This window comes from Bubalus bubalis, chromosome 8 (assembly GCF_019923935.1).
Source record: "Bubalus bubalis isolate 160015118507 breed Murrah chromosome 8, NDDB_SH_1, whole genome shotgun sequence".
Classification (NCBI taxonomy): domain Eukaryota; kingdom Metazoa; phylum Chordata; class Mammalia; order Artiodactyla; family Bovidae; genus Bubalus; species Bubalus bubalis.
The window spans coordinates 31,192,521-31,336,699 of NC_059164.1; the positions used below are offsets into that span (position 1 = coordinate 31,192,521).

At 37.5% G+C, this 144,179-nt stretch overlaps 1 protein-coding gene and 1 pseudogene across 6 annotated transcripts; one reads left to right on the forward strand and one right to left on the reverse strand.

Moving 5' to 3' along the window:
• Positions 1-34,971: 34,971 nt before the first annotated feature.
• On the reverse strand, positions 34,972-120,507 carry FAM126A (family with sequence similarity 126 member A). Of its 6 annotated transcripts, XM_045166368.1 has the most exons (13): positions 120,284-120,504; positions 111,891-111,942; positions 104,112-104,170; positions 86,914-86,992; positions 78,840-78,941; positions 74,417-74,596; positions 73,495-73,575; positions 72,858-72,973; positions 72,384-72,479; positions 59,612-59,728; positions 56,511-56,598; positions 55,866-56,025; positions 34,972-39,683 (listed from the first exon to the last, which is right to left on the reverse strand). In XM_045166368.1, the coding sequence occupies exons 4-13, from the start codon at positions 86,962-86,964 to the stop codon at positions 39,109-39,111; spliced, it is 1,566 nt and encodes a 521-aa protein (XP_045022303.1). In that variant the 5' UTR covers positions 86,965-86,992; positions 104,112-104,170; positions 111,891-111,942; positions 120,284-120,504; the 3' UTR covers positions 34,972-39,108. The 6 variants fall into 6 exon arrangements, with proteins under 6 accessions (XP_045022303.1, XP_025146744.1, XP_025146749.1 ...); XM_025290959.3 differs by lacking the exon at positions 111,891-111,942; XM_025290966.3 differs by lacking the exons at positions 34,972-39,683; positions 111,891-111,942 and adding an exon at positions 40,481-40,776 and having other exon boundaries at positions 120,284-120,497.
• A 6,885-nt stretch (positions 120,508-127,392) lies between these two features.
• On the forward strand, positions 127,393-128,080 carry LOC102400678 (annotated as a pseudogene).
• Positions 128,081-144,179: the final 16,099 nt, after the last annotated feature.

The following is a 144,179-nucleotide window of genomic DNA, read 5'->3' on the forward strand; positions in this document are numbered from 1 at the left end:
AAGCTGAAACTCCAGTACTTTGGCCACCTCATGTGAAGAGCTGACTCATTAGAAAAGACTCTGATGCTGGGAGGGATTGGGGGCAGGAGGAGAAGGGGAGACAACAGAGGATGAGATGGCTGGATGGCATCACCGACTCCATGGACGTGAGTTTGAGTGAACTCCAGGAGTTGGTGATGGACAGGGAGGCCTGGTGTGCTGCGATTCATGGGCTTGCAAAGAGTCAGACATGACTGAGCGACTGAACTGAACTGAACTGAAAGATATAAAAGCAGTGGAAGAGGACTTCCTTTAGTTCCCATCACCACAACTTCCCACCTGTCCACACCTGTGGCTCCAACTTTACCTCCTGTTTCTATGGGCACCAGCAAAGCTGGCTCCTCACTACATCTCTCTCTCTCTCCCATTTCCCAGGACATTGATCCTTTTTTTTTTTTTTTTAAGTGATGTGTCTTTACTATAGTAAAGTTAAAATCACAAAGAGATGTTTCATATAGAACACTGGAGAGGGATGCTCTTGGTGATCCAGTCATTAAGACTCCAGGCTTCCATTTCCAGGCACAGGTTTGATCCTTGTTCAGGGAATTAAGGGGCTTCCCAAATGGTTCAGTGTTTAAGAATCCACCCACCAATGCAGTAGACATGGGTTTGATCCTTGGGTCAGGAAGATCCCCTGGAGAAAGAAATGGGAACCCACTCCAGTATTCTTGTCTGAAAAGTCCCATGGACAGAGAAGCCTGAGTCAGATATGACTCAGCAACTGAGTAAGCACAGGGAACCAAGATCCCCTAAGCCATGTGGTGTGGCCAAAACACAAAAAACAACAACAGGAAAAATGGGGAGAATCACTCAAAATATGTATTCTAAGGGTTAAATGTAAGTTTGGAGGTAAAATAGTCACAAGGCTTCTATCAGCAATGGGACATCTCCCTGGGGTCACGCAAGGAGACAGGCAAGCCATAGACTACAGTGCACCCCCAGTAAGATACTTGAATCAGGGGGCCTGGGGATGTTGCAGGTTGACACAGAGAAGAGGGACTCTTGGGCCTGCTCCAAGCCAGCCCTGCTACAGAGCCTCGGTGTAGCAGTCAGTGTGACAGTCGGCCACATCCCAGAGGTTACCAAGAAACAGGGGCCAGCCAGTATTGATATACTTCAACACAATACCAGCCATCAACACCAAACGCTAAGTCATCAGACAAATGTGCGATTATGGTGGTAAGGGACTTATAGACACTTACAGACTTTCTGGCCCAGGCCATTCAATTCTAGGCCTGCCTCCAAGGGCACGTGACTATGAATCCCAGTGATGGTTAGGTGGCTATTGTTAGTTTGGGAATTCATTTCAATCCATCCGCAATGGGCATGCAGCATTCTTTCTAAAAGAAAGCTTACTTTGGGGCCAAGGGCTAGGGAAGGGGACAGGAGGAACTCGAGTAATGACCATCAGTTGCTATGATCAACAAATGGGCTTCCATTTAAACAGCCCAGATATCAAGATTATCTTATAGTGGTTGGGAGAAAGCAGACATTAGAACAATTGCTGAAAGCTCTGAAGGCATTTTCTTTCTTTATTAAGTCTGATAACTCAGACTGAGCTGGGGCTTTTTGTAATAGGCAGGCAGATCCTTCTTATACAAATAAGAGAACATATAATCACCTATTACAGAGCCTTGCAAACAGAGGACACTTGCTCAACTGTGGCTAAAAATACATTGAACGGTAGCATATATTCTATTCTGCTGCATAATGTCCATCACAGTGAGAACAATCTCTAAAAGTAAACTGTATATTGAAATGTACTACCAAACTCGAAAGGGAAACAAAACCTAGTTTAAGGATGGTTAGAGTTTCTGTTTCACTGTGCAGACAGACAAGAAACCTGAAGTCTCTTTTGGGCACCATTTACCTTCTTGTTAAACAGCAACAGGATATAGTGAAGAATGAGTTTTAGCTCTACTTTCACTTAAAATCATTTTTGTCACCTAGTAAAAACAGAACCGTATCCCCTCTAGAGAAAAGGGGCATCTGTTTAGCAAATGGAAAGTAGCTGGCGTTTTCCCTTTTTCTCATTAACAGAACATCAATCTTGTTCTGGGAGACAGCGCATCCCTAGCCCCAGGGGATGAATCATAACTGATGTGGTCACTTATTGTAATGGCACGCCCCAGACTTCCTGCAGCTAGGATTGGCCTCTGTCTGTTCTAGCCGCTCAAGTGGAAATAGAAATCTGCAGTCTTCTGGCAAAGATTTTGCTTTTTCTTTTTTTGCCAACATCCATTATTATTTTTTAAATTATACACATACGAACAGGTGTGAGGTGACATCTCATTCTGTTTTTTTAATTTTTATTTTTTAATTGTGGTCCAGTTGATTTACAGTGTTTCAGGTATACAACAAAGTGAGTTAGCTCTCTCCATATATAAACATATAAGTATATATATATTTTATATTCTTTTCCATTATAGCTTATGAGAAGATATTCAATGTAGTTCCCTGTGCTATACACTAGGTCCTTGTTGTTTATCTATTTTACATATGAAAAGTGAAAGTGTTAGATTCTCAGTCCTGTCTGACTCTTTACAACTGTAGCCTTTGACTAAAGCCCTTGATTGTGCAGATCACAACAAACTCTGGAATATTCTTAATGAGATGAGAATACCAGACCACATTACCTGCCTCCTGAGAAACCTGTAAGCAGGACAAGAAGTGACAGTTAGAACTGGACATGGAACAACAGACTGGTTCAAAATTGAGAAAGGAGTATGTCAAGACTGTATATTGTCACCCTATTATTTAACTTATATGCTGAGAACATCATGGGAAATGCTGGGCTGGATGAAGCACAAGCTGGAATCAAGATTGCCAAAGGAAATATCAACAACCTCAGATATGCAGATGATACCACTTTAATTGCAGAAAGTGAAGAGGAACTAAAGAGCCTCTTGATGAAAGTGAAAGAGGAGAGTGAAAAAGCTGGCTTAACACTCAACATTTAAAAAACTAAGATTGTGGCATTCAGTCTTATTCAGATCAGATCAGATCAGTCGCTCAGTCGTGTCCAACTCTTTGCGACCCCATGAATCACAGCACACCAGACCTCCCTGTCCATCACCAACTCCCGGAGTTCACTCAAACTCACGTCCATGGAGTCGGTGATGCCATCCAGCAATCTCATCCTCTGTCGTCCCCTTCTCCTCCTGCCCCCAATCCCTCCCAGCATCAGAGTCTTTTCCAATGAGTCAACTCTTCGCATGAGGTGGCCAAAGTACTGGAGTTTCAGTTTAGTATCACTCCTTCCAAAGAAATCCCAGGGCTGATCTCCATCAGAATGGACTGGTTGGATCTCCTTGCAGTCCAAGGGACTCTCAAGAGTCTTCTCCAACACCACAGTTCAAAAGCATCAATTCTTCGGCGCTCAGCTTTCTTCACAGTTCAACTCTCACATCCATACATGACCACAGGAAAAACCATAGCCTTGACTAGACTAACCTTTGTTGGCAAAGTAATGTCTCTGCTTTTGAATATGCTATCTACGTTGGTCATAACTTTCCTTCCAAGAAGTAAGTGTCTTTTAATTTCATGGCTGCAGTCACCATCTGCAGTGATTTTGGAGCCCAAAAAGATAAAGTCTGACACTGTTTCCACTGTTTCCCCATCTATTTCCCATGAAGTGATGGGACCAGATGCCATGATCTTCATTTTCTGAATGTTGAGCTTTAGGCCAAGTTTTTCACTCTCCTCTTTCACTTTCATCAAGAGGCTTTTGAGTTCCTCTTCACTTTCTGCCATAAGGGTGGTGTCATCTGCATATCTGAGGTTATTGATATTTCTCCCGGCAATCTTGATTCCAGCTTGTGTTTCTTCCAGTCCAGCGTTTCTCCTGATGTACTCTGCATATAAGTTAAATAAACAGGGTGACAATGTACAGCCTTGATGAACTCCTTTTCCTATTTGGAACCAGTCTGTTGTTCTAATTGTTCAGTTCTAACTGTTGCTTCCTGACCTGCATACAAATTTCTCAAGAGGCAGATCAGGTGGTCTGGTATTCCCATCTCTTTCAGAATTTTCCACAGTTTATTGTGATCCACACAGTCAAAGGCTTTGGCATAGTCAATAAAGCAGAAATAGATGTTTTTCTGGAACTCTCTTGCTTTTTCTATGATCCAGTGGATGTTGGCAATTTGATCTCTGGTTCCTCTGCCTTTTCTAAAGCCAGCTTGAACATCTGGAAGTTCACAGTTCACATATTGCTGAAGCCTGGCTTGGAGAATTTCGAGCATTACTTTACTAGCGTGTGAGATGAGTGCAATTGTGCGGTAGTTTGAGCATTCTTTGGCATTGCCTTTCTTTGGGATTGGAATGAAAACTGACCTTTTCCAGTCCTGTGGCCACTGCTGAGTTTTCCAAATATGCTGGCATATTGAGTGCAGCACTTTCACAGCATCATCTTTCAGGATTTGGAATAGCTCAACTGGAATTCCATCACCTCCACTAGCTTTGTTCGTAGTGATGCTTTCTAAGGCCCACTTGAGTTCACATTCCAGGATGTCTGGCTCTAGCTGAGTGATCACACCATCGTGATTATCTGGGTCATGAAGATCTTTTTTTTACAGTTCTTCTGTGTATTCTTGCCATCTCTTCTTAATATCTTCTGCTTCTGTTAGGTCCATACCATTCTGTCCTTTATCGAGCTCATCTTTGCATGAAATGTTCCTTTGGTATCTCTGATTTTCTTGAAGAGATCCCTAGTCTTTCCCATTCTGTTGTTTTCCTCTATTTCTCTGCATTGATCGCTGAAGAAGGCTTTTTTATCTCTTCTTGCTATTCTTTGGAACTCTGCATTCAGATGTTTATATCTTTCCTTTTCTCCTTTGCTTTTCGCTTCTCTTCTTTTCACAGCTATTTGTAAGGCCTCCCCAGACAGCCATTTTGCTTTTTTGCATTTCTTTTCTATGGGAATGGTCTTGACCCCTGTCTCCTGTACAATGTCATGAACCTCATTCCATAGTTCATCAGGCACTCTATCTATCAGATCTAGGCCCTTAAATCTATTTCTCACTTCTACTGTATAATCATAAGGGATTTGATTTAGGTCATACCTGAATGGTCTAGTGGTTTTCCCTACTTTCTTCAATTTAAGTCTGAATTTGGCAATAAGGAGTTCATGGTCTGAGCCACAGTCAGCTCCTGGTCTTGTTTTTGCTGACTGTATAGAGCTTCTCCATCTTTGGCTGCAAAGAATATAATCAATCTGATTTCAGTGTTGACCATCTGGTGATGTCCATATATAGAGTCTTCTCTTGTGTTGTTGGAAGAGGGTGTTTATTATGACCAGTGCATTTTCTTGGCAAAACTCTATTAGTCTTTGCCCTGCTTCATTCTGTATTCCAAGGCTAAATTTGCCTGTTACTCCAGGTGTTTCTTGACTTCCTACTTTTGCATTCCAGTCCCCTATAATGAAAAGGACATCTTTTTTGGGTGTTAGTTCTAAAAGGTCTTGTAGGTCTTCATAGAACCGTTCAACTTCAGCTTCTTCAGCGTTATTGGTTGGGGCATAGACTTGGATTACTGTGATATTGAATGGTTTGCCTTGGAAATGAACAGAGATCATTCTGTCGTTTTTGAGATTGCATCCAAGTACTGCATTTTGGATTCTTTTGTTGACCATGATGGCCACTCCATTTCTTCTGAGTGATTCCTGGCTGCAGTAGTAGATTACTTCATGGCAAATAGATGGGGAAAAGGTGGAATTAGTTTCAGATTTCATTTCCTTGGGCTCCAAAATCAATGCAGACAGTGACTGCAGCCATGAAATTAAAAGACACTTGCTCCTTGAAAGGATAGCTATGACAAACCTAGACAGTGTATTAAAAAGCAGAGACATCACTTTGCCAACAAAGGTCTGTCTAGTCAGAGCTATGGTTTTTCCAGTAGTCATGTATGGATGTGAGTTGGACCATAAAGAAGGCTGAATGCCGAATAATTGACGCTTTCAAACTGTGGTACTTGAAAAGACTCTTAAGAGTCTCTTGGACTGCAAGGAAATGAAACCAGTCAATCCTAAAGGAAATCAGTCCTGTATATTCATTGGAAGGACTGTTGCTAAAGCTGACACTCCAATACTCTGATCACCTGATGTGAAGAACTGACTCATTGGAAAAGACCCTGATGCTGGGAAAGATTGAAGGCAGGAGGAGAAGGGGGTGACAAAGGATGAGATGGTTGGATGGCATCACTGAGGTTGAGCAAGTGGACATGAGTTTGAGCAAACTCAGGGAGATAGTGAAGGACAGAGAAGCCTGTCCTGCTGCAGTCCATGGGGTCGCAAAAAGAGTCAGATAGGACTTAGTGACTGAACAACAACAACAATGGACTGCAGCCCACTAGGCTCCTCTGTCCATGGGATTTCCCAGGCAAGAATACTGGAGTGGGTTGCCATTCCTTTCTCCAGGGTATCTTTCCAACCCAGGGACTGAAGCTGGATCTTTTGCATTGCACACAGATTCTTTACTGTCTGAGTACCATATAGTAGTCAGTTTTTGTTAATCTCAAATTCCAAATTTATCCTTTTCCTACCAACTCCAAGATTTCGCTTCCTGATAAAAGAAGCAAGCAAAGAAGGAGAGCTGGCTTTTGTTACTCCTTGCCCACCCCCTTGGTTTTGAATGTGGCCATGATGCCTAGAGCTGCAGCAGTAGCCTTGCAGTGATGAACTGATGCTGTCAGAAGCTGATGGGCTGAGGGGGACAAGACAGAGGGGCAGAACAGCCAGGACCTTGTTGCTGCTGCTGCTAAGTCGCTTCAGTCGTGTCTGACTCTGTGTGACCCCACAGACGGCAGCCCACCAGGCTCCCCTGTCCCTGGGATTCTCCAGGCAAGAACACTGGAGTGGGTTGCCATTCCCTTCTCCAATGCGTGAAAGTGAAAGTTAAGTCGCTCAGTCATGTTCGACTCTTCTTGACCCCATAGACTGCAGCCTACAAGGCTCCTCTGTCCATGGGATTTTCCAGGCAAGAGTGTTGGAGTGGGGTGCCATTCCTTCTCTGGCCAGGACCTTGAGGGCATGACTAACTTGCTGGACGAACCCCGAATGGATAACTTGTACGCTTCTTGTTTAGTAAGTAATGAAGGTTCTTTGAGATTCAGCCATTGTTGGCTGAGCTTTCTTTTGCTAGCAGCCAGAAACATTTCCAAATGATACACAGACATTTAATGGCTGGTTCCATGACTGCCCATATGACAAAGGTCTGTCAAGTCAAAGCTATGGTTTTTCCAGTCGTCATGTATGGATGTGAGAGTTGGACCATAAAGAAAGTTGAGCGCTGAAGAATTGATGGTTTTGAACTGTGGTGTTGGAGAAGACTATTGAGAGTCTCTTGGACTGCAAGGAGATCAAACCAGTCAATCCTAAAGGAAATCAGTCCTGAATATTCATTAGAAGGGCTGATGCTGAAGCTGAAACTCCGATGCTTTGGCCATTTGATGCGAAGAACTGACTCACTGGAAAAGTTGCAACTACTGAACCCCGCTCACTGAGAGCCCATGTCCCACAGCAGGAGAAGGCACTGCAATGAGAAGCCTATGCACCTCTACTAGAGAATAGCACCCCTGCTCGCTTCAACAACTAGAGAAAAGCCTGCACAGCAACAAAGACCCAGCACAGCCAAAAGTAAATAAAATTATCAAATTTAACTACTGCTTATATTCACCATATTTGCTTTATCTCTCTGCATATGTCTTTTCAGTATATATTGAAATTAAGTTGTCAATATCATAACTCACCCCTTCAGCATTTACTTCTAAAAGTAACCAAATTTTCCTTCATGACTACAATGCCACTCACTCTCCTAGAAATATTACTAATTCTCTGATAGTATCCGAGAATTAGTCCATATTCAGTTTCCTCTATTATACCCCAAATATCTTTCCATAGTTGGTGAAAAATTCCATTTGAATGGTACAAATGGGACTTGGGGTTTTGTTTTACTTTTTCTTCTTCTTTGAATCGATAAGGAAGATTCACCAGCCCCTCCTCCTGCAAGAGATTCATTGTCCAGCCCATAATGGTTTCTGAGCCCAGGAGATCCTGGCAAGACTTGAATAAGGCTTTGGAGTTAAGACTGTACTAAATAACCTTGGGCACACATCTTTCATTTGTGAACTAATTTGGGCTTGGGCTTCTGATGCCCTAACACTCTTCTCAGATACAGAGGCAAAGGACTCTGCACACTGAGTGTGTTGTAAAACTGTCAATGAGGCAAGCTGCTTGGTTTGGGGATCTACCTAACTTTACTCCCCTTTCCCCAAATGACACTCCACATCCCACTCCACAATTTACATGTAGCAGTGGGACAAAATGAACAAGGAGAGGACATGTTTTACCCACAGCTGTAGTAACTACAATGCTAATTGTGCATTTTAAATAGTCAACACCCTTGGTAGCTGCACTCTTTATAAACATAATTAGGATAAAATTTAGATGCACCTACACTCTGAGAGAGATGGGTAAACAAAGCTAATTGCTTTGTGACATGTAAATTAATGAAATCAAATGAGATTTTTGTAGCACATTCTTGCATAAGGGACGAATGCTGCTTAATTATCTTTGCTTATTTTTTTAGCCTCCTATTTTACTTAATTAAAACCATTATGCTCAGAGGAACTAGACAATTTCACATTGCTGATGTCAATGTGGCAGTTATTGCCTCCACAGGGGCAATGTGTCCCCGTCTCAAGTAGAGCTTACTAGAATAATGTCTAATTGGAGACCTACCTTAACGACTCTTCTCTCTCTTCATGTGCCTGGTGCTTGCAGTTCTAATCTGTTTCTCTTGATTTCCAGAATTTTCAGTGTCATTTAATTCTCTCACCATTAGTATATGCTGAGAGAAAAAGATTTCAAATAATGAAAAATGTATTTAAACTACTATAGTATGAACATAAAGTGGAAGAAGTCAATGTGTTTTAACTTAATTCCAATCAGATTTCTCAAAAACCATTAATATCTCATTCATTTCAACTGCAGAAAGTTAATTGTGTAATCCATTAGAAGTGCTTTATTGCACATGAAGAAAGTCATAGCAACTGCTGTTGAAACCTATCGGTTTATGATTAATGCCCCAAACCCCATTATTTGGGGATAAACCTTCAGCCAGCTATAATCAGAGACTCAAAAACTTATCATACACAAAAAATAGAGATATGTTTTGACTAAATTATCTGTGTCACCATTCAACCCAGACACAATAGTATAATTTCTCCATCTTTAACATGTTAATTTTTTTTCATCTTTTTCAGAAGGCCACGTTTCTTAAGCTTGAAATAATGCATGCAACTCATAAATAAAGGCTTTGTTATGTTTTCGCAAACATATCCCCAAGAAGCAAATATGTGCTTCTGCTAATGACTGTTTTACCTCTAGGTGGAGTGAAAGCAAGGCATTTCTAAAACCTTGACATTCTGCTTACTGAACAGGGACAGCAGGAAGCTGTGGTTCCCCCGCTGGACTCCCAGAGGCTGTGCAGAAAGATGAATCACAGAGCAGTGCCGTGAACAGCATGGGGACCACATGCCAGCATTGCTACCATGGGCTGCTTTGTGTGGAAAGTGCTAGATGTACAAATGTGTCTTGGGGGCTACGGAAAGAGAGGCCAGCAGGTTCTACTACCCTGGACCTCCCAGCACTATATGCTCTGACAAGGCCCTTCTGAGCCTATAGGGTGCTACACCTCACCTCTCCTGCCTCAGGGGCAAGGACAGGAGATGTCCAACACCCTGTCTTAGAAAAAACTTAGGACACACGCAGGAACATTTGTTAAGATTCTTTTTGTTTTTGGTCTTGCTGAATGGCATGTGGGATCTTAGTTCCCTCAATAGGGATGGAACCCCTACTCCCTGCAGTGGAATCGAGGGGTCCTAGCCACTGGACCACCAAAGAAATCCCTCGTTAAGATTCTGAAAGAAGAAAGTTTGATTTTGTGCTTTAAAACATATCAGAAATCACTTAATAGGGTGGGGAGTGGGAGGTGGGAGGGATGTTCAAGAGGGAGGGGACACAGGTATACCTATGGCTAATTCACATTGATGTGTGGCAGAAACCAACACAATATTGTAAGCAATTATCCTTCAATTAAAATTAAGAAAAAAATCAGAGGCAAACAAGAACTGGCTTTCTATAGAGCTGAGCAGCAACCTGTCTCCAGATGCTGTGCCTCCGTGTTCAGAGTGCTCTCTCGGGGCTGTGGCCCTCTGAGTCTCTTCAGGTGAGGCTGCCCAGCATCTTTCTCTCTCTCCCTCCAGGCTTTCAAACAGTGATGCTCACCTGCCTCATTCCCTGGCTGGGACCTGCACATATGAATCTTACAAAAGGTTAATGCCAAGCCCAAGTTTAGGGCTGGCCCTCCTAGATTGACAGGCTCTCTTTCCAAGAGCAATGCTAAGCTAACTGAAAGGATTCCATTTTTTTAATGGGAATTTCAGGACTCAGTACTTTTTCTTGGGTGGAGGTGGGTGGGATCAGGGGTGTTTCCAGCTCTTAGGTTCAGAATAGGTAATGTTTAGTAGCAGCTGTGGTCCAGCAAAGCCTCTACTTTTTTTTTTTTGTTGTTATTTCTGTCCCAAGATCTTTGAGCATTGAGTAAAAAAATACTTGAGGTCCTGATTCACTTTGGTAATGACCTATATAACACTTCTCTCAGACAGGCACAGATTCTTGGGCCCATCTTCCTGTTTAGTTCATACATCTAGCTTGAAGAGTTAGCTGAAAAAAAATCTAAGATGACAAAGCTTTTATTGAATAAATGTGCTACTGAAGAAAACCAAAAAGATATCACAAAGTGTTCAATCTGACACAATCCAGATAAATTATTTAAATTTTGCTGCAAATGCTTCAGCCTAAAATAAATGGCTTTGTTTGCAGAACGGAGCCTGATACTGCACATTCGTTAGAACTTCTTAACGCATCTGAAAGTGCTGTTGCCCTGGTAACTGGGGAGCGCCACAGAGCTGAGTGATCCCGCTGGCAGCAGAGGTAACATAAGCTCCATGAGGGCAGGGCTCACATCCACTGTATTCACCACTCTCTCTCAGGTCCCAGGCACAGGGTCAGGCACAGAGCAGGCACTCGAGAAATGAACCTTTTTGCTGCACTTACAAGTGTAAGAATGGCAATCGGACCAGGCCCCGAGCTTGTAGGGCAAAGAATAAAAAGGACGTGTCACCACTTTACCTTTGGTGCACACGTGTGTGACACCACATGGATGAGAAAGGGGCAGGGGGAGTTGTTCTATTTTAAGCGGAAAATATTCACAAGTATATGGAAATAGTAACACAACTTTGAGACCACAGGTGGTTTCCCTGAACAGGATTTGGCAGGAATCAGAAAAGCCAATTTAGCTCTCTTGGCAGAAACTTGATGGCACTTGGGAATGGGAGAAGAATTTTACAGCACTTCATCAAATAGCATACCCACACATACTGTATTATTGATGTATACAAACACCTAAGTATATGTTTGTATATTTCCAACAAAGGTCCCTGTGATCAACCTCAGACTTTTCATGAAGAACTGAGATGCTTTGGTCATCAACAGAGAAGTAACAAAACCATCCCTAAAGTCTGGGCAGAAATGGAGGGTGGAGAGAAAACTGTTCCTTATTTAGCATAAGAAGACCAGTTTCCTAAAAATTACCTTTTTCTACATAAACTATAAGAATCATTTCAAAATTTACCACTTCATGCTTTCCACACCTTTAACAAAATTGACATATCCAAAGTCAATATTGGAAGAGAAAAGGGATTATTTACTCATCCCCAGGGAAGCAGCTTTTCTCTTTTAAAAGATGTTTCTTCTTATTGTTGTTGTTGTTAAGTAAGGGGAAAGGGTAATTGGGAAATCATTGTGAGATGGGTCTTTACTCCCCAAAGGAGAATATTTTCCCCTCACTGCTCACTGCTGATAGAATGATGCACCTGATTTAGTGACCCATTGGCAACTGAAGCCTTAAACGTTCAGCGGTGAACTCATAGAGGACAATTTAAAAAAATTGTAGCTTTACTCTTTTAAGGGAAAGGGAACTCGCTCAGTCGTATCCGACTCTTAGCAACCCCATGGACTGCAGCCCACCAGACTTCTCCATCCATGGGATTTTCCAGGCAAGAGTACTGGAGTGGGGTGCCATTGCCTAATTCTTAAATAATTAACCCATAAGTAGATTCTCCTCATAAAGGTACAAACAATACACATAAGGACAAACTCTCCTTTGACTACTACCCCTAGATCTAGAGTCCTCTCCAGAGGTAAACTCTGTTATCAGGGCACAATGCAACTTCAGACTTGGCCCATGGAAAATGTACATTATTCATTTTGGTTTACATAAATGCCTTCATTCTCTCTGTACTGTTTGTCAACTCCTGTTTGAATTCATGTGCCTGGAATGTTGTCATGTTTGTGTGTGTATATATATATAAATAAATAGTTTTACCTTATTAATTCTCTTCAGTGCATGTCTATTCCCTATAACTGAGTGGATAGCTTACATGCGTCTGAGGAGAACCCCTTAGCCCTTCTGTCTTTTGCAGAAAGTTATCTTGTGGGAGGAAATGTCACTAGTTTGAGAGTTTGGAGATACGTTCTTTGGTTCTACCACTTCTGACTAGAAGTAGACCAGAAGAATTCAGTCTCCTTATCTATTAAATAGGAGAATTGGATCACATAGTATCTAAAGCTAAAAGGGACAGCTACAATAATCAGTGTTTGGATACTGTGACAGCAAAACCACTTCTCTCCCAGCTATCGGAATGAGGAAAATTGTGTGAGTGGGCAAAAGCTGATGATTCCTGAAGAGGTTCTTCCCGCAAAGAGGTATATGCTTTCTACAAAGTTCAGCCCATTTATAAACAAAAGTCTGGCTTACCTCATTCTTTTTATGTTCTCAAAGTATTCAATAGTATGTGGGCTTCATTCGAAATCACAAGAGTCAAGATATTTTTGAATAGTCACAGATACGGAAATGTTTCTAGTAGAATTTAGTTGAAAAGAATTGCATCTGGACTGTCCACTGGGTAAGGAGTTAGGATGTTAGATGGAAGATTTGGGCAAAGCTAAAAGGGAGAGATTTCAGTGCCCTAAGAAGGCTCATTCAATTGAACGAACACGCACTATGTCCAGCGGTGAACTCCAGGAGTTGGTGATGGACAGGGAGGCCTGGCGTGCTGCAATTCATGGGCTAGCAAAGAGTCGGACACGACTGAGCGACTGAACTGAACTGAGGATACTAAAGAACAAAGACAACTAGCTTTTGTATTTCCAAAATCTTAGCCATTGTCTGTTCTCCACTCAAAAGGTGTCTGCATTCTGGAGTTGTTCTCTTGTTCCAGTCCATTCCCCAGGTACTTTGCTACTGGAGATTTCAGAGGAAGCCCTGAAGAACTATTTGTCAGCATGTCAATATCGCCACCAGGAATGTTTTATCAATAAAGGAGAGAGGGGTGGTTGACAGTAACCATTTCATGGCTCTTATTATTTTATTATCTTATCTAGAATATATCTTAAAATGATCATTACTGACACCAGAAAGAAATATTCTTCAACCAGAAAACAGAAAACAGGGACCTATTATTGTGTGGATGAGAGTGATAAAATTTGGAGTGTGTGGGAGGTTGAATGTGAAGACTGCAGTGTGCGATGAGAAAGAGGAGACCCCAGAAAACTGTCACCTACCTCCTTTCCTTTACCCTCAGAACTGCAGTAGGTGGTAAAGACTTGGGGAGTTTGTACTGTGACTGCCCATAGTCCCTGGTGCTAAGCCCTCAGGGAAGTTTTGCTCCTGTCCACACCCCTTCATTCTGTTGGACCAGTTCACATCCCCATCAGTTCAGTTCAGTCGCTCAGTCGTGTCCAACTCTTCGCGACCCCATGAATCGCAGCACGCCAGGCCTCCCTGTCCATCACCAACTCCCAGAGTTCACTCAGACTCACACTCATCGAGTCAGTGATGCCATCCAGCCATCTCATCCTCTGTCGTCCCCTTCTCCTCTTGCCTCCAATCCCTCCCAGCATCAGAGTCTTTTCCAATGAGTCAACTCTTCGCATGAGGTGGCCAAAGTACTGGAGTTTCTGCTTCAGCATCAGTCCTTCCAATGAACACCCAGGACTGATCTCCTTCAGAATGGACTGGTTGGATCTCCTTGCAGTCCAAGGGACTCTCAAGAGTCTTCTCCAACACCACAGTTCAAAAGCATCAATTCTTCGGCACTCAGCCTTCTTCACAGTCCAACTCTCACATCCATACATGACCACAGGAAAAACCATAGCCTTGACTAGGTGGACCTTTGTTGGCAAAGTAATGTCTCTGCTTTTCAATATGCTATCTAGGTTGGTCATAAATTTCCTTCCAAGGAGTAAGTGTCTTTTAATTTCATGGCTGCAGTCACCATCTGCAGTGATTTTGGAGCCCCAAAAAAATAAAGTCTGACACTGTTTCCACTGTTTCCCCATCTATTTCCTATGAAGTGATGGGACCAGATGCCATGATCTTCGTTTTCTGAATGTTGAGCTTTAAGCCAACTTTTTCACTCTCCTCTTTCACTTTCATCAAGAGGCTTTTGAGTTCCTCTTCACTTTCTGCCATAAGGGTGGTGTCATCTGCATATCTGAGGTTATTGATATTTCTCCCGGCAATCTTGATTCCAGCTGGTGCTTCTTCCAGTCCAGCATTTCTCATGATGTACTCTGCATATAAGTTAAATAAGCAGGGTGACAATATACAGCCTTGACATACTCCTTTTCCTATTTGGAACCAGTCTGTTGTTCCATGTCCAGTTTTAACTGTTGCTTCCTGACCTGCATACAGATTTCTCAAGAGGCAGGTCAGGTGGTCTGGTATTCCCATCTCTTGAAGAATTTTCCACAGTTTATTGTGATCCACACAGTCAAAGGCTTTGGCATAGTCAATAAAGCAGAAATAGATGTTTTTCTGGAACTCTCTTGCTTTTTCCATGATCCAGTGGATGTTGGCAATTTGATCTCTGGTTCCTCTGCCTTTTCTAAAACCAGCTTGAACATCAGGAAGTTCATGGTTCACGTATTGCTGAAGCCTGGCTTGGAGAATTTTGAGCATTACTTTACTAGCGTGTGAGATGAGTGCAATTGTGCGGTAGTTTGAGCATTCTTTGGCATTGCCTTTCTTTGGGCTTGGAATGAAAACTGACCTTTTCCAGTCCTGTGGCCACTGCTGAGTTTTCCAAATTTGCTGGCATATTGAGTGCAGCACTTTCACAGCATCATCTTTCAGGATTTGAAATAGCTCAACTGGAATTCTATCACCTCCACTAGCTTTGTTCGTAGTGATGCTTTCTAAGGCCCACTTGACTTCACATTCCAGGATGTTCTGGCTCTAGGTGAGTGATCACACCATTGTGATTATCTGGGTCGTGAAAATCTTTTTTGTACAGTTCTTCTGTGTATTCTTGCCACCTCTTCTTAATATCTTCTGCTTCTGTTAGGTCCATACCATTTCTGTCCATTATCGAGCCCATCTTTTCATGAAATGTCCCCTTGGTATCTCTAATTTTCTTGAAGATATCTCTAGTCTTTCCCATTCTGTTGTTTTCCTCTATTTCTTTGCATTGATCACCTAGGAAGGCTTTCTTATCTCTTCTTGCTATTCACATCCCCATACCTGCTCCCTAATAGTAGTCCTAGGGCTCCAAGGTTGAGGGGCTCCAGAAATAATTTATTTCATTCCCAGGATCAGCCTTGTCTATGGAGTTAGAGATACAAGCACAGAACCTGCCAACCGGATCTGGCTCTCCAAGTTGACTAGAGAAGTCAATTTTTAGTCTCCAGTGCTTAGACTCCCTGCCTGCCTGCGTCAAAAACGGTTACAGTAAAGTAGGTATTGGAAGATCCTAGTGTTCTTTCATTGAATGTTAAACATAAATCCATGAAGGGCTTAAGCAAATATCCTCACCCACAATCTCCCACCACCTTCCCCCAGTCTTTCTACACTAATCACAACAGTTTAGAGCCTACAGAAACCAGGATGAGTGGTCCTAAGGACAACTGTAATGCATTTCCCTTGGTTTCCTTGCAGGTCCCTTTTCCTTGGCAGTGACTTCCCTCTGTGCCTTCCCACTGCCTCTGAGGCTAAGGGTCCTGATTCTGGGGCTCCTCACAGCAGGAGAACCTTCTCAGTTTCACTACTCTTCACAGTGCCCCTTCCCAGGGTTGTTGTTAATGGTCTAGACCACAAAGAATAAGATGGTGTAAATACACACATCCTCATCTCTGAGCCTCAGGACCAGATGCCTGCCCTATACCTCCCAAGGAAGTGACTTTGTATAAGATGGCTCCTGAGGGTAACAATGTTTTTTTAAAATTTGATTTTAATAATATATTTTCAAGCTCTATTAGATGAAAGGAGGTTGGCGATTTTCAGGTGGTTAAGTTTTTCCTGAAGCACCCCAAATCTCCCCACATTACCCTGCTAATAATAGAAACTCATTATTCTATGAATTTCCTTAATATCTCTTTCATTCTGAACATTTAAGGGCTGAAATCAGGGGATGAAATTGCTGTATGCTTCCAATTCAGAGAGATAGAACAGATTACAAGTTATAAATCAACTTTTATGTAAAACAAGTTTAAATTATCAGTACATTAAAATTGGATTATATGGGCACTTTGGCAAAAACACTTTGGGCTTTAAAAAGCAGTCATTAAAACTACTATATCTGTGTTTGGCTGAAATTCTCAAAAATATTCCATGTATGCTGTTCGTGTATATATACACTCCTTTTCTCACGAATCATCCCACACATATTAATTGATTTCAGAAAAAGCATGACTAGAATCTTGAAATTACCCTTTTAAGTGAAAATATTTGAGTTATCAAAAAATCCATTCTAAATTTCATTTTAGATAGAGATTAGAATGACAATGTGTATTGTATACGGGTATGAATTTAATAAAGTAATTTATTTCGAATTATAATTTGTTTCCATTGTGACCAACAGCCTTCTAGGTGTGGTGAAAAGATGAATAAGTGAAATTGAATTAGAAGGCCTAACATTCTTTCTTTCTCATCTTCATTCATGTGTAACCCTTTTCAGTAGTGGGCTCTATTAAAACATAGTTCTAATAGAGTTGTTTATTTGTAAATGCTAGTGTGCGGAGACATCCCCAGAGGTTTCAGGACCAGCAAGTCAGTCCCAACAAGTGCTGAAACCAGCTCATCCCTCTGGGAGCCCAAGCCCCAGAAGCCCGCAGGCATGAGGGATATCTCAAGTTAAAGTCCTCTCTTCCATCTGTACCTCTCCCCTGTGAACTGTTTTGCCTCCATTTTTGTTTTAATCACTCTGTGAATCTCAGGCATTCTTATCATTTTTTTGTTGTCCTCTCATAAGCCTTATTTCGGCCCCAACAGAGAGGCAAATAATCTTGAAAAGTTCTGGAAGCATCATTTCTACATTGTAAGGAATCATCATATTTCTTCTCCTCAAATCCATTCATCACTACTTAGCTAGTCACCATGATTTAATTTTCCACTTCTGTAGAACTCTTTATTGCTATTCCTCTAATCAATAACACACAGGAAATGGTGCAGGGCAAAGAGAGCACCCAACACCCAAGGAAGAGAGGCTGTTTTTATTACTGTGATTTCCTTATGTTGAACACGCTGTGATATCCTGCTAGCTGAGCTCTGTGGTTACTACTATAATTGAAATGAAAAAAAAGATTCCAAGTTCTTCAAAATTTGCATTCTCAAAGGCTGTCTTCTTGAATTTCTACATTTAAAAAACAATCTTCTGACAACTAAGATCGTACTTAAATTGGCTTTGCAAATTCCAGCAAGAAATTTGAGTCCATATCACTTGAGGATCTATTCTGTCAACTTCCCTTGCTTCCTCCTAGTCAAAAAGACAAACCACTTAAAAATTTGATATAATTAAAAAAATATTATAAGGGTTCAACATACAGCAAGCTAGGCTCCCTGGGAGTTTTGGTACAGAAGGAGAAAGGGACGAAAGGAAACAATACTAAGAGCTGGAAGAGGAAAATGTCTATATTGAATACATGCCTGTAAAGCAAAGAAGCAAAGCAAGAATTAGCAGATGGACTGCAGTTCTGGTTTAGCAGTATGGTTCCTGTGGTAGCACTCTGTTACAGAAGATGGTTGTCCAGATAGTCCCAAACAAGTGTGTATTTTTTTAGACTATGAACAAAAGTAAAACATAAAATTTAAAATGCGATAAAAGAAAACGTGCAGTCTCCTCCCCCAAGAATATGTCCTTGAAAGCAGCCAAATCTGAGAAACCTTGTCCTGAGGGATTTTCTCCCTCTCTTTTGTTTTTCTCCACCCTGTGAAAACTTAATTCTTATTGTGAAGTTTGTTCTAGAATTGCAAGATGAAGTTCCATTCCTTCTGCAGTCTCTCTAGTGTGAATGGATAACTTCTTTCCTAATAAAAAGTACCCAAAGATGACACAGTGATTTTCTCAAGATTTTAAGAAATGGTAGTAAGTGCAAAACATACCAAATTATTGTTTGTTCCCTACCATTAGAAATGAACTACCTCTGAATTAATTTGTTCATAATGACCTCTACAGAGCTATTTTAAGCTCACATATTCAAGGTTGCATGAATTTCTTTCACATGAAAATTAAGTGTCTAGACTAAGGCATAGAACCATCTGGCAAAACTTGTACTCCAGGAAGAGAAGTGGACTTTGGTTGCAGTTTACCTGCATAGTCCTGACTTGAAGTCTCTGAACATGTCTGCACCTTAACTCTTCCTTTTGTACAATTCTCTTTAATTAGTGCATGTATTAAAAAAAAAGTTACACTGAGCATTTCCTGGCAGAAAAGAGAAAGAAAGACCTGTCTCATTCCCATCTCCTGTCCTAAGCTTCTCTGCCATCTGTATCTTTTTTCTTCTCAAAGAGTAGTCTTCTCTGACAGTCTGGGAGTTCAAAGTACAAATCTACCATTTGTTAGCTCTGAACATTAGGCAAATGACTTAACTTCTCTATGCCACGTGTATTCAATAAATATTGAATCAGTGTGTGCCAAGCCATTTCCTAAGGGGTGAGGAAAACAAAGCCCTTACTGAGCTCTCATTACTATGAAAGGAGACATAATGAAGAGATGGATAAACAGTCATTTAATAATGTCAGGTGGCCCTAAGTACTGTGCAGAAAAGTAAAGCATGGTAAAGGGAAGAGGGAGAAAGGGAAGCTATTTTAGACAGAGCCATTGGGAAGCGCTGTCCGGGGTGTGAGGCAGGGTCAGAAACTAAATGAAGTAAGGGAGTAAGTCTGACTTAAAGGAGAGAACAGTGACTGCAGATGGCAGCCAGCGGGAAGCCAGTGTGACTACAGTGATGCCATATTGGGCAGAGTAGGAGATGAGGTCAGGCAGGTACATGTGGCCAGGGCGTGTCTGCTTTGTGGCCACTGTGGGACTTCAGAATTTACTCAGTGTCATCAGGTAGTTAGAAAGTTATCAGAAGAGTGACATGATCGGATTTCGCGTTATAAAAATGGCTCAGGTTGATTTCAAGAAGAATGGACTATATGGGGGTAACCATGGAAGCAGCAAGACCAGAAGGGAACTTATGGCTGTGACAAGGGATGATGGTCTCTCACTACTCTACACCACGAGGTAATGGTGCTATAGTGAGAATAAAATGTTGGTGGCGTAACCTAGCACCTAGCGTGTAGTGATAACTCAGTGTTACCATCATCACTATTGTTATCATCACGATTTTGAGATGATTCTTCTCCCCCAACTGGTAGCTACTTTTCCAAGCTTTGGCACTCCCCTTGCTCAGGGGTACCATATACTCCTTTATCCCCCTTAAACATTTCTTTCTGCATTCTAGAGCAGACTTGCATATGAAAAGACTTATGGGTTTGGTCAAACACATTCAGAATGCATTGTCAAAACTATTGGGGCATTGTCAAAACTAAAAGCTGGTAATGGGGGTGCATTTCTGGATGTTGCAATGACTAGGGGCCAGTGCCAGTACATAGTGGGTGAGGTCTGGGAATGCCAAGTGGGTCAAATCCTGCACAGGGAATGATTTCCTATCCCAACTGCCCATGCTAGCCCTCTGGAAAACATCTAGGTGGCAGGAAAGTCTTCATGCAAATTGTATATGGCTAACTCCAGGGAGGTGGTATACCAACAGATGGGAGACCTGGAGACGCTGGGGCAGAAGAAAGATCCTCAGGTTGAGGGGTAGCTCTGTTTCAACTCTAAAAATACAAGTCATGTGAATTTTGAGCATTCATTCATTGTTGTCCAGCCTCAGCATCCTTATCCATAAACTGGGAGAATTTTTACTACCTCCTTGGAAAGTTAAAAGAATTCAATAAGATTATGCCTGTGTATGCATTTATTAAACTGCAAATCATCATGAGGCTAAACAACCAGTCTCTCTGCACACACAAGATGCTAATCATTCTCTGCCCTGGAGAATTTATAACCCAATCATTATTAAAGGAGAGCTACAAGCTCCCATTAGAGAAGAAAATAGGAAAAGTGCTTTCAAAATCACAGGCTGGGTTTTCATAAGGCAAACCTTTTAAATGTAATTAAGCTTTGCAAATGCCAATTATTTTTCCCCTAATGAGGCATATTTTCCAAGAATATCTATGGTGTGCTAAAACATATTAAGTGAAACATACTCAAATGCTACTCAGATTTTTTAAAACAAAATTACAAGTAACAATTGTTTATCACACTTACTATTTTTAAAAATGGAAAACAACCCAATAGCATAAATTAAGCTTTTTACTTTTCTGTTTTGATTTTAATTAAGATTCTCTCTTTTATGACAAAATAATTCTGCTAGAATAAAACTGAATTCTTTTATCAAATTTGATTTTGCAGTCAGAAAATAGCAATTTTAATGCATTCACTATTCACTTACTCACTAATAGATTATAATTATTACTACTGTAGATCCATTTTGTAAATAGTAAAATGGAAATAAGAGGCATAGGGGAACAAACACTAAAAGCTAGACTTCATGTAGTTTTTTTGAAGGGGATAGCTTACATTGGTAAAATAAATTATTAATGACAAAAAAATGAAAAAACAAAAAGAATTATGCTAAAATATACTGAGGATGTGACAGGTGATGGAAGTAAAATCTGATGCTATAAAGAGCAATACTGCATAGGAACCTGGAATGTTAGGTCCATGAATCAAGGCAAATTGGAAGTGGTCAAACAGGAGATGGCAACAATGAACACTGACATTTTAGGAGTCAGCGAACTAAGATGGACTGGAATGGGTGAATTTAACTCAGATGACCATTATATCTACTACTGTGGGCAAAAATTCCTTAGAAGAAATGGAGTAGCCATCATAGTCAACAAAAGAGTCCAAAATGCAGTACGTGGATGCAATCTCAAAAACAACAGAATGATTTCTGTTCATTTCCAAGGCAAACCATTGAATATTACAGTAATCCAAGTCTATGCCCCAACCAGTAATGCTAAAGAAGCAGAAGTTGAACAGTTCTATGAAGACCTAAAACCTTCTAGAACTAACAACCAAAAAAGATGTCCTTTTCATTATAGGGGACTGGAATGCAAAAGTAGGAAGTCAAGAAACACCTGGAGTAACAGGCAAATTTAGCCGTGGAGTACAAAATGAAGCAGGTCAAAGGCTAACAGAACTTTGCCAAGAGAACGCACTGGTCATAGCAAACACACTCTTCCAACAACACAAGAGACGACTACATATGGACATCACCAGATGGTCAATACCGAAACCAGATTGATTATATTCTTTGCAGCCAAAGATGGAGAAGCTCTAAACAGTCAGCAAAAACAAGACCAGGCGCTGACTGGGGCTCATATTATGAACTCCTTATTGCCAAATTCAGACTTAAATTGAAGAAAGCAGGGAAAACTACTAGACCATTCAAATATGACCTAAATCAAATCCCTTTTGATTCTACAGTAGAAGTGACAAATAGATTCAAGGGATTAGATCTGATAGACAGAGTGCTTTAAGAACTATGGACGGAGGTTTGTGACATTGGAGGCAGTAATCAAGACCATCCCCAAGAAAAAGAAATGCAAAAAGGCAAAATAGTTGTCTGAGGAGGCCTTACAAATAGCTGAGAAAAGAAGAGAAGCTAAATGCAAAGAAGAAAAGGAAAGATATAACCATTTGAATGCAGAGTTCCAAAGAATAGCAAGGAGAGATAAGAAAGCCTTCCTAAGTGATCAGTGCAAAGAAATAGAGGAAAACAATAGAATGAGAAAGACTAGAGATCTCCTCAAGAAAATTAGAGATACCAAGGGGACATTGCATGCAAAGATGAGCACAATAAAGGACAGAAATGCTAGGGACCTAACAGAAACAGAAGATACTAAGAAGAGGTGGCAAGAATACACAGAAGAACTATACAAAAAAGATTTTCATGACCCAGATAACCATGATGGTGTGATCACTCACCTAGAGCCAGATATCCTGGAATGCAAAGTCAAGTGGGCCTTAGGAAGCATCACTACGAACAAAGCTAGTGGACATGACGGAATTCCAGTTGAGCTATTTCAAATCCTAACAGATGATGCTGTGAAAGTGCTGCACTCAATATGCCAGCAAATTTGGAAAACTCAGCAGTGGCCACAGGACTGGAAAAGGTCAGTTTTCATTCCAATCCCAAAGAAAGGCAATGCCAAAGAATGTTCAAACTACTGCACAATTGCACTCATCTCACATGCTAGCAAAGTAATGCTCAAAATCCTCCAAGCCAGGCTTCAACAGTATATGAACTGTGAACTTCCAGATGTTCAAGCCGGATTTAGAAAAGGCAGAGGAACCAGAGATCAAATTACCAACATCTGTTGGATCATCAAAAAATCAAGAGTTCCAGAAAAACATCTACTTTTGCTTTACTGACTATGCCAAAGCCTTTGACTGTGTGGACCACAAAAAAACTGTGGAAAATTCTTCAAGAGATGGGAATACTAGACCACCTGACCTGCCTCCTGATAAATCTATATGCAGGTCAAGAAGCAACAGTTAGAACTGGACATGAAACAATGGACTGGTTCCAAATTGGGAAAGGAGTCCGTCAAGGCTGTATATTGTCACTCTGTTTATTTAACTTATATGCAGAGTGCATCATGTGAAATGCTGGGCTGGATGAAGCACAAGCTGGAATCAAGATTGCTGGGAGAAATATCAATAACCTCAGATATGCAGATCATACCACCCTTATGGCAGAAAGTGAAGAGGAACTAAAAAGCCTCTTGATGAAAAGAAAGAGGAGAGTGAAAAAGTTGGCTTAAAGCTCAACATTCAGAAAACAAAGATCATGGCATCTGGTCCCATCACTTCATGGCAAATAGATGGGAAAACAATGGAAACAGTGACAGACTTTATTTTCCCGGGCTCCAAAATCACTGCAGATGGTGACTGCAGCCATGCAATTAAAAGATGCTTGCTCCCTGGGAAGAAAAGCTATGATCAACCTAGACAGCCTATTAAAAAGTAGAGACATTACTTTGCTGACAAAGGTCCATCTAGTCAAGGCTATGGTTTTTCCAGTAGTCATGTATGGGTGTGAGAGTTTGACTATAAAGAATGCTGAGAGCTGAAGAACTGATGTTTTTGAACTGTGGTGTTGGAGGAGACTCTTGAGAGTCCCTTGGACTGCAAGGAGATCCAACCTGTCATTCCTAAAGGAAATCAGTCTTGAATATTCATTGGAAGGACTGATGCTGAAGCTGAAACTCCAATACTTTTGGCCACCTGATGTGAAGAACTGACTCATTGGAAAAGCCCCTGATGCTGGGAAAGATTGAAGGTGGGAGGAGAAGGAGACAACAGAGGATGAGATGGCTGGATGGCATCACCGACATGATGGACATGAGTTTGAGTAGGCTCCAGGAGATGGTGATGGACAGAGAAGCCTAGCTTGCTGCATTCCATGGGGTCACAGAGTCTGACACGACTGAGTAACTGAACTGAGCTGATACTGATGTTAAAGTCTTGGTAAAGAATAATAGATAAAATTAATTACTGCCACAGACACTGATTCTTGTTTACCCTAATATTCAAACCCCTTCTTTGCTGCTAACAAATTATTGACTTATTCAGGTAGCAAGCAGAGCCCCTCTATTTTACTGCAGATGGATTTCTCCACCATTTCCAGAATATGAATCTTAATTTGTCTAACTTAGTCAGTGCCTGTGGACAACACTGCAATAAAGGTATGATGAGACACAGTTTGGGCCAACAAGATGGTAATAAACATCTGCTAGATGTGCTCCAGAATAGCTTTTGATGTACTGAATTAAAAAGACATGTTCTGATTAGGAATGAACTCTTTAATTCCTAGAGCAGCCACTAAAAATAATAATAATATAAAGAGGTTACTAAAATACCAACAATTAAAATGCAATAGTAAGAAACATTTTTTAAGCAAAAAAGTGGGAACAGAAGAACAAAAAAGGGAACAAATTATAAGAATGATATTATAGACCTAAATCTAACCATAGCAATATCATATCAGGTTAATGATCTCAACATTTTATTTAAAAGGCAAAGATTATTAGAGTGGAAAAGAAAGCAAGATCCAAATATATATTCCCTACATGTCATGGTTTATTTTATTTATTTTTTTGGCCACACTGCATGGCATATGGGATCTTGTTTCCCCAACCAGGGATTGAATTCAGGCCCTCAGCAGTGAAAGCATCAAGTCATAACCACTGGACCACCAGGGATTTCCCCAAAAGGCACAATTTAAACAAAAAGACATATATGGATTTGAAAGAAAATGGAATTTTAAAAATGCCATGAATTCTGAAACGATGTTTAAGCAACCCAGACAAAGCCAGAAAAAAGAAAATAAAACAAACCAGAAGGAACTAATAGATAACACTGTCTACAGTGGATGTGGACCACTGGATAAAGGCCAGGAATGCTGCTGAACATCTTTCAATGCACAGGATAACTCTTACCTATCCAACGAACAATTATTGGAGCCAAAATTTCACTAGTGCTGAGGTTGAGAAGCCCTCAGCTACAGGAATCAAGACAAAATGGTACTGGTAAAAAGTAGACATGTAGACCAATAGAAGAGAATACAGTCTAGAAACAGCATACATATATGGTTAACTAATTTTTTTTTTAAGTCCCAAGGGAATTCAATAGGAAAAGAAAATTTTGTTCAACAAATGGTGCTGGAATAATTACATATATGAATGGGAAAAAATAAGTATCAGCTCTTTCTTCAAAATAAAGTCAAACTGTATCACAGACATAAATGTAAAATCTAAAACTATAAAGCTTCTAGAAGAGAACAAAGGAGAAGATCTTTGTAATCTTGGGGTAAAACGAAGTTTCTTGGATAAGAACACTAAAATGTGAATCACAAAAGGAAAAATGACAAATTGTACTTCAACAACTAAAGACATATAAGTGGTCAATAAGCACATAAAAAGATGCTCAGTATCATTAGTCAATAAGGAAAGGCAAATAAAAACCATAATAAGATACCATTTCACACATACTAGAATGAATGGCTGGACAAAAAAAAAAAAAAAAAAAAAAAACAAACAGAAAATAACAAGTATTGGTAAGGAAGTAAAGAAATTGCAACACTCATGAACTATACTGGAGGGTGTATAAAATAATGCAGCCATTATAGGAAATAGTTTCCCAAAAGATTAAACAGAGAGTTACCAAACAACTCAGCAATACTACTTCGCTATGGCCTGAATGTTTGTGTCCCCTCCCATCCCAATTCATACATTGAAATCTTAATGCCATGTGATGATATTAGAACAGAGATACTCTGGGACATCTTGGATCAAGAGGGTGGAACGCTCACGAATGGGATTAGTGTTCTTATAAAAGAGACCCCACAGAGCTCCCAGCACCTTCCACCAGGTGAGGACACAAAGAGAAGTCTGAGACCATGAAGAGAGCCTTCAACTGACTATGCCAGTGTCCTGATCTCACAATTCCAGCTTCTAGGACTGCAAGAAATGAATTTTTGTTACTTATAAATTACCCAATCTGTGGTATTTTATTATAGCAGCCAAGGCTAAAACACACTCCTAGGCATGTATCAAAGAGAAATGAAAACATATTTGCACATAAAAATTTGTACACAAACGCTTATTCTGAGCTTTATTTATAGCATCCCCAAACTGAAAACACCCTAAATGTCTATCAACAGGTGAATGGATAAACACATTGTGGTATTTCCATATACTAGAATATTATTTAGCTATCCTGACTACAAAAAGAACAGACTATTGATTCAAAAGCTATGACAAACCTAGACAGCATATTAAAAAGCAGAGACATTACTTTGCCAACAAAGGTCCATCTAGTCAAAGATATGGTTTTTCCAGTAGTCATGAATGGATGTGAAAGTTGGACCATAAAGAAAGCTGAGTGCTGAAGAATTGATGCTTCTGAACTGTGGTGTTGGAGAAGACTCTTGAGACTCCCTTGGACTGCAAGGAGATCCAACCAGTCCATCCAAAAGGAAATCAGTCCTGAATATTCATTGGAAGGACTGATGCTGAAGCTGAAGCTCCAATACTTGGCCACCTGATGTGAAGGGCTGATTCATTAGAAAAGATCCTGATGCTGGGAAAGATTAAAGGCAGGAGGAGAGGAGACAACAGAGGATGACATGGTTGGATGGCATCACTGACTGGATGGACATGAGTTTGCACAAGCTCCAGGAGTTGGTGATGGACAGGGAAGCCTGGTGTGCTGCAGTCCATGGGGTTGCAAAGAGTTGAACATGACTTAACAACTGAACTGAACTGAATTGATTCACACCATAACATGGATAAATCGCAAAATAATTATGCTGAAAGATGCCAGGCCAAAAAAAAAGTATTACTTTATAATCCCATTTATATAATATTAGAAAATGGAAAAACCAATATTTAGTAAAGAAAACAGACAGTGATTGCCTAAAAATCAAATTGAAGGGAGGCATAGATTTTAGAAAGGCACAAGAAAACTGGTTTAGTTTTCCTTTAAGGAAACGAAAAAGTACAACAACATAGCAACAATATTTAAGCTTATATAGGAATGTAATAATATGAATGCAGAGAAATTGATTAAAATAATAAATGTGATTTGGGTAAGCCTCCTTTTAAAAAATGATGAATATCTGGATTGAAAAAGAAATCTAACAAATCTGATGTTTTCAAGGAGCATCTTAAGCACCAGAATACACAAGAGTTTTTGAAAAAAAAAAAAAAAACAAAAAAAAAACCTGAATTGTATTGTTTCAGAGGTTTCCAGTACTAAGAAGTAAAAAGAAACATCAACTGTGTTCCTACTTTAGATAAAAAAATAAATAACTAGCAAGCCAAGAGAAAGTAAGAAAACGGAAATAATAAAATTAAGAGTAAATATATACTAGGGAGAAGAAAAAATAAAATTAATTAACACCAATAGTTGATTCTGCAAAAAAAGTTCTTTAACAAAACAGCTATTAGCACAAATAGTGAAAAGGGAAAAAGAAAATATTAATTAGTAGAATTTACTGATGCATAATAGATATTTGTTGAAGAACATGTTATTGAAAATAGAGAAAAATATGAGTTCAAAAACAGAACTATAATTTAGATGTGTAATATACGTAAAGTAAACATGGCAAAATATTAAAAATTGTTGATTCTCCAAGTCAATATTTCTAAAATATTTAAAATTTTTACTTTAAAGTATTGAAGAAAAATTAGGGAAATATAATTTTCTTCTATTTCAACAAATTTTATTACTACCTAGAAGACAGCTATAAAAATACTAAAAATATGAAAACTGATAAAACAAAGGCAAAAAAATACATAATATAATAAGATCAATAAGATATAAAATGTAAAAATTATAAAATTCTAAAGAAAACTTAGTAATTCAAACTTTAAACAAACTTATCTTTGGGATCCCAAGTGCTTACTACTGGATGGTAAAGTAAAACTGGGCATACCCAGTATGCTTTCAAGAGGAAAAGGGATTTACCCACATCTTAAAAGAAAATATTTTATGTAAGTCACCATCATTAATTTCTTCACATAAGTATTAAGTAATATCTTTAAAGAAAATTTGCCAAAAAGGAAAAAAGAAATATAATCTTATGTCTTTATTTTATATAACTCTTTCTAATCTTTTTCCAGATGAAGCTATATTTTTACATTGCATTATATGTTCTGGTTTTACACATAGGATATCAAATATGTTTCATTTCTATGTTTACATAATAAAAATAAAATTAGTTATGTAGGATTTTTTAACACGATTTTTTAACATTTTTACCACCTAACAGAATAAATTTATTTATGGGGAAATTAAACTAATAGAGGGGGGAATATAAATTTATGAAGACATATACTTTGTTTCTGTCTGAAAAGACTCAAGTAAAACATTAACATTGTTCACTAAGTTAGATTAAATTAAATACTAGCTTCAGTCTCCAGCCCAATCTCTTGATAAATAGCGTTATTTGGAAAAATTAGTGAACAAGACCACCATACAATGCCTTTATTATTACTTGATGATGATGACGAAGAATAGTAGAAGCAGTAATAGTATCATCATCATAATCTTAATGCTGCCAGTTTTTTTCAAGAATGACTCACTGACTTAGCTCAATTAATACTTCCATTTCCGCTGACTTCTTAGTCATGAAGAGAAAGTTCACATACCAGTGTAAACAAAGAAGCAGAGTGGGACAGGAATAAACCAGGAGGATGGGTGCGAGATTTCTAATATATCAGAATCTGATACATTAACTCTGAAAGTACAGTTGGTCCTTGAACAACATGGAGGTTGCGGTGCTGACTCCTGCTAAGTTGAAAATCCATGTATAATTTTAGTCTACCTTGTAGTACATATATATTGAAAAAAATTCACCTGTAATGGACATGTGCTGTTCAAGGGTCAAATGTAATTCCAAATGAACACTGAACATTATTTTAAGAGCTAGAAAAAATGGACTGCCATATTTATCTCAGTTATAGATTGATACATGACACAATGGACACACATATAAAGTATTAAAAGAAAAGCAATAAAGAGAGAAATAGATAATAAACTATTAATCATCGACAAACTATTTACACATGCAGACTTCCAAATATCAAATTACCAAAATGAAAAATGAACAGCCTTGCTAGGCTTCTTTGATATGAAAATGGACATTCTGGGGCACAATTACACAACAATTAAAACTTTTAAATAAATTAAGGCTCAAAATTAGAAGCACTGGTTGGTGGCAGTTGGGCTTGGAGGGCAGGGAGAGTAATACATAATTTGCAGCAGTGCAATTTTTATTTGATTGTTCAGAAAATCTACCTAGCAATGGGCCATTAAAGAATTAATGTCTTTAAATTGGTAATTCCACTTAGGGGACTATAGAAGAAATAATTTAAACCCGTATGTTTCTGTTCGACCCCATGGACTGTAGCCAGACAGGTTCCTCTGTCCATGGGATTCTCCAGGCAAGAATACTGGAGAGGGTTGTGATTTCTTTCTCCAGGGGATCTTCCCAACCCAGGGATCAAACCTATAGAGCACTACTGCACAGTAGGCTGGGATGAGTTAGAGGTAACTGTGGCACCACAGCCCCACTCAGCAACGGTGGTGGGGGACAGTTAGGAGAGGAACTCTTTACAGGGAGAATAAATCTGAGCAGTGTTTCTTATCTGTTCTTCACAGCTGGTAAAGATATCCCAAGGTGCAGATCTGCCCCCATTTTATGACTCATAGTTGGCCAGGAGGTGGACATGAAAGTAACAAGTTTAGAGGATGAGTGATAATAATTAGGCATTAAAATTATGGTCGGACTTGTCCCAGTGGGCTCAGATTGTAGGAATATTTCTTTCCTACATAAATACTCAACCAAGGCCCCATTTGAAGGAGATGCTAAGTAATCAGATGGTCAAGATAATTCTGAGGGAGTCACTTGATCTTTCTTTCATATCCCATTTCTTGTTCTATCAGCTTATGAACAAAGTGGCTATACTGGAAGCATGAAGGGTATATATATGGACCTCAACAATATGGCCTTCCTTTCACCAAGGCTATCCTGATTACTGCCACTACTAAGAGTCCAGTCTGCCAGGAGGAGTGACAAAGCCTAACATTTTATCCCCTAGGTTGACCATGTAACTTCAGAAGAAATCTCTGAGAGCTTCTGTAGAACCCTAAGAAGTCATTAAAGACATGTCAATACACTATATTCATAGTACTGACTTACAGTCTTTGAAAGGGGAGAGGAAAACAGACCTGAAACCATCAGTGTCAATATGGCTTAGATAAGACTGTAGCCCATCTAGTCAATATGAGTTAATTGTTTATTCCAATAAACCTTTGCCCAGGAAAGGTGATAAACAAAACAAACCAAAAGACAGCAACAATCTAATTTTTTGCTTACATAAGTAACTTCCTATGGGATGGAGACAATGATCTGCCTACCTGGCAAAGAGCTGGGGTATCAAACAACAGTTTTACTTATGAAGACTCTTCAAGGCCCTTGTTTGCTGTGTCCACCTATCCTAAACCATTTCGTTACCTTTACCAAATCCAATCAATTCCCTGTTTTGACAGATATGCCTTCAACCATTTGTGCACAGGTCCCAAAGCAATCAAATCACTTTGGGAAATAAAATATATCATTACATTTTCCTGTTGCTTTCCTAGCCAACTAATTTTGGCTAACTTCTAGTGAGTTACTATAATAAAATATTTCAGAGGTATGCCTGTTCTCTCCAAAGTATGTTCACTCAGAAAAATATCTGCAAGTCAACAGAAATTATGTTGCTCTCATTTTTTCATGTTAGTATTTATATTTTATCATTTTAAAGTAGCTACTCAATTAGGGCTTACCTGTTTAGACTTCACTTTTGAGTACCTGAGGTTTAATTTAATCAAAGACTACACCTGCTAACTTTTCATGTCAAAGCTAATGTATTAATAGTAAGCATGCAACATGCTTGTTTGCATGGATTTCGGCTTCTGGAACAAAGAGGGAGAATTTCATGACCCTTTGGCTTTTTAGGATAGCATGTGTGCTAAGTTGCTTCAATCGTATTCATCTCTTTGTGACCCCATAGGCTGTAGCCCCCCAGGCTCCTCTGTCCATGGGGAGCCCCAAACTCAACAAATGGCTAATTTTCTGGTTCTGAGACACAGGTAAGTTTATGAAGATGGTGGGTGTGATGTCTTACTGCAATAAGTTTCAGTACTTAATTTTGTTTTATTAGGTCATCAGATGATAGAGTCCAACAATAACAAAATTTGTTTTTTTGTTTTTAAGGATGTCTCATTTAATTGGCATGTACTATTCAGAAAACGAAGATCATGGCATCTGGTCCCATCACTTCATGGCAAATAGATGGGGAAACAGTGGAAACAGTGTCAGACTTTATTTTTTGGGCTCCAAAATCACTGCAGATTGTGATTGCAGCCATGAAATTAAAAGACGCTTACTCCTTTGAAGTAAAGTTATGACCAATTTAGATAGCATATTGAAAAGCAGAGACATTACTTTGCCAACAAAGGTCCGTCTAGTCAAGGCTATGGTTTTTCCAGTGGTCATGTATGGATGTGAGAGTTGGACTGTGAAGAAGGCTGAGTGCCGAAGAATTGATGCTTTTGAACTGTGGTGTTGGAGAAGACTCTTGAAAGTCCCTTGGACTTCAAGGAGATCCAACCAGTCCATTCTAAAGGAGATCAGTCCTGGGTGTTCATTGGAAGGACTGATGCTAAAGCTGAAACTCCAGTACTTTGGCCACCTCATGCAAAGAGTTGACTCATTGGAAAAGACTCTGATGCTGGGAGGGATTGGGGGCAGGAGGAGAAGGGGACGACAGAGGATGAGATGGCTGGATGGCATCACAGACTCGATGGACGTGAGTTTGAGTGAACTCTGGGAGTTGGTGATGGACAGGGAGGCCTGGCATGCTGCGATTCATGGGGTCGCAAAGAGTCGGACACAACTGAGCGACTGAACTGAACTGATACAAAAGAATCATTTTTCTATGTCAGGCCAATTTACTTTTCACTAACAGGTCTATGTTAACACTGTTAATCAATGTTAACTGGCTTTATCTTAGGGGAAGCCTCATCTAGAACACAAGATCTGTTCAAGAAATTTGTCCTTTCTGAAACAACCTAAGTGTCCATTAATAGATGAATGGATAAAGAAAATGAGGTATATACTACACACACACACACACACACACACACACACGTGCGCATAGGAATATCATCCAGTCATAGAAAAGCTGAAAAACTTGTCATTTGTGATAACATGGTTGGATACTAGGGGCATTATATTAAGTGAAATAAGTCAGAGGCAGGGGTGGAGAGGTGGTAAAACAGGTGAAGGGAGTCAAAAGGTATAAGCTTGCAGTTATAAAAGTCATGAGGATGTAATGTACAGCATGATCACTGTAGTTAATACGGCATTGCTTATTTGAAAATTGCTAAAAGAGTAAATCTTAAAAGTTCTCATCACAAAAGAAGAAACTATGTATTGTGATGAATGTTAACCAGACTTACCTTTGGTGATCATTTTGCAGTATATACAAATATTCAACCATTATGTTGTATACCTGAAACTAACTTAATATTATGTGTAAACTACACCTCAATTTAACAATTAACGTTTTAAAATATTTGTTTTTCCTAACTACAGACTAATAGCAGAAAGATAATCAATTCACTGCTGTTAGCTAGTAGACCAAACGTTAAGGTTAAATAAGAATCAGCTGAGGTGGGTACTCTTTCTGCCCCCTTCTGATGCCTATGTCAGAAGCTTTCTCTATCTCCTTTATACTTTAATAAAACTTTATTACACACACACACACAAAAGAATCAGCTGAGGAACTTGTTAGAAATAAAGGTTTCCATGCTTCACTCCATGATTCTGATTTAGAGGTTTCAGCACAAGGTCTGAGAATCTCTATTTTTAAAAGCATCATTTTTTCCCTGATGCAGGCTACCATTAGATCACACTTACAGAAATAATGCTTTTCTCCCCACATACCAGCAAACACACATGTGCTGTACATATGTACATGTATGTATATATAAATACATACATATCCATATTAAATGTTCTACACAAGTCTTCTAAAAATGAAATTGTTCTATGACATTTTTTCCCATGGAGCATTATAATTAAATAATCTTTCTGAATCATCACATACAAATCTGCATTGTTTTTCACAGCTACATCATTTTCCACTATATGTATGTATGCACCATAATTTATCCAGTCCTCTATTAATGATTATTTAGACTGATTTTTTTTTTTTTGCTATTACAGGCAATGCTGCAGTGAATACCTTTACACATTTATACTAAAATTTCCAAAAAATATAGAAAAATAAACATAGAAGAGTGGGGTTGCTAGCTCAGAAGACATATGCAGTTTAAAGTTTGATAGATCCTGCTGAGTTGCTTATTATTTTAGTTGTACCAATTTAAGTCCTGCCAATGGACTTAAATTTCCCAACTCCTATACCAATACTAGTCTCAATCTTTTAAATCCTTATTTGACAGGTAAAAAAATAAACAAAATCTTAATTTATATTTTACTATGTTTTTAATATCTGACTGACTAGCATTCAGTTTACCACTGAAGGAAACACAATTACCTAAAGTTCTACAAAAAGGATCATAATTTATTTTTAGAAAACTTTTATTTTCACCTTAAAACTTAACTGTCACTTATGGAATGAATGAATATCAAATATATAATATGTCTGTTATATAGTATCACTTAGTATCTTCTTTTACCAGGTGATAGAAAAATGAGTCACAAGACCTAGCTTTCCACCCAGCAGCTCTGTGACTTTGGGCAAGTCATCTGCCCTTTTGAGAGCTTCAGTTTCCTCTTTTTAAAATGGGGATTCTAATCATTTTATAGGAATGTTTTGAAGATTAAATGAGATCACAATTTTAATTACAAATATTAGCTATTACTACTACCATAGTAACAATACAAGGGAAATTACCAAGTGACTAGAATTATCTGTCAAAGCCTTTCTTAATAATCATAAAATAATTATGCTGGTATTACAGATTCTATGAAGTGAGTCAACTATTTATGGTGATTGTTAAGTCACTAGATGAGTTTCTCTTCCATAGGGTTAACATGTGATTTACAAAAATCACTTCTCTTGTTCTCTGTGAATGCTCCTCTAATAGTAGTTTAGAAAATACTTCCAAAATTATTCAGTTCCTTAGATGAAGTGGAATTATCCAAATATATAATCAACTATAAAACAGGACTTTTTTTTCAAGTTTCTAAGAGGGTTTTGTTTCTAAGCACACACAGTAATACTATTCAAGGTAATGTCATGGAGATTTCCTAGAGTCAGTAAATGGCATTTTAAAATTTTACTGTAATATAATACATTGGAGAACTTGTCCTTGATTCTTTCCCAACACTAACGTCAACCTAACTCACATATTCATTAAGTGTCTCAATATCTACAATGCACAAAGTCCTATCCTAGAGGCATATAATCTCTGCATTCAAGAGATAAAGACTCATACAACAGATAAAAGGGCAAAGCATTGTTAATCTAAAGTTGCCTGTACTCTTGGTATGACAAATGTCAGTGGTGCATGACTCATGGAGCTCATCTTCTTTTTGATGAATACTAATGAATTTGTCACACATCTCATCCATAGGCCATGTAAAACATAAAGCCAAGAATGAAATGTCATTGTCCTATGGCTTACTCCCAAAAGCTCTCAATGACTCAACTCACCTAAGTCTTCTCCTTTAATTTCTTCCTCCACATGACTTTTGCAAAATTTTATGATGGTTTTTTAATGAGTAAAGTGATCTGGAAAAAATATTTTTTTCTGTTTTTATTTCAATAAAACAAGAGGCAGCACTGTTGTAAAAAGTATTATATATGGAGAACAATTGCACAAATATACAAAACGTCAAAAAACTAAACTCCAGTTTATTTCCATAACCTTAAAAAGGTAGGGAGCACATAAAAATATCCAAAGTCATAATTTATTCTTTAGGAATGTAAACTCTAGGAATACAATTAGAAACAAGTATATTTACTATGAAAAGATTAGTATCACTACATACTTAGAAGTAAAGATTAGAGGTACACAATAACAGTATGTGAAACAAGATCTTGAGTTTACTAGTAGAAACTTTATATCAAGACATTAATACTCTAGAACTCTACTATTAAAAAACACAAAAGCATCTTCTAAAATGTTCACTGTTAGTCTCTTTAGATATGCACAAGTTACAAAATACAGAAGACAACATACTTATATTCTCTGATGAAGAATTTATCAATATTAAATATAAATGTGAATAACTCAAAGCATTATATATAATTTTACTAAGCAATTAATCTAAAAGTATAAATTCATGCTAATCAAAGGACTACAGAGTTAATTTTTTTATCCAAAGATTGGGAAGACACTATTAATACACTAATTTTTATCTACAATGCTTAAGTACCCATCAAATTATTCTTTTTAAATGGCTTTTCAAAAAATTTTTTTTGCAGTTACATTATTTAACATACATATTTTCTTGATGTGCTTCCCTTTAATAAAGTGTAGACTTACAGTGCCTATAGACTCAAATGTTAAATAGCCTTATTTTAAATATTTGCTGAAAATTAAGTCTGAGTGTATTTTTCTTTATAATTTAAATGTAAAGGTTTCAACACTTTAATTTTATTCTTCCAAACAGGCAAAATCCCCTAAAAATGGGATCATTTTTATCTATTTTGGTTTAAAATTTTTATTTCCCTTTATTTCAACTCTTTTGTCTTTAAATGAATAATCTTCGCTAAGCAGTTACTTCATAATTGAAGAGAACAATGAAATATCGCTTTTTCAAAACCACTGAAATCATTTAAGGACTAAGAATTTCTACTCTTCAAATCTACCGAGTTGCCTTTAAAAGCTCCATGGTGGTATAACAAGGGATTCCAGGGTGCTCACCTGCCCTAGACACTCCCCTTAAGTCTTTGTTTCTCTCTCCACTTGGATTCCAAAAGGCAAAATCTGGCATCCAGCTTCACTAGAATATCCTAGGTAGTTGGGTATTTGAAGAGTGAGAGGTTGGGTAATTCGAAGAATCTTTTAGAGGTTTAAAATGTGGAATGGGACTACAGGGTCTACTGAGATCCTCTGAGCTATGGGGCACAAGGCCCCAATTTTGTGCAGACTCCTTCTTGTGATAAAAGATATTACTCTGAATATATAGAGGTCTGTGACCAAATGGTCACGTCAGCATCTTCAGAAGAAAATGACCTACAAAAGCCCCCCCAACTTTCAAATTTGGAAAAGTAAGAGGGACAAGACTAGTAGAGACAATTACAATTGTTAGTTAGCATTACCCAGTATTTATAATTGCTATAAAAATTTTCAAATGTATAATCCTTACTTGAAATAGCATCAAAGATACTACAAAAGAATTTTCTCGTTAACACAACTCCATATAATCCCACATTCCAGAAAATCAACTGGTGCAAATTACTTGGAGCAAAAATTCAGAACCATTCCTTTGAGTAATCCTTCAGGGTTTTTAAAAGAATAAACACATGCAGATTTGCTGTGCACTGTATAAAAGGGTGGTACCCCTTTCATACTTAAAACTGTAGAGCTCTGATTCCATTTTTAGTTATCAAAAAAATACAAAATATTAACCATTTTTATTGTAAAAACAAATGGGATTCATTAAAGATTTAGAATTAGGGGACTTAAGTGAGTCAACACTATAAAAAATTAATTAGCTGTTAAAAACAGTGAAGATTATAGTATCCAACATATTTGATCTAGGGTTGTGAGACCACTGAGAATTCTAAATATTAGGTAAGTAATTTGTTTGCACTTTGATACTGTCTTCTCAAACTTTAATGTGCATAATAATCACTTGAGATCTTATTAAAAGGCAGGTTATGATTCAGTAGATCTAAGGTGGCTCTGAAATTCTGCCAGGTGATGCCAATGTTCCTTACTGCTCCTCAGACCACAATGATCTAGAATAATACCAAAATGAGGTTCCATTACAACAGCTGAACATTAAAACCTGATCTCTTATTTGTGCTGGCTAATGTGTCCTCAAACTAATGTTTCCCAAAAACCTTCTACATTTCCTAAGCACCTTAACTTGCTTCCAATGCCAATCTTTTAAATTAGTTCTTAAGACTATTAAAGACTATTAAGATTGTTAGCAGCTATGCCTAGGAAAAATTCTTTGTTAAAGAATTACAAAAGGACAACAGGAAATTCACAGTGATTGTACACAGGATTTAAATTGAACACAGGATTCTCAGTACATTAATACTTTGTCAACTTTCACCATCCGGTTGACTTGACTTTTTTTTTTTAACTATAATGTATGCCAATAGATCTTGCTTCATTTCTACCACTGGAACTAAAAATATCAAGTTCACTTATGTTAAAAACCATATTTTATTTAGGATTACTCAATGAAAACTAGTTAATGATTTTTGAAAAATTAGATTTAAAACAACAGCCAAAGTAGTTACAGTCAAAACTGTATTCATACTGTAAATACTTTAGCAGTCTTCAAGACATACAACTTTTTCACATATTTGAGCTCTGCATAAACAGGTACAAGATGAAAACTAGCATTTTCTCTGTGTGGCTATAGCTAAGGACTATGAATAAGGAAAACTGTGTACTAACCACTGAAAAAGGGACAGCTTCCTAGGTCTTCCTCCCCAGTAAACTTACTCTCTCATTCTCAACCCTGCTTTTTTCTCTCTTACCCTAGATTATTACTAAGCCTACTTGATTTAAAAGGAACCTCACCATAGCTGAAATTACCACCACTAGCAAATATCAAAATTTTCACATCCATCTGGAGGTCACATGATCCTCTATAGCTACATACAAATTTGTTCAGCTTCTGTTAAATTAGCTTTTTGTTTTTTTGTTTTTTTTTGGCTGGGGGCAACTATACTGATTATTCTTCGTATCTTAACAAGAACATTTAACATAGGCCTGTTCAAAAAACAAGAAACACATTCAATATTTTTCATATTTAAAAATTTAAATTTAAGAACACAAACATAAATGACCTAAATTAGTTAGTACATAAATGTCTTTAGTCCACGTTTCACTATTTTTATTTTCTTTCAATGATATTTAATAGATGAAAAATTTACCTAATTTCCTTCATTTGTAGACAAACCATTCAATATGGTGAACACTGCTATCTTTAGAGCTGAGGTACAAAATTTACAGTGAAGTTTTCAATGATGTGTGCTCTCAATTATGGGAATCCAAACTAAGCAGTATTTCCAAAATCCAGCAGCAGGGTAAGCCAGCTTTATGGCCTATTACACCTTAAGAACTGAAAAGGATTTTCACCTGCTAAATCCAGATCAAACACTTTAAAAAAATGTTCCAAATAAATGAGGGCAATTCCTCTTCCCTTTCCCTGGAATCACATAATATTTTAGGGTACTGAGTTTTGAGGCATTTTCCAGTGCTTTATATTACTGTTCTACTAATCTTGAAGATGATCTGGCTACAAACATTTTTATCAGGCACTTTTCATAGGAATCATTTTTGTTTTTTCACATGCCTGTTTTTCAGAGTGGCTTCTTAAACAGCCAGCTGTAAAATTCTTGGAGTTGTACCTAGCCTCATTCTTGAAAAAACAGTTTCCATACATGGATTCCCTTTACATTGAAGGCCAAACATATAGCTACCAAAATAGGAGTTATTAAAGAAAAAGATTCACAACCTTACAGGAGATGCAACCAACCTGATCACACAACCTGTCAAAATGTACTATCACAATGTCAATCTTAGGGCAACAGACACAAGATTAAAAAAAAAAAAAGACTCAAGCCAAGGGGAAAAAATACAACCCAAGAAATAGCAAAAACATATTTCAACTTACTACAACCTAGACATTATTCCCTTCATAAAGTCAAGGCAGCCATCAGAATTTAAGACATTAGGGCTCCCGTCAGGAGCTGGGATGAAAGACGACCCTGGGAACTTGCGTGAAGAAGCCAAGTTGTATTTCCAGATTCACTGCTTACATGAGGAAACCCTTACAAATTAATCTGTGGACAAAGTAATGCTAATACTAGGAGGTCTCTGCTGACCTGCTTGATGCTTCATTGGAAGTTCAGTCCTTTCAGAAGTGTATATCAGCTTTTCTTCTTGGAGACTACAAGCAGAAAACCTATTGGCATCTGTCCCAGCCCCACAGCCGACAGCAGATGACGGGTTATGCGGGACTGAGACACCACTGACTTGTTCAAAGGATTTACTGAAAACACTGGTGGCAGTCTTAGCCAAACCATGACTGCAAGGTTTAGGCAGAGATTGGCTGGTTGTCAGCGTAAGTCTCTTTAAGGAGAGAAGCTCAAGATTCTCACTTTGGGCTCTCTGCGTTTGTTTTCGAACAAAATGATCTTTGCAAGACTCCCCTGTAGTTTCTTTCTCTTTTCCTCCAGTTTTGTTTCCTCCGGACCGTCTCTGAGTCTTTCCTATACTTGTCTTGTTACTACAATTTTGACTAATGTTTGATAAACCCGATTGGCTGGTACTAGAGGCAGCCCTGGAATAAAATCCCTCATCAACTTCGGATATCTCCATCAGTTCTTCTTGACCTGTTAATTCTGTATTTTCTAAACAAAGAAATAACAAGGATTAATTAATATTAAACATTTTCAGTAATTCTTTTTTTTCATGATTAATACCAAATCAAATATACTTTAAATAAATTTTAGAATAATTTTAGCGTAATATGTAAAGCAACAGACTACTGACCAAAATCAAAGGATAAATCAAAACATTCTACAAAATGTCAATAGTTTATCATTAAAATTAGAATAATTTAAAGTATATTAAATAAAAAAGCATGCCATAAGCCACACCCCACTGTGTTTTTAGAAAAGTTTTCTTACTATTCATGCAAAGATCAGAGACAATTAGAAAAATACCACACAGTAAAACTAGGGGGTAAACTCTCCCCTAATAGCAAAGCAGTGTAAAGTCAAAGATTATACCAAGACACTTAAAAAAAAAGTTATTAAAATAGTTTAAAGACTTTTTTTTAAGGTTGCACTGCATATTCTAGATTTTCTTACTAAAAGAAAAATATATAGACCATAAATATAACCACGAACTTGTTAAAATTCTTTATACATTATCTTCTATATCAAAGATGGCAAAAATACAAGGATAAAAAAGTAATTTTAGATCTCAAAACACAAGCAGTAAATTATTCTGGAAGCCATTTTCTGCCTCATTTTCATAACAATTTACTCAGAGACAGTATAGATATGACCATTCCAAAGAGCATTAAGTCATTGAGAAACTGTAGTACATAATTCATGCATTTAGATTAGACGACATGCAAAATTTTTGTGGCTGTGCAACTGTTGCCTAAAACATGCAGCAGTGACCCTTTGCCATGAGATACCTTGGAGTGCAGCTATAAAGTGCTCTGCTAAAACTGCACTCTGCCAGGTGAGTTTATTCCATCCTCCATCATTTTTCTTACAGATTTTTGCCTCCTGATCTCTGGCAAGCCTTTGCTCTCAGTTCTAGGATCTGTGGCTGTTTCCTGTACACCCTGTATATGCTGGGCATCAATCTCTCCTAGTGTTCTGCCTTTTTCCCCATTCCCGGTTCTCTCTCCGGCCACATTTGTGACACTAATCTCAGGAATGACAAGGATGCCCAATTCAGTAGTATCATTATTGTTGTCAGGTTGCTCTAGAATTGAAGATGATAAGACAAAATGATGGCTGAAAACAAAACAAAACAAAAATGCAAAGCAAGAAAAGCAAACGATCCAAAACAAAAATTGGACGACTGAATGTTAAGTATTAAGCCAAATATATGCCCTGATGGAACTCCCATAATTTACAATACTCTGACAGTACTGGAGAAATGGGGTCGTGTTCTTTAATTTCAAATGACAATGAAAAAACTCAGAGCATCATTTTATGTTCTGTATTTTTTCACACACACATTTGACATGGACTGTGAAACAGAAATTTTTTTATAACTTAAAATAGAATTTTTACTATTTTAAGATAATATTGTGACCACTTGAACTTATGTCAAGCCTTACGCAAGTTTTCAAGGATTTACAGCCAAAACTCTAGTTCCTTCCTGTCAACATGAGGAACCAAGCCATTTAGGAATTCTCCTTGCATAATTATTTTTAATTAGATTACACTAAGTCTGCCTTAATAAACCATGACGTTGGAAAAATGCTTATTCACTTATATCATGGTTAGTACTATAGGTATAGTTTTTGTTTCACACACCAATCATCTTGTATATTAGTAAATATTAATGCAGGTGTGATATAATTAGTCTATTCCTTCAGACATACTAATTCCATAAATTTAGGCTAACTTGTAACAATTCATTACTAAACTGGAAATAAATAAAAATGGATTTGTAAAATCAAAGTGGCTGTTGGTCCGTTATCCTGAAAATGGTAATCTGTAATTGAAACAATGAAACTCCTAAATAGTTAAAACTTATAGACATTGTTTTGTGTCTCAAATCACAAAGCCATGGTTCATTTAAAGTTGTCAAGGAAATATCTGTAACAGATGGAAAAAAATAACATGAATATATCTACCATGGACCAGTAATGAAAGTTAAAGTTCAAAACAACATAAGACTATATAAAACAGTATGCACTCTTTAAAAATGTAGAACACAAATCTGAGTGAGTGATGTTACCCAATACTTTCAAAGATGTTTCATGATAGAACATCGAGCTCTGTGAATGGTGCTACAGCATGTGAAACAATAACAGGTAGAAGAATGGAGGCCGAGCCACATATTCCTATGGGTCCCCACTTTGCTGAGCATCTTGAAGAACTACTGATGCCTGGCTTTCACCCTTAACATTCTGATTTAAACAGTATGAGCTATGACCTGGGCATTAGGACTTTATAAATTTCCCACATGACCAATGTGTGGCAAATTCTGAAAGATGGATGCCCTGAGTACTCCATTACCGAGCAGCAATATGCACCTCCAAGGGTCTTCAAAGCTTCATGTTGCCCTAGGCTGGTAGGTCAATATGTTGGCATATTAATTTTCCAATTACCTAGTGCTTCATACGGAGAAGGCAGTGGCACCCCACTCCAGTACTCATGCCTGGAAAACCCCATGGACAGAGGAGGACAGAGGAGCCTGGTGGGCTGCCGTCCATGGGGTCGCTGAGTGACTTCACTTTCACTTTTCACTTTCATGCATTGGAGAAGGAAATGGCAACCCACTCCAGTGTTCTTGCCTGGAGAATCACAGGGACGGGGGAGCCTGGTGGGCTGCCATCTCTGGGGTCGCACAGAGTCGGACACGACTGAAGTGACTTAGCAGCAGCAGCAGTGCTTCACAAACTTTTGACTTCATATACCCTAAATGAAATCCTTTCCTAAACTGGCCAAAGGATATCAGTGAGGTATTAATGTTTAACACACTGCTGCTTCAGCTTCCCTAACAGAATTCCTAAATAAGCCCATTCCCCATTGCTAAAAGCTGTCTTCAAAGTGAGGGCAAGTAAAATCTAATTGAAGTAAATGCCAGAGGCCACTGCAACTGAGAGTAAAATCAGCATGGCACTTGGTCACTTGGATGACAACCAAGACTTGTCCATTTATGTTGTAGAAGCAGTTTCACAAAAGATCTATTAACAGGATCATTGCTACTGCTGCTGCTAAGTCGCTTCAGTCGTGTCCAACTCTGTGCAACCCCAGAGACGGCAGCCCACCAGGCTCCCCCGTCCCTGTGATTCTCCAGGCAAGAACACTGGAGTGGGTTGCCATTTCCTTCTCCAATGCATGAAAGTGAAAAGTGAAAGTGAAGCCGCTCAGCGACCCCATGGACGGCAGCCCACCAGGCTCCTCCATCCATGGGATTTGGAAAATCCCTGGGGTCGCAAAGAGTCGGACACGACTGAAGTGACTTAGCAGCAGCAGCAGCAATGATCCTGTTAATAGATCTTTTGTGAAACTGCTTCTACAATGTAAATGGACAAGTCTTGGTTGTCACCCAAGTGACCAAGTGCCATGCTGATTTTACTCTCAGTTGCAGTGGCCTCTTGCATTTACCTCAGTTAGATTTTACTAGTCCAAAATAATTATAAATTGGTTTCTTATCCAAATTTTAACAAAGCCAATGATTACTAAAATTTAACAAAACTTTAAAAGATAACCATAAGTGACCTAACAGAATAGAAAACAAAGCTACCACACTGATTGGCACTTAATAGTTTTCTTGAAAGAATTCACATGTATTATTCAATTATATTCTCAAAACAATGTGCTGGTGTGCCTCTGGAAGCAGGCATTTTGATTCCCATTTACAGACAAGGAAACTGAAGATCAGAAACAGTTACAACAACTACTGTTTGGAGGACCTAAACAGTAGAATCTTTTGTTGACATCAAATGTCCATTCTAACATACTATAAATACTAACTCTTCAATTCATTAATGTCAATTTGAGTTAAATATTCTCTGACAAACATTTTTTAATTAAAAAAATCTTATTTGCCTAGATTCCTGGTCATTTCATAGAAAGCAAACAATTTACTTTGAACACAGAGCAAGATAAAATAAATCTCTAAGAAAACCTAAATAAGTCAGAATCTTCAAGGTTAATTTATGTTTTAAATTGGTTTTATTTTTTAAAAGATATCAGCGAAAATGCTGCTGCAATGGTGAAAATTTAGAATTTTGCAAGAAAAACTAGAAATGACAAGAATATTATATAAAATAGCATGAGGCAGTTGGGTTAGTAATCACATTTACTGGGGAAATGTAAAGATCTGCAGCCTAAGAAACAGTAATACTAATTTTTAAAAATCATCTAATTAAATGGCAAGTGGTAAGTGAGATATTGTTCTTCCACAGGCAAAAATCTTTAATAGATTTATGTGTGCTTAGTCACACAGTCATGTCCGACTCTCTGTGGCCTCATGGACTGTAGCCTGCCAGGCTTCTCTGTCCATGGAATTTTCCAGGCAGGAATACTGGAAAACTTCCTACTCCAGGAGATTTCGCTCACCCAGGGATTGAAATCCACGTCTCTTGCATCTCCTGTACTGGTTGGCAGATTCTTTACCACTAGTAAATAAATTGGGAAGCCCCAATTTATGTATATTATCACTCAAAAATGGTAAAAACCACAAAATTTCTAAACTGCTTATTAAAGTAAATTCACCGAAAGAAAACCTAGAAATAAAAGAAGTATATTTCTCAGGACAATTATAGGATAAAGAAAGATAATTACAAAAAAACAAACATCTGTTACATGATCTTTCTCTTATTTCTCCAACTTCTTCCCTATATAATTCTGTGACCCACTCCTCCTACACACAACTACTTATTGGTCTTGTTATTCCCTAGGCCTGGAACACTCTTCCCCACATAGCTATATAGTTCACCGTCTTACTTCCTTCAGGTCTTTTTTCAAAACTATCCTTCTCAATGAAATCTCCCCTGATCATCCCATCGAGTTTCAATATTACCCATGTTTCATACACTCTCTTCCCTACTTTGTTTCTTTTTCTTCTTAGCACTTCATCACTTTCTAACCTACAATTATTTATTTATCGTATCTACCAGATGGAAGCTCCAATACGTCAGGGATTCTTGTTTGGTCACTGCTGTATACCTCGTTCCCAGGAAAGTACCTTACATTAAGTAAGTGCCCAATAAAATTTGTTTGATAAGTTGAATGAGTCTCCAGTTATGAGATGAAATTATTATTAGAATAAATCAAGGTGTGGTGGTGGTGGTTTAGTCACTAAGTCATGTCTGACTCTTGCGACCTCATGGACTGTAGCCCGCCAAGCTGCTCTGTCCATGGGATTGCCAGGCAAGAAACCAACTGGAGTGGGTTGTCATTTCCTTCTCCAGGGGATTTTCCTAACCCAGGGATTGAATCCACATCCACATCTCCTGCACTGCAGGCAGATTCTTTACTGCTGAGCCACTAGGGAAGCCCTAAATAAAGTTGAAAGAACACAGAAAAGACATGAGAAAGGTGAGAATGTGTTACTTGACTTGATAAAACAAAAAAATAACATATAGCTTAAAAGAATTTTTAGATGGCAAAGAAAAACACAGGCTCTTTGTTTTAGAAAAGTGTTGTATCTGCCTCTAAAGGTAGGTTTAGTAAAATGATTGTTCACATCAGAAAGTTATTTTTAAGTCTATAGTTTTAAGTCTATCAGAGGATAACATAGATAGTTAAGAATTATTCTTTTTTGAAAAAAACTATAAAGGAGATGTTTTAAGGGAATACAAATGCATAAGAAAATAGAATCTGCTTAAAAGCCCAGAACTTAAAATTTTATGCAAAATGTGTCATGACTGTTCTATACCTATAAAAAACAATACTTACATTTGACTTCAAATAATTCGAAAAGTTCAAAAAACATCCAAAGAAAAACTTCTCAGAGAATATTTTATTTGTATAACCTCTATAAATAGGTCACCTTCTCTCCATATACAGAAATGAGGAGAGTTAAGGGCATCATTTCTCCCTACAAAATGTCTTCTGGCTTTGAGAGGGGGAAAAAGGTAAAAAAAATTGCAAATATCATTAAAGCTGATTATGAAAAGTTGTGATTTCTCTCATATACAGTTTTAGAATATCAAATATCTATTCCATTATGTTGCTCATGAAACTCTTCATTCGAGCTTTAGGTTTTATTTTTTCATAGTTCCCCTTTTTACTGAAAGTGATAATTTAAATAAATGAACAATTTATTATTCACAGAATTTATACAAATCTATACCCAGACTGATTCACAAGTCTAAAGGAATCTGGAAAAAAAAAAAAAGAATCTGGTTATGCCCTAAGGCACTTGCAAATTTATTTGCAAAATCAATCAAAATCTTACCTCAAATATCTGTATCATACATTATTGACATCAATAAAGACAAGTATTTTAGAGTAGACCCCAGAAGAAAGTGATACACATTCTTTTATAAGATATATTTTAAAAGTCATAAAATACCTAAACAATTTCATACTATCCTGTCAGTTTAAAGTTTAAAATGTATTCTATTCAATGGAAGACAAATGTTTTCTATATTCATTAAGCTATTCATTGCAGTGTTATCTATAATAGCAAAAAGTTAGAAACAAATTATTTAGCATATTAAGGAAATGGTTAAGTAAATGATGGAATATCAGCTCAATGTAATATTATGTAGCCATTTAAATAACGGGACTCACTAGGAGTACTTGGGAAAATACTGGACAAGCCTAACTGAAAAAAGCAAAATATAAAAAATAATTTAAAGAATATAACTATGAAAAATACATATACATATGGAAAAAAACTGTAAAATGTCAATTTTTTAAGTACCAGGACTATAAGTGAATATTCTTCTACCCAGTTTACTATCATGTTATTGTACTGTTTTTCAATAAAATAAGGAAAAAATAAATTGCTCAGTCTACAGTATAAATTTATCATTTATCCACTCATTCACGCATTCAACAATTTACTGAGCCCCTATTATGTACCAGACACTGTTTTAGACTCTGGGGATACAATGGCCAACCAGACAAAGACACTGCCCTCACAAATGGGAATAAAGCAAACAAGAGAATTTTAGATAGTGGAAAATACAATGAAGACATGAATAATGGAAAAGAGTAAGCAGGGTAGTAAAGAAGAAAGTCTACTTTAGATGGATAGTCTGGGAAGAACTTTTTGAGGAAGGGATGTTTGAGCTGAGATCTGAATGATGAAAAAGCACTGACTACACAATAATCTTGGTGCTGGCAGTAAAAAACCTGTCTCCCAACACAGGAGAAGTAATAGATGCAGGTTCGATCCCTGGATCAGGAAGATCCCCTGAAGGAGGGCATGGCAACCCACTCCAGTATTCAATTTGCCTGGAGAATCCCACGGACAGAGGAGCCTGGCAGGCTATAGTCCATAACATGGCAAAGAGTCAGACAAAACTGAAGAGTCTTAGCAGGCACACAACAGTCTGGAGGAAGAGAGTTTAAGCTGACTCTTTTCAAAATCATCAAAGCTCAGCTCAAACATCCCCAATTGCTACTACAAAGCCCCCAAGGTAGAAATGTCTTAGTGGGTTGAAAGGTTAGAAGGAAAGGTGAGAGTGGTCTTCAGGTGAGGTCACAGTGGGAGGTAAGGTGTCACTAGGGCCACCTATGCCATAATGTTAGAGCTTAGACTTTGTTCTGACTGCAATAGATAGCTATTGACAAGTATAGAGATAAATTACTTGGGTACTCTATTAGCATTCTTTATCAAAGAAGTCACATTTTACACAAAATATTGAGCACAAAGTGTGTCCTGGTTTAGAAAAAACAGCAATGTAAAAATCCACAGATTTGCAAGGCAGATTAGAGGAAAGGAGAGCACTGACATAGAACCACAGAATAAGGTGCTGGCAGTTAAGAAGGTGCTGCACTCTGAGCACGGACATGAATGAAGACTGAGATTTAGTAATCTTAGTCCTGAAGCCAGAAGAATTTTCAGATAAGAAGAGAGCAGCCTGGGTTACACAGAAAAACACAGTCTGGACCACAACGATTTATTTATGGACACACTGGTTAGGAAATATTATCCAATTTCTTAAGTAAAGAATAGTCAAGTCTTTAACTTGTTTTTATAATTCTCCTTATCGAGGTGGATTCAATCACTCTCAGTAACTTTTTCTGTCATCTTTATTAAGTCTCAAGTATTAAAAAAAAAATCTCTGTGAGAAATGCAATACTGCTGCTGGATCAGGTGAATCCTTCATGATTAAAGTTCCTCATAACCAGACAGGCCCAAAACAAATAAGGAATATCTACTACGAAACTACCTATAAAATCTTATTTCTTTCTCCATGTACTGCTGCTGCTGCTGCTGCTGCTAAGTTGCTTCAGTCGTGTCCGACTCTGTGCAACCCCATAGACGGCAGCCCACCAGGCTCCCCCGTCCCTGGGATTCTCCAGGCAAGAATACTGGAGTGGGTTGCCATTTCCTTCTCCAACGTGTGTAAGTGAAAAATCAAAGTAAAGTTGCTCAGTCGTGTCCGACTCTTAGCGACCTCATGGACTGCAGCCTACCTCTGTCCATGGGATTTTCCAGGCAAGAGTACTGGATTGTGCACCAAATGCTACTTAAAAGGTGGGGGGAAGAGGTAGAGCTCAATAATAAATAACAAAATAAAAAATTAGTTCCTTAACTACAACAAGAATTATATAAGGCCTCCTTAGAAAAAAAATGTAGAACATAATCATTTACAACCATTTCTGTCTCATAAGACCAATAATTTTAAATGCCCTACTTCTCTGTATAGAAAATTATATTACTTTATTTTATCTAGAAATAAATTAAGATTTTTTTGTTTTCATCTAAAGTTGGCCAGGATTCTAAGACTACTATCTTTCTCTTTAAGTCTAATTTCACATATGTCAATTGTTTTTCAGTTCTCTGGTTAATATGTCCTTTTTCCTTGTGTCACCTAATATTGCCCAATATGTTATTTTGTCTTCCATGAATAAAAGGTCAATATCAAAAATGTCGGTTAAAATTCATGCAATGCTAAGTCTGGTCAGAAGGAAATGCTTATTTTTGGTCCAAATGTTTTATCATCTATATCAGGAAAGCAAAGTTTGCTCCTCGAATAGCATTTTAGAATATAAAAATAATGGAGTGTCTCAAAATGATTTCTTTTCTAAATTTCTTTAATAAGTATAAACAACTTTTAAAATAAAAACATAAGTATTATAAATATCTAACTGCAAATGCAGAATTCCAATAGCCAATTCGTTAAAGTTTGCTACTTTTGAATTTAAAATGACCATTTCTGCATTTTTCAAAATGCTTTTATAATTATCAGCAACTTTGTTTTTCCCCAAATGATTTACACATAAAATCATAAAATCTGATTCACAAAATAAATGTTTCATTCCAAGATTTATGGCATTTACCTTTTGCACTATCTAGAAAGACCAGCTTAAATGTTTTAAATAATTTTTAAAGATATTTAACTAAAGTATATCTTTTATAATTATTCAGATTTGTTCATTAGAAAGTTATTACCCTATTTTTATTAATATATAATAGAAATTTATTAACATTTTAAAAATCAATAACCAGGTTTTAAAAATAAATGGGTTTAAATAAACTATTTTCCAACATGAACTGCATCTTTTCTATTATTCCACTTCTTTTCTCATCTAATAAGTTAGTACTAAACTGCTGAGCAAATTGAAATGAATCACATTTTTTTGGTCATTTAAAAAAACATAATCATAGTTTATCTTTGAATTCTGGCATAATTTAAACTCATTTAAATACCTTAATATCCTTTAAATAGAAACTTAATGCTGGAAATGCAATACAGCAGCTGTAACAACATGAAACTTCACTTTCTTTAGATCCAATCTATGTGAACTGTATTGTGCTTCATTTTTCACGTAAACATTCTATGTTTGTGTGTGAAGTCAGTCAGTCGTGTCTGACTCTTTCGACCCCGTGGACTGTAGCCCACCAGACTCCTCTGTCCATGGGATTCTCCAGGCAAGAATACTGGAGTGGGTTGCCATTTCCTTCTCCAGGGGATCTTCCCAACCCAGAGATCAAACCCAGGTCTCCCTCATTGCAGGCAGATGATTTATCCTCTGAGCCACCAGGGAAGCCATATAATAAACATTCCATATAATTAACTAAATACTCTAAAATTCTCAGGGTACTGATTTGATATCACTAAGAAGACTTAAAAATAGATATAGTTCTTTCAGGTTTTTTTGATGTTGACCATTTTTAAAGTCTTTATTGAATTTGTTTCAATATTGCTTCTGTTTTATGTTTTGAAGGATTTCTTTTGGCCACAAGGCATTTGCAATCTTAGCTCCCTGAACAGGGCTTGAACCTGCACCCACTGCATTGGAAGGTGAAGTCTTACCTACTGGACCACCAGGGAAGTCCCTCAATTCTGTTTTACTATCTAAAGCTTTGTACTCTTGGATCTCCTAAGTCAAAATAATGAAATTCAATATTATAAAAATAAATCACTTAACATGTGCCAGGACCAAAAGTAGGGCAAAATTGAAAGAATCTAGACTATAAATATCACTTTTACTGTTATACTTACTTGTTGCAAACAGCTGTAATAGTACATAAATTAGAATATAAGTTCAATATATTCTATTTACATGTGAATTTGGAATGCAACAGCAGGTATTGAAACAACATTCTAAAAAAATCCTTACTGTAATGTGATATATTTCTGTAATGGTGATATAAATGTCAGATAATATGAGTTAGAGTACTAAACTTCAGGGTTATAGAAATTTTTAAAATATCATTAAACTGATTGTTACTATTATATCAGATATGTATCACATATTGTATCATATATATATCACATATTTTTTGTCTGATATACTTAAACTCAACACGTTTGTCTCAAATTGAGGAAAGTCAATGAAAGAGTTAATCAATCACAGGATCATTTGAATAGGAAGCTTGCTAATAAAAGCTTATCAAGAATACTATTGTGCAGTTAATAAAATAAAGCAAATAGTTTTTAATTAATAAACAATCAGGCTTTATGCAGTGTTTTAAAACATACCAAAATGCTTTTCACTGACTTATCTCATTTATATCACAAATGTATTAGTGGAAAATGGTAGGAAGTAATAAAAAATTAGGATTTCACTAGATAAGACTTTAGCTGATAACAAGCTGGCAAAAATTATAAGTACTCATTATTTGCAACTATAACTTAGTTAGGGGACTTCTATGGAATGGGTATTTCAATACCATTTTAAAAGAAAGGAGGAAAGTTGATTGCATTGTTCCAAGTATAGATAATTTTAAAAAATGGAAGAGTGAATCATAATGGTGGTGGTGGGGAAACAGACACACAAAAAAAGAAATTAAATTTGCTCTGGAAGAGGAGAAGGAATGGAAAAGTACAAGGAAATAAATAAGTATAAATTGTAGAGAATTATTCAGGGATTTAAGAAATAGGACTCATAGCTGAAATGGCAGACAATGAAAACAGCTTCAGAAGCAACATTTAAGAATAACTATAGACAAGAAGCATTATTATAAAGAAATACCTTCAGCTTTTCTTTTAGCTCTGTTTTTTAAAAGTAATAAATATTTAAGAAAATAAAATTGCATTTTTATTATTAATTTAAAAAATTAATTATTTCACAGTTTTACCTTTATTACTGGAATTTTTATTTGATTCTTGTTATGGTCATAATCTACTCACATTCTTCTCTTACCTTACTTAATGCTTTTAAAAATCTTTTTTCTGCTATTATCATTCTCTAATTGCATTTTACTTTCAAATTATGACTTCTAAATAGCCCTCAATCTGTAAGTGGCTTAAAAATATAGGTTTAAAAATTACACACTAAGTAAAACACAGTATGTTTGAAAGAATGAATAATATATATAAATAAAGGTATTAATTATGAAACTATGACCCTTGAACGTCAAAAGCAGCAATTCTACATTATAATTTTAGTTCCAAACATATGTATTGACATGGAATTATAAATTCATTAAAACTTTCTCAAAAATTTATACACAGAATTTCAAAAGTCTGAAAACACAACATTAAGTTATGCTTCATCAGTACAATATCAAAGAAACTAAATAAAGAGTGGGGAAAATCAGGCAAAGATGCCTATGGTCAAACATGTCTCTCCAAAATAATACATCAGCAGAAACTAACTTTTCTTTAAAAATCATTCTCTTTAATCACTGTCTCATCAAAATTAGAGTGACAGGGCCTTGCAACATCTCTCTTGCTTGGAGTGTTGATTGTTGGGAGGATAAAGAATGTTGATAAAGGGTAGTGGTCAGAGGGTATACAGGAACCTGTACTTTCCACTCAATTTTGTTGTGAACCTAAAACTGCTCTTGAAAAAATAAAATCTATTAATAATAATAATAATAATTTAAAAATTGAAATTGCCAAAATATAACTCTAGAAATTTGGGTTGTTATTTAACAATAATAAGGTCATGGCAAGAGATACATGTTCTGAAATGTGTGGAAATGCTAAAGCTAAAGCAATTTTTTATTTTCCAAAAGAATGCTTTCCATTAATACACATATATAAATTATAGATAAATTCTTAACTTTGGGAAGCTTCAGAGAATACTGAAATACATTCAAAAAGAGTTCATAAAAAAATTTTTGAATGCAAATGATTAAAAATGTTCAAAATTAATGTCATACTACAATATGAATTGGTTTTAGCTGTAAAGATACTTTTTATTTGTTGTTACAAACAAGAAAAAGAAAATATGTGATTAAGTGCTCCAATTTAATGTATTTGTTTGCATGAGCAATTTTTGCTGACTCAGCTATGCAAACAAATACATTTATATGGCTTAATTACCTATATTTTTTAATGAAATAGGGAGGTGTAAAAAAAAAAGTCAAAAAAAAAAAAGAAAATTCTGACTGATCACTTCGGTAACCTTATTTACTCCTGCCCCTTTTTTCCCCAGCTAGGATGGAAAATGGAGAAAAAAGAAGAGAGGCAATAAAGAAAGACATAAATATGGAAGCAACCTAAACATCCATCAACAAATGAATAAATAATGAAAATGTGATAGGTTATTTATTCATAAAAAAGAAGGAACTCCTGTCATTTGCAACAATATGGATAGACCTTAAGGGAATTATGCTAAGAAATAAGTCAGAGAGAGAAAGACAAATACCATGTGAGCTTCCTAATATATGAAATATAAAAAACAAACAAAAACTCTGAACTAGATACAGAGAACAGAGGTGGGAAATGGTAGTGGGTAAAATGGGTGAAAATGATCAACAGATACAAACTTCAAGTTATAAAAACATAAGTCATGGGATGTAATGTATAGCATGGTGATTATTCGTTAATAATAATACTGTATGGTGTATTTTAAAAGTTGCTTAGAGAGTAGATCCTACAAGTTCTCATTATGAGGGGGTAAAAGGTAATTATGTGTGGAAATGCATATTAACTAGATTTACTTTACTGATCAGTTCACAATGTATTCATATATTGATGCCTGTCTGTATACCTGAAACTATGTTACATGTCAATTATATCTCATTTTTAAAATAAGAAGAAAAAGGGACGAGATCCAAGGAAAGAAAAAAGAAAAAGAACAACTGCTTTCTTCTTTCCCAGCACTGGCAATAACAAGGGAAGAAGCAAGGAGAAAAAAAAATATTCCTTAACATTCATGTTTCATGTCCCTTCTCCTACCCCAACCCTCATCATCACTGAGTTAAAGTTGCATATTCCATGTTCCTACCATGTGATACAGTTCAGGGTCTGAGAAGAAATCCCTCCTTCTGGGAGGGTTGGTGTTGGAAGGGAATGATACAGATATAGGTGGAACACAAAACACATTTAGCATTCTAGAAACAAACTCTGAATGTGTTTTCACATAGTCATAAACTAACCTTACATTCTACAGTGCTATGCTTTAGAACCATTATGAGACAGAAAGTCTTTTGTGGATCACCCTGGAATCCACAGGCCCTTTAACATTGTTTCTGTAAAAATTAATGTATAAATTAAATTCATTATAATTTATATATAACTCATATGTGAATATAATAAACATAATCTATATAAACACATTTAATTTAAAAATCCATTTACAAATTGAGAATTATCTACATATTTAAGAACTATAGTAAAGATACCTATCTTCCCAACAAGAAGCCAGTATCAGCTAGAGCCAGAACAATGATAAGGTGTTCAGATAGGAATCAGGACCATGGTGATGAAAAACAGAAAAGCTTTCAACTCAGCAAAACAATGAAAAATACTGCTCTAGGAAGGAAAGCCAAGACTGCTCTAAAAAGGGAGAATGTAATCTACCTGTGGAGATAAACAAGGACCTTGGCCTAGGAATACTTTAGAGTCCACTGGATAAACAGAATTCACACTGAAGATGAATGGTCAACAAGACTAAGCTATATTCTGTTTCTGCTACATGCATCTGACTTGCTTTTCATAGTGCATTCTCTTCTAAATCCTCATTCTTGACTTTTTTGTTATCATAAATAGGAGTTGCCCAAGTGCTAGAGTTGTGAAGGTTGAATAAATGTAGTAAGAAAGGCTGGAGCCTATGAGGCTGGAGCCTTAAGACACTGTACCAACCCTTCAAGAGGTAGCCAAAATAAAATCTGGAAGATATGTAAGAATCTAGTGCATACAATATATTCAAGTAGTCTTTTCTTGTTTTGGTAATTTACTGCTATACAATATTTCTGAAAAAATGGTTTCTATTTTATCGCTGGGTATACATCTTATTTCGTTAAATGCATTTATGGACACATATGCAAATCTTCTCTTTCACATGTACATATATACAAATACAATTAAGCATTAAAACTTCAATATTTCACATTTTTAACTAAGAGACCTATATTTTTTCCCCCTAGTTCCCAATATGTCCACCTAAATAGAAAGAAGCAACAGTGGAAAAGGAATTAAAATTCATCCTTGTATTTCCTGTAGTGGTAGTTTTTGAGCAATTATGGCCACAATGGATCCATACAATCTGGTTCATCGCCTCTGTGCCTATTTTCACCTATTAGTGCCCAAACAAAAAACTGACCTCTAGGGTAACATGGTGATATCTAATTAAATGACTTTCTATTTGTAATCTAGTCAAACTGTAGCATAAATTTCACTGAAGAAACTGATGTATGTTTAGACCCTATATTTTAAACAATAGCAGAATTTGCCTTGATAATGGCAAACATATTTCCACTTTTTTGTGCCTTCCTAAAGGACATTCAGGAATTTATCACACTACTTTAAAAAAAGAAAAGATTGAAAATGATCATTGGTTAAGTTGGAGAATTCCATCATCTTTTTTTTTTTTTGGACATACAGCCTTCTAGATTCCCTGCGTAGGAACAATGGTGACTGCTATCAACTTTCTATTTCATAGTGAATCATGGCACTTTTGCATTTTCTCTATAGATATCATAGAGACAACTGGAACTATCAAATATACTAAAGGAGCTACCATTTTCATTGCAGTTTGTAGGAAGAAGAAAACAGAGAGTGGATTTTGTTTTACACCAATACATATGCTTGCTTGGGGCAAAGAAGCAGCTTTTTGTTTCCCATTCTCTGGTTAACTTCTAGGTAGGAGGAGGGTTATAAAAAGAACAAGAAATCAAATAAAAAATAAGGTATGAGAGAAAGTAGAGTGATGGAAAGCACTGAGAAGGTCATGGTAAACAGAATTAACTTCCAGTAGAATTTTTAAAGAATAAAATGAAGCAGTCAAGAACGAATACTAAAACAAATAATCTTGCAAGAAAATTAACTTCCAGAATATAGAAATATCTAGAGTTGGATCAATACCATAGGATTCTTTACTAAGACTTTCAGAAGAAAATGTTTAAGTCCCTATATTATAATTGTTCTATTCTAGTATAGAAGTATACCTGCTGAAGAGTTCAAAAATCAAGAACATTAAGGAATATTTGCAAGCAGTTGTGAATAGAAACCCAAAATGTATTAATAATTGAAACATGTATTTCCTACCATCCTATTGTGTTGAAATAAAATTTAAAGCCAATTCAACATTTAAATAAATTTTCATCCATACATGTAACATAAGGGGCTCTATTTTCTTATTGACTGCCATTCACGGATAGTAAATGAAAAGTTAAAGGTCAACAGCTCTTTCTTCCATGCCACTATAATATTATTTACTAAATTTAGAAGCTATAGCACCTTAAATACAGAGAAGAAGGGGACAGTACTAACAATCCTCTAAGCTGAAGAGTGTTTTAATTCTTACCATGTCTTTTCCACCTGTGACCTCTTATTGACATGCTGGTTACTGCATTTCTTGATATTCTAGAGGAAGTTGGTGTGATCTCAACTTGAATACACCTTGTACCCTCCTTACTAGATCTCATGGCACCGTGAGGCAACGAAGCTTGTATTGCATTAGCAACCTAAGAAGGAAAAATATAGTTTAAGACTGTCATTGAATAGATGTATTATTATACTCAGATAAAACAAGATGCTAAATTTTAATAGGTTTTTAAAAAGAATAACTCCTCCAAGATATATCATGATACATAAATCCTCTAAATTAAGGAGTAAGAACAAAATTCACAGTTAAAAATGTATGTGATGAAATTTAAAATTCCAAAATATTAAATTATATTTCCTAATGCTAATTAATAAATGCAGCTCTAGCATGTTAATGAAAGCATTCTTACATATATGAAAAGAACTATCAGGCTAAGAAGTTAGCTTAATGAAAATTTCAAATTATATATACCTTTTTCAAGTATAAAAGTTCTCTATTACAACAGAAGCATGAATCATTGAGTATTAATAATGTATTAATGCACTACAAATGGCTTCTTAATTTATAGTTTTAAGCTGAGAAATTTTAAATTATGAAATTTACATAAGTAAGTGAGGCACCTACCAGCAATGGCTCTGGATATAATTCTAGCTGGGCTCTGTATATAATATCATCCAATGCTTTTTGAGCTAGATCCCATTCTCCATTGTAACTATAAAATTAAGTAAAGTATAATTATTTTAAATTAATTCTATATGAATTAAGATATAATAAGAAACTTTATCTTTAATGAGGAAAATAATTGATCATATTAGCACACTTCTTAGCATTCTACCCTCATTAAAAATATTTTCTTAATCTTTGAATTCCTTTCAATTGTATCTGAAAGTCTATTAACAGAAAATTTTATAGATGTACATTTCTTCTCTAAAGAACATGTCTATTTATAGAACATGTACCCAAAAAGCTAGGCATTTCAAAGCATTTCATGCTTTCAAAACAAGTCAGAGCATAATAAATTATATACCTTGGAATAATGTTCAGAACACTTTATGGTCAAATTACTCTGTAACTCCCACAGTTTTTAATGAAAATCTACAACTACTGTGGCTTGCAGAATCCTAAGTAGTTACTTCTTTGCATTCACATAGTCAATTAGAAGTGTATATGATATATGCTACATGTATCACAGAGATATTAGGGGGAAATGTGTGTGCGGATTAATTTTCAGATATGGTGAAACCATTCCTAAAAATTGGCTCAATGATGGAATGGACAGGGAAATAATGGCTTTCTCATATGATAACAAAATAAGAGTGTGAATTACATCAAGAGTACAAGTGAGGCCTAAAAAATGGAAGGAGCATTGCTCTCACCCTAAACACAAGATAAAGCCAAGTAATCTAAAAAATCATAACTTCTCATGAATGCAACAAGGAGCTATGGTCACAGGGCAACCAAGTAGCCCAACACTCAACAGCAGTCAAGTAACCCTGAGGAGAGTCAGGCCACAAATGCAGGTGGGTAAGAGAAATCCAGCTAAACTTTTCAACAAATTCCTAAAAGCCAGGTGTGGGCCAGACAAGAATACAGAAACTCTGGAAGTAGATACAAGGGGATTCATACCCACTCATTAGCTCTTCTCCAAAAATCACATTTAGGCACTCATAAGAAAAGCTAAGCACAAAGCAGGGAACCAGAGAACGCTGCTCTTGGCGGTGTAGGCCTGAAGGAAAAGAATGGCCACCACAGTTGAAAAGGCACCAAGGGCCAGCCAGACCCTTTCAGTAGAACAAAAGTTTAAAGCCTTTAGGGAAGACCAGCAAACCATTTCACCCCAAAGGCAGAGGCAAAGACCAACTCTGGCTGTGAAGGGGAGAAAAAGAAAAAAACTCTACCTGCAAGGGAGAGTCAGGACCATTGAGGATCTCCTACCCTGATAAGCAAGGACTTAGGGCCTGCTTAGAAATGAGACTAGACCAAAACACCAGAAAATACCACTTCCTCCACCCCACCACCCCGAACCAGGCTAGTACATATCTAGAAACATGCAACAGAACTCTGCTGCTAAAGGAGAGGCAAGAACATGGAGAGAGACCCTCTCTGAGGTACAGACACACCGGGAAAGCTGAAAGGATAGAGCAAGAATATTGAGGAGAAACTCTCCAGCTCTAAGTACCAGGTAACATAAAAGGAATCTGAAGTAGATGGTACGATATAGGTAACCATGCTGCTGCTGCTGCTGCTAAGCAACAATGAAATCCAGTCCCAGCTCACTCCTGTCTATAATAACTCTACTAATATACTAGAAAAGAGGCATATCCATTTCTAGGCATAAATAATATTTACCTCAGTCTCTACTGTCCTACTCGTGAACAAAATGATGGTCAAATATTACAAAGCACACAAAAAGCCAAAAGCAAAACAACCCACTATCAAGAGACAAAGAACAACAGAACCGAATTTAAATGCTACAGTTACTGGGGGAAATAAAATAACTAAGATTAATATATTAAAGTCTCTAGTGGAAAAGAGGGGCAACATGCATGAATAGATGGATAGTTTAGCAGAGAGAGGAACTATAAGAAAAAGCCAAATGAAAAGGCTAGAAATAAAGAATGTGCTCAGTGGGCTTATTAGTAGATTTAACACAGTCAAGGAAAGAATCGAGGAACATGAAGACATATCAACAGAAATTACTCAATCAGAAACACAGCCAAAAAGAGAAAAAGTAAAATAGATCAGAACATCCAAGAGCTTTGGAACAATATTACTGGTCTAACACAAGTCAACAAAATTTTTCCTAAAGGGCCAGATAATAAATGTTTTAGGTTCGTGGGGTCAACTCTGTCACTGTAACACAAAAGCAGCCACAGACAATACATAAACGAATGTCACTGCATTTCAGTAAAACTTTTTTTTTTTAAAGGGAGCAGATCAGATTTGGTCCAAAGATCATAAATTCTTCCTTCAGTTACGAAGCTCATAACCAGGACTTCCCTGACAGTCCAGTGGTTAAGACTCCATGCTTCCCCAGCACAGGGGATGTGGGTTAGATTCCTGGTCAGGGCACTAAGGTTCCACAAGCTGTGTCGTGTGGCCAAACGGAAAAAAAAAAAAAAAGGAAGAAGTTTATAATCTACTGGGGAAAATTAGGGTATCAAGTGAATATAATATATATAGTAAGAGAATTATAAAGTAAAAGATCAGGTTCAAGGAAAAGTATTAACACCTAAAGCAACAAATAAGATATCATTGATTTTAAAAATTAGCAGCATATTCATAATAAATTTTGTGATAAAAGAGACTTTAAGATGTCAATAATTAAAATTTTAAATAATTAAAATTTTCTGGAAATGGAAAAAAGATATTCATTAGGGAAAATAATTAAAATTTCTGGAAATGGAAAAAAGATATTCATTAGGGAAAAATGCTATTTGGAAATTACAGCAAAAAAAAAGTAATGACGAAAGAAATTGTGAGTGTATTTAGGTATCAATAATTTTCATTCTGTCCTTTAATTAAAGACAACAAAGTGCTTTAGTTGGTTACAAATTCTTTAGAATATTAAAAGATTTATTTTAAATAATAAAACTTATTAGGATATTGATTCATATTTTCACAAAAATATGCTGATTATTGAGATTATAACACAGTAACAATAAAATAAGACTATAGTTTTCCAAAGAGATTAAAGGTTAACTTTGTATATGAAATAAACTTACAAGGCAAAATAAATTCCTGTTAACATTTGCACCATGAATCCTGAAGAAACTGGTACCCTGCTACTTATACCTTTGTATTTCCTTACATGCTGCCGAGGATATCCACAAACACAGATTCTAGAAAGACCAAAATAAATATATTTGCAAAATTAGTAAAAATATAGATAATATATTTTTTAACATCTGTAAGTTAACAATGTACAAGGTATGCTCTCATTACAAACCAAATAGCAATGAAACAAGGAATCTTTCAAAACAGAACATTTGTCTAGAACATTTTCCTGAGGAAGTAAGACTAGAAAAAAGTGTAGAAAGCTAGGGGTATGTTAAAATATAAGTGAACTAGATTCTCAGAGTTAGTTCACTAATTCTGTTCAATCATTATTATTGATCTTATTATTAATGATTTTTGGTTATCATAAAAAACATGAAACTCAGTGCTATTCAGCATGAATAGATCAGTGATAAGATCCTCTATTCCTGACAAAGTTCTTGACACAAACTGCAGGCTCCAAAAAATTATTCTAAAATTATACTCAAACTTCATATAGTACATCTTAATAAATTTCAGATGGACTGAAATTTGTTAAAATACCATAAATAAAACATAAAATACTAGTTTTCACATGTCTAAACATGACACCAAAGGTAGAATCTTACAGACCAATAGATTTTACTAACATTTTTGAAAGAATCTACAATAAGCATTAGTCTTTAGTAAAGAATACTTAAAGAGTATTTAGTTTAGTATATACGCAGCCACCTCAAAGTCTAACCCTGGGGACAGAGAATAATATGAAATAAACATGTTTTGAAAGTCAATTTAAATGACAGGGAAAAATTATAAACACATGTATCCTATCCCATTTTGTAACAAACAAGTAGGTGAAAGGCATGTATCACTGTAAAATAATCATATACAAGGACACAGAGTTTTCTATTTTCTTCTCTATATTTATATGTATTTTCTAATTCTATAATCCACATACACTGCTTTTAAATAAACACTAAGCTTCTATCTCTAATAAAATTGGAAACCAGTTGTTTTCTCATAATATGGTGTGACTGATACAACACAGCCCTCACTTTTTTTTTTTTTTTGCTTTATTATCTGATTTAATATTTACTTTATTATTCTTTCTTGAGATATAGCCATATTATTTTAAAGATATACCATAAAATGTTTGGGTATTTGTATATATGGCATACTGATCACATAATAAGTCTAGTTAACATCCATCACACACAGTTACAAATTTTTTCCTGTGGTAAGAACTTTTAAGATTTATTCTCTTTGCAACTTTTAAATATGCAGTACAGTATTAACTATAGTCACTATGATGTATATTACATCCCCGGACTTACTTATTTCAAAACTATAAGTTTGTACATTTTCACTCCCTTTACTCATTTTTGCCCACCTCTCAACACCACCCCATCACCTCTGTCAACCACCAGCACAACCTTCACTTAATACAGTACTAGAAAACAGCCTGTAATTTACCCCTCCACCCAATTACTACTTGGAACTTAATATTCCGTCTACTCAATAAATCTAAGCCTTCACTTAAACATGTCCAAGTATACTACAGACAACTTCAAAAAATGCCCCCTTGAGGATATCATTTATTCAAAGCAACTTTAAAGAATAAATATAAATTCATTTGATATTGACAGGATCTTAAAATTCTTTAGAACCAAGTGTAAGAGGGAACAGGGATACTTAAAAATGGAATGTTTCCTTTCCCTCAAAATTTGTATGTTGAGGCCCTAATTCCCCAATATGATGGTTTTGAACGTGGGACACCCTGAGAGTAACTAGGTCATGAGGGTGGGGACCATTACTGGATTAGTGACCTTATAAAAAGACTGAGAGAGGCCAGAGAATGCTCAGCCATGTGAAGGTGGTCGGTCACCTGTAAAGTAGGAACAGGGTCTTTGCCTGGAACCAAATCTGGCATCTTCACCTTGGATTTCCCAGCCTCCAGAACTATTGTTTAAGCCACTCAATCTACAGTATTTTGTTATAGCAGCCTGAGATAAGCTCAGAAAAATCAACTCTACATGAAATAAAACAACTCAAATTTTGTTTTATATTATAAAAACAGATATGCAGATGACACCACCCTTATGGGAGAAAGTGAAGAGGAACTAAAAAGCCTATTTTTTTTTTTAAAGCCTCTTGATGAAAGTGAAAGTGGAGAGTGAAAACGTTGGCTTAAAGCTCAACATTCAGAAAACGAACATCATGGCATCTGGTCCCATCACTTCATGGGAAATAGATGGGGAAACAGTGGAAACGGTGTCAGACTTTCTTTTTTTGGGCTCCAAAATCACTGCAGATGGTGACTGCAGCCATGAAATTAAAAGACACTTACTCCTTGGAAGGAAAGTTATGACCAACCTAGATAGCATATTCAAAAGCAGAGACATTACTTTGCCAACAAAGGTCCGTCTAATCAACGCTATGGTTTTTCCAGTGGTCATGTATGGATGTGAGAGTTGGACTGTGAAGAAAGCTGAGCGCCGAAGAATTGATGCTTTTGAACTGTGGTGTTGGAAAAGACTCTTGAGAGTCCCTTGGACTGCAAGGAGATCCAACCAGTCCATTCTGAAGGAGATCAGCCCTGGGATTTCTTTGGAGGGAATGATGCTGAAGCTGAAACTCCAGTACTTTGGCCACCTCATGCAAAGAGTTGACTCATTGGAAAAGACTCTGATGCTGGGAGGGATTGGGGGCAGGAGGAGAAGGGGATGACAGAGGATGAGATGGCTGGAGGGTATCACTGACTCGATGGACGTGAGTCTGAGTGAACTCCGGGAGTTGGTGATGGACAGGGAGGTCTAGCGTGCTGCGATTCATGGGGTCGCGAAGAGTCGGACACGACTGAGCGACTGAACTGAACTGAACTGATATGCAAATTAGAAAAGAGACTCCTCCTACTCTTATTACCTAAAAAAGCAAACTTAGAACAATTTCTTCTTACACTTTACTCCTTTATGATAGGGATGGTAGTAAATAACTGAGAACCACTATGTGAAAGATAAGATTTCTCAATTCATTTATTCATTCAATAAATACTTATTAAGGATTTATATTGTGTCAGACACTAGGGATATAGATAAAATATATAGTTCCCACAGGGATTCATAATCGAATGAAAAAGACTGTAGTAAACAAATATTTTCAATGACTAAGTGACAGAGGTAGAAAAAGGAAAGAGAAGTAAATGCTAGTGGAAGAAGTAGAGGGTCAGAGAAAGCTTTCCAGAAAGAGATTTCTTTGAACTACGTGTACTTAGTTGCTCAGTCACTTCCAACTCTTTGCAACCCCATGGACTGCAGCCTGCCAGGCTCCTCTGTCCATGGGGATTCTCCAGGCAAGAATACTGGACTGGTTGCCATGCCCTCCTCCAGGGGATCTTCCCAACTCAGGGACTGAACCCAAGTCTCCCAGTGCAGGCAGATTCTTTATCATCTGAGCCACCAGGGAAGCCCCTTGAAGAAAAAGCGGTATTTGGATTTCCCAGGAGAGAATACTGAAGTGGGTTGCCATTTCCTTCTCCAGGGGATCTTCCCAACCCAGGGACTGGACCCATGTCTCTGGCATTGGAGGCAGATTCTTTACCACTGAGCCACCAGGGAAGCCCTAGGTGAAAATATAGTAAAGGGCAAAACCAGAGAAAGATGAAACACTGTGATACTGAGGAGACTGGTAGAATTTTAGTAGGAATAGAATGCTAGGACACTAAAAAGTAAGAAAAGCTAGCTGGTTAGGAGTCAGAGCATTTTATAACTTGCTGCGCTTTATCATGAAGGCAATGGGAAGCAACTAAGATTTTTGTTTTGTTGTTTTAAGCAAGGGTTTGACATGATCAGATTGGTCTTTTGCTATCACCCAGGCTATCTTGGGAGACTAGAGAGGAGAGTGTCAAAATACCCCATGAGTGGGAGGAAGGGAGCCTGAACTAAAGAAGTAATTGTGGGGAGAAGGAGAATCGGTGGGACTGGACTCACATCAATTAAGTATCAACAGGGATTGAGAAGGAAAGAATAAGAGAAATGTGTAATTAATTAGCCCTACATTTAGTTTGGATAGCTGACTGGCTGTCAGCCATTAAATCAATTTGGACAAATATCACATACTGTTTGGGAAAATGCTAAACTTCAGATATATTTATTTTTAGGTATATGATACAGGTGTCACTTTTGTCTGTCATGTTCTCTCCTCCACCTCCAGTATCTTCCATTAATAATCCCTTTTCCCTCTTACCTTTAGGAACTAGTCCTCCCCTATAAAATCAAGTATAGCCATGTGATTATGGTGAGGCTGCCAATAACACTGCCTGTGACAAGAGATCGCTACTCTAAGATCTATCGTTCCCTTCTTCCTTCTAACAACGTATATAAAGGCACACACCCCTCCGCACTCCCCAACCAGTTTTAGCTAGAACAACGGCTACCTGATGGAGCCCATATTCTCTAGCCTTCCTAGCATGATAGCCTTCCTAGCATAAGTCTGATCATGTGACTAGTTCTAGACAGTGGTTTGCTAACTGAAGTGGTGCGACTTCTGGGTTGTACCCTTAAAAAGCAGCTGCTTGCCTTCCACTCTCTCCCTCCTTTCAGGATAGAAGGCAGATGTAATAGCAGTGAGCCATCACCATACAGACAAGAGGGACACTGGAGAGAATGTAGAATCCCAAGAAAGAAGGAGCATGAACACTTTAGAAACAGAGCCAATCTGCCCTCAGACCATCTATTAGCTTGGGATTTTATGTGAAAGAAAGTGAATAGCTACTTTAAGTTACCGTTATTTCTGTTAAAACAGTCAAACCAATATTTAAACTGATACATATTCTTCCAACAATACTGCTACACAACTTGGCCCTAGAAGGGTTTACTCAAGCCTCAGACAGCAAGATCAGAAGCTTGGGCTGGACTGTTTTTCACAGTGAACCTGGGAGAGACGTTCTTTTTTCTGAGTTCACTAAAGGTAGACAATGTCAGTTTTTAGCTGCCTGTAGTCACTGCTCTTACCACACAAAAGAAGCCTATCGTCAGAAAAAAAAAAAATGTACAATGCCAACAGATGATAACCTAACATCATTTGAGCCTCTGAATCTAGTTGACCCTGAGGTCAGTTCTATCTCTGCTTTTCCCAAGTTGTTGTCATTCAGTCCCCCAGTTGGGTCTGACTCATTGTGATCTCATGGACAGCAGCATGCCAGGCCTCCCTGTCCCTCACCATCTCCCAAAGTTTGCCCAAGTTCATGTCCATTGCATTGGTGATGCCATCCAGCCATCTCATCCTCTGATGCCCTCTTCTCCTTCTGCCCTCAATGTTTCCCAGCATCAGGGTCTTTTCCAATATGTCAGCTGTTCTCATCAGATGACCAAAATACTGAAGCTTCTTCAGCTTCAGCATCAGTCCTTCCAACAAATATTCAGGGTTGATTTCCCTTAAGATTGACTGGTTTGATCTCCCTGCTGTCCAAGGGATTTTCAGAAATCTTCTCTAAGTACTAGGAGCCAAAAACTTTCCCGATGATATAATGCAGTTTTATGCAGATATCAGTCAGTTACAAGAGAAAGAATTCTAACTTTCATAAGGTATTTATGGAACATTTTAATGAAGATGTTTACTGAATCAGATACATAGGTTTAGAAAACGGGGAAAAGTATATGGTTTAGAAAAGAAAATATGGTCAAAATCATTTACTGTTATTATTACACAGTTATTTTTTTTTTTTTTTTTTTAAAAACAACCTTGCCTTGGCTCTAGGATGGTCAACCAACTGTTAAATTTACTTCAGGTAAGAACTAGAGATCCAGATCTCTCAATTCAGGCAAGATATAGGAATCTAGGCCTTCTCATTTTCTCTACTAGCTACCTAAGGAGATAAGCAGTCATGTATTAGAGGGTTTATTTACTTCTTTATTCAGAAATGCAGACAGTTAAGTGTCTTAGTCCGTTTGGGCTGCTGTAACAAAATACAACAGACTGAGTGGCTTATGAACAACAGAAATTTATTTTTCATAGTTCTGGAGGCTAAAGTCACAATCAGGGTGCCAGCATGGTTGGGTAAGGGCCCTCTTCAAGGCTGCAGACTTCTTGCCATATCCTCACATGACAGAAGGTGGGGGGAGATCTGTGGTATCTCTTGGCTAAGAATATTAACACCATTCATGAGGGATCCTCATGAATGACTGAGGTACCTCTCAAAGGCCCAACCTCCTAGTACCATCACATTGGACATTAAGCTTCCAACATAAGAATCTGAGGGTGGATGGGAACACAAACATTCAGATCATAGCCATTAGGGGTTTTGGTTTGTTTTTCAGCTGATAGTTTTTAATAGCTACTAAAACTTTACCCCTACTGTTGCAAGTGACTTCAAGAATTTTTCGTTTATCAATGAAAGATTAAAAAAAAATTAAAACTGAATTATTTCCTTTAATTGTAACTGTACTTATCGGATCACAAATCTCAAGTGGAAGAGATCATCTTTCATTCATTTACTGAACAAATAGTTACTAAGTTTTACTGTATGCCAGGCCTTTCTCTTGAACTCTGAGCAGACAGCAGTGAAAAAAATCAAAGTTCCTGACGTCATGACGTCATCCCAGCAGTTGACAGGCTATGCCAAATGAACAAACAAGGTAATAACAGTGTTATAAGCACTAAAAGGAAATAAACTGGGGTGGGTAGGAAAATGCTACTATATAGAAAAGATGATAATGGAAGACAACTCCAAGGAGATGACATTGAGCGACATCCAAAATAATCTAGTCCTAACAGCTGCAGCATTAACTGATAATGGCATCTCTTTACCTTCTCTTCTCCGTTCTTTTTTTTTTAATACCTAAGAATTCTGATTTACTCTTCAGTACTCTGATTGCTCTTCAAAGATATTCTTTCTGCCTAGATTGTATTTTATTTTCACTGAATTTACATAAGATATATCACAAAGCAAAAACCAACAATAAAGCTACATGTCACATGAATGCTTGACTCTTCTATGCATTAGAGGGTTATCCTGAAGTTATGTGATTCCCCTTTACAAATTCAAAACATAAGAACTCAACCTTACAAAAGAACAGTTGAGTGACCTAACCCCTACTGCAGTATTAAACTTACTCTGCGGTCACATATGGGCTTCCCTGGTGGTTCAGTGGTAAAGAATCGACCTGCCAATGCAGGAGATGCAAGTTTGATCCCTAGATCAGGAAGATTCCCTGGAGAAGGAAATGGCAGCCACCTCCAGTATTCTTGCCTGGAAAATCCCATGGACAGAGGAGCCTGGTGGGCTACAGTCCACGGGGTTGCAAAAGAGTTGAACACAACTGAATGACTAAACAACAACAACATGGTCACATATAGATACCTCCCAAATTCATAAACCATGATAAAATTAAATTCCTTTTGGAAGGCATATTTTGTCAACATATTTTGGGGAGAAGATCTAAGGATCAATTTGTCAGTGAGGGAAATTACTGCCATGACTCTCATTCTCTGTTGAGAGACACTACTATCTCATTCTTAGACTGAAAGAAAACTTGTGAGATTGTTGTCAACATACTGAATTACAAACCACAAAATGATTATAAAGTCAAATTCCAGTGGGACTGACTGGAGAGACTATTTATTTAGAACTTAAAGTAGGAAAAAAAAATAGATTAACTACCATCATTAGATCATCAGACCAATGAGTAGAAACTAGTTAGAAAAAAAGGGAAACAATAATTTTTCTATTTTTTTAACTTGAGAAATATTTAAAATTCTGTCCAGTTCTATTCCATATCTACTTGGATAAAACATAGACTATGACATAAAACTAACCAATTTCAAAACTTCTTCCTTTTCTGATCTGCTTTTTAAATAGTGAGAGTGGAGGTGAAGAGAAGGCCAGGAGAGCAGAAAAGTGGAAGAATAAGGGAGAAAAGAGAAAATGGAAGAATTATCTATATAGCAATAAGCATTTTTCTTTTCTCATGCTCTTTGAAATTAGCAGCCTTGTAAAGGCTGCATGGCACCCTACTCCAGTACTCTTGCCTGGAAAATCCCATGGATGGAGGAGCCTGGTAGGCTGCAGTTCATGGGGTCGCTAAGAGTTGGACACAACTGAGCGAATTCAGTTTCACTTTTCACTTTCATGCACTGGAGAAGGAAATGGCAACCCACTCCAGTGTTCTTGCCTGCAGAATCCCAGGGTAGGGGAGCCTGGTGGGCTGCCATCTATGGGGTCGCACAGAGTCGGACATAACTGAAGCAACTTAGCAGCAGCAGCAGCAGCAGCAAAGGCTGCATCTTCTCTCCTTTTCCTAAAGAGAATACCATATACAAAACTAGTACTAAAGTTGTTGGAGGAAAAATTATTTCAAATCGGTTGTAAAGGAAGGATGAAGAAGATTTATAAAGGCAGAAAGGTTTACAAATTAAATAATAAGCAGTGAAAAGTCAACTGTAGGTTCCTTCAACAAGGAATGACCTAGTATAAGGTATGCTCTAGAACGAATGTTAACTTCAAACAGGTGGGAAAAAAGAAAGCACGTCTGTGCATCTATAATGAAAAAGTGTGTTCATCACTGGGGCACAATACATAATAGCTGTCCTTAACTGAATGATGACAAAGTGGTATACACTGTGCTAGGAGCCTGTCCTCCCCCTCTCTCTTTTTATTAGTCACAAAAATTAATCCACAGGATGGTTTCTTTGCACAAAGGTGTCCTTAATAGACATAAAACAAGAACAAATCTATTAGGTGATGAGAAGGCTGACTTAGAAATGAGGACTGTTCATACAGGAAAAAACACACAGATCAAGAATCCCTAGCAGTACATATTCAAGTTACTCAGTGAGGTGACTCACCAAGTGAATAAAATCAGGACAGTTGCTTAGACAATGGGGGAGAATTTAACTTATAGCTTAGTATAGTTTTTCATGTTTAATATTTATATTCAACATCAAAAGTCAAGATAAGCCATTTATTAAACACACTGTATTAAAAGAGATGCTCAAAGAAAAGAAAAATATTTTCACAAATTTACAAGACTTAGGCATATACTAATAAAACTTATCTGTAGAATTGGTGGCTATGTTTGCTTTTAGGAGGGTCATATGTACTATTTGGGCTTCCTTGGTGGCTCAGTGGTAAAGAACTCTCCTGCAATGCAGGAGATGTAGGTTAGATCCCTGGGTCAGGAAGATCCCCTGGAGAAGGACATGGCAACTCACTCTAGTATTCTTGCCTGGGAAATTGATGGACAGAGGAACCTGGCGGGCTATAGCCCATAGGGTCGCAAAAGAGCCAGACGTGACTTAGCAACTAAACAACAACAATGTAATATTTAGTACTCAGTTCAGTTCAGTCACTCAGCCATGTCCAACTCTTTGCGACCCCATGAACTGGAGCACGCCAGGCCTCCCTGTCCATCACCAACTCCCAGAGATCACCCAAACTCTTGTCCATCGAGTCGGTACTACAAGATGAAAACCTGTTGACTAAAACTCATTCAATCTAGCTCAATCTAGCCTCCTTTCAGATGTCCCCTTCCAGTGGTCTGTGCACATTACATATGAGGAAAACACAAGCATCAAACTGGCCATCAATCTGAATCAAGAAGCAAAGCTTAGAGTTAACTGAACAGATTTTTGCCCAGTAGAATAGATAAGTGGAGGGTGGGAAGTATCCAGGATTGTTTTAATTACACAACTCATTATAATCAGAAGGTTAAAAATAGAACAGAACACATCTGTCATGGAACCTACATATATTCCAAGAAATTTTTATGACTGTATTATGAATCTGTCCTCTTAGATAGCCTAGTCAATCATTTTGCATAATCATCAACAACAACCAGACTAAGCAGCAATCTGAAACAACTGCTACAGGGCCAAGATGACTTGATTAGCCATAGCACAGTGTGATCACTTGAAAACCTGCATTTGGACTAAGATCAACAGGAAGCTCTTATACTTTAACTATCATAATCACTTAAAACTTATTTATCACCTCAGTTCTATAACCAATTTCCCTTCCCTAGCTATAGACTAGGCTTTGCTTGATTAGATACTGTGTGCTTAGTCGCTCAGTTGTGTCTGACTCGGCAAGGCCATGGACTGTAGCCTGCCAGGCTCCTCTATCCATGGGGATTCTCCAGGTAAGAACACTGGAATGGGTTTCCTTGCAGGTGGACTCTTTACTGTCTGAGCCGCCAGGGAAGCCCATAGTAGTGCTTTCTAACTTTTATGTATACATTTTTTAAAAATGTACACCTTAATTAGAATATTTGATAAATGATTAAGGAAATGAGGAATTAAGAGAAATAGATTTGAAATCATGCTATAATAGAGAATCTAAAATAAAAACAAAAGCAAATTAAAAAAGATGGAAATGATAAGTCTGATAGAGATCCTATTATGAATGCTCTGTGCTGTAAGAGTTAGCATTTTTAAATAGTTTTAAGTCTTTTGAATTACATAAATCTCTTTCTTCCTTCATTTTCTTATAGCTGGTGAATATACATATGAGTTTTCTTGTGGTACAGAGTTAATCTAATGCATTTCTACTAAAATATTCTTTGGCCAATATCCTGTAGACAGTTTTAAAGTAATCTGTGTTTCTCTTTGTTTTCAAAATCAGCCCCATTTGTATTCTTAAAAAAGGTTATCTAATTTCCTGGTTAGGTAAACTTGATATACTAGCTATTTTCTACCCAGAAGATAAAAGTAATTATATTAGAAAACAGTCCGTTGGAGTTACACAGGACCTGTGGAGAAGGCGATGGCACCCTACTCCAGTACTCTTGCCTGGAAAATCCCATGGATGGAGGAGCCTGGTGGGCTGCAGTCCCTGGGGTCGCTAAGAGTCGGATACGACTGAGCGACTTTACTTTCACTTTTCACTTTCATGCATTGGAGAAGGAAATGGCAACCCACTCCAGTATTCTTGCCTGGAGAATCCCAGGGACGGGGGAGCCTGGTGGGCTGCCGTCTATGGGGTCGAACAGAGTCGGACACGACTGATGCGACTTAGCAGCAGCAGCAGCAGCACATTTTTTTCCTAACTTTGTCATCAGTAATTTCAGTAAAACATCAACAGTGGATCTTATTTAGGAGGCTGTAGTAGAACATCTGCATGCACACACACACGTGCACACACACACAAATCTCCCTGGGTCCTACCACCTAAGACACTGCTTTAGAATAGTGTGTTTTAAGTTCCACAAGTGAAAGTTCCAGCATCGAGCTACCTCTTAAGCCAATGTTTCTGAAGTATTGGTTCTTACCCTCATTTTAGTGTGTAACATTTTCACTGGACCATACTGAAATTAGAAATGAGAAGTGCGAAACATCCCACTTTTAACTCAGAAATTTTTGTCCTTGCCTTTCACTCTACCCCTTTTGGGTGTAAAAATATTCTCTTTTCATTAAATAATGTTGATGGAAGATATTTATAACACAATGACTTGACAAAAGAAAAAGTTGGCAACATCATGTAAATACCCACTTCAGCTTTTCTGAAATTTTATAAATCTGTGAAATTCAAAAACCCTGGGCACGTCTGCCTTTAAAATGGTTAAAACAAGAAACATATTAGAAGAATAAGTAATTGAGAGCGATGGCACATTGGTACCATCCTCCAAGGGGCAGGCAATGAAATTATGCTTCACTTCAGGAAACAGTTGAACGGCTCTCTGCTTCTCTATCTTCTCTAATAATCCCCCTGTCTTGTTACCTTCCTCTCCCTCTTGACCTGCATGGTTTTCTATCCTAATCAACAGAATCAATTTATGGTTTTTGTTTTGTTTTGACTTGATTTTTAAGTATTGCTCTATGCACCCTCCCTCTAATTAACTGCCCAAAGCTACATTTTCTAAGTTTGCCAAATCTAAAATTATTTTACAAGTTCTTGAATTCTATATTTTCCCTTATTTACTTGAATTACAAAGGGCATTTTCTCTATCTTGTTTTTCTTAAAAAAAAAAAAAGAAGAAAGGCAGGGTTTTCCTGGTGGTTCAGTGATTAGGACTCAGTACTTTCACTGCTGAGGCCGTGGGTTCAGTCCTGAATGGGGAACTAAGATCTCACAAGCCTCACAGCACAGCCAAAAAAAAAAGGTAACATGTTCAACACAGAAAATTTAGAGAATGACAGAAAATCACACAGGAAAAAAATTACAATAAACTATAATTCCACCAAGTAGACATAACTACTGTTAATACTCTGGTCATATTCAGTCAATGTTGAAATCACACCATATATACTATCATTAAATATTCTTTTAAATCAGAAGTCTTGAATATTTGCATATATTAATACCCAATAATTATCATAATTTACTTAACCAAGTTCTTGGCTAAATTTTTTTTTAGCAAGAAAAGTTTAAAAACCAGTATCTCCTACTTATTTCTTGGTACTAAATTAGAACACAATAAAAATAACTAGATAAGATAGATAAAAAGCAAACAAAACAGAAACCATGTCAAAAACTGAAAGGTCATAACAGTTCCATACTTTTAATTATATAGTATAAGCCTTTTCTCATCAAAATTTTCCACTGAATTGTTATTCAGTTTTACCCTCTTTGTTGTGTTTTCTGCGACTTCATTGTGTCTTTAGAGAGCTTTCTGTATGCTGACTAGGTGGAGCTCCATATTAACTTATTTAGTGTTTCAAACAAATGATTAAACAAAAAATAACATAGATATGTAACAAACAAGCAATACTAGATGCATATATTTCAACACTAAAAACATTTGAATTTACCTTGAACAAATTTGACACAGTGATTGAAGAGAAACACGGGGCATATAGGTTAAGGCAGCATTGTAACACAACAAAAGGAATGTCAACACTTCAAACCTAAAAACAAACCCAAAGAGTATTTACAAATCTTGAAAATTCCAAGAAGTCAACTATAATTAAGCAAGCACTGGGGAGGGATATTGTGTTACAGAACAGACCTGTCCAATATAATCACACCAACAACAATACAAAATCAAAAAGAAAAAGAAGTAACAGTCATACGAAAATTACCTTAAAAATTCAACGCTCCAGATGACATCTGAAGCAAAGTGTCTAAGTGACAAATAGGGAATATGGGGTGTCTCTCTTGTATGAAATGACTCAACATTTTAAAACCTGTTATACATAACTCATTAAACATTATTTATAAATTACTGAAATAATTTCTTTAGAAGTCAGCATGGTAGAATAGTAGGTCATGTCTCCACAGTATACCTATTCTGTGCTGTCAGCATCTCTCTCTGGGGGTGAGGTCCACTGTACACAACTTTTGACAAACCATGCTGGGATAGGGCGCTCTCCGTCAGAGCCATGGACCCAATGCTGGAAGGCTAAAGACAAAGACATGTGAATAAAGAAAAAGCCATTCTGTTTAAGGTGTGGTATTAGAATATATATAACCAATATATATATTTAGAATGACTGCTATAAACATCATATATCTTAGAAATATTCAGATTGCCTACTAAGTATGCTGCTCAAAGATTTAACAAATAACTAAAAACAAACCACAAATAGAAATACAAAATAGTTTAACTTCAAAAATTCTACCCCAGAAATACATAATTCACACACACACATAAAATCTAATCTTATTCATCAGATAAAGGGAAAAATATTCAAAATTAATACTTTTAATAGATCTTTTACAATCAGGTTTTAGTTTAAACTTCAATGATTTTGATTTCCCATTTACTTTGGGAATAGCAACATACTTTGTATGAAATTTTACACTCTTTAAGGTATTAGCGAACTGATCAAATTTTTCAACTCAATAACCAACCAAACCCTAATTTACAGCAACTGCAAATCTTAGGACCAATAAACTTACTTTGATAAAAATGTAACTTACTTCATGATATACAGATGGTTTGGATAAAGATGGAATCGTAAAACTCAATACTTTACTATGTCCCTGTTTGTCAACTATTTCCTACAAACAAAAGAAAGTAAAAGAAAATGTCTCACAATATTTATTTTTTACATATAAATTTAAATATTTATTTTTTACACATAAATTGTTAGTGAAAAAAAAAAAGACCTGAAAAGAAAGAAATTTTAAAGTCAACTAAAATCTTAAACTATGATAATCCATTATTCATAAACATTAGGAGTTAACTGTCTCCTTAAAATGTAAGTAACGTAGTTTTAAGGCTGAAATGCAGATGTCTTAATTATCATTGATTTTTCTCATGTAAAAAGTTCCATTTTCTAAATCAATTAACATAGTCCTAAAACATATTACAAAATGACCCTTAAATTATTTTTCCATTTAAAAAAAGTACAAACCTTAAGTATCTATCTAGAATATTGTACCATTTAATATACAAACATTATCAGTAATGCAAACTATATATTAAATCAATGGTGTGAACTCTGGAGACAGTCCAGATTTTATATAATTATTGGTGGTAGATCTTAGTTTAAATCTTTTCTCCAAACTTTGTGAAGGTCACAACAATTTATAGACAGCGGCTTTTAAGTTTAAAAAATTAAAAATTTAACACTGATATTTTCAAATATTTCCATAAAAATTTAAATGGTCTGATTTTTAGTCTCCAATCAGTAAAAAATGTGTATTTACATAATTGTATGTATGCCCATACAGGCTTTAGCCTCCATAAGGTTATTTTGGGGAGAATGAGCTATGAGTCATCTGATGTAATAAAAAACAAACATTAGCTCTACTAAAATGAAAAACAGTTGCTATTGTGTATTCATTTTTGCTGCTATTCAGCTTTTAAAACATTTTGTTAACTCCATTAAATACAAACCAAATTGTAAACCCCTAGAAGAAGAGCTTCAATGCATCCGCTGCTGTGCACATTTCTGCTTGCGGAGACAGCAAGGTAGCACCAAATCAGTTCTGGAAGAAACTGCAGCGTAAATCGAAGCAACTGCTCCTCTCCACTGCGATAGAATTCAAAGAGCTGGTGACAGACAGGTTCCAACAACTGGAAGAAAGACAAAACATTAACTGAAGGATTGGACTGTATTTGAATGACACTGATATATAAAACATAAAAGCATTTTCCTGATTGGTAACTACTGAAATATGCAAACATTTCCATTTTTGGCAGCAAGACTATTCACAGCTAAGCTAGTTAGTACACCTATGAATTCTAGTGGAAGGCCAAACTGCAAGGTTAAGTGTATACGCAAGTACTCGGTAAAGTTTTAAAACATTCTGTAACTCCAAAGTAGTATTGTTATTAAAACTATATCTTTTTAACTTCCTGAAATAAATAGGTTGTGAAGAATTTTCTTCCTTAATATCCTTCCAGATAAAACATGCCAATATACAAATGACTGGCTACTGAGTTGGAGAAATTGAAATGGGAATGCTAGGTAGTTACTGTCACATGACCTTCCTGAGCTTATAATTAGGTAGCATCTGACTGCAATGACTGGTATGTAGAGTAGCTGAATAATATAAAGCCCCTAGATCTACTTTCTTACTGTAACCATGATTAATTGCCCCTAGATAATCTAAACACCTCTGTCATTTTGTTTTAGACATGATTTGGACTTACTGATAACCATTTTTCTCCCAACACCCCCACAGGTATTCAGTTAAGAGAAATGAATGTATCTTTAAAGCATATACAATAATCACACACAGGTCACTTACAAATATGTCAAGAGATTCACAGGGCTATTTTTCAAACAGGCTATTATTAGTTTCAGTGAATGGGAGTCCATTCACTTCCCCAACTTACACAATAGATTTACATCAACTTAAGAAACAGATTTTCTACTACAAATAAGTGGAATGAACAGAAACTGATTTAAAGTGGATGCCTTGATTTCAAAAAAGTTCAATATGTAAACTTCATACAATTAAAGTCAGAATTATTTATGCAAGGTAAAGAAAAAGTTATACTTTAATAAACATCGACAAAAAAAATAAACATTGACAAAATTGGTCTTTCCTACTGAAATACTATCTTCTTACAGTTAAAGAAACATTTTTCCACTCTCAAAATGGTTGTTAGAGGGCAACAGGTGTCCAATGTGGCGTGGCAAAGATAACAGAAACAGAAGGGTCAGGGCAAAGTAACGCCACTCAAAGACTGCGAGAAAAGTTTTTAGGGTAGGAATTAATTTGGAAGAATGAAGAGGCGGGTAGTGGAAGAAAGACTGTTATGGGAATGTTTAGCTTTCAGACTGGAGTTTTAAAAATTTCTTTGTGGACCAGTGCCAATAATCTGGTAAATTATGGTGTGACATCACTCATCTCTAAATACCCAGGAAATCTTTGATTAAATCAATTAATATAACAAATATTTGCAAACTTATAAAACTTTATGCTGAAAATTTATTTGATAGTCTGCATGAGCACATAATCAATTTTAATCAAAACACTCCAGTCTTTTAAATTCATTTAACATCTAAAACAGAGTTTTGATTTATGAAAGCAGAACCAAATGAAGATAGATTAAAAAGGGATGTAGCAGTTACACATTGCAATAAGATTAGATGAAATTAAGTATATCAAACCACTAGAGATAAATACCAATATTTATCAGGGTTTTACACTTGCAAAGTACTTTCATATATGTAAATCCATTCAATTCCCACAATACTAGGATGCAATGTCTTTACCCTAACAATGTATTCTTTCTACATAAGCAAATTGAGACAAAGAAGCTACCGAAACCAAAAATAATCACACAGTTCAGGAAGGCCAGACTGAAGCCAAGGCTTTTTAACTACTTCATAAACATACCTGAAAAATGTCAGAAAAGAATAAGACAACATACAATGTGGGAAACACAGGCAGTGTTGGACTTATTTAACCTGATTATATTTGAGACAAATAATGGGGCATTAGAATATGCTGCATTCCTAGTGTCTTGCTCAAATTTTTTAATGTATTTTCTCAAGGAAACATTACTAAACTTGATTGGGTAGGTTTTACAATGCTATTAAGAGAGAATTGTACTTCAAGTATTAATATATTTTGATATGTTAAATGGTCTTCTATAGTCTAATCATCATGTACCTTCTTTCCCTTCTAAAATACATTATGAATTCTGTAACAACTGAGTTACAAATGAATTTTTACAATCATCCACTCATAAATAAGAAGCTGTATCTTAAGAGAATTTTAATGGTAATAAGAAATGTACCATAAAATGCCTTTAAATGACTAAAGAAGATGGAAAAAGCTAAGTTTGGGTAAATTTACAAGAGAATTTTCCAAACTTTTTTTTTTCATTGAACAATTACTGAGAATATAAGGATAGGACAAAGATACAGAGAAGTTGGAGGGGACTAATATTTAGGTGCCAGTAGCCAGGGAACTGACTTCTCACTCTGGGCTCCCTATGTTTAAAACACCAAAAAGATTTCATGTGGCTCTTTCAAAAAAAAAAAAAAACAGCTGGCTTCCTAACAAACCTAAACATTTTTAGCCTCTAATCCTATGCCTATCTTAAAGCTACAGTCAATTAAAAGCACCAGTCAAGAAAACTTCACTTTATCCATAAACTGCCTCTTTACAGTTTCTTGAGCCTGACTCACATACCTACCTCAGGGCCTTTGCACTGACTATTTCCTCTCTGGAAAGCTCTTGCCCCCAGTTTTATTTTCTTGTTCGAATTCATTCAGACCTTAATTCAACCATCACCTCCTCAGTCCCAACACATAGTTCCCGTGCTCTGCTTTATTATCTTCATAGTTTTACCACTAACATTTTATTATACATTTAGGTATTTGTTTAATGTTTATCTCACCTACCAGAATATAAGTTCTAATCTATAAGATAAAGAAGTTATTCTACTTTGTACATTTCTAAGTGATTTCTGACACATTATATGTGTTCAATGAATATTTATCAAATGAATTTAACCACATAATGAAGAGGTACTACTTCTAAAAATCCAAATACCAAATTTCCCAGATTTCAAATAAAGTAGAATCAACATTTCAAATTTCAAAAATGCCAACAGACAATGACATCAAGTTTTTAGGAATACTATATCTCCACATTAAGATACAAAATATTCTAAAGAGCAAAAGGAGACTCTTTGTGACCCCCATGGACTACACAGTCCATGGAATTCTCCAGGCCAGAATACTGGAGTGGGTAGCCGTTCCCTTCTCTAGAGGATCTTCCCAACCCAGGGATCAAACCCAGGTCTCCCACATGGCAGGCGGATTCTTTACTAGCTGAGCCACCAGGGAAGCCTGAAAGTAGATCACACAGTTATATCTGAGAAGTACTTCTGAGTACATTTTTTTAAGACTGAGTTTTCTTTTTAAGAATACAGGATACACACTGTCTTTACCACATTTATCAGGCTAAAAAATAGATTATTTGCTTTTATCTGCATCCCATGCATTTTTATTTTCCTCACCATTTCCAATCCTTATCTATTTCTAACTATGAATGGTGGGATTTACAAGCACCAGAATGTGGGAGTACAGTTCACTTTATCACTTTCAAACTAAATTTGCTATCTAAAAATGCAAAGGAAATGCAGGAGAGGGGAAGGCAGAGAAAAGAAACAAGGGCTGGGAAAAACTTATCACCAGAACCAAACTACTAGCTACTCAAATTTCTTGCATTTTCTCAGGCCTCCATATACTATTCCCTTCAGCTTGCAATGTCCTTTTACTTTCTACACCTGGAAAATGTGTGCAAATCCATCTGGACTCAGTTAAGCATTGCTCTGAAAGTATGTATTTACTTATTTTCTCCCTTTCCTCTTTTGGGACATAGGCCATGTGCATCTTTGATTTTCTGTTGCCTAGCACTGCAGCTGACACATAACGGACACACAAATATTTGCTGAATGAATAAATGAATGCAGTGACCCAGGCTCTCCAAGGTTATCCCCACAGATGGAGAGACAGACAGACACATACATACATAATACATAGAAAGAGGAGCAGCAGCATGTTCAGAGATGGCTTTGGAATATGGTAATCCTAATTCTTGGCCTAGGAGATGATACATTGGAGCTCATTTTATCATAATTTTTTTTATTCTGCCATTTTTCTGAATATAAAGTATTCTTACCTCTCTATTCATTTCTCAAAAGGAATCAGTTAAACACTGCAAAATATATATTACAGTTTTTAAAACTCTACTTTTACTACTTTTTAAATATATGTATTATATTTCACAACAAGAAATTAAAAATCAATCAAATGAAAACTACTAGCAGGATGAACTCTGAGAGTACTTACCTCACTTTGTGGCTCCTGGATAACTTTATAGAGAGATGAAACTAAAGAACTCTTTTCCTTCAAATTTGTAGCATAATTTGGTAAAGATGTTTCTGGTAGTGTCTAAACAAATTTAAAAAATACACTTTACTTTTATGAAATGTCCCAAATAGGTAAATCCAAATACAGAAAGCAGATTGTCAGAAACTGGGAGAGGGGGAATTGGGAAGAGGAAGAACTGAGAGTGACTAACTAGATACAGATTTTTTTGGGGGGGGTGATGGAAATATCCTAGGCTTAGATGATGGTGTTAATGGCACAACATTTTAAAACCAGTAAAAACCTCTGTATTTCACCTGAAAACAGTGAATTTTTCATTATGTGAATAATATCTCAAAAAAATGGTAAAAATAAAACAAAAGATACAGTTAATCTTCAACATCAACAGGGATGCAAATTAATATCAACACTGCATCTTTGATCATAGTTTGGAGTTGGAAATAAGAATATGAATCATTTGTAAAGCCAGAGATACATTTTTTGTAGCAACATACAACTTACCAATCTCATTAACAGTATTTTATCCTGTTTCTTAATAAACATGTTATATAAGGATCTAATGTTTCAAACCTTAAAGCCACAGATCATCTGTTAAGTAAAACTGTTCTCCTTTACAGAACTGGGGGGAAGTTTTTACTTCTTGGAATGGAGAAAAAGATAGCTACACTACCAACAAATTTTCCTAATGCCATTTAAAATCTCAACAACTAACCACAGTTTGGCAGGGTCACCCTTTCAGAAAGGACACCATGACCAGAAAGGAATGGGAAGAGATAAAACTCCAGTAGTAAGTCAGACACTTTTGGGTAAAGGTAGTGGGGAAATCTGAAAAAAACAAAAAAAACTTCATAACAAATGATAAAAACCTATCCTTCTAGAGTATGGCCTTCTTTAACAACTTCTGTCTTCCAAGTCTTTATTTTTTCCTAGGAAAAGTATTTCTATCAATCAACCAACTAATGAACAATGTTTATCCTGCAGCAGATACAATGTCTCATCTCAGTTCAGTTCAGTTCAGTCGCTCAGTCATTCTGACTCTTTGCAACCCCATGAATCACAGCACACCAGGCCTCCTTGTCCATCATCAACTCCCAGAGTTTACCCAAACTCACGTCCATCAAGTCGGTGATACCATCCAGCCACCTCATCCTCTGTCATCCCCTTCTCTTCCTGCCCCCAATCCCTCCCAGCATCAGGGTCTTTTCCAATGAGTCAACTCTTCGCATGAGGTGGCCAAAGTATTAGAGTTTCAGCTTCAGCATCAATCCTTCCAATGAACACCTAAAGGACTGATCTCCTTTAGGATGGACTGGTTGTATCTCCTTGTCTCAAGGCAAGAATACTGAAGTGGTTTGCCATTCCCTTCTCCAGTGGACCACATTCTGTCAGACCTCTCCACCATGACCCATCCATCTTGGGTGGCCCCACACGGCATGGCTTAGCTTATTGAGTCAGACAAAGCTGTGGTCCGTGTGATACTTTGCTTCTAATGTCTCAAGATACTGGTAACTGTAAGATATACATTATTTCTTCCATGTCCCATATCCTAGTATTTTATGATTTAAAATGGGTTATGGTTAGTGTATATAGGTAAATGTGTGCATAAATAGACATAGAAAATTAAACAGCATATTTATAATAAGGATATTTGATTCATTTTAACTTTACTGTGAATTCCTCAAAGGCAAGACCTATCTTATCTGTTCATCCACAGCATTCAGCACAAGGCCTTGTACTCAAATCTTTGCTGCAGACATTATATAATAGATGAACAAAATAAGAAATAAATACTGTCACTGTTACTCTTCAGTAGATTCTTGAAAAACAGGTCACATTTCACCTTAGGATATATAAGTGAATAGACTATTTTTTTAATTTGATAGGACAGTTTTGTTTACCAGAATGGTTAAGTAAACGTGAACTATCCGGTAACCTTCCACCATTCTTTGGGTGGGGAGGAGAGAGTTTCACTGCAACTGCTTACATAAAGAGGAGATTAGGGCTTTCTTCAATATTTCAAAAGCATGTAACAAAAGATCTCCAGGCAACATTCCATTTCTGTTACTTGATCAACAGTAACCTAATACTGGTGGAATTTATATAAAAGGGAGTAACTGTCAAATAAACAACAGATGTCTAATTGCCTGGATAATGAACCCAAGCTGTATATGCAAAACACATTAATGTGTGTGTGCACATGTGTGCACATGTGTATCTAAACATAAAACTTCAAACTAAGTGAATTGAAAAATAAATCTTAAAAAATGATTAGTGAATAAAAAGATTTTTACATGCACTATCTAGCCTAAAACTGAAAGTCATTAAAAGTGTGAATTACAATTTTTAATTATGTACCAATTAACCCTCATGAGATAAAACGTTTTTTGTGAAACAGCCAAAAGTAAAAAGACAGTTCTTTTCCAAAAAGACAAGTTCTAGAAAATATTCTGGGCCTAGGCTACTACTGTTAAATGAGAGGAAAGGTCTCCTAAAAATTCGTGAGGTATTACATTTTAGTACAATTCTGTCGTTATTTCATTTTGTGAATGTGAAAAAAGTTAACTTTTGTCAACAGAAGGAGAGAAAATACAATTGCTGTGTTTATGAACAGTGCTTTGAAAACCTTAATATCTAAAAGAGCCTATGGATTTAAATACCATTACAACAAACCTTTAAATTTACATTGTACTAGTTCAAAGGTACTGGCCTTCTTAAATACTAGTTAAGTTTTCTCACTTTGAAAAATGCAGAACTAGAGACAAAAGAAGTAATAATGGGATAACATGGTAGAAATTAGTCTTGGCAAAATTTGAAGAAGACAGATGCTTCATATTAAAGTATCATTTGGCAGATGGCTTTTATAAAATGTAAGGAAGTGATACAAGTTAGATGGAAGAGAATTAATGAAGATGGACAGATGGATAGAGAACCAATAAATAAAACAACTCTGACCAACAACATTACACGTAAGACTAGATTTTGAGTCACATATTCTGATTCAGTGACTACCAGAAAATAAAAAAATCTGCTATATAAATCTACACATAACATTAAGAAAAACACAATACAATCTGTAAGATAACATTTTACAAATTAGTATTTGAAATATAGAAATTGAACTAACAACTCATGAAATCTTAAAATAATGAAGTCTGAGTCTAATCACTTTGTTGGTATCTGCTGCTGCTGCTGCTAAGTCGCTTCAGTCGTGTCCGACTCTGTGAGACCCCACAGACAGCAGCCCACCAGGCTTCCCTGTCCCTGGGATCCTCCAGGCAAGAACACTGGACTGGCTTGCCATTTCCTTCTCCAATGCATGAAAGTGAAAAGTGAAAGTGAATGTGAAGTCGTGTCCAACTCTTAGCAACCCCATGGACTGCAGCCTACCAGGCTCCCCAGTCCATGGGATTTTCCAGGCAAGAGTATTGTAGTTGTTGGTATACTAAGAGAATATTAATGAAGGCCCAAAGCTGGAGTAGATGCTAGTTTGTCCAAAGGCAAAAAAGAAAAAAAAAAAAAAAAAAGCACAAAGCAAACTACATTATCCTGTGCATTTGAGAGAATGCTGAGTGAGGTTATGAGTCTGGGAGTTCAGGCTGCACCCATGGAAAAGTGTAGAGCTAAAATCATCTTCACACACCACCTATTTCAGTTTTCCTGGTGAGGATATTGAGACCCAAAGAAGTTATGCGATTTGTCCAACACTGTAAAACCAGAGGAAAATTTTGACTTCTCCATCTCAAGTACCCTGTACCACTTACTTTATCAATCATGATGACCTGGCTTATTAGCACCACGGTTATTAATTTAAACAACCAAGCAGAAACTCAGATAGAATGACAGATAAATAATCTCTAAATTTTATTTCTTAAAATTTTTAACCAAAATATGTAACTAACATAACAAATCATTTCAAAAGACAAGATACTTTAATTTTAAAAGTAAGAGATTTGTTCTTATGTACTTTCCTGTCTTCTATTATTTTTAGTATGTTGCTAACTTTGTCTGGTAACCTTAACCTCTTTACCAAACATAAACAGAGCTGAATTCAATGCACATTCAGTTCAGTTCAGTTCAGTCGCTCAGTCGTGTCCGACTCTTTGCGACCCCATAAATCGCAGCACACCAGGCCTCCCTGTCCATCACCAACTCCTGGAGTTCACTCAGACTCACATCCATTGAGTCAGTGATGCCATCCAGCCATCTCATCCTCTGTTGTCCCCTTCTCCTTCTGCCCTCAATCCCTCGCAGCATCAGAGTCTTTTCCAATGAGTCAACTCTTCGCATGAGGTGGCCAAAGTACTGGAGTTTCAGCTTTAGCATCATTCCTTCCAAAGAAATCCCAGGGCTGATCTCCTTCAGAATGGACTGGTTGGATCTCCTTGCAGTCCAAGGGACTCTCAAGAGTCTTCTCCAACACCACAGTTCAAAAGCATCAATTCTTCGGTGCTCAGCCTTCTTCACAGTCCAACTCTCACATCCATACATGACCACAGGAAAAACCATAGTCTTGACTAGACAGACCTTTGTTGGCAAAGTAATGTCTCTGCTTTTGAATATGCTATCTAGGTTGATCATAACTTTCCTTCCAAGGAGTAAGCATCTTTAATTTCATGGCTGCAGTCACCATCTGAAGTGATTTTGGAGCCCAAAAAAAGAAAGTCTGACACTGTTTCCATTGTTTCCCCATCTATTTCCCATGAAGTGATGGGACCAGATGCCATGATCTTCGTTTTCTGAATGTTGAGCTTTAAGCCATCTTTTTTACTCTCCTCTTTCACTTTCATCAAGAGGCTTTTGAGTTCCTCTTCACTTTCTGCCATAAGGGTGGTGTCATCTGCATATCTGAGGTTATTGATATTTCTCCCGGCAATCTTGATTCCAGCTTGTGCTTCTTCCAGTCCAGCGTTTCTCATGATGTACTCTGCATATAAGTTAAATAAGCAGGGTGACAATATACAGCCTTGACGTACTCCTTTTCCTATTTGGAACCAGTCTGTTGTTCCATGTCCAGTTCTAACTGTTGCTTCCTGACCTGCATACAAATTTCTCAAGAGGCAGATCAGGTGGTCTGGTATTCCCATCTCTTTCAGAATTTTCCAGTTTATTGTGATCCACACAGTCAAAGGCTTTGGCATAGTCAACAAAGCAGAAATAGATATTTTTCTGGAACTCTCCTGCTTTTTCCATGATCCGGCGGATGTTGGCAATTTGATCTCTGGTTCCTCTGCCATTTCTAAAACTAGCTTGAACATCAGGAAGTTCACGGTTCACATACTGCTGAAGCCTGGCTTGGAGAATTTTGAGCATTACTTACTAGCATGTGAGATGAGTGCAATTGTGCAGTAGTTTGAACATTCTTTGGCATTGCCTTTCTTTGGGATTGGAATGAACACTGACCTTTTCCAGTCCCGTGGCCACTGCTGAGTTTTCCAAATTTGCTGGCATATTGAGTGCAGCACTTTCACAGCATCATCTTTCCGGATTTGAAATAGCTCAACTGGAATTTCATCACCTCCACTAGCTTTGTTCGTAGTGATGCTTTCTAAGGCCCACTTGACTTCACATTCCAGGATGTCTGGCTCTAAGTCAGTGATCTCACCATCATGATTATCTGGGTCACAATTCAAAATAATTTTCAGAAATGACTACCATATTAACCAAAAAATAGGAAATATCTTCCCTTATACTTGACAAAAATGTGTATCATTTATTATATCAAATTGACTATATTTACTTTTGGATGGTTAGGGGAAAGTTAAATAACTTTTCAGTTCATGGGGTCCAGGATTTTACTTCTATTCTCTCAATGAAAAAGCTTCCTTCCCAGGAATGGAAGAGAATAAACAAACAGATGATAAGGGAAGAGAATTAGCCATAACTTTCAATTATTTGCCTTAATAGTTGACTCCTCCCCTATGTTCTCCATCCTTCATCATGCCCTCTTGCCACAACTCCCATATTATAAAATGGTTTAATGGCTATATTTCCTTTTGCAAATTTTACTTCACCATTAAACATAAGAACATCCCAGAAGTGGTAGTCAGCTGTTAAACGACAATTTTCATCAACTTGCCAAAAAAATCATGATAATGAACCATATTAAACTTTCATGAAACAGAAAAAAAAAAAAGCTTAAAAACACAAAGACAACTTATGTAAGAAAAAAAGGCACACACCAGATTTATTCAAATTGTTAGAATATGTAGATGGCACTACATGCAGTCTATACACAGTGCACTTCTATAAGTGCATGCATAACTACACCACTCTATGAATTAGGGGATCCACAGAAAGATAATTTATGACTACAAAAGCTGACAAAATGAAAATCTCTGTCATTCATCAGGATGAGATAACAACAACGGCTACGGCCAGCTACAAAATTAACAGGAAACATTGCTTCTCTCAAGGACACACTACAGCTGAAAAGTGTCATAAAAACCTCCATTAAAAAAAAATAATTTAGTTTTTAATTGAAGGATAATTGCTTTACAGAATTTTGTTGTTTTCTGTCAGACATCAACAAGAACCAGCCATAGGTATATATATGTCCTCTCCTTCTTGAATCTCCATTTTTGAATGACTTCTGTATTCTTACTCAGTGAGAAGCTTTGTTACCTAAAATCACAGATGTCAAAAGTTTTGCTCTTTAAACACGTATCGATAAGAATGAAACATCCCACGCTTGCCTGGAGGATGTGAGTCACCTAGATACAGAGAACCAGGCTTCAGATAAGGGGTTTCTGAACCCAACATTCCACCCAGATGTTAACTTTGTAGTTTCTAAAGACAACATGACCATGGGTCCACTTCACAATCCAGGTCTGATTTTACCCCATTACACATAGCTCTGCTTTGTCTTGAGCCTATCAAAATACTATTTCATTTAAATTTCATCTGAACACCTTAAATTTTTTATTTATTTTTTTGTTTGGTGAGATGCCTACACACTACCTATTGTATGGTGTCCCTCATTGCAACAAGCTAATAACTCTGACTTTTGTCCAAGGTCTTGGGCTAATCGAGCTGGACCAAAAAAAACAAAAAAACAAAAACCAAAGTGCCAGCCCAAACTTTCCATTCCTGTGGTTCCTGATAGGAAGCTCACATAATTATGTGCAACAGTGAGAAAAAGAAGACAAAAAGAAGGCTATTGTTTAGTCGTTAAGTCGTGCGACTCCTTGGTCTACCACACACCAGGGTCCTCTATCTATGGGATTTCCCAGGCAAGAATACTGGAGTGGGTTGCCCTTTCTTTCTTCAGGGGATCTTCCCGACCCAGGGTTCGAACCCATGTCTCCTACATTGGCAGGTGGATTCTTTACCACTGAGCCACCAGGGAAGCTCCAGTTAACTGGTTAAAGAAACATAATTTTAGCTATCATAGAGAAGAGTTCATAAGATAACCAAACAGAGGTATTGTTTTTATTTTTCATCCACTAACCAAAAGTTATATACTCCTTTACAGGCACTGGGTTAGCCAACTAAAGAAAGATGCACTGATAGAAAGTTGTGCAAGTATCTTCCCATCTTCTCCTCATTGTTGATCATGTCCATTTCCCCTGCTGCCCCAAATTGGGAGAAACCTTTCAACCGTGAATTGTTCATGGTGGTTAGGGAGAGTGACATCAACTTTCAGAGACTTTAACCATTCTTGTGATGTTGCCATAAAAGGGAGAAGACAAACCTTTAAACCGCCTGGCAAAAAAAGAGTCAATTTCCTCAGAAAGATGATTGCTGCTACTGCTAAGTCACTTCAGCCGTGTCTGACTCTGTGCGACCCCATAGACAGCAGCCCACCAGGCTCTCCCGTCCCTGGGATTCTCCAGGCAAGAACACTGGAGTGGGTTGCCATTTCCTTCTCCAGAAAGATTATTATGTGTAATTAATTCAACAATAAGTTTTTTGGAATATTCTTTTGCTTCCACAGATATTTAGCTTTTTAGTCATTAAAAAAGAAAGCCACTGGAATTTAAAACTCAGATAAAACTTCTTTGGAATATAGTTATTATAGTAAAACAGTAAATATTACCTTAAACTCCGATAACCATTCCTCCACAACCCCTTTCTCTGAAGTGAACATCTTTCCACATCTGTTCTAAATCTTCAACCTGAAAATTAACATAGAAAAATGCTAAAATTTTGAATACATTTTCTTTATAGTCAGATTACCAAGGATAGAAGTAATCCTATAAAATTTAGCTACTTTTTTATTGAGAAATTAAAACAGTTTCAAACATAAATTACTGAGTTAATATAAAAAACCAATGTGCACAAACAGTATTGAAATGCAAGAATCATGACAAAAGTATAAATGATTATAACATAATGAAATTAGCTCTACAATTTTCACTCAGCTTTTAGTAAGTAATGTCAGCTGCAAAACATACTGGACATTTTTCCTTAGTTTAAATTAAATAATTCCAAAGAGATAAGGCAACTTAAGAAAACATTTTAAAATTGTGAAAATATAAAAAGACACGCATCCAAACTTGACTTTGTAGAAAACATTAAAGTAATTTAATTTGCTTATATTTCAGTTCTTTAGTACAATAACTATCTAGGCAAGCCACTTGGTTTCCTGGAAGCTTAATATTCATAAAACAGAAGTAAAAGTGGTAATATCCAAGATAATGACAATATGCAACAATAGCTATTCAGAAGGCTGGAATTTACTTAAGTATAAATAAGAAAAAAGGGAAGTTAAAGGAAATGCAAAACAAATTTATCTCAAGCAAAACTTCTGTCAAAGTACAATATAGTTTTCTTCATACCTCCATCTATAAAAGAGTGGACTGTTTCTTGAGGGAAAACTTTATTAGTTCTATCTGAATTTGCTAAACTCCTAAGTCAGGCACAAACCCTGCATTAGACTTCTTAATTTTCATCAGAATTATTATGTAAGAAGAAACTGAGGCAAAATTGACAGAAACTGAATCTTGATTCTATTCTTACTTGTAGTATAAACTTGGGCAAGTTATTTGCCTTCCTTTCTTCATTCATGAAATGGGAAAAACCACAATACATACTTTCAAATGATTATTGTGAAAATTAAATGAAAAAATGTAAATAAAAGCACCTGGCAATAAAAGTGTTGTTTTACTATGCAATACTATTACTGAAGACTATTAACTCATACAACTTTTGCTTAGTTGTCTATCCAAGTATACAGATACATCTTAAATAAACAACACAGGTTTACAAAGAATACATTCTAATGTTTCTGTTGTCTAATTTCTATTAAAAATGGTTAAGAAAATACATATATTCATTGATTCATTTACTCATACATGAAGAATTACTTGAGAGATATGCATTTTACTTTTTTAGGATTAAAAAATAGCCCTTTTATTATTCTAAATTTTATCCTTGGATCAAGCCAAACTATTAAAAAACCATATTATCTGTACCATATTATTCATTTTATAGTACTGTTCATTCACATAAACCAGGCTTTGAGTTTATGCCCAAAATGTTATGAAAACGCTGCTTGATCATATGTTATCCCCTTGGAAATCCAAAAGAGCAAAAAATTCACATCTTCAGTTTTCAATACCATGAAAAATTCTCCTTTAGAGTAACTGGTTTGCTTTTATATTATGGATACTGTGAATCTCCCAGCAGATTCTCTTTGCTTTGATTTTAATAAAATGGGAGTCAAAGTTTCTACCCTAACTCTCTCCACAAAAAAGCTGGCTAGGATTAATTTTATTTATAATGTTATATATCACACATTCCCTTATTTTGTTCCTACCTAGATCTACTTTTTTTTTTAATCCTGTTATACACATTTGTATATATTTGTGAAGAAAGGTAAATACAAATACACGTGTTTTCTTTTTTATTTATCCATTGTTCATCTAGTAAATTAAGACAGAAAGCAACCACAAATAGAACCAGAAGTTGCAAAGAATTGGGAAGGTAAAATTTTTACAAAAGTTCAAAATAATTCTCTAATTAAAATTAATTTTTAAAAGGTTAAAATCAAGAGGGATATGCAAAAGGATCAAGAATAGTCAAAGCAATCTTAAAGAACAGAGGTGCTGGAGGACTTGGACTTCTAAATATTAAAGCTTACTACAAAACTTACCAAAGCATAGTAATTAAGCCAGTGTGGTATTATCATATTATCACTATCGATAAAATCCAACGAAACAGAGCAGAATGGCCAGAAACAGACCTATACATACATGATGATATGATCTATGACCAAAGTGACAATATAATTCAGTAGGGAAAGGGTAATCTTTATAAAAAATGGGGTTAGATCAACTAGACAGCTACAAGGGATAGGGGGTAGAGAAAGAGAACCATAACCTACTAGCTAACACCATATGCAAAAGGCAGTTGCAGTTGGATCACAGACCTAATTTTAGTAACACAAAGCTTTTAGAACATAAGAGAATACCTTTAAAACCTTGGGGTAGGCAAAAAAAAAAAAAAAAAAAAATTTAAACAAGAGACACAGAAGCACTAATCATAAAGGGATTGCTATAAATTGGACTCCACTAAAAGAATTTCTGTCTGCCAACAAATGAATGGATAAAGAAAATACGACACACATACAAACATACAATGGAATATTATTCAGCCTTCAAAAGAAGGAAATTCTGCCATTTGTAACAACATGGATGAATCTGGGAATTTTATGCTAAGTTAAATAACCCAGACACATAAAGACAAATACTGCAAGGTCTGACTTGTGTGTGGAGTAAGTCAAACTCATGTTAATATAGAGTAAAGTCATGGTTTCCAGGGGCTGGGGCGGGGCGGGGCGGGGCCGGGGGGCAGGTGCGGCGGCAGTTGAGGAATGTGGAGATGCTGGCCAAATGGTACGAATTTTCAGTTATAAGTAAGTTCAGTATATAATAAGTTCTGGTAACCTAATGAGCAGTATGGTAACCATAGCTAATAATAATGTATACTTGAAATTTGCTAAAAGAGTAGATTTTAAGTGTTCTCACTACACACATAAAAATTGGTAATTATGTGTGATGATAGATTTGTTAATTAACTTGATTGTGGTATACAAAAACATCATGTACACCTTAAATACATAATTATTTGGCAATCATATCCCAGTAAAACTGGGGCAGGGGAAGGGAAGAACTTACGAGGAATGGGGGCGTCAGACGATGAGATGGTTGGATGGCATCACCGACTCAGTGAACATATGAGTTTGAGCAAACTCCTGGAGATGGTGGAGGACAGAGGAGCCTGGCATATGCTACAGTCCAAAGTGTCAGGCATGACTTAGAAACTGAACAACAGCAAATTACACATTAGTAACCCCAGACCACCCCGGGCCTCTTATTCACTTGTTAGAGGTCAAATGGGAGCCCTCAACCATGAAAACTGTCCCTCCCCATGCTTCTTTGCCTTCCTCTGCAGAGCCCAAAAGAACACCTCCTCCAGAACACCTCCTCCACCCTGAAACTTTCACAGCCTCACCACCACTTCTTGCAGCTGGTCCATCAGGATTAATGTCATTTTCCCTTCCCCCTGTTGATGTCAGGAACCACTAGAAACTACAGCTCCCAGGTTACACTTGCACATGTTCATAACTCTTTGCAGGCCCTCTACTTTACCCCCATCTCCTATTCCACTCTATTTCTGGAAGGAAGTTCTCTCTCCCTGAGCCTTCTGACATTAACAAATCTGTAGCCAGCAAAACCCTCTAAATCTTCAACAGTTTTCTGAATGTCACTTTCTTCTTGTTCTAACAAGAAGCCTGGCTCTTCTCTGAAGATACCCGCTTTCCCTGAAAGCTTCTCAAAGAGTGACTGACTGCCTTTCCTCTCATAACCCTGGAAGAAACCGCTAGCCCTAGAGGTAATATTACCATTTCAGATCAATCTCCCTCTCTCCCATCCACCCAACGCTGTTCTGAAACGCATGTAGCTGTCATCTATCAAGCAATCCCTCCCCTCCAGTCATCCCTCTCCTTCATTTCTAGATGATTTTAGCTCTGGCTTATTGTAATGCTTTCAAATTACTCATATTTAAAATCTTAGTGTTTTCTAAAATCTAGTGTTTTCTTCTCACTCAGTGAACGCTTAATTCCTAAAAATCTCCTCCAACAATACTGATTTCTCCCCTGTCTCAGCAACTTAGTCATATGATCATAACCTAGACCAAAAATTCAGGTCAGGACCATTTTTAAAAATATTTTAAATATTAGTATTAATTTATTGAGCCTACCTGAAAGAACACCCTACAGTCAAAGTTGGAACAATCTGAACAACAAAACAGACAACATAGTAGTGAATTATTATCCAAAGTATAAAATAAATATACAGATCCATATTGAAATAAATAAATGACTAAATAAATAAATATTAGAGAAGAAGAGACAAGCCTTCCTTTCAGATAATAAATGTAGATACATCCCCCTTCAGGAAGTTTAGTCCATGCCTCCCTATGGACCAAAATGGGCTGGTCATAATGATTTGCTTTCAAAGAAAAAGAGTATTGAAAAGGGGGAAACAGTAACTTTATAGCAGAGAAATCTGATAAACACTGGCTTGACTAAGGTTAACAACACCCATGATGTCATATGAATATCATGTACCCTTGATATGATGAGAGGGCACTTACTTTATCTCTGTGATATTCCTTCTAAAAAGCAATAAACCCAGTACGATCATGATACAAACATTAGAGGAAACTTAATTTTGGAGACATTTTACAAAATATCTGAACTATATTCCTCAAAACTAACAAGGTCATGAAAAATAAAAAATACTAAGAGACTCTAATAGGCCAGAGAGCCTAAGGTGACACTTCAATTCAGTTCAGTTCAGTCGCTCAGTCGTGTCCGACTCTTTCCGACCCCATGAATCGCAGCACGCCAGGCCTTCCTGTCCATCATCAACTCCCAGAGTTCACTCAGACTCATCTGCATCGAGTCAGTGATGCCATCCAGCCATCTCATCCTCTGTCGTCCCCTTCTCCTCCTGCCCCCAATCCCTCCCAGCATCAGAGTCTTTTCCAATGAGTCAACTCTTTGCATGAGGTGGCCAAAGTACTGGAGTTTCAGCTTCAGCATCATTCCCTCCAAAGAAATCCCAGGGCTGATCTCCTTCAGAATGGACTGGTTGGATATCCTTGCAGTCCAAGGGACTCGGAAGAGTCTTCTCCAGCACCACAGTTCAAATACACGACCATAAATGCAATATGGTCACTTGGATTGGATCATATTGAACAGAACAGAAAAGGGATAGTTTCAAAAAAAAAAAAAAAAAAAAAGCCCTGGTGAATTTCTAATAAAGACTTAAATTTAGATAACAGCAATGTAATAGTAATGACAAATATACAATGATAATATGACATTAGGAGAAACTGAAACTGGGTATAGAGTATATAGGAATTCTCTGTGCTATCTTTGCAACTTTTCTAGAAATTTTAAACTGTTTAAAAAATTATTGAAGCTCTGATGTATTTCTATTCTAGTATCCAATCCAAATGATACTGTATTCAAAAACAAAACAAAACATTAAAGTACATCAACACACAAGCACGTATTCATATCTTCTGATAACATTCTACACCATTCGTTATTAGAGCTTCAATTTCAATACTTTCTTAATACTTCATTATACAAGGGCTTCTCAAACCTAAGGAGCAAATTCTCTTCTATTACACCTCACTCTCTGCACTAAACTGAGGTGACAAAAAAACTAATTTATGAAGAGATTTCTTATCTAGTTGCTGAAAGTTAAAAAAAGGGAAATAATTATAGTACTGAATTATAAACATGAATGAAAATTCAAATCATGTTTACTTATCATTAGTTGTGTTTTACGGACAGTAATAAACTCAAGCATTTTTGTTGTCTTTCCACGGGGTAAAAAATCCTCAGCACAATATAGAAATATTTTTAATTAAATTTGTAATTTCATAAAAATATTAAACTATACCATAAAATTATAAAAAGTAAAAATTTCAACTGGCATTCATGCAGTTTTAAATTACCAAGTCAAGCCAGTTTGAAATAAATCTAAATACGATAAAACTTAAAAATCCTTTTAGATGACAAGTTTTTTAAAATTTCATAGAAGGAAAAGTATCTTAAGAAAAATAGAAAATGTACAAATATTAAAAATGAGACCAGAAACAATAATGCATTATATGAAGAAGAGGTTAATGGGATTTTATAAGATGTAGAATAAGTATCTAGAGAAACAGAAGATGAAAAAGCAATAGAATGTGCCAGCTGAGAGAGTTTTTCTTTGTCCTTACTACACACTGCAACACTCTAAAAAACCTCTCCATTAGTCCTGGCTTCCATGATGAATAACAGTTATGACTAAACGTACCTCTAAAGACTAGGTAGGACAAGAAGCAAATGGACCACAAAATTGAAACAGTGTTTTAAAAACCATTTCTCTCTACCAGCACTCAGCAAGAAGCTCTCTACAGTCGCTATCTCACCCCCACATTTCATATCTAAGATGTAATCTTTTAACATTTCTGGCAGTCTTGATTATGTAACTTTGAAGTTTTATAAAACTAATTAGATATCTCAAGTAATATTTTAAAATATATTCTCACATTAAAAAACAACTTTATTCTTCTCAAAGGCAAAAGGAACAAAATTAGGTGTTTCATACTGTGTAACTAACTTCCTATTTTTCTCAAACATATCTTGGAAAAGAATATTTTAAATTGTATTAGAAAGCTTGCTAAGATTCAATGCAATATTTCACAAGCAGAGTTAGTCTGTGTGAAATTAATTTTTTATATTTTCAGTATGTAATAAAACATTTCTAAATCTCTTATTCTTTAGTTGCTGCATTTTATTTTAATTTTAACCCTGATAATGTTTCCTGAATTCCTCAAGAAACTTTCCAGAAAGCATATCATAAAAGTGTTGTCACAAAAGGTCTATACCTTATTATGTTTTACTCTCATCCAATCAAGGAAGAACACAAAAAGAAAAAAAGAGTACTTCTAATTTTCACTGCAAAACTCTAAAAAATATTTTTTACTATTATTTCTCATGCATCATGAAGTATTAACTAGAAATTAATACTGAATCTTCTAAAACCATTTGCTTTATACGTCATGAAAATCAAGTTTCTATAAATCTAAAGAATAAACAAATTTCTGTAAGTAGATAATAACATATCACAAAGTTTTAACTTTTCTGTCCTATGAAATAGGGCCATTATAAGTAAATTAAGTGTTATTAGAAGATTATCAAGATTCTTGGTTGAATTTTAGGAAAACAGAGCAGAAGGAAATGTTCAGATTATGATACAGAATAAACTTAATTTAATCTCAGTGATTTTACTGCTTAGAAAATGACCAATCAACTGGAGAGGTCTATGAAACAGGAGGGTACCTGGGCTGTTGCTTGAAAAGAAGTGGTGCTGACAGCCTCACTGCCCACATGTGTTCTCAAGTGAACAGTTTCCTCTCAGGGCACAGGGAGAAGGAATAGAATTTACAGCCAGTAGCAGAAGCATGGGAAATCTTTCCAAAGACCTATAACTTAGGCCTATTTTCCCCATAAATCAAAAATATCTGGTTATTAAAAATAGAACAGAGATTTTTACTATGGCAAATGTCTTTCGAATTCAGCATCTTTTGCCTATCCCAAGGACAAATACAACTGTGTTGGGATACCAAAGTATTATGGCAACCAGGCCAGTGTATTTCTTTTGTAAAAGGTAGGACAATTGGAAGAAAGGTAGCAATCCCTCTTCTCATTCCCCATTTCCAGCTTCCTATTCTCAAAACTTCCCGGACTTCAGAATCTTTTGTCCAGGGAAAGGATATCTGATTTGAATTCAAATAATATAAGGGAGAAAAACTTTTTAAAAAACTATTTGTCAACAACAGCTTTGGTATCTGGATTGTCCTCATAAGCTGCTTTCACCAAAAGAATGCAGTGAACACATGCTGTGACTTGATCTGCAGCTTTCACTTTTTTTTTCCTCAATTGGGGAATAATTGCTTTACAGTATTGTGTTGGTTTCTGCCATACAGCAACATGAATCAGCCACAGGTATACATATGTCCATACGTCCCCCACTCTTGAACACCCCTCACATCTCCCTTCTCATCCCACCCCTCTCAGTCACAAGAGCACTGGGTTGAGCTCAGTTTACTGTGTTACACAGCAAATTCCCACCTGCTATCTATTTTACACAAGGAAAATGCATATGCTTCCCTGGTGGCTCAGATGGTAAAGAATCTGCCTGCAATGCAAGAGACGCAAGTTCGATCCCTGGGTCAGGAAGATTTCCTGGAGAAAGGAATGGCAACCCACTCCAGTGTTCTTGCCTGGAGAATCTCATGGACAGAGGAACCTGGTGAGCTACAGTCCATCGGGTTGCAAAGAATCAGACACATCTGAGCGAATTTCACTTTCACTTTTTTCACTTTTCAAAGTATATATTTCCATGCTATTCTCTCAATTTGTCCTACCCTCTCCTTCCCCAAGTCCACAAGTCTGTTCTCTGTCTAGGTCACCATTATGCAGCTTCCACTTTCATGTGTTTAGAATCCAGCCACCATACTATAAGAGGCCCAGACCATCATGAAAAGTTGCAAGGGAAAGAACCAAGACCCTGGCTGAGAGTCAGTACCAAGTACCAGCCACAAGACTGAGCCATTTGGATATTCCAACCAAGCCAAGCCTCCAGATGACTATAGCTTCAGCTGACAACATGAAGCAGAAGACCTGCCATGCTATAATTAATCTAGTCAAGCTCAGATTTGTGAGAGATCAAAAATACTTGCTGTTTGAAGCCACTAAGTTTGGGGATGGTTTGTTAGGCAGCAACAGATAACCAGAACACCATCTTCATCAAATATCTAGGGTATACCTTTTTCGTACAAGGCAGTGTCCTCTTATTAGAGAATATCAAATTTTTCAAAACACGATCCCTGCCATCAAGGAATTCAATTTTTCTATAAAAACTTGTAGTAAAACTTATTATAAATAGGACATAATCTACGAATGTTCAATAAATGTGTTTACATTCTGCTTATGTATACTTTTTGCCTATCCTACTGTTAATGATGAGACATTGTGATATGGTTGGCCAGAATTCAAAGTTTGGAAAAGTCCATAGCCACAAAGCAAAACAAAACTCAATAACTATCTTATCTTAAATGCTATGCTTGATCAACAGAGCGAGCTTATCAGAGTAATCATCACAATCATCACTATGCTATATAAAAGTTGCTTTTATTCATTAGGTATAAACTATCTCATTTTGTACATATCCTGATACCAGCACCTCTGAATTTTCCTAAGACATCAAATGATTTCACTTAAATTTTCAGTTAAAAAAATGATGTTGCATCTTGGTTTTCTTCTTTATAGTACTGTTTGTTGTTCAATTGCTAAGTTGTGTCTGATTCTTTTTGCGACCCCATGGGCTGTAGCCTGCCAGGCTCCTCTGTCCATGGGATTTCCCAGGCAAGAATACTGGAGTAGGTTGCCATTTCCTTCTCCAGGGGATCTTCCCAACCTAGGGATCAAACCTGCATCTTCTGCATTGGCAGGTGGATTCTTTACCCATGAGCCACCAGGGAAACCCTCTTTACAGTATAGATCTTTGCCAATTTTGAAATAGTAAAAAATTTTAAATGATACAATAAGGGATTCAGGTTTCATAGAACAATTAATTAATAACCCTTATTATTGGAAGCCTCAATATAAAATAGGCTACTAAAAGGAAACATACAATTTCCAAAATTATTATAGACTGTGAGAGATTTTTCATCTATCTAGGATTTTATAAACTCTCATGAAAACTGAGAGGTAAACTAGAAAAATTCTTAAAGTCCCTGCTCATCCTACATCCATAAGAAAGTTTAGTAAAATGTTATAACAATGTACCATCTTAAAATTACAAAAAGGGATATATGCATAAGACAACAAAACCCATGTGTCCAATAGCCGCATCTCAAAGCACAGGATGAACACAGGCTGCTTTCACAGTGATGATGTTCCATTCTGTATTTGCTGAATGCCTTTCTAACTTACTCATCTTGTCTATGTCCCCCATGGCTATCCTAGTCCTCTCATAACCTTTATGCTCCAGACACACACTCTCCTCCAGACCACATCAGCATTTCTCAATTCCCAAATCTAAATTCTTCAAGTAATTCTCTGTACCAGTTCCTTATTTTGATCCTGACCACAACTCAAAGCCAACCTGGAAACTGGCCAATCTGAGGACAGATATCTCCACTTGGTCTAACGGTTGAGATCAAAGATATAGACAAATATAGATGCAAGTTTGTTTCGAAGGGGCTTTGTGTGGGCAAAAAGAGTAAAAGTATCTAGTAACTACTACAGATGTAATATCCCAGGAGAAATCTAACAAGCTGAATACCAGGACTCAACATTTCAATCAGGAAAACCTTTTTTTTAAACTTTCCTTTGTAATCATGTCTCACAGAAAGATCTCATACGCTTAGAGTCAGCTAAACCTCAAGACTTTTTTCATACAAATTGTTTCCAAACCAGGTCACTCCTATCTTACACTTAACCAATCAACTCTTAAGAATTTAAGTGACAATTTAGCATTTTAGATTGATTCACACATCATAGATACATAAACATTTGCTCAGTGAATGAATAAGTGAGCAAACCTTTGAAACTTTGCTGATTTGGGCCCTGAATTCCATTGTTTTTTAAATATAACATTTACCTTGTTATAGTAGCTCTCCATCATAGCTGACATCACAGCATACAATAAAAGTGATCCTGAAAGCAAGGAATTTTGTACTAGAGGAAAAGTAAGGAAATGGGGTTAGAGATATGTTGTAAAGCTATCTATATGTAAGAAATTATTAGTGCAATAACAATAAACAACTTTTCCCAAAGTAGACACAGGCTAAGTACAGAAGGTGCCAAACTAAGTACATATCCATGATAAAAATCTATTTTCAATGTTTAGAATGGAGATGGAATAGGGGCCTAGGCTGAACAAAGTTCCAGATCAGCCAAAGAAATAGGAAATCTCTGAAACAGATAACAGGAGAAATATCAAGGAGAAAATAAAAGTATACAAGAATTATAACAATGAATCTTATGACTGTCCAAGAAGACAACAAAGAAAACAAATAGTTCCAATGAAATGAAAGCACTGAAAGCCAGTGCTTTCATTGGGATCTAATAGAGAGAAAGAAAAAAAAAATGACATAGGCAGTACAGTCACAGGATTTTTACAATTAAAACACAAGAAAAATTACTTTTGCCTGTTGTCAATGAAGACAATACCATTAAAATTGAAATTTTCCAGTCTTTATCATCAAGAAACTAAGTGAAAGTCACAGGCATGTCCAACTCTTTGGGACACCATGGACTATACAGTCCCAGGAATTCTCCAGGCCAGAATACTGGAGTGGGTAGCCCTTCCCCTCTCCAGGGGATCTTCCCAACCCAGGGATCCAACCCAGGTCTCAAACATCACAGGGGGTTTTTTACCAGCTGAGCCACAAGGGAAGCCCAAGAATACTGGAGTGGGTAGCCTATCCCTTCTCTAGCAGATTTTCCCGACCCAGGAATCAAACCAGGGTCTCCTACATTGCAGGCAGATTCCTTACCAACTGAGCTATCAGGGAAGCCCCAAGAAACTAGGGAATAAATTATTTATAACATGAAGATTTACCTCCATTGCCTCACTCTGCCCTCATATTCCAACATACAAACCATTATGCATTATCAACATTACTTGATAAAAGGAAAATCTTCTTTTATCATATAAGAACGATTAATGTAGCTCTTTGAGTAGATTCACATCTACTTTCATCACTCTTTAGAAAGTGTGTTAATCAGTCATATCTGACTCTTTGCAACCCCATGGACCATAGCCCACTAGGCTCCTCTGTCCATGGAATTCTCCAGACAAAAACACTGAAGTGGGTTGCCATTTCCTTCTCCAGGGCATCTTCCCAACCCAGGGATCAAACCTGGGTCTCCCACATTGCAGGCAGGCTCTTTACTGTCTGAGCCACTAGGGAAGCCCCCTCATTGGCTTTAACCAGAGAAAATGACCTTGAACTTAAAGTATCACTGCTTTTCAGTTCCTTTTTAAAATTATTTATTTATTTATTTATTTTTGGCTGTGCTGAAACTTCGTTGCTGCAAGAGGGCTTTCTCAGTTGCGGTAAATGGACTTCTCACTGCAGTGGCTTCTCTTGTTGCAGCTGATGGATACTAGGCATGCAAAGCCAGTAGTTGGCAGCACACGGGCTTAGTTGCCCCACAGCATGTGGAATCTTCCCAGACAAGGGATCCAACCTGTGTCCCCTGCACTGGTAGGTGGATTCTTAACCACTGTACCACCAGGGGAGGCCTCAGTTTCTTTTAAACCAACAACCTACTTTAAGCCTTGTTTGATGATAGAAGTATGGCACAGTAATAGCTGGTATTACAAGGCTTTAATGAAAAGAATTTTTATATACTAGAACATTCTTAGTCTTTACAAATATAAACATAAGCTTTCTTAAAAGATAAAGCCCTCTGGTTAAGAACTTTCCATTTGCCTGCCAGATGATGTCTTACATCTATAATTAAGTGGCTGGTTTCAATTTGTTAATCAAATAAAGTACAAATTATTTTGGAAGATTAAGAAAAAGCTTTTGCTCTTCATTTTGTTCAGTTAAAAATTATGTCTGACTCTTTGTGACCCCATAGACTGCAGCACGCCAGGCTTCCCTGTCCTTCACCATCTCCCGGAGCTTGCTCAAACTCATGTCCATTGAGCCGGTGATGGCACCTGACCATCTCATTCTCTGTCACTCCCTTCTCCTCCTGCCCTCAACCTTTCCTAGCATCAGGGTCTTTTCCAATGAGTTAGCTCTCCGCATCTGGTGGCCAAAAGATCTATAAGATTATTTTTTTTTTAATTACAAATCACCAGAAAAGAGGATACTATGAAGAACTTCACCACTAGTGTACATAACTTTAAAGTTTAAGATTGTATGGTAATTACAGGCAAAGTTCAGTTCAGATACTAGAAGCAGGAATATATACAGTCAAGTATTCAATAAAGATTTGTTGAATAAAGAAATAAATTTAATCCTTCATAATGCCTGTCAAACATGCCATCTGCTCTCCATCTCTATGGCAACACCCTCAGTCTCAGTTTTTATTGCCTCTGTAGGCTCCAGTCACAGCCTTCCTGCTCCTGTTTCTTCTCCAGGGCACTATACACATTACCGCCAAACTAATCTTCCTAAAACACTGCTTTTCTCCTGAAACATACTATGACATTTTTCCATATTATATCTGTCAGATGTTCTACCTCAAGGTCCCCTTGTAATACAGCCACAATTTACTTAACTGCTGTTCTCCAAAATGTATCTTGTCTTTCCAACCCCCATGCCTGCCTATGCTTTTCCTCTCTACTATATTTTCCTTTTATGCCTCAGTTTTTTACAGCCTTCCCAAGAAATACTCAGGGCCTGCATTGATGAAGGGCTAGCAAGGCAAATGGTCAGGAGAGAACTATGGCATGACATCTGTGAGCCACAAAAGCATCATTTGATTGACTTGTTTAAAGACTGATTGATTGACTGACCTTGACTTAGAAAAAATCTTACTAGAGTTTTTTCAAGAATATTTTTACAAGAATTCTAGATTCCACTAATAGAAGTTATGCATTTAATTAAAAATAAAAGTACTAGACAAACTTATTTACAAAAGAGAAACAGAGTCACAGACGCAGAAAACAAACTTATGGTTATCAAAGGGGAAAGGAAGGGAGAGATAAATTGGGAGACTGGGTTGACATATATACACTACTATAAAATAGACAACTAATAAGAACCTACAGTATAGCACAGGGAACTCTACTCAATACTCTGTAATATCATGGAATGATTACATGGAATAATAACATGGAATGTAATAACATGGAATGATGCTGTACATCAAAAACTAACACAATATTATAAGTCAACTATACTCCAATAAAAAGTAATTAAAAATAAAGTAAAAATAATAACAAAATAAAAGAATCAGAAACTGAATTATTTTATATTTAATGCTGGGAAGAAATCTACAAGGGCAATTATTAGTTGAATTATGATTTTTCCAAAATGTTTGTAGTGTTTTTTACAAAATATAATTACAGTATACACTAAATGATCTAAGTATTACTTCAGTAAATCATAGTCCATGATGCCCTGACACCTAAGACACAAACTGTAAAGTTTATGTTGACAGATTATAAAAGTTTGAAACTACAAAAGTTACCTCAAAACCATTCACTGACATAATTATTGTATAAGTAAGTAGCATAGTGATCAGTAATGCTTTTTACACATTCATTAGACCAGGACCTCAAGTTGACAAATTATATACCCATCCCCTGTCTAGCTCATACAATTTATCCAGACAGCAGCCAGGCAGGGCCCAAGCGGGAAGAAAACAAGAGAACAAGGCTAGACAAAAACAGACATAGGATGAGAATCGGTCATGTGTATAATTTACTCAGTAATTTTATACATGCAAAAAATATTATATATTAAAATTGCAATATTAATAATTCAACAAGCCTTGAGTGCCTACTGAGTATCAGTTCAGTTCAGTCGCTCAGTTGTGTCCGACTCTTTGCGACCCCATGAATCGCAGCACACCAGGCCTCCCTATCCATCACCAACTCCCGGAGTTCACTCAGACTCACATCCATCGAGTCAGTGATGCCATCCAGCCATCTCATCCTCTGTCGTCCCCTTCTCCTCCCGCCCCCAATCCCTCCCAGCATCAGAGTCTTTTCCAATGAGTCAACTCTTCGCATGAGGTGGCCAAAGTACTGGAGTTTCAGCTTTATTCCTTCCAAAGAAATCCCAGGGCTGATCTCCTTCAGAATGGACTGGTTGGATCTCCTTGCAGTCCAAGGGACTCTCAAGAGTCTTCTCCAACACCACAGTTCAAAAGCATCAATTCTTCAGCGCTCAGCTTTCTTCACAGTCCAACTCTCACATCCATACATGACCACAGGAAAAACCAGAGCCTTGACTAGACAGACCTTTGTTGGCAAAGTAATGTCTCTGCTTTTCAATATGCTATCTAGGTTTTTTTTGATTACTACAGACAAATTGTGGTACCGTCTAAAGCCTGAAACTATTATGCCTCTAGCTTTGTTCTTTTTCTTCGGGATTGTTTCGGCAACTTTGGGTCTTTTATGTTCCATACAAATTTTAGGGTTATCTGTTCTGGTTCTGTGAAAAATGTCATGAGTAATTTGATAGGGATTGTGTTGAATCTGTAGATTTCTTTAGATAATATGGCCATTTTAACAATATTAACTCTTCCAATCACAGTCTTTTCATTTCTGTGAATCATCTTCAGTTTCCTTTATCAATATTTCATAATTCTCAGCTCTTTCACTCCTTGGTCAGGTTTATTCCTAAGCATTTTATTTATTTATTTACGGGTGTGATTTTTAAAGGATTTTTTTTAACTTTTCTTTTATGGTATTTTGTTGTTAGTATAAAGAAATGCAACAAATTTCTGTATGTTAAAAATTATCTCTATTTGAGGACAGATTTTATGATTTTTTAAATAAGTTAGGCTACAAACTTATCAGAATATGGCAAAGTAATCTAAATCAAGTTTGTTTAAAAACAAAAACCAAATACAGAATTTGAACTTGTCAGGAACATAGCTCCTATCCATATAACTTATTTGCAATGCTGGCTGTATGACTAAGTTGGTATTAAGGCTGGAAAAAAGTTAAATCTAATAGGCAAGTCATTTCAATGACAAATCTTTAACGTAACTAGCTGCTTACAATCATTTTTCTCATTTATTTTGTTACGTTTGAAGGGGAGAAAGATACATTCTTTGACATCTCTGCAAAGCCCAATAATTCAGCATTTCTGAGGTAGAAGAAACAACTTTGAAGATATAACCTCCCCATCCCCCACTAGGAAATCAAGGCACATATACAGGTTAAATACAAGATCATTCTTCTACGCAGTTACAGAAATACTAGTAGAATACCAAACTCCTGGCTCCTTTCAAGTACACATCATATTCTTGTTGTAGAGTACAAATAATCAGGGAAAATAAAAAGATCACTGTCCTTATTAATGCACTGAACCAGGTAAATGCACTATAATTTAAGCAGTGCTTCCTAAACTGTTCTTAAAAATGTTCCAAAAGATATTAACAGTAGTACCAAAGAAGAAAAGGCTTTTCCTGTGAAAATTTTATTCAAGAAAGTTAAAGGAGTTTTCTTTCTTTTTAATCAAAGGATTTCTCAGCACCTTTTAATATGCTAAATCTGTGTTATGAACCTCCAAGAACGGTGTTTAGAATGAAATATTTTCCCAGGAGTATTTGACCATTAGATCCTTTATGGTCCAGATATAACTGGCATCATCAGGAGTATAGTCTAGAAAACAGTGCAAGTCAAATGTGTCAACAACAGATGTCCAAGGATGATGTTGGGATAATGATTAACATTTCTCAAGCCCTTGTGTATCTGGCACTTTGCTAAGTGCTTATGGGAATTTCCAGTTAATACTCACAGACTTCCTAAATGGTAAATTAAAATAATCTCCATTTCACAAAAAAAGGAAGATGAAGCTTAAAGAAATAACCTGTCCAAGGTCACAAACTAATAAGTGGCTGAGTTAAGATCAGAACGCAAGCAGCCCAACTTGAGTCCCCTTTCTCAATCACACTTCATGTTATCAACAATCCCAACCCACAGCACATAACAGTTCAAAGTTTATAGTACATTGTCTCTTGAATAATTTACTCTTTTATCCTTTACTTCTTCACATTTTTATACTAAACTGAAAACTAGAATATTTTCATTTCAAAATAAATTGGTAGGGGAAAACAAATTACATGTGTGATTCTGTTTTTGCAGCCAAGTTGAGAACTATGCTGCTGCTGCTGCTGCTAAGTCTCTTCAGTCATGTCTGACTCTGTGCGACCCCACAGACGTCAGCCCACCAGGCTCCCCCGTCCCTGGGATTCTCCAGGTAAGAACACTGGAGTGGGTTGCCATTTCCTTCTCCAATGCATGAACATGAAAAGTTAAAGTGAAGTCGCTCAGTCGTGTCTGACTCTTCGCGACCCCATGGACTGCAGCCCACCAGGCTCCTCCGTCCATGGGATTTTCCAGGCAAGAGTACTGGAGTGGAGTGCCATTGCCTTCTCCGGTTGAGAACTATAGGGTCACAGAAAAACATGGTAGGGTGACCAAGCAAAAGTCTTCTTCATTTCACAGGGAAACCCACCTCTGCCACTTGGTAGCATCCGACTGAGAAAATTCTTGGTTTCAGCGCTTTTCTCAACACTGGAATGAAGGAAGAGAAAGGGGATGAAAAAGTATATTACTGATAATCACCACAGTAACAACAGACTGTTAATAAGGGTGCTTCAGACTGTGTGGATATGTTGTTGTTGTTCAGTTGCTAAGTTGTGACCCCACAGACTACAGCACACCAGGCTCCTGTGTCCTCACTATCACTTGAAATTTGCTCAAATTCATACCCACGGAGTCTGTGATGCTAACTGAAGCTTAAATGCCAGAATTAAGTTACAATTTTTATTTGCCCATAAATTGGAGGGTTTTGTTGTTTGTTTTGCAAATAATTTTTTTTTTTTAACCTAGGACTGAGACTTTTATTCAGTTTGATAATTTAGTTTACCCTATTCTCAGTACTCTGGTAAACTACTTCCAAATGATGAAAAAGCAAGTGTTCTTTTTTTGTACAGGTCCAAAATTTTCTCTTTCAACCAAGTGTCTCAAAACACTATAAAAGACACAGTGCTCTGCCCTGCTGTTATTATAACAGGCGAAGTAAGGTGGCTGAGATTATGTACAAGCAATTAGTTCAAATTAATGTCATAATAAAAACTATTTTATTCGGTCTTTCTCTTCCATCTCCATACTTTGAAAAAGCAACCAGGTTTATTGGCAGAAGCTTCTGAACACTTAAAACATAAATAACTCATAAATACTTCCTCCATGCCAAATCAAACAAAATTCAGTTGAACTAGAGAATTAGCTAGCTGCTTGCCATTGACTATATTTGTAGGGAGATGGAAGGAGACAAATAGTTATCTATTTATTTATTTGAGACAAACAGTTATTACCTTCTCCATTAAGCTATACACATTTCTCTCTCCCTTGCCTTGCCTAGGGGAAGATTAAAAAGTTCTAAGGTTTTGGAACTGAGTTTAGCAAATTGTTCCTTGGAGATGGGCAAGTTAAGAGTATCTGCTACAACCAAGCATTCCAACTAGCTGTATTAGTTTGTTATGGTTGCTGTAACAAAGTACCATAGAATGAGTGACTTAAACAATAGAAATTATTTTCTCACAGTTCTGGAGGTTAAAAGTCTAATAATCAAGGTGTCAACAGGGTTGATTCCTTCTGAGAGTCGTTAAGGAAAGGATCTATTCCAAGCCTTTTTCCTTGATGTCATCTTCTCCCTGTGCTTTCACATTATCTTCTATCTGTAAAGATATACCTAAATTTCTTCTTATAAGGACACCAGTCACATTGGATTAGGAGCTATCCTAATTACCTCATTTTCACTTAGTTACCTATATAAAGACCCTACCAACAAATACGGGGGGATTAGGACTTCGACATATGAAAGAGGGACTGGAGTGGGGGTGGAGGGACACATAATCCAGCCTGTTAACACCATCAAAGCTGCATGCAATAAACTAGGGTTGCAGCACTTCATCTCTTGCACTAGAGTTGCTGAAATATCATCTATTTATTCATAAACTATTAAATGTCTTCTAAGTCCTAGATGCTAGATTTACAAAAATGAATATGACATAATCCCTGACTTGAGGGATTCATAGTCTATTAGGGGAAACAAGTAAACCTAAACAGCAGAAATGAGTGTCCTTTCATCCCTTTTGAAACAAATCAAGGCAAATCAGGGTATAAGCAAACAAAATAATAAAAGCAAACACCATGAGGAAAATGAGAAGGAATATTAAAGGAAGTCCAGTGGAAATATTATCTTGCAATCATTTTGCTATCACTTGCCCCTCTTTCTCTTTCCCCAAAATGACAACACATAGACACTTTCCAAAGCACAGCTCTACTTTAATTCCTTCAAAGTGTTCTGCATTCTTAACCAGCAGTTTTCCTTTTTCTAGTGTTGGAGAAAAAGAAGAGAGAAATGTTAAGAGAAACAAATTTCAAGTGACTCATGGGTTGGCTTGATGTCTTAGGGTGAGTCACTGCCCTTTCAAAAACTGGAATAAGATGTTCAACCATTAGTGATGTCTGCCAACAGAAGTTCAGATGCTCAATTAGAAACTGATGAGGACAAACGGGGGCTGGGGCAGAGGGGAGGGAGGGGTTATAATGATAAAATGCAAATAAACACAGCTGATGGTGGTAATGTGTACTAACAGAGCCATAATAATAAAAGCAACAGATCTTGACTACACTACAAAATCCTATTTGTCTCAATCAGAAACTCAGTGGATCTTATTAATACAGCTGCTTTTCCTTGGTTTAAAAAATTATAGTAACCAAAGATGAAATAAACCGTTCAGTAAGATCATGTTGATTCACTGGGGTAAGAGTCAATTTGCTTTAGCAGAGGCTGAATTATAAACTTAATTTTTCAATAAAAGTTTTTAATAATGTTATATGGTAGTATAACTGATGTTGCTTTGCAGCTGAATGTGAAACTAAAATTAGTACAGCAAAAATTTCTATCTTGGTTCTCTCAAAAGTATTTGAAAGTCCTGTAAGAATGTTTAATCCCTAAAGTAGTTGAAGTATTTCTATTCAATTATGAAGTGTTTCTGAAGAAAGGGCTTATAACAGAAAATTAAATATCTTTGAGTTCTGTCACTAATAACCAATTCTTAACTGATAAATCCAAATTTAATAAATCACATTATATTACAATAAATTCTGGAGTTTTATAACCTGGTGTCATGAAAAATATCTGCCCTGATTACCATCCAACGACCAATTCAATATGATTTCCACGAAGAAGCTGGTCTTTCTGAAGTGCTACTGAAAACTGTATAACATATGTGTAGCTCTCACAGTGGAAAGAACAAGTTTTCCCCTTACTTTTCTTTACATTGTCTTTCTTGGACTGTCTTTCCTTTAACCTCGACATACTATTATCACAGATAAATTATCACAGATAAATATCATCTCCAAATAAAACTGTTAAAATTTAAATAACATATACATGATAGAGTTTATTGAAAGGAATCCCTTTATAAAATATTTTAAATAGAAAACATATTAATAGTTAACACAAATTACAGCAAACATAACTAATATTTATCTTCCACTTCTTCCTATGAGGAGAGAAATCATACCTTATATTCCTTTGACAACCACCCCCTTCTCCAAGTGTTTTAACACAGCTCAATAATAGAAGCAACATGACATAATGAAAAGATTCCAAAAAACTGGGAATCCCTAGGGAACCTGACTTTCAAGGCCAGAGGGATTTGATTTCAGGACTTCCACAGGACTGGGGAAAACAGAGACACCACTCTTGGAGGACACAAACAAAACCTTGCATGTACCAAGACCCAGGGGAAAGGAGCAGTGACCCCACAGGAAACCGAACCAGACCTGCCTGCTAGTGTTAGAGGGTCTCCTGTGGAGGTGTGGGTCATGTGGGTCAGCAGTGGGTCACCGTGGAGACAGGAGCACTGGCAGAAGCAGTCCTGGATTGGTGCCCCTTGGCCTAAGTTCTCTTGGAGGTCACCATTAACCCTACCATAGAGGTGGCAGACCCCAGAGCTGGGCGGCCTCAGGTCAAACAACTAACAGGGACAAACCTATCAGGAGCACAGCCCTGCCCACCAGGGCAAGATCCAGTCTTTCCCATGGCCAGTCCCTCCCATCAGGAAGCTTACACAGGCCTCTTAGTGTCATCCACCAGAGGGCAGACAGAAGCAAGAAGAACCACAATCCTGCAGCAGCTAGAACAAAAATCACATTGCAGAAGATTTATCAGAATAAAAAAGCAAAAAGTTATGTCCCAGATGAAAGGACAAGAAAAACACCAGAGAAACAACTAAATGAAATAGAGATAAGCAATATTCCAGAAAAAGAATTCAGAATTATGATAGTGAAGACAATCCAGGATCTTGGAAACAGAAAAGAGAAGATGCAAGAAATGTTTACCTAGAAGACCTAAAGAACAGAGTTGAACAGTACTCTAGAAGAAATCAACAGCAGAACAACTGAGGCAGAAGAATGCATAAATGCCCTGGAGAACACAATATTGGAAATCACTGCTGCAGAACAGAATATATAAAAAAGAACGGAAAAAAAATAAAAATGAAGACAGCCTAAGAGACTTCTGGGACAACATTAAACATACCAACATTCGCATTATAGGGGTCCTAGAAGGAGAAGAGAGAAAGGACTCAAGAAAATATCTGAAGAGATAATAGCTGGAAATTTCCCTAACAGGGGAAAGGAAAGTCAACCAAGTCCAGGAAGTGCAGAGTCCCAGACAGGATAAACCCAAGGACGAAAACACCAAGACACGCAGTAATCAAAATGATAAAAATTAAAGACAAAGATAAAATATTAAAAGAAACAAAGGAAAAATGACAATGTACAAGGGAACTCTCATAAGATTATTAGCTGATTTCTCAGCAGAAACTCTACAAGTCAAAAGGGAATGGCATGATATATTTAAAGTGAGCAAAGGGGAAAAACTACAACCAAGAACACTCTGCCCAGCAAGACTCTTGTTCAGATTTGATGGAGAAATCAAAAGCTTTCCAGACAAACAAAAGTTGAGAGAATTCAGCACCACCAAACCACCTTTACAAATGCTAAAAGAACTTCTCTAGGCAGGAAACACAAGAGAAGGAAGAGATCTACACAAAATAAACTCAAAACAATTAAGAAAATGGTAATTGGCCCATACATATAATTATCTTAAATGTAAAATGCATTAAATGCACCAACCAAAAGACACAGACTGGCTGGGTGAATGAAAACATGCATGTATGCACTTCCACTTACCACATCACTCTGCTTGACCCCCCAAATTTTATGTAGTTATTTTATATTGTTAGGTTAATCATGTTTTCATTATAGTTTGCAATTGTAATTATCTTTTATTTATTGTCTGGATATTGATTGTGAAAACTGATAAACATCTTTTACTACTGTGATTATGTAACTATTATTCTCTTAATACCACTGTATCATGATTGGTCAGCAGAAAATAATAGAATTCTATATCACTAAAACTACCATTTAATAGGAAAACCTGTAATCACTTTTTAAAATCCAGATGCATATCAGAATTATCTTGTAATTTTCTGAAAAACACAAATGCCCAGCTATTGCTTTATCTCCAAAGCTCCAAATGTGTTTCTAATGAACAGTCAAGTTTAAAAACAACTGGATTATATGATGACCTTTTACTTTTATCTAGTTTATTTTTTGTATTCCATATTTAGTACTCCCATTTCATTTAGTTTATGTTTCAATTTTCTCATCTTTTTGTTGTTGCTGTTCTTTCTCAAGCCTTTATCAAGCGTAGTAGAAAATCTTTGTATACATATCCATATAAATAATATGTACAATATAATATGTATATTTTAGAAAATTTGTGAATTTTTGCCTATCTAAAAAGTTTGACATTTTTATTCCACTTGTTTGACTTAGTATGAACAGAATGCTAGATTTCTAATACATATTCACTAAAAACTTTGATATAGTTCCATGTATTTTGGCATCTATGGCACCCCACTCCAGTACTCTTGCCTGGAAAATCCCATGGGCAGAGGAGCCTGGTGGGCTGCAGTGCATGGGGTCACTGAGGATCGGACACGACTGAGCGACTTCACTTTCACTTTTCACCCTCATGCATTGGAGAAGGAAATGGCAATCCACTCCAGTGTTCTTGCCTGGAGAATCCCAGGGACGGGGAGCCTGGTGGGCTGCCGTCTATGGGGTCGCACAGTCGGACACGACTGAAGCGACTTAGCAGCAGCAGCAGCAGCATTACTGCTAAAAGTCTAGAAAATTTATTTCCTTAGTGATTTTTAAAAAAATTGAATGAAGCTTGAAACTTCTAATACAATTCTTAGAACGTGAAGAAACACTATGTTGCAAAAAAAAACAACAACACAGGAAATTAACATGTGATACAGTATTATTAACTAAAGTACAGATTTTGTTCAAATTTCACACACACAGACACACACACACACAAAGAGCCCAAAAAACCTATAACCACTTTCCAGCAAGTTACTTAAACTTTCCTCCCCTGTGAAAAGTAAGTAATAACATCTGTATTACAGGAATGTTCTAAGTATTAAATATAAATAAAGCACTGGCACATCACTGATGATCAATAACCATAGCTCTAACTATCACTAACAAAATATTTTCAGTTGGACAATCTGCATTTCATTCAACTGAACAAAATGCATTTCAGGATCTGTGGAGAGCGGGGTAAGGGATTAGGATGGAATTGGGAGAGAAGTTTCATTAGCTTCTAATACCCTCCAGTTACAATACTTCAATCTTTATTTGTTCTTCGCTGATTAACTTTCTGATTTAGCAGCCTTATCTACTGCCACTGCCTCCAATTATTCCAACACCAGTTTATTCCTTAACTCCCTTTACAATATATATTTGGTTCTCATCATATACTCTCCATGACCTCAAAAATGACAATTCTACTAGTTCTGTCTCAGTACTCATTCTTTCTCTTTAACCTTGCCACAAGGATCTTCCTTTCTGAAATCCTACCAAGAAGACTTCACTGACTTCAATATTCTACTTCTATCATCCATGTAACCCATTCTTCTGATTTTCTGTACTCCTCTAATAGTCTATTTGATTTGCATATTTCTACCTTTCGTACTTAATGGATTTGTCTCCTCTCACCTGTTTCTATAATACTTCCACCTTCCATCCCACTCCTTTATCCAAACTCACTCAAAGTTTCATAATTTCCCAAAAATAGTCTCTCCCTCTTCTAACCTACTAAAGTGTGCACTGTTTTGAGGACTATGTGGTCACTCCGTCCACCACAATAATATCTATGGATTAACAAAGCAACAGGAACTTTGACATTTAGATCAAAAGAGTATATAAATGCCAAGTCAGACTAGCAGATTTTCTTGCCTCTCATTAGTGAAAGGTAGTGACTATAGTCTGTATGTTGATTATAACCAATAATGAATTAATTAAACATTAATTACATCTAAATGGGAAAAAAACAGAGGAGCTCAAAAAGATAGAAACAGAATTTACAACTGCTTGCCCAAATTAAGCATTTTTAAGGCTTATATTACTCTCTTAAATTTCCAAGCCTCTAAGTTCCTTTATAGAAGAGTAATGTATTATCTTCCAATAGCTGAAACCTCAAATAATCTTGATTGTACAGCTTAAGAAAACTCATATATACTGTTTTCCTTAGGTCTAGTGCAAATAACTGAATGTTTACACATTTATATGAGAAGTCAACTAACGTTCATCTGCTACTCAAAAGACTCTTTGTTCCAGAAAGCACCACCAAACAAGTATCATTTAACATTTACTACTAAAAGGCTACCCTGATGAAAGCTTCAATAATGACAAATATTTAAACTCGAATGGTAAAGTACTAAAGCTCCTTGATGTGTTGTGCTTAACATTCTTTACTAGGTACAAACAGTATTTAGGAATGCAAACTGATCTTGAACATCCAACACATTAAAATGTGAATTATATAAAGTACATTAAATAAATACCATCCCATTCCCATTCCAGTACCTTCTATCATAACCATACTGGACTGTTTGTTGAAACAGCAGAAGATACGATATCAACATAGAACAGACCAGTCATAATTATGATAGGGTTACCAAAAATGGAAACTAACTGGGCAAAGAGGAAAACAGTTAGTAAAACACTTAAATAAAATAATTAAGCCAACTTCTCAATAATAAAGAATAAAGAAAGAGTCTTAATTAGAAAAACAATTAGGATATTGATTAAAAATCATGAGTTATGGCATGAGAGAGGAATTGAGTTTAAACTTTACCTCTACTTGTTGCTTTTGAACAAGTATCTTAATCCCTTTCATCTCAGTTTACCTGAAAAATAAGAATAACTAATACTTATCCTGCAAAGTTGTACACAGATAAATGAAATTAATTATGCAAAGTACTTAGAAAGTGGACTTCCCTGGTGGCTCAGATGGTAAAGCATCTGCCTACAATGCAGGAGACCTGGGTTCAATCCCTAGGTCGGGAAGATCTCCTAGAGAAGGAAATGGCAACCCACTCCAGTATTCTTGCCTGTAAAATCCCATGAACGGAGGAGCCTGGTAGGCTACAGTCCATGGAGTCGCAAAGAGTCGGACACGACAGCGACTTCACTCACTCACTTAGAAAGTAGCAGATATTAAAATATCAACAAACTGTTTTCAATCCAAAAAGACCTGGACATTTTCATATAGCTAAACTACCTCATTTGTGTGTGTGTGTGTGTAGCAGAGTTTTATTAAAGTAAGAAAAGGGACAGAGCAAGCTTCTGACACAGACATCAGAAGGGGGACGGAGAACACCTCCCTTGCTAGTGTTAGCAAGGAAGTTATACTACTTCAGACCTTCAAGGAAGACAGTGCCAGAACTTATAAATTCTCTCCCCATTCTCTCTATTTCACAAAGCTGGCATATTCAGAAACCAAAACCTGAGAAAGATAATACAAAAGGAACGCTAGAGATCTTACAGAGCAATCAAATCTAGCTTTAAAGAAGTATGCTATTACCAAGTTGTCTTTATTCCAAAGAGACAAAATTGGTGAATAGCTGGATGGCATCACTGACTTGATGGACATGAGTCTGAGTGAACTCCGGGAGTTGGTGATGGACAGGGAGGCCTGGCGTGCTGCGATTCATGGGGTCACAAAGAGTCGGACACGACTGAGCGACTGATCTGATCTGATTAGGAAAGCTTTTAATATGATTCATCAAACAACAGGCAAAGAAGAAAAGCCATATAATCATATAATATATTATGAAATTTATGTGATCCAATTTAAACTTAATTCTAAAAAAGGGGAATAGAAGACTACTTCCTTAACGTACCAAAAAAAAAAAAAAAAAAAACCTGTCAAAAAGAATACACAACTATGAAAACCCTAAAGGCATTCATTCAAATAAGAAATGAGCCAAAGGTGCTCACTATTCATTAATATAATTTAACAATCTTCTAGACACTGTAATCAGTGTAATTTTTTTAAAAAAAGAAAAGGTTAAATATTGGCAAGAAAACAAAATTATCATCATTCACAAATTCTATAACTGCCTTATTATAAAATCCAATAGAAACTATTACAATTAAGAATTTCATAAAAAATAAATTTAAAAAATGGAATTTCATAAGATGATCTATTAGAAAATAGTACAACAAATTACCAACTCTTCTATGTTCCATCAGGAAGATGTAACCCTCTTTAAAATACAATGAAAAAGTATTTCACTCACAATAGCAACAAGAGGTTTTAAAATACCAAAAGTCAACTTTAAAAATAGGCAGAACCACATGAAGAAAACTACAAAACACTGAGTCATAAAAGATGACTTGAAGAAATGATGAAAATATTGTAAAGTATTTCATAGCTATCTCTAAAATAGATAAGATATCATAGCTATCTCTAAAAAATTAGTTTATATTTTCAATTAAATTCTTAACAAATTGGATTAAAGGTAATCTGAAAAAAAAAGAGAAATTATGAAAATGTTTTGAAAAAGATAACAGGAATTCACACAACCATATAGTAAGATACATTAAAAAGTTACAGTAATTAGAACTGTTTGGAATTATTGGAGCAAAAAATATAGCAAAATGAAGCAGAACAGAAAATCTCTGGGGAAAGACAATTATTCAGTAAATAGTATAAAACAATTGACTTGCCACTCTACCTTAAAATACATTTCAAACAGATTAAAGATATAAATGTTTTTTTAAAATTCTGAAAGTAATATAAGGAAAAAGAAGTAATTACTTATAGAATATGCAAACACAAGAAAGTCTAAGCAGGTAGATAACATAAAAGAAAAATCTGATAGATTTAGCTACACTAAATATCAAAAATCTGTTTAAAAATAAAAAATTCAAGCCAAAAACTAAATTAGGATGCAAATGACAAAGTGGAGAAATTATGTGCATTGCAATTTGACCAACACATAATAGTTTTATACACAGAGGTTTTATAACGCAGTATATTAAAATCCAATAGCATAATAAACAAAGGACATTAATAGATAATTCACAAAAAAATACAAATATTTAAAGTCACTAATAACAAATGAAACAAAGAAATTTATAGACTTTTCATATCAAAATAGTTTTTTAATATGGAGAGATTGCTGGCATTCTCAAGCACAATTAATAAAAATGACTATCATAACTTTCTGGAAAGCAATCTATTAATATCTACCAAAAATAATTATGTGTATCTTTTAACTTTAGAATTTCTCTTAATAAAAGATACAAGTAATGATTAATCCATCAAATTATTGGAAAGAGCTTTAATTTTTAACAATTGAAATATTGGTTAAATAAGCAATGGAAAATCCAAATGCTAGACTATTAGCCACACACTTAAAATGACAGTATGCTGTAAAAGAATAATGCTTTATTGACTCGGGTAAGCATTCATTCAATTGTGTAAAAATAACCTAGAAACAAAACAGTGTCAACAACAAACAAAAGAGTAGGTACAATATGCAGGGGGGCGGGGGGAGGGGTGGAGGGGGGCAGTTGGTGAAAAAAAAAAAAGAGTAAATTCCATTAAAAAGGACCTATGGGATATTAAAATGTTAAAATGTTAACAGTGTTAAAAATGATTATCAATAGGTGCACACACACTCAGTCACTCATTCATGTCCGACTCTTTACAGCTCCACAGACTGTAGCCGGCCAGGCTCCTCTGTCCACAGAATTTTCCAAGCAAGAATACAGGAGTGGGTTGCCATTTCCTACTCCAGGAGATCTTCCCAACCCAAGGATCAAACCTCCATCTCTTGCATCTCTTGCATTGCATGTGGATTTTTTTACCACTGTGCCATTTGGGAAGCCCATCAATGGATGAAGGCATTATTTATCATTTAGGCTTTCCTGAATTTTCCAAACTGCCTACAATTATTATATATTGGATTAGTAATTAAGAAAATACAGAATGTTTACAATATTGCTTTGACTTTAGTAACAACAGTATCCAAAATCATGTTAACACTGATAGTTCTACTCTTTTAGACTGCACCAAAACTAGAGAGGCCTACCCTCTCTATATCTGATCATATTTTTACACTTTAATCATAATGAAAGATTTTGTAGGCAAAAAGCAGAAGTGGGCGGCAGAGGGTAAAACGGTTAGATAGAATCACCAACTCGATGGACATGAATTTGAGCAAACTCCAGGAGATAGTGAAGGACAGGGAAGCCTGGCATGCTGCAGTCCCTGGAGTCACAAAGTGTCAAACACAACTTAGTAACTGAACAATACAATGAAAGAAATTTCAGAACTCTAGGAAACAATCAGACAAAAGTTTTCACGCCCATCTTTATTTATGATCAAGTGCAATGTCAAATAATATTTAGATATTAACTATTTGCTTTCAGCTCCTGCCAAATGTAGTAAGAATCAAGTGATGAACAAACCCTGGACCTCAGAACCAGCAGGGCTCAGCTTTCACCTACATCTAAAACTTGAGCCTGAAATTTTTAAAAAAGGTGGAAGGGACAGTGTGGAATATAGATACCACCTTGCTCGGGATACAAAGTATGGACCTTTGACAACTTCCAATCACAACTCTTCTCTGTCTCCCTTGGTAGAGAGAAGAATGATTTTTTTCCTCCAATGTGTTTAAAAGGCATATATCCAAAGGGCAAGTAAGCAGGATTTCTTCTGAACAAAGATGCTTTAAACAGGAGATTTGCAAAATGTTAAACGTTCTCTTTCCCCAGTACAGATATGCAGCTTAATTCCAAGGGGGTCAAAAAGATTCTAGCAGTAGTTGGCTCTCAACAGTAAGCAATAGTCAAACTGTTAATTCCATCTGCTCCCCTCCAAAAAATGACAAAGCATTACATGGTAGTACCAGGGGCTAGATTTAAGGGGTTTTTCTACGGGGCATTCATTTTCATAACACTAAGATGCTAATTATTTCTGAGCACTTCTGAGAACCAATCTTGATACATGATGACAACCTTGATGCTGATAACAAAAAAATACACTATCTTTAATATCATTTTCTTTGTTAAAGATGTTGTCTTCGTTTCTTTACTGGTCAAAGCTCTGAATTCCATCTACTATTTCCTCAGGAACATAGTTCCTATACATATCTCATTTTTCCTAATCTCTTACTTCTCACTTTCCTTACGCATATAAAAAAAAATCCAAGCATAATATCCCTTCAACTCATATCCCTCTGCAGCAGTTTCAACTATGTCTATGGAATTTCCTAAGGAACTGTGAAGTATCTATGCAACTAATCTACAGTAATAAAAAGTAGACCAGTGGTTTCAGGGATTGAGACAGAGATTACCAAGGGGCACTAGGAGACTTTTGGAGGTGATGGATATATTCATTATTTTTGATTGTGGTGATCGTTTGATGAATATCAACATGTTAAACATTCAACTGCACACTTTAAATATGTGTAGTTTATTACAAGGCAATTATACTTTCATAAAGCTATTGAAATAAATACTGAAGTCTGGGTCCTGTTTCACTCCTCAAATTGGTATAGGGGTTCCCCCTTGAAATCAGGACTCAAAAACTCCCTCAGATGATTTGAAAATGTGTAGATAAGATTAAGAACCACTGCTCTAAGGCCATCATTCTCTCATCCTTCCTCAGTTTTCTTAAAATGCCCCATGCAAGCATGTCTACTTTTTCATCATCCATTCCTGATGCAAAGAGCCGACTCATTGGAAAAGACCCTGATGCTGGGAAAGACTGAGGGCCAGAGAGGGAGGCAACAGAGGATGAGATGGCTGGATGGACTCAACGGACATGAGTTGGAGCAAACTCTAAGAGATAGTGTAGGACAGGGAAGCCTGGCATGCTACAGTCCATGGGTCACAAAGAGTCGGACCAAACAACATTCTTTCTCAGTCTTTTGGAGACTAGTTTCTGAACCACTACTCAGCTAAAACTGCACTTGTTAAAGTCACCTATGAACTCCTGACAAATTCACTGGTCCTGGAGTCATCTTCTTACTTGACACCTCTTTAAAGCCTTCAAAATTGTTGACCCATTCCTCCTCTATTTGAAAACTTCTCCACCCTTGGCATCCTTCTTGAAGTTCCTCCTATCTTTCTAACTGCTGCTGCTGCTAAGTCGCTTCAGTCTTTTCCGACTCTGTGCGACCCCATAGATGGCAGCCCACCAGGCTCCCCCGTCCCTGGGATTCTCCAGGCAAGAACACTGGAGTGGGTTGCCATTTCCTCCTCCAATGTATGAAAGTGAAAAGTGAAAGTGAAGTCGCTCAGTCGTGTCCGACTCCTAGCGACCCCATGGACTGCAGCCTACCAGGCTCCTCCGTCCATGGGATTTTCCAGGCAAGAGTACTGGAGTGGGGTGCCATTGCCTTCTCCGAATCTTTCTAACTAACACTAACTAATTCTCTTTCACACTATTCTTCCACCTATCTGCCTTTTATTTGCCTATTCTCCAATTGCTGCTTTTTATTATGTTAAAGTCTTTTCCAATCTGAGTCATTTCAACATACCCAAGTCAATACAGCTTCTTCAATGCCCCATCTTCCCTCTATCCTGATTTCCTTTACCAGTTCCACATCCTACATTCAAACACCTATCTACATCTTCATCTGAATGTCCCACAGTTTCCTCAAATTCAAAAAATCCAAAGTAGAAGGCATCATCTTCCCTCTATGTACAACTCATTTCCAATCAATGGAACCAAGTCAAACCCTCAGGATTCTTGATTCTTCCTCCCTTCTTTCCTGAGGTGACAGGATCTATCAGATTCTACCTCACTCTACCAGAATTAGCACCCAAAACACAAATCCATTACGTGGTTTCTTATTCATCATTTTCAATGCAATCCCCTTAGCCAAGGATACAGCATCCTGGGTTGGGCCTCTACCACCCTCACTGTTCTCATCTTCCACCCCATCTAACCCTCGCATTCAAGTCAAGACCAATGTTCCTAACTTTGGACTTGTCACTGACAATGACTTCTCTAAATTGCCAGGGTTGCTCCTGCCTCCTTGTTTTCTCACTTACTCTATTTTCCTGGAAAGGTATTCACTCAGCTCATGTACTTGGCAAAATTATACCATACTTTAAAGCTCTACTATGTGCCCCCAACTTTACATACATCCACGCTGAGTTAGCCATCTCCTACTCTGCTCACCCACAATGCTAGGCAAATCTCTATTCACACTCATCACAGAGTATTATAATTGTTACTTTACTTACCTGTCTTGTATATGGCATAGTAAGTTCCTAGATGACAAGAGCTGTGATATTCATTTTCTATACCTATTCAGCCTGGGGTAATGCAAATTTATGTCTGACATAATTTCGTTTATTTACAAGATGCAAACTTGATAGGGCCAAAATAGTCTTTATACTAACATTTTTTAAAGATCTCCTAATACTCATTATAAAATAAATATCAGGCAACAGGATCCTGAATAAAACAGTTGACTACAAGACATATTTAAACTCTGACTGTCAAAATACCACTGCTCTAAAAATGCAATGGAGAGCAGATTTCATAAAACAGGAATACAACAAAAAAACGAAGCACAGCAGGGATAACACACTGACTTGACCAATGCTTCATCTGATGTCCATATCCAGACACTGTTAATTCTGGTAACTAAGAGGGCTTAAAACCCTTTGTTGTTATAACTATAGTAAATCAAGAAAGAATAAATACTCCAAATCCAGAATTTATTTTCTAAAACAGGCAATGATATCCTCCCTTGCCACTTTGTTGAAATGAATTATTAGAACAGCCGACTTTGAAGCTACTATTGGCCAGCCAAGCATATCCTAAAGATTTTTTTTCTTTCTTTCTTGCCTGCACTTCAAAAATATGGTGCTCTGGGACTTAAAATGTGTTAACCTAAAGAAAAATGCTTAGAAATTGGGGGACGGGGCGGGGGGGCACGCAGAGTAGTGATCTATGGATGTTAGGAGAATGTTCTTATGGAAAACAAGCCTCCCAGGACTACTACATTGACTCAGGGTTACACCAATATTTATGACTTTATGCAGGTAAGGTTTTAAAAGCTGAAAATTTCAAACTGTAAAGTGATACACGAATCAAAGAGGCGGCATACCTGCTACAAAAACTACTGTGTGACCCAAAGGACAAATAATTTGCCAAAGGACAGCCTGGCCCTACAGACGGTAGGACGGTCTCTGAAGATAAGCAGCAGCTGCCCGCTGAACAAACTCCCCTTACCTGAAGAGCCGAGCGGCTGCCCGGCGTGTGATAGTGTATCGGAGAACCGATTCTGTGCAGTACGAAACCACCAGGGCAAAATTTAAAAATTTCAGAAACATCTATACTCTGAGGGAACAACGCACACATGTACACACCGAAGGGAGGATACCCAGTTCTGCCAGAGCGTGCAAACTTCGGCGGGTCTTTCAATGCAACAATTTTCGGACAAAATCCTAACGATTCTCGAGTATATTAGAAGAGTCGGACACGACTTAGCGACTAAACCACCACCACCTGGGGAGGACTAACTCATAGTAAAAAGAGGGTAAGGGCTGATGAAGAGCTCACCAGTGTAAATAACAAAGGAAAGAATCGTGGCTGCTTTGTCAATCTCTCCGACTTGTGGGGGAACGGGGAAGAATGTTGCTTTCAAAGACGAGGGGGACGACAGTGACCATTTTGGCCATTAGACTGGACGGGTAGTTGCAGCCTCGCTGAAGTGGGAAGGAGGAGTCGGAGGGGTGGGAGGGGTAGGAGAGGTCGGACCGAAGCATCAGCCGCTGCAGGGGGTGGGGTGTCCCACCCCAGGCAACCCAGCTGAAGGGCGGCTGGTCCGCGCGAGGCGGCTGCACCCAGGTCACGCCCGGAGGTCGGAAGGCTCCTCGCCGGGGAAGGAGAAAGACTCGAGTCCTCGCGCACAAAGCTGCCGCCGCCCAGGCAGCAGGCGGGCTGCGCCCAACTTCGGAGCGAGAAGCCGCCGGCCGCAGCCTACCACCGAGTTCCTCCCCTCAGACCCTTGGACGCCTGGGCGTCCAGCACAATCTAGCGCTCATCCGCGGCGCCTCGCGCTGGAGCCGTTACCCCCAACGAAGCCGTCGCCCCGGGGACAAAGTCCCGGTCCCCTCCCCGCCGTCGCCTCGCCCCGGCTCCTCCCTGACAAAAAAAGTTATCGGTCGCCGGCCGCCCTGGGGGCCCGGCGCGGTTCTCTCCACAGGACTTACCAGAGCGGCTCTCCAAGCTCGACCTCCAGAACCGCGACTTGTCTGGCTCGCAACGACAGCGACGGCTGCTGCTCCGAATAAGCAGCACCACCTGCCCCCGCCTTCTTCCTAGCAGAACGGGTCCTGGCGAGCCATCTTCCCCCTCCGCTCACTCACTGACAACCCAGTCCCGAGCGCCGCCACAGCCGCCAGCTACTCTGACGGGCAAGACCAGGGACCCGTCCCCAGGCAGCCAACCACCACCGCCCCACGCCAGCTCGGCCTATCGCCGCTCGCTGGGGCGGGATCAGAGCAACTTCTCCACCAATGAAGATCTTCTTTTGCTAGGCCCGGGGCGGGGCCATGAGGTGGGAGGGAGAGAGACTTGGTGGGCGTGGTCTGAGCGATAAGACGTGGTCGGCGTCCCCGAGAGATGATTGACTGTTAAGATTGAAGCTGCATCTAGGCGATAGTGATCAGAGAAGGTCTATTGGACTCAGCCTTTAGTATTTACAGCTCTTCCAGAAGAAAATAAGCCTTTCGGAATGATGTTCACCATAATCGCAGAAGAGAAACTAACTGATATTTTATTTCTTGGTCAGGAGGATTTACTTCACAGTAATTTGAGTCACCAGAATTTCTCAAAACCTTATCAAATCCTGAAGTGGGGGGTGGGGGGAGGGGTGGGAGGAGGGAAATGGTAATAAAATACGTTTTTGCAAAATGGTAATAAAAACTCTTTTCCTCTTACATCATTGCTTTTGGCCTTAGTCTGGAAAAAAGTCAAACACAATTCCACAGTATTCGTTCCATGAGCTGCTTTTTTTTTTCCCCCTTCAACTTCCCTCCCTTCTCTTCTCCTAAATACTAAATATTTTATATAACGACTGGAACCTAAGCACATCCCAACTGTTTCCTACATATAGTTACTCTGTTTTTTACCTTGTCAACTTATCCTACCACATCCCTCTCAAGTCTCATCAGAATTAATTAGAAAGAAAATGAACTTTCAACCTGAAAGACAGGAAGCCACTCTAGTTTTTAAGAAAGAAGAACTTCTAAAGCACCAAGATCTTTTCAAACATGGCAAACACATAAATCACAAGCCCACAGTAAGAAAACATATTACTTAATATTGTAAGAGCATCAAGCAAACAACTTCATTAGGGTATATCTATAGAACAATCAGGATCCGCCATCCAAGAGAATAGACAGATTTATAAGCAAATAATAAAATATGGTGATAAGGGCAACAGAGCCAGGTTCAATGAGCCAAGGGAATGCAGGAAAAATTATTGTGTTTAGGAAAGTCAGGGAACTTCACAAACAAGGTAAGATTTGAGTTGGATCTTAAAAAGGTGAATAGGGAATTTCCCTGGTGGTCCAGTGGCTGAGACTCCAAGTTGCCAATGCAGGGGGCCTGGGTTCAATGCTTGGTAAGGGAATTAAATCCCACATGCTGCAACTAAAGACCTGGTGCAGCCAAATAAATTTTTTTTTTTTTTTTTTTAAAGGTAAATAGGAGTTTGCCAGAGAAGAAAATCAAAAGGCGTTTCAGGAAGCAGGAACAGCAAGTTCAAAGACGCAGAGCTGTGAAAGGGCTCTGAGTGGCTGGGGAACACTGAGAAAGTTGGTAAGCTTGAAAGGTAAAGTAGCAGCCAAAAATTAAGCTAGAACAAAACATTATAAAGAGAGATTATAAAGGCCATACAAGCTACACTAAGGTATGTAGACGAGCATTGTCCAACAGAGACTTCTGTAATGGTGAAAATGTTCTATATTTGTGTTGTCCATAGGATAATCACAAGTGGCTATCCAGCACTTGAAATATGGCACAGCGTGCATGCTAAGTCACTTAAGTTGTGTCCAACTCTTCATGACCCCATGAACCATAGCACACCAGGTTTCTCTATCCAAGGGATTCTCCAGGCATGAGTACTGGAGTGGATTGCCATGCCCTTCTCCAGAAGATCTTCCCAACCCAGGGATCAAACGCCTATCTCTTATTTCCTGCATTGGTAGGCAGGTTCTTTACCACTAGCACCACCTGGGCACAGAAGAAAAACTCAATTTTTTATCTAAATTTTAATAACTACTATATTGAACAGCTCAGGCTTAGACTTTATTCTATAGGCAATCATGAACCAATAGAAGCTTATAATCATGTGAACAATACAATCAGTTTTCTTTTAGAGGGTGAGAATTTTAAAGACAGTGCCTGTCTCTCCTTTGACAGGAATCTTGTCACTAGATTCCTTGTCACTTCCCCCTTCACTAGACCAGGGTACTAGTGGAGGATTGGCAGTATAATTTAGGTCGGCTGGGCTAGAGTCAGGGGAAGTGCTGGCTGAAGGAAGGATAAGAAGATCCGGAGAGTGTGTCGTACTCTAACATTCTCACAGAAGGCAAACAGTCAGATCCCAGGAACTTGAATTCTGCCATCAAGTCCTATAGCATAGGGAGTAGGAGAGTGAAGGGTCAGAGAGGGAAAGAAAGCCAAAGCCTCGGCTGGATCAAAAAATAGAGAGAGAGCAAGGGTGAGCAGAGGAGTATACGCGCAATCAGTTTTACTGGCAATCAGCCTTGTGGGACACTGGATATGTTGGCCTGATTTAAAGAGCCAGAGAGTCTGTTGGCAAGAAGGCCCAGTAGGAGCAGGGCAAGACTCCAGCAGAGACAAAGTGCCAAACCACACCTTCAGATATGGGAAATGGAGGCAAATACTTACTGACTTCCTGCACTGTATACAGAACCAACTTGTCAAGCATACAAAGGAATGCCAGAAGCGCGTAGTATAGGCCCTTGGGTAACAAAGAGGTGACAAGTAAAGCAAAGTTTCATCATTTATCACAACAATAGGAGAGATGGCACAGAGCGGTACACGACTGATTCATTGTTCAGCGCTGGGCAATAACTGCTGTGTGACTTCAGATTAGGGAGCAAGCCTTCCAGTTGAGAGTGGTTGGAGAAGCCAAAGCTTCACAGGGGGAGGTAAAAACTGAGCCACATCTTGAAAAATGGGCAGAAATTTGAATTCGGAAAGTGTGAGAAGGAGACTCTTGGAATTCCTGGAAAAGAGACAGAAGAACGGAAATACAAGCAGCGTACAGAAGACATGGGAAGCCTTTGAACTGGCCAGAGCCTGGCAAGCTAGGTTGGAGGAAGACAATAGAGGGCCTTGAAAGCCAACTCCAATGTTAGATTCTGTCAGTTTGCCTGGTAGCTTCCTGTCTGTTCCTTAGAGTTGCTTGGGATGACTTTCAAAAATAGAAATGCCCACATCAAATAAATCAGAAAACTGGGGTACAGGGCCTGGATATAGAGTTTATTCTAAAAGCTTTGCAAGTGAATCTAACATACTCCCAGGGTTGTAAACAGGGGAATGACATCATAACATTTCACTAACACTAAATCAAGATCCTACATAGGATGGAATGAGTGGCAAGAAACTGAGACTGCCCATATATATTTATATATTTGTTTCCTTTCTGCAAAAAGAGAGGAAGCAATTTATTGGCTAACTTCACTTCCTGTTTTACAGTGGTAAGATGATACAGAAGGCAATTTTAGTCACCTTCCCTCTAAGTCAGAGTAAAACCAAAACTCAAGTTTATGTTTGCGGTCCACTCTCCTGTCACAATTTGTGCATACAAAAACAATTTCCAACAGTAACACTCTGCAATTAACAGTTACACATAACCATTTATAGTTTAGCAGCAAAGCACTAGGAAAATGCCCAAGAACATTCTGTTTCAAAAGGGAAATGCTTTTAACCTCTTTATGAAAGTCAGCATATTCCAAACCTGAACTACCCATCTTTGCTAGTCTCTAGTATCCACAGGCATAATTCTACACTATTAAAATGTTTTTACCTTCTTGCAAATAACTTTATTAAATGCCAGTTGAACATTACAAAGCCAGTTGAACATTATATATTTTATGCTATTAAATTTCAGAAATTTGAAGAAAAATTTAGCTCAAATATTATTCTATTAAAGTTAGCTGTAAAACATCCGGGTAATATGACAATTTTCTTCCAGGTTTTTGAGTTAGAGTTGACATATAGCATTGTGTAAGTGTAAGGTATGTGGCATGATAATTTGATATACACAGACTGTGAAATGATTACCACAATAAGATGAGTTAACACTTCTACTGCTTCATATAGTTAACTTTTTTTTTCTTTTTGGCTGCTGTTATGAGAACATCTAGGATCTACCCCCTTAGCAACTTCCAAGTATACAATTCAGTACTGTTAACTGTAGTCAGCATGCTGTGCATTATATCCCAGAACTTATTCATCTCATAACTAGGAATTTGTACCCTTTGACCAGTAGTATCTCCCCCATTTCCCCCAGTCTCTAGCCCTTGGTAACCACCAATCTATTCTTTGTTTCTGTGTACCATGACTATTTTAAGTGAAAGTGCCAAAAGAATTTCACCTTGAAAAAAATATGAAGAACATGTTACATTAGTGGCAAGTATGTTAAAACTTTTTTTTTTTTTTAATTTAAAACAAAAAGAATGTGCTGAGAGCTCATTCTGTCTTTACTGTGCCATGCCAGATTCCCCTTCTAAGAGTGCCTCCAGCAAGGGGCCACAGGCATGATCTACGCCACACAACCCCCTTCTTAGAACCTTGCTGGTCAAGGGAAGCCAGGCCTAATGATGTGAACACTCCACCCAAACAGGGGTGGCGGTGACTACCTAAGCCCATCCTCTTTCAAGACTATTAACTGGAAATGGGAAGAGAAAATCAATCATGTGGTGGGTGCAGAAGCTAGGTGTAGAAAGAAGGCTTCTCAAGGTGTAGAAAGAAGCCCTGAGGAGCCTTGAAAGGGGCAAGTTCTGAGTAAACTGAAGCCATCACACAGAGAAGAGACGTACAAAGTAGGAGATGAAGTAATTGGTAGCAAAGGAGCAGTAGAAATAGAGACCAAGTAGAACACGTCATCATAATAAAGATGGGGACCAATGAAATCCTGCTACTGAGGGAACAGTGAAATAACCCATTTTCCGCTGCTGCCCTGAATCACTCCAGTTTCCAGTGTTTGTGTTCAACATCTGTAAGAACCAACTGCAGCCGTTTCCAGAGTCCTATGAGGTCCCCCTCTGCATCACCTAGGATATTCTAAGTAAATTGTGGGACCTGCCATGCTTGTATAAACCAATAAGCAGACTTCCAGAATCATGGATCAAGTGAAAGAAGCTGGATCAACTGCATTTTGCAAAGAGAATTTTATCCTCCAAGGTTGGTTCCAGGTTTTTCTAGGACTAACATCCTAGAAAGAAAACAATATTCTCTATATCTTAAAAAAAAATCATAAGCTAAAATTTCAATACCTTTGTAACAGATATTTTAAGGGGAAAAATCTTTTTTTCTCTTATCTTTTAGCAGTAGAGCCAATCTTGTTCATATTTCTAAAAAGTCGTATATATAGGGGTGGAAAGCCTAATTACTAACTACTACCCTCATGATTAGAAATAAAAAATATCCACATATATCTTCTAAGACATTTTATTAACCAGTGTTTTCTAGAAGAATTACTGTTGAGGGGGTCTTGTTTTGCAGGTTTTATAAATCTTGTTTCTGAAAAATATTTTATGACATGGGAAAAAGATGGGTACAAAACTCCAATATAACATAGTCACAATTGTGCAAATGTTCGTGTCTGGAATATATGTCAGTGATATGTAAGCATGGAGAAATTATGACTGAATTTTATTTTCTTCTTCACGTATGTTTTTAATTTACCAAATGTTCTATAATAAACAAGTGTTAGTTTTGCAACCAAAAAAAAATGTACATTATTTTTACAGTGAAGAGACAGCAGACTGGACATCATTTATTGTTAATTCTGCCCAAGCAAACCTCAGTTAAACACTCTTTCTTTTACTCTTAGCCAATGAATTATTCAAAATTCTTTAAAGTGCACTCATAAATCCCGCAGAGAAGCTCTTGTTACTGCTGACAAGCAAAAGACCCCATCAGTGCTTATTTAATAGAGACGCATAAACTTGTATGCAGATTTTCTTTTCCAAATGAGGTCCCAGAAAACACAGAAAATATATATAGACAACTATAACAAACAAAGCTCCCAGAGGAAGTGGAAAGGTGTTGTGCCATCTTTGGGTGCCCCACAGTAGTAAAGAGGAACTTCAGAACACAGAATAAAGGAGAACCTGAAAAGACAGGAGTTTTCATCCTCTGTCTCCATTTGGTTGATAAATCTTTTTCAGGTTTTCACATGTCCATACACCAACTGGAAACCTGATTTCTCTGCTTTTCAGCCTACTCACTGCATTCATCAAATGCGTATTTCAGTTGTATTCAGTCTAACACTTCATTGTATATCAATTGTTGAACAACTGAACAATTTTGTTCCCAAACTGTTTCTCATGTGTTAATCTCTCACCCAGAGAATAGAGGCATCAATAGAGCCACACGCTTCCTTGGTTCCCTTGCCCAGTGGTACCGTCGAAGCAATTTAAGAAGCACAAGTACTGGTTGAAGAGTAGATGAGTCTGGGAAGTCGAAACCCAGCTGCAAGAAGGATAACAAAGAGAGGCAGGAAGTGGTGCATCCCCAAAGAGTTTTGCCAACCCGTTCACTCTGGTCTGTAACTCTTGAGTTAAGAGAGTCTGATATAAGAATAATACTTCTGTTTTTCAACTTTGCTCTCATTTACTTAGTCACTATCACCACACCCTGATATTTATGCCAAAAAAAAAAAAAATTCCAGTGAGCAAATTCAGCATCATAACCAGTGTTCAGTAAGGACAAGCCCATCACCCTTTCTTCCTCCACCATCATGTTAAAGTGATTCAGTCCTCTGTCAAGCTGTTCTCTCTTGATACCCATTATGTTAGCAAAAACAAGAAACACCTTCTCTAGACTTCTCTGTTTACTCGAGGCACAGGTGTGGAACACATGTCCAGGCCCAGCAGCCTTGTGTCTCTTAAAGGGTATCGTCCCCCAAAACCTCTACCTCTATGGTTTGAATCATGATACTAATCCTTAAAGTCACTCGCAAGGATTTTTTTCAAATTTGAATTACACCAGGAAGAGAAGAAATCACATTGGTCACAAATAAATTAGCAGAGTCTGGGGTCTGGCTCTGTGGGGAGGGATGGCGGCAGGACCAGCCAGGAAAAGGCCAGCGGCGGTGATGGTGGCAAGTTCCTTCAGTTTCACAAAGTTGCTAGATCAGTGGGAGAACTAGGAGCTTGAGGCTCCAGGGGAAATTGTTACACCCCCAGTGTATGGCCAGCTTCTAAATTTATATCTGCTCCATAATAACGCGAATAATGCAAGAAACTTTTGAAAAAGGATACTACATGCTATAAAACCTGCAAATTCTGAACTTGGTCAGTAGGACAAAGAATTTGGCAGAGAGATTTCCCCAGAATCTATTCCACCATCAAAGCTCACCAGTGGTCTGAGATGGTCCAGCCAATCGTGGAAGTGCTTAGAGAATGCAACCTGGAGAGGAGCCTTCTCCATGGTCTCTCAAACATATACATCTATCGTCATCACCTGCTATTTTGCAACCTTTGTTGGACTTCCAATGGAAGAGGCTGTGAAAGGTATACTAGAGAAGGATGGCAGGCTGATTCCACCACAAGGATGGTCATGCCCAAAAAGCCACTTTCAGGGGCCCTGGTATTTCCTCTAACAGGTTTATTGCCTTATCACAGCCTGCCCCTGTTCCACCCATTCCCAGTGGGCAGCAGTTAGCCTGACTCACCAACTATGTGGCTTTCCTTATCATTTATCATTCTGAGTTCAAGATCCACCTTCCAAATCCTGAATACTGACAAATAGAGAAATGTAAAGGGTTTATTTTCAATTTTATCAGATGGATTAAGCACCTTAGCATTCCTAAATTTTGATAAAATACCTATATAATATATATATAATATAAACTAAATTATAATGGTTGTTAAAACAATTGTCATTTTTTAGTAGTTGACAATTTTGATGGAGCCCATCAGTATTATGCAGTCAGTTTATATTTCCTACTGACTCATAAAATACTGCCTTCCTGCTTCATGTAGAACAGTGGTTGTCAGTTGTTTTTTTCTGCCCCAGCGCACAGCACACTCCCATCGGTACCATAGGTTGATAGCTGCACAGACGGTTTGAGGACTATCCCCAGGGGCAGTATCTGAATTGCCGAGGACCCTAATTCATCCTCTTTGGAGAATATGCTCTTTTCCTCTCACCTCATGAGAATCACAAATATAAAATACTGAGAGCTGAGGAAGAAAAGATCATTTCCTTAGTAAAGCAATTTGTTAAGTTTAGATTTTTTTTCTGAGAGTGTGACTATATCCATTGCCAGCAGCGGAGGACTTGCCATGAGAATGAGCTTAAGACATTCATGGGAAGTATTCATTTGTATTATTTCCTTTCAGAAGAAGGAAAATGTACGGGTGGAATGCATAATTTTGGAAAGAAGCTATTAAGTGATACACTTTGTACAGTTTTCCTGCAGCCTATTGGTTGCTTATATTTATCCCTTGGGTCAAGTTCTGCCCTTGGGAGAGATACTGAACAAATCTTTCATTTTTGTGTGTGACAGCCCTCTGAATATTTGAAGTACAATATTTGAAATTCAATATTTGATTATTGTATCTTCAGGCTTCCCTGGTGGATCAGACAGTAAAGAATCTCCCTGCAATTCAGGAAACCCGGGTTTGGAGAAGGGAATGGCAACCCACTTCAGTATTCTTGCCTAGAGAATTCCATGGACAGAGAAGCCTGGTGGGCTACAGTCCATGGTGTTGCAAAGAGTCAGACTCGACTGAATGACTAACACTTCACACTTCACTTCATTGTATCTTCAGGTTAAAACCACCTCACCTCCTAGTTCATTTATTCTGCATTTGTTCAATAAATATTCAATTTAATTCTTCAACTAGCCTGTCTTCCTATGAATGCATTCTAGTTTGTCATTGGTCATTGTCTCTGTTAAAGTACAAATGTCTTAATTAAACAGAAATAAAATATGTAATGGCAAAAAAAAAAAAAAAAACTTAGCAGAGATTGGGAATTTCCTGACCAAGTCCAGTGGTTAGGACTCTGCAAGAATATTGGAGTGGGTTGCCATGCCCTCCTCCAGAGGATCTTCCCAACCAAGGGATTGAACCCAGGTCTCCTACATTGCAGGCAGATTCTTTACCATCTTGGACTCTGCACACTCACTGCGAATGGCCTGGGCCAATCCCTGGTTGTGGAACTAAGATTCTTTAAGCCCCAGGGGCACAACCAAAAAAAAATAGAGATTATTTTATCCTATCTCTATGACAAAGCAAGGCGTTAGGAAAGACAATGGGGAGGACAGATGGCAGGAATGTAGATATCTGAGGCTGGGACAGTATCTAGGGAGCTCCATGGGCAGAAAGATGCTATGTGGAGATGAGAAGAATCAGGATCATTGATGAAAATAAAATATGCTAAAGGGGTCAAGGAGGGATAGGATATGTTGACTTGGACCAGTCCTGACAGCTCTGCAATTGCAATTTTGCTTTAATTGAGGTATAACATACATATAGAAAAACAGAGAAAACAAAAATACATTGCCTCAGTGGATTGTTGTAGGTGAACAATGCAACCACTGATCCAGGTCAAAAAAACTGACGACGATTCAGAAGCTCCCATGGGCCTGCTCCCAATCACCACTCATTCCTTCCTTCCCAAAGATAGCCTCTTTTTAAAAAAAAAAAATTTATTTATTTAAATTGGAGGCTAATTACTTTACAATACTGTAGTGCTTTTTGCCGAACATTGACATGAATCAGCTATGAGTACACATGTGTTCCCCATCCTGAACCCCCCTCCCACCTTCCTCCCCATCCCATCCCCCAGGGTCATCCCAGTGCATCAGCCCTGAGCACCCTGTCTAATGCATCAAACCTGGACCGGGGATCCACTTCACAGGTGATAATATACACATTTCAACGCTACCCTCTCAAATCATCCCACTCGTGCCTTCTCCCACAGAGTCCAAAACACTGTTCTTTACATCTGTGTTTCTTTTGCTGTCTCACATATGGGATCATCGTTCCCATCTTTCTAAATTCCATATATATGCGTTAGTATATTGTTTTTCTTTCTGACTTACTTCACTCTGTATAATAGGCTCCAGTTTCATCCACCTCATTAGAACTGATTCAAATGCATTCTTTTTAATGGCTGAGTAATATTCTGTTGTGTATATATACCACAAATTCCTTATACATTCATCTGCCAATGGACATCTAGGTTGCTTTCATGTCCTAGCTATTGTAAACAGTGCTGTGATGAACATTGGGGTACACGTCTCTCTTTCAATTCTGGTTTCCTTGGTGTGTATGCCCAGCAGTGGGATTACTGGGTTGTATGGCAGTTCTATTTCCAGTTTTTTAAGGATTCTCCACATTGTTTTCCATTGTGGCTGTACTAGTTTGCATTCCCACCAACAGTGTAAGAGGGCTCCTTTTTCTCCACACCCTCTCCAGCATTTATTGTTTGTAGACTTTTTGATAGCAGCCATTCTAACTGGAGTGAGATGGATAACCTCCGTTTTGACTCCTATTACTTTAATGTAGCTATGTATGCTTATTAAATTTGATGTAAATGGAATCATACAGAATATGTACTCTGGAGTCTGGCCTTTTTTTCCTCTCCATCTTGTTTGTGGGTTCCATCCATGTTTCTTGTTGTGATTATAGCTTATTCATTCTCATTGCTATATGGAATTCTACTATATGAATATGTCAAAATGTATCTGACAGTTTTGTAGCTGATGGACATTTGGGTAGTTGTCAGAAGGTGGGCTTCCCTGGTAGCTCAGCTGATAAAAACATCAGCATGCAATGCAGGAGACCCCAGTTCAATTCCTAGGTCAGAAAGTTCCCCTGGAGAAGGGATAGGCTACCCACTCCAGTATTCTTGGGCTTCCCTGGTGGCTCAGATGGTAAAGAATCTGTCTGCAATGTGGGAGACCTGTGTTCAATCCCTGGGTTGGGAAGATCCCCTGGAGGAGGACATGGCAACCCTCTCCAGTATTCTTGCCTGGAAAATCCACATGGACAGAGGAGCCTGACAAGCTACAGCCCATGGGGTCACAAAGAGTCAGACACAACTGAGCGACTAAGCACAGCAGCACAGAAAGGGGAGGGGGGGAGCTATTACAAATAATGTTGCTGGGAGCATTCTTATACTATGTGACTCTCAGTGCACAAGTATGTGTACTTTTGTGGTAAATACCCAGGAGTGGAACTTCTGGTTATAGGGTCAGCTTATGCTCGCCTTTACCGTGACACTATCAAATCATTTTCCTAAGTAAATGTATCATTTACATATCTAGCAGTGGAATATGAGAATTCCAATTGTGCCACATCTTTGTCAATATTTGTATTACCAGCCTTTTAAATTCTAGCTATTCTAGCAGACAGATAATGGCATCTCATTGTGGTTTTAATTTGCATCTCCTGAATAACTAATGCAGACCTTTCCATGTTCAGCAATTTTAAAGAATCTCTGCCTGTCTGTTTCATTGCAAATCACTGCTCAGTCAAATTTGGATTCAGAATCAAAAATCTTTTTTCAGTTCAGATATGTTTGACATGTGAGTATATGCTAAGTGGCTTCAGTCATGTCCGACTCTTTGTGACCCCATAGACTGTGGCCTGTCAGGCTCCTTTATCTACAGGATTTTCCAGGCAAGATTATTGGAATGGGTTGCCATCCAGGGGATCTTCCCGACCCAGGGTCAAACCCACATATCTTACGTCTCCTACATTGGAAGGTGGGTTCTTTACAACTAGTGCCACCTGGGAAGCACATATTTGACAAATAACATTGTAAATTTAAGTTGTATAACATGTTGATTTGATACATTTTTATATTGTAATATGATTACCATTGTAGCTATAGTTAGCACCTCTGTCATGTCACATAATTATTATTTCTTTCTTGCTGTTGAAATAATTTAGACCTAGACTTATCAAGTTGGATGATTATAATATAATACTGTTGTCTATATTCCCCATACCATGCATCAGATCTCCAGGCCCTGTTTGTTGACTAGTGGCAAGATTGACAATCATTCATTGAGTCCCTACTCTGAATCTGAGACTACGTGTGTTAGTTGCCTCCAATCACGTGGTCAGAAGATGGTGGTGAGAGGTTTTTCTCGAGTAGGTTATTTCTGGTCCTATCTGCTGGCTTAGCTCCAGTGTGTTTTCGCTGACATTCCAGGGAGAACATTACTGGAAGAAGAATATGCCAGCAGGGGCAGGGAAAGAGAAAAGGAGTTGAATATAAACAGTGAAAACCACCTGGTTTTTCAAATTTTACAGCTTGAAAATAGTTGATGACAGTTCCCACAATGAAATAATTTAACCTATCAGCCATAAAATCAGATGATTATTAATATTGATACCTATTATACCAGTCCTCATGAGCAAAGGAAAAGTGAACTTTGACAGGTGTTTGATGGTATTGAGAAATAAAAATCTCCTAGAGAGATCTTTATTTGATTGACTCACAGGACAGGTTCTCTAAAAATGTGAGTGAACCTCTGGGAACAGGAGGTTTTTTGAAGGCCAAGGAAAAGTTTATCTGGCTTCAAATTCCACCTGGCAATTCCTTCCAGAGCTAGCAATAGGGGCTAGTGAGCTTTTTTCTGTTCTAGAAAAAGAGACTGCAAATTACTTTCCTCTGCACCTCAATCAAAAGGGGGTACTAGATGACCTTTCCCTGCTGCCTGTCACAGGGTGACTTGAGTGTATGAATGTGCCACTCTGCGTGTCCATGTTCGGTTGCTCAGTTGTGTCTGACTCTTGGGACCCCATGGACTGGAGCCCACCAGGCTCCTCTGTCCCTGTGATTTCCCAAGCAAGAATATTGGAGTGAGTTGCCATCTCCTTCTCCAGGATCCTCTCCAGGATCCCTGACCCAGGGATTAGCAGCCGGATACTTTACCACTGTGCCACGTGGGGCACCCTTACCACTGTAGGGTCTGTTTACAATTGGGATGCTGTCTATGTGCAAACAGTGGAGAGGAATGAGATCGTGGGGAGAGTATTCAGGAAGAGAAACACGTGAACAGGCTACACAACAACCTGGAACATACCTTTGTTTAGCAGATCTGCTGAAGAATCACTGAAAGGAAAACCCTAAAGGACAAAGCAGGCCCCAAAGGCCAAGACAGTCTGAAACTCCAGAACATTTAAGGGGACAGGTAGACCAGCTCCTGACTTAGCTGGTAACTAGTTTTTGACCTGGAGTGAAGGGGAGGAAGCAACCTGGGAAGGGGGAGTGAGCATGAAGCAACTTAAGGCAAAGGTCAACCATTTCCCAATTTTCCCTAAGGCTGCCCCTGAAGTGTTGAAACTTAAGTGGCCTGAATTCCCTGCCACTGAACCTAAAAACAGACCTGGCATTTTGGCCACCTTAATTACCTATTTAGATCTCTCTAGAACACTGACAGTGCGTTTGGAAGGACCAGTTGACGAGGTAAGCCAGGTTTTCCTTAGCCACCCAGCTTACCCAAGGGCCTATGCTGCTGCTGCTGCTGCTAAGTCGCTTCAGTCGTGTCCGACTCTGTGCAACCCCGTAGACAGCAGCCCACCAGTCTCCTCCATCCCTGGGATTCTCCAGGCAAGAACACTGGAGTGTGTTTCCATTTCCTTCTCCAATGCATGAAAGTGAAAAGTGAAAGTGAAGTCACTCAGTCGTGTCCGACTCCTAGCGACCCCATGGACTGCAGCCTACCAGGCTCCTCCGTCCATGGGAGTTTCCAGGCAAGAGTACTGGAGTGGGGTGCCATTGCCTTCTCCGCAAGGGCCTATAGTTGAGCTTAAATATAATCACATTTTCAATTCTATGCAATTTGCACTTTATCCAGGTGAATAACCTAGTGTTGGTGGCATATATCTGCCCAGAGATGAAATCTTCATCTCTCTTTTCCTTCTCCAGAAGACACAGGAGAACTGAGAAACTATTCTGAGGGAGAAATAAGATAATGAGTAGGCCCAGAGGGTCTGAAGGATGCAAAGTGGCCAGGTGGAAAAGCTGCATCGTGGAATTAGAAGGCAGGACTGGGCTGAAACCTCATAGTGATCTTGTGCGGCTTTGAACAAGCTCTGTGGGTATCAGTTTTCTTATCTGTAAAATGAGGGGATTGGACTCAGAGCTAAAAGTAAAATGTTCCTTTATTTGACATAGTAGGGTTTTGCTCAAAGTTTTTACCCAGAAGTTAGATTGTGGGAAGAGATGCCTGGTTATTCTCCATTTTCTCCCCAAAGCCTGTGTGTTGTGTTTTCAGAGAGGCTCTCAGTACTCACGTTGCATCTCCTGCACTATTTTGCTCTCTGGTTCTGTCTGGGTTTGGCCAGTAGGAGATAACCTGCAGGAGAACTGAGAGCTGAATGAGATAGAGTTGTTTTTTCCCCTACTCCTTCCTGCTTTGATGTGCTGGGTCCACAAGTCCAGCTTCTATGGGGCACCTTTACTCTCTTTGCCCCCTCAGACCTACTAATGGTGATAGCTTCCCCCTGTCACTAGTCCCTGGGTCCCTTATCATATTTGCTGGCTCCCTTAACCTTGCTCTCATCACTGTAAACACTCCTTTTACTAAAACCTCTTCCACTGAACAACTTTGAGTGGAGAATTCACTTTCCTACCAGGATCCTGGCTCATACGAAAAGTTTTTCTTCAAAAAGGAAAGTTATGAATTACACAACTCCCTATGTCTCCCCTCTCCCCACTTGATGCTAGCTATTACTCTTTCTCATTTCTGGAGAATGATGAGGTCTGAGAGATGTATTTATCTGAAGGAGAGAAAGGTATACAGAGTTAAGAGGTTTCCTTTTTTTTTATTACTTCCATAATTTTTTTCCTATTTATTGAACTGTAGCTGATTTATAATATTGTTAGTTTCATATATGTTGTATGCATATATATGTCTATATATACATAAATATATATGTCTATATATACATAAATATATATATTCTTTTTCAGATTCTTTTCCATTATAGATTTTTACAAACACTGTTGTTTTTCAAGTGGACTTCACCAGCGCAGCAGCTCACAGCGACATGCAGTCTCACGCTTCACACAGAAGAAATCCAGGTAGGGAAATGGTTAAGTTATTTGGCTAACATAAATGACAAATTACATGGTCCAGGTTCCAAAGACCATCCCCTCCCTCTCCCCATCTTCTCCAACAAGAATTATTGGACTTGACTTTGAAACGTGACCAAATTAAGCAGGCAGTTTCCAAGTTTTCTCTTTCACTTTGCTTCCAAGATAAACGCAATGCATAACTCTAATTTTTATACATTTTAGTTTCAGTCAGGAGTTGGCAGTTTTTCAGAAGGGCTGTGCCAAATTTCATCTATTTACTGAAATTTACAGTTTTTTAGCCTTTCTGATTATAACCTTTTCCCCTATGTCCTCTTCTTCCCTTCTTCCCCATTCCTTGTGGATTGAGGCCACGATATCATCCAGGAATGAAGAAATTTGAGAGGCTAAATGTCTTTCATAGATATCTCAGATTTTACTAGAAATGTCTGTGAGTTCTGAAAAACTAGAAGTCTTGAAGACATGTAAGATTGTCAGGGAGGTGGGGGAGTTTGCATTTGTGGAGGAAAAAACCTGGAACTTTGAGAGCACTAGAGAGATTTGAAGTAGAAGGAGGAATGAAAAAACTCTTATTTGAAGTAGAAAGAGGAATGAAGCTTTTAAAAGCAGAAATAACTTACAAGAGTCTTTTATAAAGTGTGTGCCAAGGAGCCTGAACACTGTGCCTTCTGTGGGAGTACAGGTTTGGGGACATTATCATCAAATAAGTTTGAGAAATAATGCAAAATGTGGCACCTCTTTGGAAAGCCCCAAAGCATACTAAAGGTACTAAGAACTCTAGTAAAGAAATCTGTTTAATGATTGAGTCCCCACATTTCTCCACACAATTCTTGGTCATGGAACTTTTAAAAATCACTCCTATTATCATCTTCTTATGGAAATATCAAGGAACAAACTTTGGAAAACATAGTCTATCATACTGGGAACAGAAACTCAGGGACAAGGGAATTCCAGTGGTTAGAACTCTGCTCTTTCACTGCTCCACTGCAAGGCGGCATGAGTTCAATCCCACAAGCCATGGGACACAGCCAAAAGAAAGAAAGAAAGAAAAAAAAAAAAACGTGATTTATATCATCTTCATCTCTTTCTTACTTCCTGGGAAATAGGGCTCTTACCCTAGGATTTGAAGTCAGACCACTACTCTTTTTCCAACCTGATGAAAAAATCTAGCTGAAAATGGTCTATATAATATACGGCACCAGATTGGCAAATGTGAAGTATTCCACAAATGTTTGTTGAATGATTAAATAAAATGAGCTAGTCCCTATAAATGATGCAATGCCTGACACAGAATAAGTAGCAACAGAGGTTATTATTACTATTCATCATTATCTCTGGTTTAAAGGAAACAGAAAAACTCAAAACTTCTATGTAAAAAAAAAAAAACTTGCTCCACTTCAAAATAACTTAAAGACTTAGATGGGCTCTGTCATTGGGTAACATACATTTTCTGAAGGAGAACTGAATGATTAAGCCACAATAAAATGACCCTTCACACAAAGAAATCTTATATGGAAATGTATCACAATCACAGATAAAAATATTGTTTGCTTACAGTCACAAGCAATGAATGGTGTGTTTCTACAAGGAAGAAATAAACTGGATAAATATATATATATGTATATATATATATATTTTCAGTTTTGTGATGTCAGAAGGAAGAGCTAGTTTGTTGAGATTTTGCTTTTTTATTTTTAATATTCTTACCATAGTTGTAATTACAGTAACAAGATAAAACATGAAGGAGATTTGAAGTCATTCATTTCCCTTCTGCTCCTACTTCAGCTTATAAACAGAATGGAGTTTCTAACAAACTGCAGTTGTTAAGATTATGTGACTAATCTTCTAAGCTTCCTTAGAGGAAATTTATCTTCTCTGAGAATCTCAAGTGTTTCCTAATTTAGGGATGTACCAGAGTTTGTTTATCACTGACAACTATTAACTAATCACATCAAATCTTGTGAAAGAGAATTGTTTTTCCTGCCCACAGTATATCATGAAAGCATTAAGAATAGGATCGTGCTTTTATTGAGCACTTTCTGCCATTTAAAGCATAGAAATAGATTTGTCTTTACATATGTATTATCTCATTAATGAAAGATAAAGTTATCAGTTATTTGGAAGAGGAAAAAATTGAATAAATTAAAATGGTATGGATTTCAAATGCATTTAGTATCATTTTAATGAGTTTTAGGAATATATCTGACATCGAGTGGTTAAGCGTGGAGAAAGTAACAGACGCTGTGATTTGAAGTTGCTTAAACAAGGAAATTTGTGCAACCTCACATGCCAGGAGGTACAGAGGAAGATCAAGTCTCTAACTTGGGTAATTCAGGGTCTCAGTGATTTCACCAGTCTTGGGCCCTATCCCTCTCTCTGCTCTGCCATCTGCCCCACTGTCTATTTACTGAGACTCATAGTAAGATGCTTGGAGAAGGAAATGGCAACGCACTCCAGTATTCTTGCCTGGAGAATCCTGTGGCCAGAGGAGCCTGGTAGGCTGCTGTCCATGGGGTCGCACAGAGTCAAACATGACTGAAGTGACTTAGTAGCAGCAGCAGCAGCATGATAAGATGGGTGTCAGCAACAACTGTTCATTATTCAACTACAACAAGAAAGAGTAAATCTTCCAACCAAGGGATATGCTCCTTTACCTTTAGTCTGACTGGGGCAATTTACTGTGCTGTGCTTAGTCACTCAGTCATGTCCAGCTGTTTGCCAGCCCATGGACTGTAGCCCACCAGGCTCCTCTGGCCACGGGATTTCCCAGGCAATCCCAGGCAATGGAGTGGGTAGCCATTCCCTTCTCCAGGGGATCTTCCCAACCAGGGATCCAACTGGGGTCTCCTGCATGGCAGGTCAATTCTTTGTAGCTGAGCTACCAGGGAAGCTTGGCCATTCCCAGAACAGGGGAATGACTGATTGTCCTAAACCAATGATTCTCAAAGGACAGTCCCCAGATCAGCAGTTTAAGCAGCTCCCAGCTGCTGGGAACCTGAAAACCTACTAGAAATGCAAATTCTCTGGCCTCACTCCAGCTGTCTTGAATCAGAAATGCTGAAGGGAGGGTCAAGCAATCTGAGTTTTAACAAACATGCCATATATTCTAAAATTTGAGGAGCACTGCTTTAGACTAAGAAGAATCTCTCCTTGAGATGGGGAAGGAGTGGACACCTGGACCAAACTGGGATTATGTTAAGAAAGAAGAGGAGGAAGTTATGCCTATTGAACTACTAACAGTGTCCACATCCTGGATTTCTTAAAAACAACCCCGGTTTCAACTATTTTCTTCCACTGGGGTTGTAAAACATGATCATTTTTAAGATGACTATTTCAAAACTCTCTTGAAATCCTCTGGTGAATGTACTGTGTCCTGGAAAGACAGTAAGAATATATCAGAATTCATAAGAGCTGAGGTCTAATTCTGTCGCTGTTTAAGCCAGTGTCCTTGAGAAATTAACTTGGGACTCTCTGAAACCCAGCTTTTACTTCTGTAAGGATGTTGAAACACAGTCTTCAAATTCTTAAAAGCAAAAACGACAGTAGCCAGCAATTACTTAGCACTTACTCTGTATCACACATTGCCAAGGATTTTATTTAGCATGCTATCATTGACTACTTAAAATAGCCTCAGGAATGATGAGTGGATGGGGGAATAGATGGGCGGGTGGGTAGATGGATAGGTACATGAGTGGATAAATAAATTAATTAACAAATTCAAAAAAAGAAAAACCCCTATAAAGTCTGTGGTGGTGGTGGTTTAGTTGCAGTCATATCCGACTCTTGCAATCCCATGGACTGTAGCCAGCGAGGGCCCTTTGTCCATAGGATTTCCCAGGCAAGAATACTGGAGTGGGTTGACATTTGCTTCTCCAAGTGATCTTCCTGACCCAGAAATCAAATCCAGGTTGAATTCTGCAAGCAGATTCTTCACCAACGGAGCTATGAAGGAAGCCCCAGGCTATAAACTCTGTAACTTGCCCCCAATTCAGTAGGCTGCTGAGTGAAAACTCTGAGATTCGGGTCTATCTGACCTCACAGTACACCTGCTAAGCCACTATTCCACATATACTGGCCCACTTTCCCTAATCGCCATCAAACTAATTCTTTGTGATTCTGTAATTTATATGGTTTCTTATGGTTGAGTTCATTATGCTTTTTAGGAAAGACAAATTTTAGCATAACGAAAAGAATGTGGGCTTTTCATTTAGGCTATATTGGAATCTTGGCTTCACCACTCTCCTGATATATGACTTTGGGAAAGTTATGTAACTTCTCTGAAACTTTAATTTCCAATCTGTAAAATAACATTTTGCATAGCATTTGTGAGGATTAAAGGAGATAATACATTTAAAGTTCTTGGCACATAGCCTGGACTATAATAGATACTCGATAAATGTTCATTTCCTCCTCTGCTTATTGCCTTGTGGGAAATGTTATCTGCTGAATGAATAGGAAATATTTTAGAACATTTGTTTATTAATTTCCCCAAATATTTTCATTCAAAAGTGTCCTTATTAAGTTATACCAGAAATGGAAAAATTCTGCCTGTGCCTCTTGGCTGAAATTTTTCTAGATATAAAAACCCAGAAGATATAAGAATACAGAGAGAAGACCGTATCCAGGACAAGAACAATGCTAGACATTCTATCAGTTCCCCTATATCCTACAATCCCACACTATCCTAACCATCTCTTCCCAAAGTTTTTTCAAGTGGGCTGTGTGGGTCTACATTTGAATTTGGAAGACTATTTCCAAATTTAGACGAGTAGTCCTCCTAACCTGTGTTAATCTCAAAATAGAACTATCTCTATGAGGTAAGGAGTCCATTCTTTCCTTTCACAGTGCTCCCCCCAAATGGAAGGGTAACAACACCCACAGACAGAGTTTGGGGAAAGCTATTTGATTCGTGACAAGAAAAGCCATGGCTCCCAAGGAAAAACTGCTCCCTTTGAATCAGCTACGTTAAGGAAAACAGAATTTTACCCTCCGAGCTTAGAAGGGTGTGTGTAGTTAATAGTTCATGATTCATTCCTATGGGATTTGAAGACTTGTTTAACTGACAAATTTTTTGTGGCTCTATCATCACATCATTTTTAATGGTGAAAAGTCATAGAATTAGAAAACACAGCCCTTTCACATACTTGAAAAATAAGAAGTTCTGATGTTTGCTTTAAAATCTAATGTTACTGTTTATGGTAGGCTATTTAATTTTGCTATCTTGAAGAATAACAAATTTTGGATTTAGTCACTCAGTGGTGTCCAACTCTGCAACTCCCTGGACTATAGCCCACCAGGCTTCTGCCTCCATGAGATTCTCCAGGCAAGAGTATTGGAGTGGGTTGCCATTTCCTTCTCCAATAGTAGTAGTAGTAGCAGTAGTACTGGCAAAGTTCTCTGTTCTTTTTCCAAATGATATTTCCTTCAGACCCAAAAAATGAGACTGAATAAAGCATAACATATAGAACAACAGTGGAATACCCCTTTCTCCATCATCATCGGGACCCCAGGGCTCCCCAAAGTGCCATTCTAAAATCTGCCTCTCAGAGCCTAGAGAACTTGGCTGTCTCACTTAGTAGTTACTGGAAGAAGACTCATCTCTGGTGTGCCAGCAAGAGCCCCAGAACAATGTGCTGAATTGTACAATAAGAAGCTCCACCCAGGCAGTCCTGGCTCAACCTCTGCTTGCCCTTAGCCTGGCTACAAAACGCCAATAACTGTGGATATTTGGAATGTTTTTCCTCTCCAGATCCTGGTATGGACAGTCCCAGGCACAGTACCATGTGCTCCCCTCCCTGCTGTTCCCCTGCCTCTGAATCTGGGAACATCTTCAGGGACCCAAAAAAGGGCTACCAGTCATGAAAGGGCAGTCCATGGCCATAAAGGGGAGTGTGTGGAGTTAGGAAGGGCAGTTTTGCCCACTTAGCTTTCTTGATTTGGCGAAGTGGTTATGGGCAGATGGCATGAGTTTGGTCTTTGTCAAAAACAAAATAAAACACAGAAAGGCTGACTGACAGTGTGTTCTCTGTCTGGCCACCTCTGTGTCTCTACCACTAGTATTTGTATCCACTGAGCCCGCATCCAGGGCCTGGGACCTGGACTTGGTTGAAGACACTGTCTGAAAGTTATGGGCTTCCCTGGTGGCTCAGATGGTAAAGAATCTGCCTGCAATGAGGGAGACCCTGGGGAAGGAAATGGCAACCCACTCCAGTATTCTTGCCTGGAGAATCCCATGGACAGAGGAGCCTGGCTGGCTACAGTCCATGCGGTCGCAAAGAATCGGACACGACCATCACTTTCCCTTTTACTTTCTTAATGTTCCGTGCCTGCCAACAACATAAAGGTTAATATTTGTTTTAATTCTTTTTTTTATTTGGCTGCGCCAGGTCTTAGTTGTGGCTCATGGGCTCTTCTCTTTTTTTTTTCAAGTTGCAGCATGTGGGATCTAGTTCCCTGACCAAGAATCAAACTGAGGACTCCTCTATTAGGAGAATGGAGTCTTAACCACTGGACCACCAGGGAAGTCCCTCCAATGGGACTTGGTTTGAATTGGTTTTAATATTAAAACCAATGCTAAAGAAGTTAACCAACTTAGCCAAGTTCACAGATTGGTGGAGATGGGATTCTGCTCCATGACTGTCTAGTTTCAAAGCCCATAGGCTTTCTACTGCATTTGCTTGTTCTTGAAGAAAGGGGTTTTGATTGGAGGATATGGTGAAAGATGGACAGTTTTAGAGACAAGGTGAAATTGGAGTCACACCAGGCCTAAATAAATGCTTTATTAGAAGTCTCTAGGAAGACATGGGGAACACAGATCCACAGGGGAATTGCGGAAGAAAGACAAAGAGAGGGAGGAAACTAGAGACGAATATCACCTAATCCAAAAACTGAACACTGTGAAGCCAATTCTGATACTTGAGCATTATTAGATGTTGTGTAGGAACTAAATCTCTTACATTTTTTACTGTGTAACATTTTAATCTGGTGGAAGATATACCTTCAACTTCTGCACTCATTTAATTCTTCACCTTGTTTCTGAGGCAGTTAGCAAAGGGATCCAAGATACTGGATCTGGTCCTAGTCAGTCAAACACTGTGAATTTTTTTTACATTGGCTCGGGTGCCAAAGTAATGACTCATTTCGCACAGATAGCCAATGGGATTGATTTCCAATCATGTCTGTCTTGGACTCTATCAGAAATAGGTAAAGGGGATCAAAAGGTACAAACTTCCAGGTATAAAATAAGCCCTGGGGATGTAATATACAGCATGATGACTACAGTTGATAATAATGTTTTGTATATTTGAAAGTTGCTAAGAAATTAGATATCAAAAGTTCTCACCATAAGAAAAAATTTTTAACCATGTGTAGTGATAAATGTTAACTAGACTTATTGTGATGACCATTTTATAGTACATATAAATATAAAACCATTATATTGTAAAAATATAATGAAACTAATATAATGCTATTGTAAAAATATAATGAAACTAATGTAATGCTATATGTCAATTATATTTCAATAAAAACAAGAGAAAGAGAGATCTGCAAGTCTGAAAGTACTGTAAACTTACTGTAAATGATTCCATAGTTCATTTACAAACTTGCCAGGAAGTTCCTGCTGTGTCTGTGGGTGTGATGATAGATAGACCGAATGAGGCCAAGTTTTAACTAGTTTAAACAATGTACCTCAAGTAAAATTTAGCTCCGATCATTCTAATTCAAACAACCAACTGTTAAAAAGCAATACTTCGGATAATCAGGGAAATATGAACACTGTATATATGATGATGTTAAGGAATTTATCGCCTACTTCTTTTGTGTCATAATGGTATTGTGGTTAGTTTTTGTTGCCATTGTTTTACGATATCTCTTAAAGCTACATCGGAGAAGGCAATGGCACCCCACTCTAATACTCTTGCCTGGAAAATCCCATGGATGGCGGAGCCTGGTGGGCTGCAGTCCATGGGGTCGCTAAGAGTCGGACATGACTGAGTGACTTCACTTATGTACAGATGAAATGATAGGATACTTGGGATTTGCTACAAAATAATTTGGTGGTAGAGGGAGGGAGTGGAGAAAAAGTAGATGTGTAAAAATGAAACTAGATTGGCTGTAAATTAATCATTGGAGAAGCTGAGTGAAGAGTAAATAGAAGTTTGTTGTATTATCCCTTATCCTTTTGTTTATGTTTAAAATTTTCCATTAAAAAGTTTTGTTTTTCTATATATAAATTTTATCAGTGTAACATATGGAAATTTCAAAGGCTTTGGAGGCAGGTGAACCAGAGTGCAAATACTGGTTCTTTTCACTAACCAGTTAGTAAAAAGGTTCTTAAACTCATGGAGCTTCTTTCTCATCTTTAAAATGATTAACTTGTACCTCATAAGAATATTGAGAATTAAAAGAAATATTATCTCTAAAGCACCTCACACAGTGCCTGATACATAGTAGACACTCAGTAACTATTGTTATAATTGTACAAGATACTGAAGACACAGGCACTTCAAAGATACTTGGAACAACATGTTTTGAGATTTCAATGGAAATCTCAAAGCAAAATGAGGTAAACTAAGAAAACAAAAGGTGGTACCCTTTCATCAAGAGCCGGAGGTTAAAACTTTTCCTAGGCAACAAGACAATTATCCCAAACACAAAAGAAAACAACTTTCCATTTATCTCATTTCTAAGGTAACCATTGCATCACTAGTAAAATGACCCAGGGATAAACTGGACATGGTTTGCAAGGTCTCAGATTCCATTCTGCTTCAGCATTTG

Excerpts from the sequence above, each read along its gene's own strand:
- FAM126A (XM_025290959.3), bottom strand. The coding sequence starts at position 86,964 with ATGTTCACTTCAGAGAAAGGGGTTGTGGAGGAATGGTTATCGGAGTTT. Across the intron at positions 78,942-86,913 it reads AATGGTTATCGGAGTTTAAG|ACACTACCAGAAACATCTTT; the intron begins GTAATATTTACT and ends AAATTTGTTTAG. Across the intron at positions 56,599-59,611 it reads ACAGGAATTTATTTTGCCTT|TTACAATGGAGAATGGGATC; the intron begins GTAAGTTTATTT and ends TTAATTTTATAG.